Here is a 144,179-nt window from a genome sequence, read left to right as displayed (position 1 = left end):
TGACTTAATGTCCTCAGACACTCAGCTGTCTTGAAGAGTCCAAACTTTCAGTTTAGGGGGAAGAAAGTACCTTGCCTGTGATTTATAAAGAAAGCATGAATAACCAGATATGAATGCCGTCTCATTGAGCTTCTGGGAAAAAAGTTCTCAGTTGAGAACAAACGTCTGTGTAAAAGTTTGTATGTTTCTGTGTAAAGAATGCTAAGGTTATCTTTTAACAAGTTTTTGATTCTGGATTCTGGTAACTATTTATATAGAGATTTCTGTCTCTGCTATTATATTTTTCCTGACATGTGAACTTGGTTCTCCAGAAGTGTAGAGGCACTTTAACACTCCATGCCAATTGTGTACTGTAGACACATCATGAAACATGAACTGGTCTGCACATTTCAGATAGTTAATTTAATGCCAAAGGCAATTCAACGTCAATGGCACTGGTCTTTAATTAATTAACAGTCTATTACTTCGATGCTCACCATATATTTTCATTTCAGTTCAGCAGTTTTACACTGTATCCTTGAACTCCTTATCACAATCTCCAGCTCTCCTAAATCAGTTTCTGTTGGTTCAGTATGTTGCTGCTGCTCAGAAAACTGACCAAAAGTTTTTAAAAATCACTTTTGAGAATAAAGTAATACTTTTAATCAGCTTTCCCAGGAAGATTTCACTGACCTTTGGGTTGCTGTGCAGTCCCTCAAACAGCTATTCTTCCCTTCTCTGTGGCCGAAGATGTAAGAGAAGAACTTCCCACAGGAAAAGGGTGGGAGAGTGCAGCCAGATGTGAAAGACTTAAACAGCCCTTCTGCCCTTGCAAAAGAAGGAGTATAAATATATACTGACACATTTTTAAGTTCAGCTCTGCCTAGCATGGTGGGAAGGAAGTTCTCTGAATCATTCAGTTCTAGTTATACCACTGGGGAAACCATAATGTCAGTACACTCTGCTCCATCAGAGTGCATTCATTAATTACTGAAATATTCCCCGAGGAAAATAATGTTTACAGCTGGGGCTTGTAATTGACTACAGAGATGTCACAGATTCTATGACTAGGTACATTGCATATGTCTTTGCTCATCAGTGTTTCAATGTGTATACTTTATAACTAAGTATACATTATGCATATATGTACTCTGAAGTTGATTAAAATGACATGTTTGCAGCTTTTTGATGAGATGAAGCTACATTTTTAAATGGTAAGGAAGAATGCAAAATTTTGGCTATTGCACAGAATTTTTCTTCATGATTTAGAACATTTGCTCTTCAAGTTTTTTCTTCAAATAAAAATATCACATCGATAACTTCCGACAACTGCCACTGACACCCACAAAATGGTTGTATTGTCCCACTCCTGCAGTTACTATTCATCAGGAAGAGATGATATCATCATTGAAAATGTATCCTGCAAAATTCTTTGAACCCACCAGAGGATTCTAGGGTACTAAATCTAGGGTATTATTCATATGATGGATTTGTACCCACCACCTTTCTGTACACTGCTATTCATTTTCTTGAATAAAAAGTATGAGTCATGCAGTATTATTATTTTCTTCTTTTGATACCTGAAATGTGCTGAGCTTAACTGGGCAACAAGTGATAGAAGACTTTATTTTTCTCATGTTCTCAATAATTCTACTTTATCCCCTCTGGCCACCCACATATGTACCTGAGTCCTGCCCGTAGCCACTAAAGCAGGAGGAGTAAGCAAACTAACACATAGAAAGCGGTGAATCATGACTTTAAATGTGAATGAGTATTTGCATAATACATTTGTGTATATCTAAGTTTCCATTATAATTTCTTATTCTTTGGCTGATCTTTACATTTGTTAAAATGCTGATGCACAAAACACTGCATAGTAAGCATGGAAACTACAAAGAAAAATGTTGTGAAAGAACTGCCAGCTGTCACAAGACAGTTGCCCTCATCAAATCATGCTTTGAGAGGTATATATATTATACTGAAATCTGCAGTGCAAACCTTCAAAAAAGAAGGTTTTTATCACAGCAAATATAAGACTGGTAAGAGATATGGTTGCAGCATATATTTGAAAGGCTAAGTTTTGGAAAGAGAGAGGAATTGTTTAGGTTGGCAAAAGAAGATGTTGGCACCAGAAGCCCATGAATATATTTGGCTGATATATGAGTCAGTATCTATATTTTTGTAGTAGTAGTATATGTGGGGAGGGGAAATAAAGTAACTGGTCTCAAAGTGGAGCTGGCTGATTTATGAAGAAGATCATATAGGGGAGTAGTTCACAATAGCTTCAAGATATCCAGAAGATCCCCTTCAGTAATTTGTCTTTCTGAAAGGGTGGATGTATTTTAATTACTAAAGTAGTTTTGGAGAACACTATGTTCCTTATGTTGCCTGGGAAAGATTAGGTCTAAGCAAAATGATTTAGAGACAATTTTGGGTTTTTATTTTTGATGTATGCTTTGTATAAGAATGAGCACTCATGGGTTTGATTTATTTCCCAATTAAAAAGAGAGCAGGAAAAAGAGATTGTGTTAGTATGACCCAAAGAAGCAAGATATCCAACAAAGAAATATCCAGCTCAATTCATTACAACAACACTATACCTATGAGGATTTACAGGCTGGCTCTAAATGCTTTATAAGACACAGAAATTAACACTTTACAAGTGCCTGTTGGGCACAGACTGTACTGGTCTAAAAGCAGTTCTTTGCACGGTAATTTTTTCATCACTGCTCACTGTCAGAAGTAATATAGAGCATGACATATTAATCCTGGTATTGAAGACCTTCCAGCCCCAAGTTTTGTGGTGTCCAGTTTGCTTAAAAGTAGCAGATTTCTAGAGCTAAAGCTAATGGAAATGGCTATGGTGCAGTTTGTAGCCTTGCAGCTATTATGGTTCACATAGAAAATGTCCGTGAATGTAAAGGTCAGAAAAGGTGGAGCTCTTCCCTGTAATTTATGACTTAGTATTTTCCTAAGAAATCCTGAATTATGCAAATTTCACAAAACCGAGAATCTGTGTTCAAGGTAGATGCTTCAGGCTACATGTTAAAACTCATCAGAGTTGTATGAGCAGTTTTTTTGGTCACTGAAGCTCTGAGTTATCTCTCTAGAAGGGAATTTCAGAGCCTCACTGCACTGATGATAGGAGATATTGCTGTTTCATCCTCAAGTGAATCCATAGATATTTTTATTCTTTTTTAGAGTGTCAGTACTATCCTCTAGTTGGAATAACCTTCCCTCACCCTTTTCTTCTCAAATATGTTTTTAGGAACTTTCCATATTCTCTCTCTGATTTTATTTTGCCAGGCTCAATAAGCAAAAACTTTCAGTCTTGTATTGTAGGTTCTTCATATCCCTGATCAAGCTAATTGCCTTTTCTTACACTCATGCAAAGTTAGTTCCCATTTCTTGAATATGGATGAAAAAAATTGTAGACTCTTTCATATAGGATCTTACCAGGTCCTCTATGCTGGCTACAGGACACTAATACTTCCTGTATTTCTATATGGCATTCAAACCAGGATTGTGTTGCTTTTATTGTGTCTGAACTACAGCTTCAGGAAGTTGATTTAATCTTTTTACATGCAATTTTAGATTTGTAGAAAATTTTTCATATATTTTAAACAGCTGGCTCATGGAAGTAGGAAAAATGGAAGGTAATTAAGTATTTTATTCAAGTAGGAGAACCTTAAGAAAAGGATAATTCAGACAAGATTGCTTAAAAGGAGAAATTGTGGGTCCATGCTAAAACAATCAAAGAAGAGTCAAACTGCTAATACTGAAACTTCAATATGACAGAACTTCAGGAATTTAGTAAGAAAACATTACAGAAAGCCTGAGTAGAGGAAAGTGGAAAAGAAACAGGATTTCATAGCAAAACCTTTACGTTTTAACTCTGGTACCACACAAGTGAAAGGGAAACGAGCCGTAGTAGAAAGAAAGGAAATGCATATTGCTTGGTTTACTAAAGTAACTGGGTTCAGGAAGAGGGACCTTGGATTTTTCTCCTACTCTCTTGTGTCAGATTCCCTTGTCTCTAGTAGATGTTGTGCTGACATTGCAGTGTGTTGTTTAGGTGAGACTCTTTCTTTTTCAGCAGCCAAAATCTTCCAGAAACTTTCTCTCTCTTTCTTCTCTTCACTCCATCCCCTGCCCTTAATCCCACTGTCATATTCACTGCATTGAGATGTTAGTAAGGAAATTTGATTGCCTTTAAAAGTCAGACATGGTACACTTCCTGAGTATTACACTTTTTATAAACTCTCCAGTTTTGTGGGAAAAATAAGCCATCAGACTACATAGAAATTTGCCAGAAAATCAAGAATGCTGAAAAATGGAATAGAATTAAAAACAAAAACAAAAACAAAAAAACCCAAAACCAACAACAACAACAAAAAACCCTCAGGCTTTCTGTATTGCTAGGCACATTTCCAACACATCAGTCTATGCAGTGTGGACTTTCCCATGCCCAGTATGGAAGCCAGAAGTGTTACTGCACATTAATAGTTAGCCTCTACAAGCTGTGTCAGTCTTCTTGTCCACAGGGACTGATCACATATGGGAGTGGGGGTGGATCTGGCAGTGCAATGTGGGAGCCAGCTCCTCTCAGAGAAATCAGAAAGTGGTGAAGGTCATCCAAAAGTGGCTCAGACTATCATTGTCACTTGAACTTGCATGAGCAGCTTCCCAGTGAATTTGATGCTGTCTTGCCCAGCTTGTTATCAGAATATTTTGACTCAGCAGTGTCAGAGAGATGGATTGATGTTACTCCTCTTACACTACACATAACATTCATGCTATAGAACTACAGGCTTTTAACTTAGCTCCTTTTCCTCTCTTGTCTCTTTCAGAGCAGCAGTCAGAGCAGCAGTGCAGTGTAGAGGCACTGAATGGTTCCCTCCAGCCTGCATTGAGTACCTGTGGAGTTTTCCAAATCAGCTCCTGAAGTTCTGGGGCTAAAGTGGGTTCATGTGAACTGTATAATGGACGGATTTGCTGCAAGTTAGTTGTTTTTCTTTCCTTTTCAAAAAGGAGAGAGCATTGTAGTGACAACAGGAGAAAAGAGTTTTGCTGACCCCTTCACCCCTACATCACAAGGATACAATAAGAAGTTCACAGTAATTCCAACCCAAGTCCTGTAAAGACCAAAGAATGAGGTTCAGATACTGAGCATTTGTTGGTATTTATGTTAAACCTGATAGCAAAAAGGCGACAAAGACTGTATGTATTGCAACACTGAAGGTGTCAACACAGAAATTCTCATTCATTGAATAGTGCTTAACTAGAAGCCTGTTCAAAAGCAAAAGAAGAAATGCCTTTAATTCAGGTTTCAATTTTGCAAGGTGTTGCACACCTCCTGGGAAGATTTTTGGGATGTCCTGCGCAGGGTCAGGAATTGGATTTGATGATCCTTTTGGGTCCCTTCCAAATGAGCATATTCTATGATTCTGTGATTCTCTAATGACTGTAATCCTCCCAATTAAAGCCCCTTGAGTTTGGGTGAGTTCAGTGTATTGCAGAATTAGATTCCTAATCAAGCAACAAAATCCTCCATTAAAATGAAAAAAGTAGTTCAGGGGAATGGAGGATGGGTATTGTTCAGAGAAATGAAGACTTGCACCTGTCTTATACACTGTGTCATCCACCAACCATAACAGAAACATATTTTCTATTAAGTGCTACTTATGTGGGTTTTTTTTTTTTTTTGGTGTTTGGTTTTTTAGGTTTTTTGTTGGTTTTTTGTGGGTTTTTTGTTTGTTTGTATGTTTTTAATTCAGCTTCAAAGAGGCTTTTGTGTACTTCCTCCCAACAATACTCTGATACATTCGTTATGACTTCTTCTGCTGAACAGGAAGTTTCACACTGTTCTCATTCACACCCTCCAAATAAGGCTAATTTTAGCAAGATGCTTTTAAAAAGTGGCCTCAAACTTGCCATTATTTAGTTCTGTCAAAGGTTACATTCAAGAGAAGAGAAAGTGCCAAAAAATTCTGAAAAATAAGATATTTTTTACCAGTTTTCATTTTAATAACTAGGAATAGCTCAATTTGTTCAGATCAGAAAAATCATACAGAGAGAAAAAGCAGCTGCCTCACACTCTACTTACAGTAAGAACAAGCACATGACTATTACTTTGACCTAAACAGCATTGTTAAATGCAAATTAAAAATAAAAACAACCACAAAAACCAACGAGAAAACCAAAAGGAAAACCTCAGACTATTCATATACAAAATGATGAAATAAAATACAGTTTTGTATTTCTTTTGATACTAACTGGTTATGTCTGACTACTGCCTTTTACATCCTTTGAGTAAAATGACTAAATTTTCAGGGAAAATAGTGTAATAGGTACCAGGCTCCAACAAATACCTAACACTGAAAATTGTTGAAAAAACTGTGAGTAGAAATCTTGATTTAATGCAATGTTGTGAAATCATCTTCTGGAATGGAACCCTGGACCAGGACAACTTCATGGGAGTTTCATAGCAGGAGGGCATACTGCCATTGTCTTTATGATATTTAAAATATCTGCTCCAAGATCTACAGTTACCAAGGTGATGCAAGACCTTAGTGTGCTTTTGAGAACTATGGATGAAATAATGAGAAGCACTGTCTGCTATGTCACATCCTGGATTAGAAAAGCTGCTTTTCTCCTTGTTTAGTTTTGCTCTAACCTGTGGAACAATGTGGTTTGGTTTACTTTCATACAGCAATTTTTGGAGCAAGGCTTGGCACTGTGCAGTATGATTTACATATATCTATGTGGACATTTTATTGCTGGCAATGCTACTTCGGTGTATCTTTTCCTGAAGACTTCCAGTGCTCATGCTTTTGCTGCCTATTAATCCTTGCAACTTGGCTTCTCTATTCACCTGGTGAAGAGGGAGCTGTCATACTTTTTAAGTGCAGAGGGTTGCTGGCTAAAAAAACCCAGTTAATCCTGCATTTTTTTTCCAGTTAATAATATAAAAATCATTTAGGAAATGAAGAATCTAACTGTACAGCTTCTGAGTACCCATTAAGGTGTCTAGAGGACAGTCAGAATTCCTCAACCCTTCAATATGTATCAACAAAAAGTATAACAAAGCGAAGTACCCTCAAAAGGATTTCTCAAAAGTGTGAAAAAACCTCAGCCATCTAGTCTGTAATTCATATTGCAATCTACTTTCTCATTTTAATAGTAGTGTATTGCATCATATGGCAAATAGACTCAATTGATGAATTGTTAATGTAATGAATGCTGGGGAAATGAGTTTATGATGGAGTTAGTGTAGACTGTGAAATTTTATTTCCTAGAAATGATGTAGCATGGCGTTTATTATGATTTATGCCTTCAGTTACTGCCATATCAAAATCCAGGTCACTGCTGTGAGGGAGATCACATGTGATCTACCGATGGGAAAATTACACAAGGTTCTAAATTACACAGACCTTGGATTTCTACTCTACTAAATCCACATCACATATTTCTATTTAAATAAGCCCTCAAGGGCTTTGTTTCACTGATTGTTTATTTAACTGCAAAACATACCAATGTAATATATTTACCATCAAATACAGAAAGAGATTCAGGCAATAAAAATTAAGATTATGTAGTTTCATTTAGTCATCTGCTTTTCATATCCTCCATTTATCTTCCCTGTCAAGTACCAAAAAAATATGTTTTGATGGTCACACTGAACAAAAAAATCACAGTGGCATATTGTCCTTCAAGGTAAAAATCTACTTGGGTATTAATAAGTGACAGTGTAGTAAAAACATCATGTCTCCACCAAAAAAGTGCATTTCTTCACTGTTTAATCAACTCAAGTCTCAGACAAACCTTATCTTTCTTACCTTTTTAGTCATGCTAAAAGTTTTCACTTGTGAAGACAGACCTCTGGTATTTTAAAAGATTCACTTCAAATAAGTGTCTAACCATAGGATATCTGGTTGGTTTTTTTACAAGTAAATATTTTGAGGTTCGTGTCTCTTATAAGTTCCAGGTACCAGAAACATTTCTTACTGTCTTTGTGTTTCTCTCATGAACGGCATATTTCTTTTGCCCATTTCTGCATTATAATGAGAATATAAACAAAAGCCAAACAAATAAAATAACTATACTTTTCAACAAATGCAGATTTCAAGACAAACATTTAAAAAATCACTGGAATATGAAACAAATGAATTGAGTTCTTTGATTTTGGAAGCATTCCAACAAAGGGCTTGTCCAACAAACAATAGAAACACTGACAAGAAAAAAAAAAAAAAACACCAAAAGCCAAAGCATCTAAAAGAAATAAAGTTATCTTGAATCCCAGTATTTTCTTAAATGATTCTACTATGCTGAACTTTCCCTCTTGCAAAGCACAGCAGTAAGATTGAGACTTCAAATAATTCAATTAATATAAAAACTTTCTAAGATAATAGAGTTAATAGTACAGAAGCTAGGCTTAAAGACTTGGAAATTTAGGGAAATTGTTCTCTGAAATTTATTTTCCATGTACCAATATGTAATAAATACTATAGACAGACACTTCTGAAGTGAAACTTCTGTGAAACATAAAAGGCAGGGAATCTGTTCCTTGAACACCAGTCCACAAGTACTTCTACCTTGTCAAACTGGCAATTTATTTTCACTTTCTTCTTCTCGTTTTGCCCACCAGATATAGTCAGAGACAGTGAAGCTAGATCCACCTCGGGCTTACCTGGAACTGCTGGGAGGAAATTTTTGTAGCTGAGCATTCCTTGACAATGTAGAAATGTGAATTGCTAAGTGCAATTCTCTCTCTCCCTTTGAAACAATCCCAAAATTTTCCCGAGAGCATTGTGTTCTCAGGAGCACCTGAGATGCCCTCAATCCTTAAGAGAACCACCAAACAGTGTGCTAAAAAAACTTAAGTTCTGCATGCCAGAGAGCAGCCATTTCAGGATTTGGCCCTAATCTTTCCTGTTCATGCTCAGCAAGAAGGGAGATGTCTATGGAGCACAGAAGGTTCCATTCCTGGCTTTATAGAGGCAAAATATTTTCTGCCTCTGAGACCAACACAGGGGATTCCAGAATCCCACAGGGGTTCCCAGGCTCTTCTATAGGACTAGAAAAGACAAGAGTCAGAAGCAGTGGTGTTACCTAACCCAGTGATGTATAAAGTGCATGAGGCAGGTGGCTGGTGAGCACAGACATGAGAGCCATGGGTGCCCTGTGTGGGCACCAAGATGTGCAATAGTTTGAGACATTAGGATGTCAATGGCTCTCTTACACTAGTATAGATGTAGATCAGCAGCATTAGAGATGTAAGCTGGCAAGCAACAACCCAGTTCAGCGGCTCATGTTGTGGCACGCAGCAAAAAACAGGGTGTAGATGTGCTTTATGAGTTGACTATAGCCATTAAGTTAGATAAATGTTAACTGTTAACTAATTGGCTTTTATAACTGTTGACTCAAAGTGGGCAGTTTTGTAAAATCATGTCCAGAACTATCTGAAGTTAATAATGCATCTCATCTCACAGATTTTTTTTTCCTAGACATTGCATCAGATGAGGACCATTCAACCATAATAATTCCTTCACCCTGTGACTAATGAGCAAAAGTATTTTTTAGCAATACTTTGGACATTCCACTCTGGGAACAGATCACATCAAACGCTGTCTTCTCATGAAAATAATTGACAGAGATAAAGAACACAGATGTAATACTACACAGGGTGATAAAATGTCAAGAGTTAGAGAAAAGAAATTTCCTGAGCTTCAGAGCTTTCAGCCCAGGAATTCCAGAAGCAGTTTGAACTTTTTCAGAAACCACCCCCAAATTTAACTTTTTCCCTAAACCCAAGCAGCAGTAATGGAACCTGAAAAATACTGACCAGGTGAAACAAAGTGAATTCAAGTATAAAAATGGGCAAGTTTTTTAAAAGCACACGTGAATTTATTCATAATACACTTTCAGTCTGAACACTGAGGTTTCCATGACCCTTGCTTAATCAGCTGTTTCTCAAAAACTAAATTGCTTGCTAGTAGCTTAAAGATTACTATGTATTCTGAACCTCTTTACCACAGAGATTTAGTGATACTTCACTGACAGCTTCCACAGTGTCAGTTTATTTCATAATCCTATGGTAGATAAGGGGCCAAGGCAATCACCTGAAATTCAGAAGGATTTCAAGAAGTGCAAGGCAGCCAAAACTGATTCTGGCCACTTATTGTGATGGCTGTTTGTCGGTCAGGTGGTAGGAATCACATCAGTTTCAGTTGTTCTGCAGAGATATTTGAAGAACTGTGTTTGGCTTCAGCACCTTATTGAAAAAAAAAAAAAAAAACACACACACACACACACACACACACAAAAAGCAACTAATCTTAAGGCTTTTTTTTAGAGGCAGAGAGAAACATATTATCTCAAAAATATACCTTCATATGCTGTGAATTTGAAGTATAAACCACCATTTCAGTGAGGGTTTTATTGTACATTTTTGGGAAACAACTGTGCTGTTTTAAAATTTCACTTCATACAGCATTGTAGTTTCTGTAAAATTTGGAGAGTAATCAAAATTAATTTACAGCTATCACACCCTCATGCATAATCATGACTATAAAAGACACAATTCTTTCACTGAATTCTGATTATCATAGGTCAATGAGGAGCTTCAAGATAAACTCTTCAGGATTTTAAACATAGCTTTAACTAACAAAGGCCAGGGAATAAATTTCCTTTGTTATCCACTTTTTCTTTCTTCTCTAGTCTTTTTTCCCTAAGCTCAAATATACCATGTCCATATCTTTTCCTTCATGTTGGGAAAAATGCTCTAGGCAGACCATTAATATGGTCCCATAAGTTAAGAAAATCTTCTTTGTGAAAGTGTTGGAAGCGGCCTTGCTATCATGATGTTATTTTTCATTGAGCAATACTGGTTCAGACTACACACAGTTGCAGTCTGCTTTCAATTCTATATCTTTGTTTTCTTCTCCTGAGTTGTTACTGAGCCTCTGACTGAATGTTTCAATGGGAATGGTCTAGGATAAAGGTGTTTTTAACAATATATACCTTCTTTTAAAAGTTATTTTTATTTTCTAATATCACTTAAGGGAGTATTTCCTGTCTAAATTTCAGGACAAGGTAGTGTAAAGGTAGACAGCATATGACAGATGCTACAGTTTGGAGGCAAATCTCTCAGCAGTATTTCACCACTTCAAGAGTTTAGGAGCTTTAAATCATCTTGTGGAAGAGTCTGTTTCTCTACTGCCTGTATTGAGAAGCACTTCTCTCCTTTTTGCCCCTACAATCCATATTGTAATAACTGACTGTAAGTGCTAAGATTTTCTGTAAGTGATGTGTGTGGTCTGACAAATACCAGCTCCAGGACATCACGACTGACCTTCCCCCACTATGTCTCCAGCTGGTTGTGCCGACATGCTTTGTTATGAAAAATGAAGCATTTCAGAGTTACAGGATTGAGTATTCTAATCTTGCTGAAATGCTCTTTGATCAAGAGTTATCACTTTGGCATAACTGTACCTGTTTCATGAAATCCTCATGTAAGTAACTGGACATATATCCTGACTAATTCTAGAGTTTTGAATATTTCTTTTCTCTACTATGCATTTCTGGCCAGTTATCACAAACCTGGCCAGATATCATGTGTGATGTATTATATATCATGTATCACAATGTTATATGGTATATGTTATATGATATAAATGTCAGTTTGTTTAACTGCAGAATAGCATCAAAATCATTCCAATTTCCAGAGGTTGGCTGGTACTTTTCCTGCAAAAAAAAAATTGCTTTTATAACAATGTAACAATGTTTTATAACAAGGCCAAATCAAAGACTTTGAGCCATTCTTGAAGGAAAAGTTAAAAGGTCAAACCTAGTAACAGTCAAGTTAAACAATAAAGTGGAAGCTGCTCCTCACATCCTTTACCTTGTACATGCAGTTCCTGCTATATTAACTGGAGGTGAAGTCTCTGTGTACAGGTTCATTTGCCAGGAGAAGGTTGCATGTTCCCTAAAAAAAGGTCAAAAGTTATGAAACAAATATAAACAGACACACTGTTTCTGAATCTGTGGTACTTATTATCTAGGGTGTAAACATGTTCCAATAGAATTAATCTTTATCATTTGACAAGTGGCATGAAAAATCCTGACGAAAGAAAATAACAAGAATAAATCTTATGAGGAGCAGTGCAGTTGAGGGAGCTGGAGTTGTTTATCCTGGAGAAAAGGAAGCTCAAGGGAGACCTTGTCACTCTCTACAACTACCTGAAAGGAAGTTGTAGCCAGGTGAGGGTTGGTCTCTTCTCTCAGGCAGCAAGTGACAGGATGAGAGGAAATAGGCTCAAGCTGTGCCAGAAAAGTTTTAGGTTGGATATTACGTTTAATGGTAACATGTTCAGGTTAATGGCTGGACTCAATTATCCTAGAGGTCTTTTCCAAACTTAAGGATTCCATAATTCTAATAAATTATAAGGGTGGTTTTTATCTTATGAAGGGGTTAAACCAGCAAAGAAGTACTGTGAAATTGTGGAAGAAAAGAATTTTGAAACTACAAAGTAGTTACAAGTTACATGATGCTTTTGTGTATTACTGGTGTAGATATGTTATGTTTGAAAATTTATTAATATACTGTATTTTATGGTAAAAAGTGGTACTGTTTCCCTTTTTCTATTATAAAAAGTCTATTTTGCCATGCATCTTACTGAATGCATTAGAAGAAAACTGATAAGAAAGTCAGTTGGCTTTGATACAGTCCTATTTGGTTTGTGTGTAATTTTCAACAAATAATGTACAAAGACCTGTATGATGAATTGCATGAGAAAGAGTTGATGCCCAAACCCCACTTTTTGCTATCAGTGGGTCCAAAAGCATTTCCTTGGTGAAATGTCAAGCTGGACTTTTTTAAGGTCCATTCCTTATCCACAAACCCAGGGATGCACTCAAACTGGTACTGTTTGCCTTTAGCCCACAGTAACATGGGCTGAGCCCAATCTCCACATCTTCATCCCATATACCAGACTCTTCAGAGGGAGGATTCTGTCACCCTGGCTACAGCTGTCCCATCAACCAAGCTGTTACATCACCAGTTTTGAGTTATTTTCTTGCCTACATGTCAGTATTTAATTTATGTCGACAAATCTGTAGACTAAACTTTTAAGTAAGTATTAGAAGTACCTAAATGTAATCTTTAACTCTGTATTATATTAAAATGCAGCCCACAGGAAACTACCCTTAAACAAGTAAGATATAATTGGAAAACACAAATAAATCCACAAAGCCTTCCACATCTAACATGATAGTTCAAATACAGGCCAGGTAGGTCGTATGAAAAATGTCTGAGTTTTTTGGTAATTCCACTGACTATAACAGAATTGTTTACCTATTGGAAGTGAAATGTGCTTTCAGGTTTTAATGGATGAGGCTGAAAGCTGACCCTGTTACTTATGGATATAGAAAATAAGTATGCTGGTATGATTCTAGTCCTCAGTGACTGGCCTTCTTAATGGGAAATAAATTAAGAACTTTATTGGCAGTTTCAGTGGATAGGTCAAAACTTACGTAGGTATGGCAATTTAATTTTCCTGCCCCTATATCTTAGTCGAGTCAGAGCAGTAATCTGCAGATTATTTCTGGTTATACCTTTACAGAGAATTTAATTTCCACACTGTTGAGGCAGCAGTCTCCATGAGCCTGAAATGCAAATGAAAAATATAAGAGAATTTTTAGAAAGCTGTGTTTACTGAAGCTTTCCATGACAATTGCATTAGATATAACTTTTATCTAAGCCCAAATTCTGTTTACAGCTGCATCAGCCCAAGACAGGCCAAAATCTCTGTCAGGATGTTGAGCAACTGATTGCTATCTGAACTGCAATGCTTTAGTTTTGCAGCTACTGATGAATGTGAAGCAGAGTTAAAGTGCATTGTCACTTGCATCTGCAAGTTTTCCTGACATCAGCTGTAGGACTTGAACTGGGCTGTGATGAATCACAAGATGTACCAGAGTAAAAGCATCTCTGGGGACTGAAAGGATAAATGTATTTTCTTCCAACTTTACTCATTGTTGGTAATGCCAAAAGATTATAATACATGCAGTAAATCACATCAGCCATAATTACAAAGGAAACATATTCCACGGTTGGTTAATTCTTAACTGATTCTGATGCTCTGGCCTAAAATAGAGAATAAACTTATGCCACTGATCAAGAGTCTTGTGAAGTCCACACTTTATGTACATTTATGGATGCTATCCAAACAGCAGCAGAACTGTGAGAGAAAGGTGGGCAGAAATGGGCCAAAATGGGAGTGGGAAGCAGAATGGTCAAATCCACGGGTGACTTATTTTCCACTCATGATAGTACAACTTCTGTCTCCTCTAACCTAATAGTTGGTATAAAAAAAACCTCTTGATGCCCTGGGTTTTGTGGATAAGAAATGGAGAAAAAAAACCCCTAATCTAGACATTCATTAACAAGAAACTGGCAGGATTGGATAAACTCTGGAACCAGTACAGCTGTACCCATTGTTCCCTTTCCCTTGGGGTAAAATGCATTTCTGTTTTTGATAACCCTGTGTTATTTTCAACCCATATTTTATCTTTCACAAAACAAATTAAGCTTGCTCTCTTCTCTGCAGGCAAGAAGAGGATATGCAGAGAGCTTCTGTTGCTCTGGAGCAGACTCCTCTTGCTGTGGCCTTTGTGGGGTTTGTTTGACAGGCCTCCACATTTATTTCTATGCCTCCATTAGGCTAGTCCCTACTTGTGAAGAATTGCTGGAATACCTTGATCAATATAGAATACCTGGGCATTTTATATTTAAGGTGTATCTGAAATAATATATTAGCACCTCTAGTCATTTGCACATTGGTATAAACACTGAGAAGTTTCTCCTTTTGCTCTGAATATGATAGCTGGTTAGTGTATGAAAGATGGTTAGAGAAACCTGTTCTTTATCTTCACACTGGTAAACTGGGAAAATCATCTCAGTGTCATTTCTTTTTGCTCCAAGAAGAAACACATATCTGGCAATAGGTAAGGGAAAAGATGGGAGAAGGAATTTCTGGCACAAGGCTGAAAACCTGTGTCACAGAAAATATTCCATTGTGCAAATCTGTGGATGCAGCAAAGTCGTGAATTACAGACACACGGAGCTTGAGATAAACAAAATTCAGTGCTTCAGTTTCAGTAAGTGCAGCTTTTGTCTTTGAGCTACTGTACACGCTGGGCCAGGGAACAAACAAAATGGGGGGAGGCGATCTCGGACAGAGCTCGCTTTATGCTTCCGATCTTATCTCCCCTGGAAGAAGGGGCAGAGCGATGTAACGCTCGATAAGACAGCCGGCCGTGAGGGCTGCGCCCTCGGTGCCCGCGGGGCGGAGGCTGCGGGCGCGGTGGCGGTGCCGGGAGCGGCGGGGCCGGGCCGGGCCGGGCGGCGGGCGCGGAGCATCCCCGCGGCCGGGGCGGCATGGCAGCTGCCGGGGAGGTGGAGCCAGCCGCTGACCTGCCGGCATCGCAGCACGGGCACATCATCTGCCGGCAATAAACCCTCCCTTCTTCCTTCCCATCTGCGCCGGAAAACGCGAGGAAAACATAAAATGCAAATATATTATTAAAAAAAATATATAAAATTTCTTTTCAGCAGTAGGGCCGGAGGAAGGCGGGGGAGGCCAGGTGCGCAGAGCTGCCTCCGCCGGCGGCGGGCGGTGCGTGAGGAGCTCGGCCGGGCGCTGCCGCCATGGAACACATCCGGATGCCCAAGGTGGGTCCCGCCGGCCGCGGCAGCATCCCCACGGCCCCTCCCGCTCCAGCCCAAGAGAGCCTCGCACCGCAGCCCTGCGGGCCTCTACGGCCTTCCAGCTGATGCTGCGGGCTGCTTTCCGGCCACTTTGCCCTGATACGTGCCCAAAACGCCGGGAGGTGGGCGCGTTGCTCTGCGCTATGGGCTTGTCGGGCTTCTCACTCCGTCCCTCTGTTAACGCAGGCACTGGCCGTGAGCCGCAGGTATCCGGAATGGGAGCTGTGTTACCTGCTTTTCAGACGCCTTTCGTTTGCCCCAAGATTTCAGACTTGGTGATGAATTGATTAGTATTTCAATTCATGTTTGATCTTTAGCCGACGTAATCCGTCTTTTTCTACAGCTTTCTAAGCACTAGGCCTGTATTTGTTAACAAAATTGCCACGTTGCTCTAGAAAAAAAAAATACAGTTTTAACACATAAAAGGTGTAGATGAAAAGTAAAAACAAAAAAAAGTGAACCAGAGCAATATGTTAATTCGAAATGGGGTGGGATATATTTTCGTATTTATTTATTTATCTAATAACCCAACCACCTGAATTTAGGAATTTATTTGTATTTATTATCAAGATTTAATATGATGGCATGAATTTGAGATTAGGGCCTTGTTATTTGTCTATCTTTTTTCGCCTTTAGGTGTTAAGCTGTCAATCTAGTATGAAGATAGGCATTTATAACAACTGCCTTTCTTCTAATCTCATTTCATTATCTGTTATCTCCCTTTCTGGGAAGGAAGAATTTCAGAATAGTATGAGTGTCCTCCTGCAGGAAGGTACAAGCAGTGGAAGGTGTCTGTACAGATGCTTCTGACCATTCACTGAAGAATGTTGAAAGCATGAATGAGAAAAATGTTGAAAACAAACTAATAAGTGTAGAAAAATATCCGAAAAAATAAATGGTTGTGTTTGCTGTGAATGGAAGACCCACGAAAGTCCCTGCTGCAGACAATGGAAGCTTATCTGTTTTCTTTTCTACAACCAGGTCCTGATCCAGAAAATATTACTCTGCATATGTAAAACCCATTTCTGTATCTGATACTGTGAGAAGGCACTGTACCAATGCCTCAGGTCACTGAAAATCTTAATTCAGTGTGAGGTGATTCTGCAGTCCTGGATCCTGGCAGTCTCTTACATTATAGCTATGCTGAAAGGTATCTGATATAATAGAGCAGTTTAGAAGGCATGGTTTAAAGGTACAAGGGGTACAAAAATCCTTTAAAATTTCCAATTTCCAACATAAATGTATGAAATCAACATGAGTTACTACTGAAGTATTTCATCTCTCCAGTTACTCCTAAATACACTGAAAAATCATTAAACCCTCCCATTCTGTCAGGTATCTACAGCTACCTGACAGAATTGATACCTTCGGTTTTTTTTAAACCCCTCAGCTTAAAAATCGGCCACCAGTACTTGTTGGGGTGTTTTGTTTTGTCTTGTTTTTACTGAATTTGGTTTTGATAATTCAGAACTGAACATTAAATGTTTTCCAATGCCTGTAATGTAAAAATAGGTAAGGGAAAGCTCACAGTATCATGTGTTAGCCTCTGGTGTCACATTTCCTGACTTCATACAATCTTGTCCTGAGAGAAATTTGAGAAGTGACTGCCCTGCTCTGCAAAGGTATTAATGTCAGAATAATGACACCTTCCTGATTCACAAACCCAGCCACATAGAAAATCAAGATAAATCGCATACTTAGCAAGTTAATAAACTTAATAATATCTGAAAACAAAATTCTTGGCCCAAGTAGAAGCTTTTCCTTCAAAGGGAGTTCTATATTATATAAGGTCCATTAGGTCTCAGCAATTGTTTTAATTTTAAGTGAAATATGACTGTAGTGATTTATGGTTCATAAATATTAAAATTAATCTGATGAAACATAACAGACATTAAAAAAGCAGAAGGTAATTCCATACCAGTTGGATCAGTAGTTCATTAAGATACTCTGTGTCAGAGTGACAGAGGAGAGAGAGCATTTAGACCTGGCCACATTCTGCAGCTTCTTAGCATCTACGGTTGTATTAGGTTCCAGCTCTTCTGAGTTCCATTACTGTCCATTTATGGACCTCTCTGTGTGAGTTAGCCAGAGCTCCTTATAGACAGGATGACACTCTCCAGCTCCACAGCCGGCATGGAAGCACGCTCCAGAAGATCATGGCTTTACAAGAATTACCTTTTTCTGTCTTTTGAAAAGTCCTGAGTAGCTTCCTTCAGTATTGCTTCCTTCTAGCTTCAAGGATTTGTTCAATAAAAATTCCATGTTCACCTTATCCATGCCTTCACAGTAAATCTTGATCACAACCCACCAGATTCTGATAATTTCAGAGAAATATCATCAATGACCCCAAGACCTCTTTCCTATGTCCAATCCATTGGATTGGACAGATATGTTTTAGGTTGTTTTTCCTGGAGGTATTCTACCCTGGTTGTCTGTGTTGAAGCCCCTATATGTCTCTTTTGCCCACACACTGTTTAGCAAGACTCTTCTGGAGTAGGATTCCCCACTGCAAAAGCCATTCTGGTGCTTTCCCAACACACTGTACGTGTCCACCTGCTAACACACAATTTGGTGTACTGACCACTATTGTTCTATCATTATACTCTTGGTAGAAAACGGGGTGCATACGTGATGTATGCACATACATAGGCACTGTATGAACATACATAGATAGGCATGTATGTTCATGTATGTTTAATGTATGTATGAACATACATAGGCACTGTATTTTCACAAGGTAAATGCCATCCTATGTATGAAGGCTGTAATTTAAGAGTTGGAAACCATCCCTCATTGCTGAATAGAATTATATATAACTCCCATACCCCTTTAAAAATTAAAAATTAGTAAAACCAGTGACTGACATGAGTTTGGATTGAACAGCAAGATAGTTTAGGAGAACTCTCCAAACCCAAAATATGACAAACAGCTCATAACATTCTGAAAAAAATAAATCAGCAATACTTCTGAGAAGATTAGAAGCATATTTTATAAGCATGTGTAGAGATATGTCTGACCCTGGACAGGATGAAAGATACAGAGCTCTGTAGATATGTCCATATCATTTGTGTTTGTATATTGGCAACAGGCCTACTTAATGGCCTTATAATAAAGAACACATCAGTTTATCCCTGGTGTACGAGCTGTCTTCAGGGGACTTAGCCCAGAAATTCTTTTGGCTCAGTGTTAACAGAATATTTGGAATGACTTGAGTTGCTCAAGTGCTTTCATTTTTGTGATGTTACGGTGAGGTATTTCCTTTCAATAATGCTTCTCTCAGGCAGAATTTAAGATCTGCTCCCACATGAATGACAAATCTATCTACCAGATGTATTGCTTCACAGAATAAATTTCCAGCATGTGTAAATGAGCTGTGTGTTTGCTTTTGTTTTCATTCTACTTTCCATAATTCTTGCTTTTTTATAAAATTTTATAACATGTCCTTTTTCACAAAATCTCCATCAGGAAACCCATGTAATTTATATCCACTATATATATCACAATGTAAATGGCAAAACATTTGTCAAGGTGTCTATCCAGATCAATAGCAAAAGTGAACCCAGCATGCCCAGTGTTTACTCTCCAACTACATGTTCTGGGTTGCTGGATCTCCACATTTTTTTAAGGTAAGTTGGCGTATTCTACCACTGCTCTCTGTGTGCCTTCTGTTGAGATAAGGTGTGATATTATAGTTATGTTCTCTGTATCCAAGCTACAATTCCTTTTGGAAAAGTTTGATTTATTTCAGTTATGTAGAAAGGTGGCAGCAGCCCTGAGGTGGTATCGGGAAACACCCGGGGACATGGACTGGTTGTTTCCCCCACTGGAAATGGGGAATGGAGTGCCACAGACACTCCAATATAGTACTAGAGTTTGGCTAAACTTGTGTTTAGTTTGCTACTTAGAAAAAGTAGAGGAGGTGAGGCTGGCATGGCCTTTGCCTTTTAATGGTGTTTTGGGCCATCAGGTTACAGCAAACACATGTCTTTTAAGTGCAAAGTTGATTTTCTGCTTTTCAAGTGTTGTGTGAAGGTGGTTTCTGTACTTGAAGTATACAACTTAGAGCAGTGTGTCTTACAATTCAGCTGGTGTTTTCTGACTTCATAACTGTTTCTCATTTTACATCATGATTAAAAATTGTTTAGCCTGTTCTGGGTCCAGTAATGTTTAATGGCTTCAAATATGTCATTCTACTTCACTACTTTAGTCAAATGATGCATTAAATCATCTACACTAATCCTGGGCACATTCAACTCTGATTTTGTGAGTTATGGATTTTTTCTTATTAATAAATCTTCTGTATTTAGAATGCAATTTAGTTTTCTTTGGGTTCCATTTATTCCATCTTTGTGCTATGAGACTTTGAGCCCAAAGGATAAATTTAATACAAGTGAACTTTGTAGTATACTATACCAGAAAATGTTCTGTGGTAACATCAGACTAGAGGTAGATAAAATAAAAATAAAAACTGCAAAAAATGTCCACATATTGTGGGATTGAACTTAAAATATCTGTTTGGAATTGTGCTATAAAATATATTTTTTTTAATTAGAGTCATCAAGCTACCTTCTTATTACGGTAAGTTTTGATTTAAACAAAATCTTGTAACAGCCATTATTCTCAAAATATTTAGTCAAAAATGGTCAGAAGATCACACAGACTTTAATATTTTCAATAATGTGATGCTCAATAAAGAGGTAGCTGGATAAAACAAGCTCTAAAAATCATGTGTGGGTAGTTTTGTATTTTAATTTGTTATCTTGGTATTTATGTCTAAACTGCTAACTCTAAACCTTATTGCGCTTGAAAAATAGTACTGGAAATCATTAAGACTGCATGTCTGCAAGGTCCTCTTTGATTTTTTTTTTTATGCACAGTAGGAGACTGAAGTTGGAATGAAGGATTTGAGAAGTTAGGCTTTGGGGTGGTCAAGGCTGGAATCTCTAGGCCTGCTGTTAATGGGCCCAAGTGTGCGGTATTTGAGCTATTGCTGTCTGCAAATGAAAGGAATGGTCTATTTGCAATAGAAAATGCACACTGACATTTCCTGCTGTGCAGGTGTACTCTGCTGAGAAGGACAGGTCCCTACCACCAGAAAAGGAGTCCTACAAATCCATTTTTAATGCAAATCTCTCATGGCCTGCACAGCTGATATGGCTTGGTACTGCTGCTCTAAAATAGGCTGCTGAACATGGCATGGTTTTAAACATGTAACAGAAAAGCCTGTATCAAAGACAAGAGTTTAAAGATATATTTCTTATTTGTATCCTTTGGCTGCATGCAGAATTCCTTCTCCCTATATATCTTTTCAGAGCCAAATTTAAACAAATTTGGCAAATGTATTAAGATTTACTGCCTTGAGGAAGCCCTGGTTTTCCTAAATTTAAAGCCCTTAGATAGCATTTTTAATTGAATACATTTAGTTGCTCTCTTCTCCTTTTCTAGATAAATGAGATCTAATATAGACTGAAAGAGAAAATTTTATGTATGAGCCTTGTGTTACAATGTTGACACCATATTGTAATGCTCTATACTCTTGTAATAGGTTATTGTTTGCTGCTCCCATTATGCAGCTGCTACTCAGGTGTATCTGATAATGTGGTGCTGACCTTACTCTTTATAGATCTTAGCAGTTTAGTTTCCTTTTAAAGCCAAATAATTAGGTACTTTGTTGTCTGTCTTGCTATTATGAATAATTCCTTATTATTTTTTCAGCTCTTTTCCTCCATTTCACATTAGTCCTTTAGAAAATTAAACTCGTTTAGATTTTTCTTGAATATTTTCCCCCATACTGCCATATCTGCCCTGAGGAAACTTTTTACAATGCATCTCTTAAAGTGTCTTTGCTTAAATGTAATGATTTACTTTTGGCTTTGAGTCTTTTGACATATGCAGCCATCTAACTTCATGTGCATTATTTTACTGTACTTGGGAGATCTTTTCAGAGAGAAAAATAAAGAAGTAACATGCATCAAGTACAGTTTTTATGATTCTTATGAAATAGAATGGAAACCACATTAAAAGGCAGCATCAATTGGCAATTCATTTTTCTTTTATTCTTGCTCGAAGATCATGCAAAAAAGATCACTTATTGTATATTTTGTTTAACAACACTACTGTCTTTGTGTTGGAAAAAAAAAGTAATAGCATTTGGTCTTTTACATGTTGTCTTTTTTCACTCTCAGGAATTATGTTAAACACATGGATAGCTGGGGTCAACCAGGGTGAAGAAAGCTCAAATATTCCACTTGGCCTTAAACCATACCAGCTGTGCTCCTTTTTTCTCATTAGGCTCAGGCTTTTGGCTTTCACAAGCTCTTCCCTTAGCTTTTGTCTGCCAGCAGTGCTAAGGCCAGTGAGAGTCCTATCACGAATTCCCAGGAGGCAGTTTTTTTTTCTTCAAAAGAAGATTTGCTTTTACTCATGTGTGTAACCTCTTGAGGAGAGTAGGGAAGGCAGCAGAAATCTCTGGTTAGTCTAGGAGGCCAAGGGGATGGATGAGAAGTCTTGGTAGGGCTAAGTGTGTGCCCCTAGGGCCCAGTCTTGACTTTGGGTCAGCTTTTTCAGCAGCAGAGATGTTTGTGAAAGTGGCCTTTCTTTATCCTTGAAGAATCACTGGAACTCATTGGTACAGCCAAATTTCAAGGTACTTAATCAGCTTTTACATGAAACTTGCTTTTACAGGTTGTGGTAGAGCAATGAATTTCAAGTGTCTGAACAATAGAGAAGCTCCTGAGGATGTGGCCTGAGTGAGGACATTCCCTGCTTACCTTTTTGGCAGCTTTCTCCTGGCTGGGAGGGTTTTCTGGCCTTTCTCCTTCTTGGGATAAGGAATTAGAGTGTTTAAGTGTCTTCTACTTCAAGTTAGCTAATGCATAGGAAGCAAACACATAAACTTAAAACCTATGTAAGAGAAAAAAGCTCTTTGAGATTTTTTTTTTTTCATAATTCAGAATTTAATTTTATTGGAAAATCCTGCAGTAGAGACCATTTTGTGTCAGATGGCATCCCCATGCTGCACATGAGCTTTGCTGTGACAGGAAGCTCCAGTTCTGTCCAATCTGCTGTACAGTTTTGCTTCTCCTTTCTCTGCTCAGTCTGAGCCCACAGTCAGAACTGATGCTGTGTTTATCTGAAAAAAGCTTTCCTATGTGGAACTGTGAGCAGCCTGAAATAGTAGCAGTAACTTCTGCACTGTTTTGAGATGCTGACGTGTTTGGAGACTGAAACAGCTTAAAGAAGTGAGGACAAAGGTAGAATATTCAAAAAGCATTCAAAATAGGTAATGCAGTCAAAGCTTATTTAAAAATGAAAACAAATTAGGGTACTTGAATATTTTTAGGAATAACATTTTGGCACACAAACTTTTCCAAATGCTTTCAGGGTCATATACTTGCTGTTCTTCCCTAGGTGGGAGTCCTGTTGAAACTGGTGGGAGTTGTGCCTGAATAAAACTCTGGCCCATGATTTTCCCTAATATAACATTTTTTTCTTGAATGACCCCTTGGCAACCTTGTTTGTAAGTAATTTGTCATGTTTATTCTCTGAGTAAAAAGTGCCTTCCATCTGTTCTTAATCTGTGTTCCCTTTAACTTCTATTTTTTCCTCCTTTTTTTCTGTCATCTGTGTTGCATTGGAAATAGACTTTCTGGGCATCTTTATTTATCTCCATGTAAGTAGTCATTGAAATAAATCTCCTGGTGGTCTTTTCTTTAGGCCTAGACAACCACAGTCATCAGGAAAGAAAAATAAAAAAGAATGAGAAAAAAAAATGTGGCAAGAGCTTCAAATCAATTATTTAAATTATGGAAGTTTTACTTAGATGCCCCTCTCTAGACTGCCTTGGCTAATGTTTTCTTTCTAATTCCTTGTGTTCTTCCAGCTCTCAGCTTTACAGACTTGTGTTTTCCAATCTGGTCTCTCACACCAGTTGTTCATTTTAGGTGAAGCACCTGTGCATGGTTGCTATGCTTTTTCCTGACATGTCAGTACATACATAATTTCCTACATTCTCCAATAATGTCTCCAGTTAATTTGGTGAAAAAGTGGAGCATTGTTTTATAGGGAAAAAAAAAAAAAAAAGAAAAATAATTATTATCTGTTTCTGATATAAATTTTGGCTACTAGTGCTGACTTCTCAGCATGCTGTGACTTTTTAGATGGAAAAACTCCTATTCCAAAGCACTATTGCAATATGTGCTCCCTTCTTGTGGAAATGAACATATTCCTATTCCCTCTATTCCCAAACTCTCTAGGTTTAAACAAACTGCTGGACATGGCTTTCTTTTCCTGATTGGGAGAGGGCAGAAGAAGAAAGAAGGCTCATTTTCTGAATCCTTTGATCAGCAGAGTGAAATCTAAGATTGAGCAATGCCTCATTATACTGATGTACTAAATTTATCATTAATAAATACACATGGGGTGTAGATCTTAGCTTATGTATGCAGGCACGACTAAGAGTTACAATTGCTAGTTCTAAAAAAAACAAGAACAAAAAGCCCCCCAAAACTAACCCAAACCCTAGTGTGTTCAGCAGAGGACAAAAAACCAAGCAATGTTTGAGAACTTTTAAAAACTAAACAAAAAGAAAAAGAGCAAACATCACTATCCCACTCCACAGACTACAGATGCTGGATGTTTTTCATCCAACTTTTGAGTTCTGTTTGCACTTTTCGCCTTTTCTCAGGAAGTAGACCTCATGCAGAATAGTCAAAAGTGTGGAAGAGCTTGTCTGGAATAGCTTCCATAAAGGTCACAACTATGTAAAGTTGGGCTCTTCACTCTTGGAACACAAGGATGGAGGGAAGGATCTGTAACAGCACATGTGGCACATAACTGGCGACAGGTTCAAAAAGAGCAGGAGGAAGAGATTTTGTTGTACAATGTAGACCTGAAATGTGAAGTTCACTCTCACAGGGTGTTATGGACACCAAATAAGTTACAGATATACAAAATGCTATTTAATAAAATGAATGGAATGTAAACACAGTTATGGGTATTAAAAAGAGTGACCTCATCTTAGGAAGGCCCCAGAGCTGGGTTGAGATCCTGAGGGAGCATGAGTACATGCCTGCCTCTCACACTCTTCCCTCAGCTGCTGCAACTGTCTCTTCTTGAGAGACAAACTCCAGGGAGAGGTGAATTCTGATCTCCCCAGTGCAGCCACTGCATTTGCTTTGATGAAATCAGACTTACCACACAGCCCTTACTGCAACTGTTCCTATTCAGATTTAACCTTTGATTTATTTCTAGCTCTGCATTAAAAAAACAAAAAACAAAAACAAAAAAAAAAAAAAAAAAAAAAAAAAAACAAAAAAAACCAAAAAAAACAAAACCCCACACAACCAAAGAGGAGCTTTGTTGGTTAGCATTTTTCAGTCATGGGGTTGTGATTGATGAGTGGGGAAGGATGTGACCTTAAGGTCTGGAAATTCATCCCTCAGCTCTGTCCTGTTGTGTGGATGTCTGCTTTGCTTGTGTTCCATGTCCCATGCTAGCTCACTTTGTAGGCTGGGGTGGGTGATGAGTGCTTTGTGCAAGATCAGTGCCTGTGCAGCAGAGCCCTGATTGGACTGCAGTGTAGGGACCTTTCTTCATCCAGACAATGCTGATTTTTATTGCTTTTGTGGGTTCCTTTCAGAAGGGCACTGCCTATGTTTTTCTTTTGTATCATCCCTCCTCTTTTGCTTGCTGCTGAATGCTTGCTTGGTTAATATTGTATTTCTTCCATTCCTTCTCAAGCCAATACATGACCTCTGAAGTAGATGGCCCTGGGAAAAGACTTCATCCATGCTTTCTAGCAGGCTTTTTTGTTTAAATAAAAAGTTTTAGTTTTGTTTAAAACAGATTATAACTAGCCTTGAGGGAGATGACTCTGCTTTAATAATGGCTTGATTTTAAGCATTTTGCTACTAAACTGGCTTATTTTCATTTTAAGGTTTTCTTTATTCCCATTTTTAAAATAGTGCCATGTATTTGGAATACACATCACAAACATGTAAGATGCTGGCATTCTATTTTTCAGGAAAATCAACTAATATTAATTTTAAAATTGTTGTAGTAGGACATCCATCAAACCCATGGTAGCAAACTGGTAACTGTTTTGGGCAGGTTTTATCCCACTGAATATCCAACTTGTTAATTTTTTTATTATTCTAGTTTCTCAGTCAGAAATCATGGAAGCCTAGAATGGTTTGTGTTCAAAGGGACCTTAAAGATCATCTAGTTCCTACCCCTAACAGGAGCCTATAGCACATGCCATATGCAAACCACTAATGATGTACAAGTCACAAGCTGGTGATCTGAGAGTTAATAATGTGTCTTAGACTCTCCTGTTGTCAGGAGGGCAGCAAAGGGACAATGCCCATTTTGTGCCCAAGGTGGGAGAGCAGTGGAAGTGGAGCTGTTGAGTCCCATTGAAAAGTTACTGAAGGCAAAAACTTCCAGTGTGACCTCAGCTATCAGCCCGTACAGGAATGTAGGGAGCAACATCGAAATGTTTCTTTTTAACTCTTTTAAACTCTTTTAACTTTGTTTTAAATGTTAACAGAGATTTGTATGGGAGAAAATTTGCCTGAATGAGACCCATTGAAGAAAGACACTCTACCAGCATTATCTCCTACTTATTGTTATTATTATTTTAATTTAGCTGGAATGGCTTGGATGGAGCTAGAGTTTAGCTGAAGGAGAGGCCCTGCCTTACTGTCACAGGGTTTTGGTAAGATGAGATCACAAGGAAGAGCTCAAGTGAGAAATTGTCTTTGGAAGTGTTACATAACGGGTTTTTGGATACAGAGGTACCACAAGAGAGGGGAGAAAAGGAACATTAAGGAAGATCTGGAAATAAATCACATAATATAATCACATTTCCTCATATAGTTATACTTCTTTGATATTTAATGTTGTGCTGAAAAGAACTTTGTAATAGACAAAATGTGAACATTAAGCTCTCACTTGAGCTTTCTGTCATAGCCTAATTATTTCTTTCTTTTTCCTCTGTCACTTTTTTGTATAGGTGGAAAATGTTAGGTTACTTGATCGTTTATCTTCAAGAAGAGCTGTGGTGGGAACGTTATATTTAACAGCTACCCATGTCATATTTGTGGAGAATGGTTCTGAAACTCGCAAAGAAACCTGGGTATGAATTTTTATTATTTCAGTTAGCTGTAAGTGCATGGCACTTTACTTATGATAATATGAAAATTACTTCCAAAACACTTTAGAAATAGTTAATTAGTTCATATGGATGCTTTTATGGGGCAATGTGAAGTTCCAGCTGAGTAATTTTCAAAAATTTTCAGTAGATTCTAGGTATTACAGTATAGTAAGAGGAATAGAAGGGTCTTCACTGTATGAATACCAGATGTGATTGACTGAGGAACAGCTGCTGTAAACTGCACTGTTGCTCCTATCATCCAGGAAGAACTAAGGAAAAATGCCTTGAATGTGAAATACTTCCTTGGCTCTGTCAATTTTTGGCCTTCTCCCTTACTGCTAGTGTTGAATCAGTGATTTTGTTGGTTTAATACTCTTAATTTTTTTTTATAAAGTAGTATTTTGAATTAACTGTTTTGATTGATTGACAACATACATTGCATTTTCTTGTGGTTTAACCCCAGCCATTGACCAAGCCCCACGCAGCCACTCGCTCACTCTGCTAACCAGCAGAATCAGGGAGAGAAGCTAAAGGGTAAAAGGTAGAAAACTTATGGGTTAAGATAAAGAGAGTTTAATAGGGAAAGCAAAAGTCACACACACAGGCAAAGCAAAACAAGGATCAAATTCACTGCTTCCCATGGGCAGGCAGGTGTTCAGCCATCTCCAGGAGAGCAGGGCTCCATCACACCTAACAGTGACTTGGAAACGTGAATGTCATCACTCCAAATGTGCCCTGCTTACTGCTTCCTTCCACTTTACATATTGAGCATGGGGTCATATGGTCTGGAATATCCCTTTGGTCAGTCGGGGTCACCTGTCCTGGCTGTGCCTCCTCCCAGTCCCCCATGCACTCTCATTTTCTTTGCCAGCATTGCAGTAGGCCTTGGCTTAGTGTAAGCATCTCTATTAAAGCCATCTCTATATTATCAACCCTGTATTCAGTGCAAATCCAAAACACAGCCCCATGTCAGCCACTGTAAAGGAAATTAACTTTACCCCAGCCAAAACCAGCACACATGTACACATATAGATACAGCTATGGCTCGGTGTCATACATCTGAGAGTCTTTTATGTAGCTTAATTATGCACCCCTTGTCCTTTTTTGCACTTATTAACTCCATCTTCCTTTGATCCCACTATTCCTGACCAGGTTTTTATTGTAATGTTTCATGTCATTTGATGAAGTATTTAAAATTATATCAGCATTACCATTCTACCCATGAGGAGGCACAATATTTTAGCCTTATGTAACTGATGCTGGTTCATTTTTTCACTGTGCAAATGTATGAAAAGAGCTTTAACAACCACTAGCTTACACTAAAGCAAACAAACAAAAAAGCTTTGGATAACATGAGCAGGCTGATGTTTGAGCAGCTGAAACTCTCCAGAAATGCCTCTTTGTCTGCAGGTGATATATCAAGCTGCTTGAGCCTGAAGCTGGAGATAGGAACCAAACTACAAGAGGAGGAGCATGAGGGTTTTTTGAAACAGTAGTGGAAGCTACTGTGCCTGCTCTGGCACATCATTATATATAATTAGTTTTCTTCTTAAAGATTTGACTAGCATAACTCTTTTCAATTCTCCTCAGGTTCTCCACAGTCAAATTGCCTCTATTGAGAAGCAAGCCACCACTGCCACTGGTTGCCCGTTACTGATCCGCTGCAAGAACTTCCAGGTCATCCATCTGGTGATCCCTCAGGAACGAGACTGCCATGACGTTTACATATCTCTGATACGTCTGGCTCGACCAGGTATGGGAAGAAAACAGCGCAAAAATCAGCCTTCATCCTGAAGAGGGAGAATTTAATGGAAGAAATGTATCTGTGCATCTTTGTCCTTTGCAGGTTAAGAAAAAAGGTTCGGTAGGGATGTGTTATGAGAGAAATATTGATATAATAATTTGAAGATCAATGAAGAAAGCTTATTAAAATAAGTAGTTCACTCCATAAAGTATGACATGAACTTCTATTTAAAATAATACTCTAGAGCATCATGGGCCATGAAATATACTATATTGCTATATATTATGATGCTATGAGTTGTGTGCAACTCATTTGCTGGATGACATGCGTAAATGTAAATTTAGGATAATATTCTAAATTCAGGTAGGTTTTATGTCCCTGTTGTAACAAAAACTTTACAATATATTTAGTGGTCCTGTCAAGATTTCCATTATGGCTTTTTGTGCTGTGCAGAAATTCCTTAAAATCGGTGAAAGGTTTAGCAGCAAGTAGTTCTATTTCACTGGGCTGCCCGTGTTTTGGCCTACAATTATCTACATTTTGAATATGCCATGTGTGTTTCTGAATTCAGTTCAAGATCCTTTTGAAACCTTTTCCCTTTTCAATGAAAAACCAAATGTTGCATCAAAGCCCAACATTTGATTGCCTACATTATAGCTCCTGTCTGCACTGTGCTCTCCTAAGACCCAAGTGACAAAGCTTGTGGATTGTTTATTTTAAACTATGACTTTAGAAATATAACACCAATTTTTGCTCTTTATTATTATTTTAATAGTATGTAAAGAAATTATCTGTTGCAGTCTTTACAAAGCTGACAACAACTGGATTTAATTTTTTTCTTATTAGGAGAGTACCAATTTTATCTGTGTAGAGGAGACAAAAATTGCACGTCCACCAGCACAGCTACTCAACTTTATAAAGTTCTAGTAGTAGCAATAGTACTATATAGCTGTAGTAGAAGTAACTTAAAGTAGCAGGATGAAAGTAATCAGAGAAATTTAAAACAATTAGAAAAATTCAATCAGTGGTTCTGCTGAAGAAAATCTGGATTCATTCCATGCACCTCAGCTGCAAGTATATGTTCATGTATGCTGGGAGGCATGTGATTCTGTAATCCTTTTTCTTGGAGACAGGAGGTGGTGTGCATGCTGCTATGCACCAGAATGATGAAAGGAAGAGTAGCTGAGGACCATGAATACAAGTTCGGTGACTGACTGCAGTGAACAAGAAGGTCTGAGTAAAGAAGATGCAGTAACAGCACTGTAGAATTACTTCTTTGCATAGTTTAGCTGAACAGCAGCATTCCTGTGCAGGAAAACATTTTCTTCTCCAGCAAACTATCTGATCGTGATTTGAGACAGGATAAAATCTTGCCTACCTACTCAAAATTAGAAGGCTCTGATTCAAGCTGAGTCATTTGTACCTGACAGTGCTCTTCCCTGTCATTTTGTCAGTGTATGAAGCTGTACTTTCTTTAGGTAATACGGTTATTCAGCATTAGAAGGTATTTGTTACTCCATGAGCAGATAATTTGACCTATTCAGGCTCTATTTTTCATTCTCTGCCTGTTCTTTTCATTCATTCCTGAGAGAAGCTCATGTTGTATACTGGCTTAGCATGTTCTATGCTATCTGATGTCCTAGTTACATTAAAAGTGAAGGTTATGCTTTTTTTTTTTTTTTTTTTTGATAGAATTTTAGTAAGGCCAAGCTGTCAGCTGTATTTGGCCCTTTCTTTCTTAATTAAGCCATTTTGTAAAACAATGTGATCATAAGATACTACATGTTTAATAGCAGGATTGCAGATGTTTATGGCAAAATTACTGAAAGATTGGGAAGGTTCCTGTAAGTACTGGCAAAGATGTGGTAACTGACCTTTAAGGCACTGACTACTAATACTTGAACATTTTTGTTACTATGTGCAGATACCATCATGTGATAATACTTATTATGTTGAGGCAGACTACAGTCATAAATAACCTGGATACATAGGTAGATTTTTAAAGGCTTTGCTTGTGCCTCTGAACAGCAGGTCCATTGGAAAGAAAATCCAGATGCTTCTGACTACAAAGCAGTGGAAACAGGAGCTCAGATTACTACCAAAAGCTCAGGTTGGATTTATGGATTGTGCTAAAACTTTAGGTTAACATGTGAGAAATAAGCCAGACTGTCCTCCTAATCTGTGTCATGCCAGAAATTTGAAATTAGAGAATACAGGAGTTGAAACTACTGGAAAATGTGGAAATCGTTCCCTTTTTTCTCCCTACTCAAGACTTCATTGGTTTTCAGTATGTTCCTGACAGAGTAAACATGAAGTTTTCTTTCTTTCCATTCATACTTTTGTGTGTGTATATATACAGTCAATTCAATGACATTTAAAAAGGCAAAACATAACTTACATTAGACCTTTAGAAGACAAAATCAAAATAAAAGTAAAGACTTTCTACAGAAAAAGATGACAGCCTTATTATTATGGGGGGGTGATTTATTATTTTTATAGCTGTAAGTTCTGTTCAGTACAGAACACAGCAATGTAGTAAGATTCTGCTTATTAGGTATATGTTATTAGAAAAGGAGTGTAGTATTTAAATTTAATGATTGTACAGCAAGCGTATCAGTGGAGAACTATGAGATCAGAGAGGACTCAGCTTGTGGTTTACTTCAGTTCTAAATTTAGGGATCTGTTGATCAGAAAGTTTTAAGGAACTTTGAGCAACAGAATGAAATATGCCCCTGTGACAAAGCAATATCTAAAGTATCAATGAGAACACGAATTTCAAGTTGTATGCTGGATAGTTATTTATGTCAGTAACAGCTGGGATTCAGTGGCAGTGGTGTCTGGCTGCCACTGGTCACCAGGATTAAGACACTAATAAATACAGATATACTCCTAAAAAAAGTTAAAAAACTCCAGCACCACCAAAATTTCATATATGGTACGTGGTTGAGGGGGACAGGTGGCATAGCTACTTAAACAACTTCCTGGACATGATAAAATATTTGATGTAATACATGCTTCTTTTATGCAATTACATATTGTGTATCTTGAATGCATTTGCTAGAAATTCAAGGACAGAATTTTGCAGTCTACAAAATTATGATTTCATTGGATCTATTGGAAACCTTCCTAATTAGGGACAATGACTGCTATGATTTTTTGTGAGAATGTGCTGCAAAGTCCATTGTTCATATCTTTTTTCTTTGTCACAGGATAAATGTTACATTAATAAAGGGACGTCCAAACTACCTCTAGATAGCAAATTCTTTTGAAGAACAAGTGCTTACACTGGCACTGACTTTAGTTTTCTTTGGATGAAAGCCTAGTGCTGACATTTTGTCTTTGTGCTGGGAAAAGTTTTTACAAATCTACTGAAGACTAGCAGAACAGTATATTTTAAGTAGCACTTCTATTAAGGCACATACATTGCAACATATACAAATAACAAAAGAGCATATACTTTCAAAGTTTTCTTGACAGTAGATATAAACCAGGATATGTGCTTTTGTAAAGTAAACTGTACTCTTTGAAAGGAAGCTGCATCAAGGTCCATGCCAAGTTCTGGTTTTGAAGTGTGATTTCAGGACGGGAAATTTGAAGTCATTTACCCTTTCTGTTTCTTTGCTTATTATTTTTCCCAGTGAAATATGAAGAACTGTATTGCTTCTCCTTCAATCCAAAATTAGACAAAGAAGAACGAGAACAAGGGTGGAAGCTTGTGGACCTCAATGAAGAATATAATCGGATGGGTGTTCCAAACAACTATTGGCAGATTAGTGATGTAAACAGAGACTATGGAGTAAGTTGTTGTGATTTTTCTGTCACGGAGGCTGTCTGTACAATAAATCTGCAGCCTGACTGAGGACCACTGTAGTGCTTAGTGGCAGTATCTGTTTGTGCTCAGTGCTGTACACACATGTAGTAAGGTGCAGTAACTCTACTACTTCACATAAAATGGCACACAGAAAGTGAGAGAAAGAATGGGTCTTCATTTAAAAGATGTGGAAATGAAGTGCAGAAAATAAGTCCACTGTGTTTTAAATGTTAGAGTTCAGCTGCCTGGGAAGAAATTTAAGTCATACCTAAGGTTATATGTGTGAATAAGAATTTCTCTGATATGTAGGGCTATGTAAAATTACTATGTAGTCATTTTAAGAAAAAAAAAAATTTGTTCCAGATAGTGAGCTTGGCAATATTTTTTCCTCACTGGCTGTTCCCACACTCCTTTTGAAGCATCTGTGATTGACTGTCAGTGATTTTCACAGTCATCTTACAGGTCATACATCTTCCTAGTTGCCTGCTGTCCTGCCTCATTCAGTCTTGTATGATTGAAGACCTTTTAATGTTAATTAATTGTGAGAAATAATAACCAAGACATTTTTGAAAGAAGTTTGTCCATGCACTCCATTGGTTCTGTTGCTGGAACATATCCATGTTAAGGAAGGACTGTGACATTCTCAGAAAAGACTGAATGTGCTTTCAGGGTTTGTTGTCTTTTTGTTAAAATGAGTGGAAAAAAATGTATGATCTCTTTTAAGATAAAGTGTAGAAAAAATGTCATCATTAATAAAATCCAGTTCACCACAGCAGCAACTGTAACCACAATCCCTTCTTTTCCTTTCTCCTTCATTACATATCTCTTGACTCAGAAAATCGTTTCTTCCTGGCTATTCTTAGTGATTTAGTCATCTCAGAAAGTCAAAGGGAGATATTAAATATCCTTCTGACCCCAGTCAGAATGCTATAGACAATATCAGGAAAAGGGGTAAAAACAGGTTTCCATTTGTGGTCTCACTTGTCTTCAGAGGGAATTTGGGGCTTTTTTTTGCGGGCTCATCAGGTTTCTCAGGAATGGTAGGCATTGTCAGGGCTGCTTGCCTTTTGGTAACCTCATTTCATGTGGCTTAATTTCTTGTCTCCATGTCTCTATCTTTCTTTTTTTTTTTTTTTTTTTTTTGTGTCCTTCCATTATTTTCCCCTCCCAGCAGAATGTTTGAGAACTTCACCCACTCCCATCCTTACTCCCCAATTCTGCTACTCCCAAATTCTGCGTTTGTAAATACAACTTTGCTATATGTAACAATAAATCTTTTCTGGGATGAATGTGTTTTAAACCTGTCTGTTCCCAATAAAACATGAATTAACATTTGGAGATACAGCCCTTCAGCCCTTTTGCTTCAGTTTTTCCATCTGTAAGTTAGGTTTAATACTTTCCAGCTTCAAAATAATGTTTTGAGCAATGGCAGTGATATGTATACTATAATAACAGACTATTCCCTGAGCTGGAATTCCTTGATACTTTGTTTTTGCTGTGAAAATGGCTAATGCTACTTGTACTTTGTAGACCAAACAAACAGAGTTTCCTTTCACAGGTCTGTGACTCCTATCCTACAGAAGTCTATGTACCAAAGTCTGCAACTGCACACATCATAGTGGGGAGCTCTAAATTTCGCAGCCGAAGGCGTTTCCCAGCTCTTTCCTACTACTGCAAGGGTAACAATGTAAGTGTGAATTTGTAACCTCAAAGTGTTTGCTTATTTTGGCCTTGGACTCATAATTCTTCTAGTGAGGTTTTGCAAGACAAAATTGGTGTTTATTTAATTTTAAAAAATATTTGTGTAGGCTGGTTAGTGTGGTTAGTTCATTAATAGACATTTAATGCAGACATTTAAACCCAGTTTCATCATCCAGCTAACACAAAAAAATATGTTATCCCTGTATCACAAGGAAGTGGAATAGTACAAGAGGCCTTGAGACATGGGTGGCAGAGCAGTGAAGGTCAGTAGCAGGCAGCTTAGTAGCTGACTGGGAGGCGAACAGAGCAATTTTGGATCTAGTAGTCTGAGAGCAAGTTGAGGAGGTCAGAAATGATAATTGCATCAGTTAGAGAATCAGGAGCAGCTTTTGAAGAAAAGACCTGTGAAAAGACACAGAAAGGATGGATATAAGAGCTACTAAATTTTGGCTGAGCAGTGTGTTGTGGTTTTGCTGAGGAGATTTTCCTTGTCTGCAAGAGTGAGGAGTTCCACCTTCCCCTCTCCATAGCAAACATTCTCAGGGCTGAGCAATGAACTGCTTCACTTATCTGTAACCATTTGGATAAAAATCTGTACCTAGACTATTTGCATTTCTGTTTCTGGCAGCTGAGATGAGAAAGGAGACCCTTGGACTGAAGGATGCCCCAAACTGGGTGTTTTTACATTTGTGTTCCAGCCCCTTAGGGACTGCCTTAGCTCAGCTGGCATTACCAGTTTGGAGAATGGTGTCCCCTTTGTACTCTCAAAGGATCTGTGTGACTCCTGCTGCAGTCCAGAGCTGAGCGGTCTTCCCTAGTGTTGGGAGAAGGTCAGGACCTTACAAGAGACAGAGCTAGTCTGGGGTTACAGGGTATCTGTAGCATTTGCCATGCAGGTGGGGACATATTTAAGCTTCAGAAGAAAAGAATGAGATATTATTTTTACTGCTTTACCCTGAATTTCATCAGAGCATTGCTTCCATAAAGATCTGTGAATTTTACAATGAAGTGGAGAATAGGAAGATTTAAATAGTAAACACAATCTCTGCATAAATTAAATATTTTTTTAACATTTTGTTCAGGTCAAATTTTTCAGAGTTAATCACTTTGCATGATCAACTATGTCCAAATATAGATATCTAGAATTCAAAACACTTGGACATTTCCAAATCTCAGTGAAAAAAAAGGTTTCAGGGTCAGGTAGATTACCATCAATATATAGTAATTAATCTTGGATGAGTTTCATGTTTCAGCCTGAATGTTTTCCCTGCTGTGGTTGAAGCTCATGTTAATATTCAAAGTAGCAGAATCTGAAATATTGTGTTTACTCCTGGAACCTTTATAGTTTGAAGAGCTAGGAAAAGCAGTGTTGGAGGAAATACCTCCTTGTGAGTTTGGAGGTTGCCATGAGGTGCCAGTAAATAGAGTAATGGGCAGGAAAGGGGTAAGAATTAACAGCAGTTTGGGAAGAGCCTGCTGCACGCAGAGGACACAGGTACCACTCATTCAGTCTTTCATAGACAGAACTTTCACACAGCTCCTTCATTCTGACAAATTCAGTGGTGATGTGACACCTCTGCATCTTACACAGTCTGTGTGAATATGATAAGATCAAAGTCTGGAACTGTCTGTTCAGCTTATGCAATCGCATGTAATAAATCACTGAAGTATGTGCTGATCAGAAGACTAAACTCTAATTAACAAGAACCTGTTTGCAAAACCATTAATAAAGTTTGAAAAGGGTCTCTCACAGTTCTGGGTTTCTCTCTTAAAGACCCATACTTTACTGACTAACTACTGATAGTTCAAAGATGAGGCTGAAAAAAGCATGTCCTTTCTCACAGTAATAAATAATCTGTAGGACAGCCTGCACAGGTTGTGACCTTCAGTAGACAGATTCTCTTCATGCTTGTGTTCAGTGCTTAGGAAGTGCATCTATTATCCCCTTGCCTTCTATAAATCGAGCTGTCCTCTGCCTAGCAAAAATAAAAATCTCCCTGCCTGCCCATTTCACATTTTGTTTCTTCTTTCCTGGTTTCATCTTGAAAGAAGGTAATCTTGATGGGTCTGTGGAGAAGCTCTCTTGCCTCCTTCAATAGCCCTGCTTAGTACAAGTACTCCAGGAGTCAGGCTGCCTGACCCACTTGTTATGCAGTGAGGTCCAAAAGGACCAAAGGCAGTGCTAAAAATACCCCATCACTGGTGATCTGGTTGCATGTTATACATTTTTTTTTCCTGGCCTCTTGCTGTCAGGCTGTTTAGTAAAGCAGGCACTGGTGGAGGTTGGGTGTAATTTTGTCTTGTGCCTGCTAAGTGTGAGTACAAAAGGACCTATTCTTTATGTTATATCAATGTTCTCATGATTTCAAGGCTGTACTCATCCTCAAAATATCACCTTTCAGGAGTTATTACACATTAGGGAAATACAGTACTTAAAATAGCTCTAAAATTTGGATTCAAGACTAGACTTGGGCCAATGAGGTTGTATTGTTTTAATGATTCCTTGCCTTTTAAAAAAGAATGTATTTATTAACATGTAATTAAAAATAATGCATTTATTAACATGTGATTAATTTTACCATTCTGCCTTTCTCATGTAATTGTACATCTATGCAAACATCTAATAATCTGGTTTTGAAAAGGCTTCTGGATGCTAAATAATTTCTACTTTATAATTCTGTAAGGTTTTTTGACTGTTTGTCTGCTTTTCTGCAGGCCTCCATATGTAGAAGCAGCCAACCTTTATCTGGCTTTAGTGCTCGATGCCTTGAGGATGAACAGATGCTCCAGGCCATCAGAAAAGCCAATCCAGGAAGTGATTTCATATATGTTGTTGACACCCGGCCCAAAGTAAGTGCATTAAATTTCTTGCACGTAGCAAGACTGAGTCTGGGCTGAATGCATTAGGGAAGACACACAACCTGAGTGACTGACCAAGTCACTTCTGATCTTAGTTGCACCTGTGTAACTCCACAGGTATATGAAGATTTGTCAGGGGAATCTTAACTAGGAACCTTGACCACACTATTATCTCTGGGAGAATTTTCTCCTTTACACTGAACCTTTCCCTTTTCTTGTTCTTAGCAAAATGTCAAGATACAGAAAAGTAAATAACGCGTAATTGTAACTGTTTACACACGCAAAGGAGCTATCAAGTAAGTATATTTCTGATGAGACTGGCAAAAAATAATTCCCATTATGTTTTACAATTGTTTGTAATGTTGCAAACCTCTGACTGCTTATACTGTAATTCTTCATGAATTATTTCTCCTGGAAGTGAGAGAATTCCAATGACCCCTGCATAAGGCTAAAGAAAGGCAAGTCACTGAGATGACAGGAATGGAAGAGACCTTTAAATATCTCCAGCACTTTGGTGGTTTTGTGTGGTAGTCTGTTATTTTACAGTTGGTTCTTCTGCAGTAGGTTTTAATATTCCTTGTTATAAGTTTGTAATGGTTCAGTCTCTGTACCCCATTTGGCTTCCCTAATGCTTCAGTCCTGAGTTGTCTACCACAGTTTTCCCCACCAAAATGTATGTCAATCCACATGTCAATCCACCTGTACACCTCCCTTGTTCCCTTGTTTCACCCCTGTCTGTCAAAGACAGCACACTCCTTTGGTTCTGGAGTGTTCCCTGTCTTTCATCCCTTCCTCAGGGCAGAATTGGGTTGTAAGGTTTTCTCCCTCCCCGTGTTGGCTTCAATTGGGGAGCCCTTACCCTGCACCCCTCCCCTAATGCCCTCCTATTGGTCAAAGGCTGTGTCCTCCCCGTGTTCCCCCCATCCCTATAAAAGTAGCCCCTTCAGGTTCAGATTTGGTTCATTTGCTCTGCCCTGACTTCGAGATTAAACATTTGGAGACTCAGACAAGTGTCCCTCCCTTATTCCTGTGCCTCGGTTTCCTCGTGCCCTGTGCCTCTGCTGTGCTGCCCACGCTGCAGCGATCACTGCCACCCGCAACAATCTCAGCAGAGACTCGGGGGCGGCCACGCGCGTGTCTGCCCTGCGGCCACCAGCGGGACAGCGACTGGCGAATCTCCATCCCGTGGCCGCTGAGAGCCAGGCGCAGTTTTGAGAGACAATCTGAAATATGATAAATGGTGGCATCAGATGTCATATCTATAATTGATTAAAAACCTCTGGCCAAGAAAAAAAGCTCTAGAAAAAAATTATGCTGTGGAGAAATATAGAAACTCAATAATAATCTAGAAGAGGGTGAGAGCTAAAAAAACTTTGTGTCGAAATTGTCATGTTAGCAAACAGCTCAAGGTGATAAAGACTAGATAGACTGCAGTGTCTGGAGGTGAGAGTAGGGATATGTTCTTTCTTTCTCTTGGAGTTACCAAAGCCTGTGAAGAAAAGAAACTAAAGAGGCAAACCTCCACAGAATCCCTTGTAGGTATAGGATTATCTATAGCATGGAAAAAAGAAAAAATGAGAATAAATGTTTGAGAAAAAGGAACAAGGAAGCTGTTTTGTTATCCTGAGATCAGAAGACAGAGGGGCAAGTGCAAGGTGAATAAAACTGAGAAACATGAGAAATGGAGTGAGGAAGGGCAAACCTGGCAGAGCTGGAGCAGATCCAGGAAACCTGCATGGCTGATGACTGAAGGCATGAGTGTTGGTGGGAAAGTGCTGTGAGTGCTTACAGCTCTAATGGGAGGCAGTAGCCAGAAAATGAGGGCCTTGGCATGTCTCACTAACTCAAGTCACACCAAGGGCTGTGTAATCTGGTAACTCCTTTAACCTTCAGTTCCCTCTTTTTTGTTGGGAAGATGAGGATGCTACCAGCTTACTTGTGGTCCTGAAGCAAGTGAATTGTGATGAGCACTAGGAAAAGATCAGTACCATTGTGTTCAGAAAGGGCATTAGACATGAAGTACAGACCTAGCTGCCTAAATAATGCTTGTTTAATGCAGTTTTCTATGTGTAGAAAGTTATAGCTTGTTTCCTGTCTGATGGTATTGGTACTCTTCCTTATTTAAGGCAATTGATTTATTGCTAATGACTTACTGACTTGGTTATTAATAATGTTTTACCAGGTAGTAACAGGAAGGAGCTGTCCTTTAATTTCTTTTTCTGGTAAATTACTTTGAGACGCCTTCTGTGTGCAGTGAAAAAAGCCCATACTTTATGGAGGGTATGGAGAGACTGAATTAGGCTTACTTAGACATGAATGCCAGCATATTTCCAGCAATGCTGACTTCTTCAGGAGCCAGTCAGGAGATGAAGATTGTTTTCACTTAACTGTTTTGTTAAGAAAAGGTTTTGATGTAAAGAAATATGTATATAAGATTCCTACTTCTTTCTGTGCAGCAAAAATTGACAGATCTACAAAGATCCTGTGATCCCAGATGCCAAATACAGCCTTGTTATAATTTTGCACCTGATAATGCATTTATAAATGTAGAGCATATAGCAATGGATAGGTATTGGTGGAAGCAGTTCCTGGCATTCATCAGGGAACCTTTAACAAATGTAAAGATAAGATATCAAGTCTGGTGGAAGGCTTTCCATTCCTGTAGGCAGCTAAAAAGCTGTTTGCCTCATTTCTCTTAAGAACCAGTTCTTATAAAGATTATGAATGTTGATGTGTTGCATCCTGGGTTAACACACAGCCGCTTTGATGGATCCTTCAATTCAGCATTCCCAAGTGCTCTTCCCTCATTGCACTTGTTAATTTTCAAAACAAAAGATTTGTCTGTGGAAGAAAGCTTTGTTTCCACTTCATTTGAATATATCAGGATGACCAAATACAAATTTACTTAAGCCACCCTAATTTCTCTATGTAATCACAGAAGAAGCTAATGTAGACTAAAACACATTAGTTCCATAATCTTTATAACAAGACTTGACTTGGTTATCTTCCAGATTAAAGAAAATGCTAGAAAATCTTGCAAGTGGGGTCTTCTACCTTTACAGGCTGTATCCTCATATTCACTACTGAGATTAATCAAGGACATGCACAATTTAGATAGCTTCACAACAACTACTTTAAGAGCAACAGATGGAATTTTGGTAGATGATGTGGAAAACTTGTTAGTAAATATTGTGGCAGCTGCAAAGTTTGGCAACTGACAGTATTTAAAATAAATGAGTGTCAGAAAGCCTTGCAAATTTAACCTTATATTTATTTATTTTCAAATAGTGCTATTTCAGATTGCCCTTTAAGAAAGGATATTTGTGATAAAATTGCTCTGCTGCAGGAACAGTTATTTATGTGCTGAGTACTAGGTTAGTTAGAGGATAAATGTTTTTCATTTAGTGTTTCAGGGGTTTGTGGTGGCTGAGACTCATGTGTACAGATCTTTCTTCCTGAAGCTATAGGCTACTGCAGACAGAGACTGCCTCATTTTGTTTATACAAGAACACTGATGTCAACTTCAAAAGAGAAAGATTAGGATTCAGCAGATAATTTATATCTTTGTATCAAGTCACACAGAGGACTCTGTCCTTAACTGACATGCCATTCACAGGCTGTATCTTTTTTTTATTGTCCATTGATAGTCAAAATATCAGCAGACTGCTGGTTGATAGACAAGAATGGAGTTTTTTGTTCATGCTCTTTCCTGAATTGCATACTACAAGTTAAAATAACTTTTGCCCAAGATTTGTATAAATCAAAAGTGTTGGATTTTTGCCCAGGTTCCTACCCAGAGTGTGGTTCCTTCTGTTGTGTTATGAAATTCGTGTGATGTTTCAATTCCTAATGGTGGTCCACAAATGTAACTTTCTAGATATTTCCTTTGAAAGTTAAGAGATCATGTTTGGTCCTTGAAAAGCTATTTTGACATATAATGTAAAAAAGGCTGGGCTTGTTCATCTTGGTTGGAGAGAAGGCAGCATCAGACAACCAATCCCCAATTGTGTGTATTGGCTCCAAATTAAAATTTAATATTGGGAGTATGTGTGTTTCGGGTGGAAGAGGTCAGAAAAAGAGACATTTTTGTATTTCTCATGATGCCGTTAGCTAAGCACTGAAATATATTATTGTGAGTTTCAGGTGTGACCACAGAAGCAGTGAATCAATAGTACTGCTTGCACTATTGGGAAATAAACTGGAGACAGAGTTATCTGCACAGCCTCTTGTCCCCTAGGCAATGCCTAAGAGAGACTTTTTTTCCTTTTTCATGAGCATTGGCTCTCACTGAAATGAAGATGAGTCACTTTTTGTCCAATTGATGCCTCATGAAGTCTATATCCTTAATTATTTCTTTCTTAAATCTTTCCTGAGCAGAAGCTGTTACTTGTGCTTGGAGGCATAAAGGTTCTGTCACTTGAGCTGCTTTGTCACACTCAGAGCCTTCATATTTCTTGGAAAGTTTGAAGGTCCCCCAGCACTACAGCATGAATTTCACAGAAAAGCATGGACTTTATGCAAAAAGACTATCTCTTTCCATTCCACAGTGAGATTTTGCTATAGGAAACTTGGCAAGGCTACAGTGTGCACATGCTATGAATCAGTGGCACGGCAGATAAGACACTGCCACCTCCTGGGTACATTCTGCTAGTAAACATAATGCTGGTCCAACACAAAGTCAAAACTGCCCTTTAAAATTAAAAACTGTATGCTCTTTCAGAGGAATCCTGCCTAAGCTGTGCGGGTTTTGTGTTTAACCTCGCTAATGAAGTTTCACTCACGGTGTGTGAAATAGGGATATCAGAGACTCAGCACCCCAGCGCCCTGCAATAGGCTGCAAACAGATCCCCCATTCATAGCCCCTTGTGTTGGCACCGTGGCAAATGCTTTCTATTTGTGACTGACTTAAACCACTCTGATCTATTGCTGTAGACCACAAAGTTTGTTTTGAAAAGATTCTGCTACTGCTTTTCATCCAATTTTCCCTGTTTTTCAGCTCAACGCAATGGCAAACAGAGCAGCAGGGAAGGGATATGAAAATGAAGACAACTACTCCAACATCAAGTTTCAATTCATAGGCATTGAGAACATCCATGTTATGAGAAATAGTCTGCAGAAAATGCTTGAAGGTAATATTCATTGGAAACTTTATTGGAAACTAGAGGAAAAGAATTGATCCTTCTGTCAATGAAATCAGAATAACTGCTCTGAAATCAGCGGCAGTGAAAAAGAGTATGGAAAGTAATCTTTATTGCAGCTGCATGCAGCTGCCTGCTGGCTAATGGGACTTGTACAATGGAGCATCATGGCAAATACTGGTTGGTGATTTCTTAATTGTGAAAATACCTTGTTTCCTGACTGAAATCCAGATATCATTTAATGACAAAATTAATTGTAGTTTCGTACACCCTGCTGCGCTCTGTCTTTTTTTGAAATTTACATTTTGATGGTGAAATGAAAAAAATCCCTTATTGCTGACTTCAAGGCTAGTAGAAAATACCGATTGATTTTTTTTTTTTTTTTAAGCTCAGAAAAACTGTGGTGTGATTTTCATATAAGGTAGTCATGCATTTTAGACTGTGAATTTTAACAGAAACTTATTCATGCCCTGCATTGAATATATCACATCAGGCCTAGTAATGAAATTTACAGTCAATGGGTGTAACAATTCATCACCTTCAATATCCCATGGAAATTAATACCATTTGCCTTATAAATACTTAGCTGTATATAAACCAGCAAAGCTGTTCTGCCATTTCATACTTGCAGTACATAACTGTTTAGAGGTCATCTGGGAAAAGAGCAAGGATAAATAAGCCATCCTTCACCCTCAATGGCCTGTTGATTTTTAACAAGCAAATAGGAAATAGTGCTCACTCCACCATGCCTCCATATTTACTTCATGTACATCAACAACAACTTCTGTCACCTCCTGGATCAGTTTCATCGTTCTTATTCTTGACTTGATGTTCTGCCCGTGCTCTTTTACTCTTCACCTGTCTCCCATGAGTGCATGCAAATGTAAATTTGAAATCTAAGAAGGGCTTAAATTCTCCATGGTAAGGAAGCCATGTTCTATTTTCAAATTAGAGCATTTTATGAAAACCAACATTAAAGTGTGATGCAGGTAAAACATCTCTTCATGAGAGTTTTCTTGGTCTAAGGGTCTCAGGTGGGAAAACAGAAAGATTTTTTTGTTCACTAGGAAGTCTTGTTTGGCTAGGAGAGAGGCTGGGTGAGTAAACAGGTCCCTTTATTTGTTCAACTCAAGACTATCAAAGTTAAAATAGTAAACAACCAGTCTGGCTGCACGGGCAGTGCTGTGTACAATTTTTGAGTCAAAAGTTCATGGGACTGGCCCAGGGCCCAAACTTGCATGTAACAAGGTAACTTCTAATGTATTTAACACTTCAGGCTGCTTGGAGGGCACAAATTCTTAGCATCTATTTTCAAATAATACATATGATTAAAACATCTGCTTTTTTACTGGGTTTTATATTTGCTGTGTTGAAATCTCTCATGTAGCAACTTGACTGATAAGATTAGGAATCAGAGATATTAAGGCCTTTTTAAAAGAAAAATCTTATGACTTTCAATGTACTAGGGCTTTCCTTATGTAAGATGCTATGTAGTCTTTATCTTTTTCCATTTGTATATGTCTCTTAATCTGTTTTTCTGGTGACCTTTTACTTGACTTGAGCATACAAAGAGACCTAGAGCCAAAAAGGCTGTCAAGGATGATGATAAAACACATTTAATATGGCTTTAAATTTTTATAAATTAATACCTCAATGATATATCAATAATTATCAATTTGTGATGCATTATCAATATCAACATAAAATATATAAATAATTAAAAGAATACATAAATACGATAGCAATATCACTGTACATATGTGAATCCTAAGTAAAACGTCACACGACTCTTTACAGAATGGGTCTGCTGCTCATGATCTGTGGTAAGACTTTGTAAGGTACATAAAAACCTTTGAAAAGACAAATGAGGCTGATGAAAACTGATTTTAATTTAATGTGAGCTGTATTGTTGCTTAGAAGTATACAGCATGAAAAGAGGACATGAAGATAATATAGTTAGCCAGATGTGTTGCTGAAATGCAAGGCCAGTTCCATTCAATTTATTGGTGCTAGGTAGAAGTGAAGAGCAGAGGATCTTCACATGCCAGACTGCAGATTATTTTCAATATTCAATTTTAAATAACTTCCAATGCTAAGAAAATTTGAAAAAAAATAGTATTCAGTTTTCCATTAGAAAATGCACTTAGATTAGGAATGTATTCATTTAATTACTCATTATTTTGGGGGGAAAAGATGAGGAAATAAATTTATACTTACAAAAATATCAATATTTTATTTGAGTAGGTAAAAAATTGGTTTCAGCTTTGTGATTTTACTGACTTTATTTAGCCAATTCATCTTATTTTAACATATATTTACCCTGGTATAATGTTGATTTTTGGCTAATTATACCAGCAATATAAAATGATTAAATTTTTAGAATAAGATTTTTTTTCAGAATATGCAAAAAATGTTGAGTTTTGACTGTACTGTGGAAGTGAAATGCATTTCAACATGATGGAATTTTCTTTCAGAAAAAAAAATATCTCTGATGCCTTTAGTATAGTATGGATTTTTATTTTTCTCCATTTATAGATGGGTCTATGTGAAGAACCTTGAAATAATTTTGATCCTGTGCACAGACTTCCTTGAAATAATTTTTAACGTTAGAAGGACTTTACACAGGGACTTTTCTTGCTAAAGATCCAAGGTCTGCCTAAGGCTGCTGTTTGGCATTTGGGATGGGGTGGGCTGTGCTGCACGTCCAGGGGCCAGCTGAGACCTGGCTCCTGTATGTTGTGCACTAAGGTGATGGCCCCACATGTTCCTTGTCTGTTTTTAAAGAGCAAATATGAGCTTCTCCTCCCCTCATACCAGCATCAGCACTTGCTGATGTAGGAGCAGCTCTCTGGTCCTTGGACTTCTGTGACAGATCAGGCAGTGAGAAACCCAGTGGGTTTGGCCCACAGTAACTATTCCTTCCTCTACTTATGGCTGTCCTGCCAGGAATGGGGGGTCTAGTCCAGCATACCCCTCTGTACTTTTACTGGTGGAAGAGGCAGTTTCCAACATGTGCCCTTTTTCTTCCTCCCATTCTGAGACTTGGGAGCATTGCTGAAATTCTCAGACCTCTGCCCATTGGCTCTTGATTTTCCTGTGCATACACTGTGCATGAAGCAGGCCATATTTCTCAAAGAATTTGGTACCTTTTCTGCTAAGATGGAAATGCTCTTTCCCTTTAGGATAAGTCTCATAATTGAACTCAGGATTAAGGTCCAGATCGGTTGCCAAAGTCATGTGAAATACACAGTGTATGCATTTAGGACAGTATGAACTTTACTCAGTGAAGTGATCAGTAAATATTGACTCCAGTTCGGGAGTGGGAATGAGCAAAGCATGTTTCAGCCTTACCTTGGGCTTTTGTAAACAGAGACAGCAGCTTCAGCCAGTATTCAGCCACTAATTGGTCATGCTTCCATCTGCACAAAAACATTAATCATGTGGAAAGCTGTTCACTTTCCGTGCTGCTATCTCTGCATCTTTAAAAATATCCTCCAAAAATTACTTTAAAAATAACCATCTGGAAGGGGCCTTGCATATAAACATTGCAAGACTTTGTGTGGACACATTAGGCCATTTTGCTTCTGAACTAAATGGAGTTAGGACAGTCAGATAGTTCAGATATGGTATAAACTCTGTCTTTGGCTTGTAAAATTAAATTTCAATTACACTGAAGGAAAATAAAGCTATGCCAGGGGCCATAATGGCCATAAATAACTGAGTCTTTTAAGATTTCCAGACCACAAGAGACTTACTAAGACATTAGTAATTGACAGAACATACATTAACTCAGTAAAAGCCATGATGTTTTTCACTGTACTCTGAAAATTTATTTCACTGGCGAATATATTTTTTCTTTAAAAGACAGTATAACTCTACATGGATCATAATAAAGACGTGGTCTATTTATAGGGTGATTTTAGCATCTTACTGTTGAAAATAGATTGCATCAAATTCCATTCAGTATGTGTTCTGCTGGATTGAGGTACCTTATTTAGATTCTGATTGCTTTTTTTCTTCTGATGTCACAAACTCTTTATTATTAAAAAAAATAGATACTTGGGTACAGCAGAATAGGAACTTAGAGTAAAAACTGAGGAATTTTTTTTTCTTCAAATGTGCCATAGAGTTTGGCAGATTTTCAGGGAAGTATTTTCCTTGATAGATTATGTCTTGCCCTCACCATCAGAAAACTTTTTGACTCCAAGTGAAGCTTTAATAAGGTTTAATTCAACGATGGAGAACTGTGGAGTGAACCACTTTAACTCAACCACCATCATCTGTGGTGATGCTGGGAGTAGGAGCCAGTGGAACCATTTAGGTGTCTATCTGCCTGTCCAACAGCAGAAATCAAATGTTTTCTGTTTCCAAGCCCTCATCATCAAATACATGAACTCCTTCCAGGGGTTTGAAACTTCACTCCCAACACAATCTTGGAAAATACATTCTTCACAGAAGGATAGATTTGGATTTGTTTGCAATAGGCTTTATGACAGCTTCTATTTTTAAAGAAAATCAACATATTGGGTGCAATTTGACTCAGCCCCATCTCTCAAATATATGTGTTCCTCAAAGGTTAATTTTGACAAAGATGTAGTCCTTTTCAAAAGATGCATGTTTTACACAGTGGATAACTGAAGAAGAGATAACTCCAAGGCTGAACAGTCAATGAAGCTTAAGGGACTCTAATTACTATACATTTAAAATGTATTTTTGCAGTTTGTGAGCTGAAATCACCTTCAATGAGCGACTTTCTGTGGGGCCTAGAAAATTCGGGCTGGCTGAAGCACATCAAAGCCATTATGGACGCTGGCATTTTTATTGCGAAGGTAAAGTGTGTAAACTGAGAACGAAACTTGGAGTAAGCAGATACAGAAAATGAGGACCAAATTCTCTGCTTATGGGTAACTTCTGTTATCTCTTCAGTGATGTTATACCTGAAAAAAGCCCATTGCAAGATGGGCTTTTGTGTATGAGGAGAGATGATTCTTAGGTGCTGTTGTGTCGACGTTTTTCTGAAATAGTAAACAAAATCTTGCGTTCTTTTGTGCTGAAGCCTCTACTAGCCCGTGTCTTGTTATGTCAGACATTTGAATGTCCTTACTTTACTCCCCAAGAGTGATTGTTACTGTTTCTTTCCCTGTTTGCCCTGCCTCCTCCACTGGTTTCTGGACATTTTCTTTGTGGAAGTGGTAGTTGTAATATATACATATAGCTATATATAATTTATAATACATTATATTATACATGATAAATAGCTACTGTGTTATCACCTCTGAGTTATCAGACAACCAACCAAATTCACCTCTTGAACCAACTCCTGTGTATTCCCATGGCCAAACTCTCTAGCATCTTTTACTTTTATATACTTGAGAATTTTTCCAGAAAACAGTTTTGTCTTTTATAAGAAATTATTTCCCCTACTCCCCCCCCTAAAGTAATGTAGACATTTGTCATCTGCCAGCAGTAGCTTTAATTTTGATACCCCCTAGCTTGTGCTCTGCCTTTTACTGCTTCACTTCTTATTTTTGAGATTACAATTTCTTATTAGCCATTTTATTCACATGGCTTACTGTCCACAACTATACAGATAAAACTTCATGGGTTTCCCTCCTCACTAACTGCTTGTTTCTCTGGTATTGCTTCTTTCTTCTCAGTAGGCAACTGTAGTTTCTTACCTGAACAGCAACTGTGCAATAAATACATGTATTATTACTCCCAGACCTACTACTTTTCATTAGCTCATAGAAATAAGGTAATTTATATTTGTCAATTTTGACAAATTTGACAAATGTAATTGACAAATTAACTTTGTCAATTTTTCCCCAGTGGCTAGTCTTATTATCCTTTGTGCATATGCTTGCTAGCCTAGTGCCTTCTCAATACATTTTGACCCATTCTTATTTGTACGGCTCTCATTTCTCAGTCTTCTGCCCACAGGGGTTCTATTTTTGTCTCTTGAGATAAACATAGATAATTTATTATTATTCATAATTTCCTATTAAGCCCAAAATTAACACAAATGTTTTTCTTTTTTTGTCCTAACAGTATTTTTCCTAACCGACTTTGTTTTCTACTTCCTAAATTCAGTTCTCTTTAGAAATGATAAAGGCCAAAACCCTTAGAATTACAAAAAACAACCGCCAACCCTCAAGTTCTAAAAATAATACGACACTCTGGAGAACTCAGTACAATTTCTTCTTCATGTGTTTATGTATAAAATGGAATCCTCTCTCCCCAATTATTACATTAAAGATACTGATAAAATCTTGCTTATTAGACATGGAAGTTTCCCACTACCACAGGCTTCCTCAGAAGCCTTTAGAGCATGTCACCAGTGCAATGCAGTGTGCTGGAATAATGTCCAGGTTAGTGATGGCATTGGAAACAGACATTGCCCTTAATGACATTGCCATCAAGATGAAAAATTAAGAGCCATATTGCAAGTGTGGCTACGCTTTTAGTGGCATGTAAGTGACATGAGATGTGTTGGAGCATCTGAATCTGCTGTAGGTAGTTGTCTGCTCTGACAGATTGATGTATTTTAACTGAAATGAATCCCACATCTTCCTGAGCATAAACAGGTAATTCTCAACCACCATATTGCATGGCCTGGGGTGAATTAAAACTTTTCAAATTAGAGTAATAACACTGATTTTCAAATGACACAAATAACACTCAACTTTATTTAATAACACTGTGGTAGAGTAAAAAATGAATGAGCTTTCCCAGTTCCCAAATTAATACTCTCTCTATGGCTCTTGTCTCACTGTTTCTCTCCTGCCATTGTCTTCCTCCCTGCTTGTGAACTTTCTGACTTTTTCTGTATCCTTAGGCTGTGGCTGAGGAAGGTGTGAGTGTGCTTGTTCACTGCTCTGATGGCTGGGATAGGACAGCCCAGGTTTGCTCTGTAGCAAGCCTTCTATTGGATCCATATTACAGAACTATGAAGGGATTCATGGTAAGCAGGTTCTTTTGCAGAGTAAATGAAGTAGTATGGCATCACTTCAAATTAATATCTTTGTTTTAAATAGGAAATAAACTGTTCTTAAATATACCATTTTATTTTGTTTTGATTTGGGTTTTTTTTGGTTTTTTTTTTTAAGTAGGACGGAAGGCTTCTATATGTTCATGTTAAAGTCTCCCAATTGCTCTGTGAAACATTATTCAAGGTGGGGATCAGTTGGTCACCTATGGTTTTGGTTTTTGTTTTTTTTTTTTTTTTTAACTTTGACCAAGAGACTTTCTCACAGCCCAAAGAGCTTTTGTGAAAGCAAGAATTTGTATTCATTCACAGTGAGCATTTTAATTTTGAGTGTCAGAAGTGTGTCTTTTCTAGATATTAGATTGCAATGAGCAGCTCTATTGGAAAATCTGTTCCTTTCCCAGGTCAATCAGCAGTAGTAAAGCATCTAGAAGTGGTTATCAAGTTACTGGTCACATGTTAAAAAGATGTTTGAGACATTTATAAGTTCTATTTTAGAAAGCAATGAAACAAGATATTTGAAGTTGTGCTGACATACTGGCACTCTCTCTGCATCCATGAAGAGTGCTATTTGCCTGAGCTGGCAAGCAGTGCTCATTATTTTTCTGCCAATTCTGAAAATTATTTAGGATTCTAATATTGCTTACATTGATCTTGCTTGCCACTTTTCTGATCATTCTAAGAATTAACTGGGCTTCCAACACTTCTAGTTTACACCACCCTTCTGCCTGCTTCAACATGTCAGCTCCACTCCACAACATTGAATGCAATGTTTTCATTTTAGGTTTTAATTGAAAAAGACTGGGTTTCCTTTGGCCACAAATTTAACCACAGGTAAGGCAGTGCTAAGGTTTTCCTCTCTCTATATGTATATATTTATGTAGTCTGTATCTGCTGTCATTCTAGTTCTTCTTCGTTGCTGCCTTACAAAACACAGCCACAGAATGCCCCAGGAAACTGCCATACCCTTTTCTCCAACTATATCATTTTGCTGCCTGGAAAAGTCAGAGTGAGATATTTCTATATATACACTCCAAAACTACTAAGGGGAGTCCTGTGTGCTGGTCTTGCAGCTGCTACGAGCATTGAGAGGTCCATGTGAGTAGTGTGTATTTGGCTTGCAAAATCCCTTTGGACTCCAGCAGATCTCCTAGGAGTGCCAAGGTCCCCTACGTAAGTCCCTGTTCATCAAAGGGACTTCTGCATCTTCCAAGGCAGTACGTAATCTTAGGCATGTCTGTGAGTTATCTATTACATAAAATATTGTTTCTCTTCCTGTTACAGTCTGTTCTAAAAAACCCAGCAAGATTTGCTTAGAAATGTCAGGCCAAGTGGAAAGTCATTTATTTGAACAAGTTATTTTGAACATCGATCCAATGTAAATGCTATAATATAATGAAAATGTTTGAAGACTTGATATATTTAAACATGGATAAATTTTCTCATTTTCTTTCTTTCATGACTTCTATTTTCTGTAAAAATTAAAAATGTAATTTTTATATTGAGGTTTAATGACATTATATTGCTTGATTTGAATATAAATTTGTTATAGTTTAAAAAACCAAAAAAACCTCAGAAAATCTGTGCATCTTCACTGCACCTGTGAAATTCTGTAGGAATTATTACAGTTAATATGATACTGTCTGTTGTTTATGATTATCAGTGGCAAAGGGTATTATGAAATGCAATAACCACTGATAGCTTTGGTCTGCTGTGCAATATTGCTGTGTTTTCTTTGATGGTAATAGAAGTTTCAGTTTTAGATGTTTATAAAATTCTACTCTGTTGGCATGTGTACATATAAATGCACATACCCCCCTGCCCCCCCCCAGGAGAATAACTGATTGAAAAAGCTTCTTCCTATTATGCAGACTTACAAAATACCTTTTACTTCTATGTGTATTTTATTTTCAGTCTCCTTTTCTTCATTGCAAGTGGTTCCAAGAGGCATTTTTTTACACAGAAAGTTTCATGTTCTCTTGACAGTCACAGTACCATGTAAAAACATTTCCCACTTCCTAGAAATTTCACCAAGAGAGGGCAGCTTTAACCTGTTTTCTGCTGAGGTTATAATGAAAGCAGGTAACTCTCCTGCTCAGTTTTCTGGTTTGGGGAATAATTTACTATAAAGAAACTGTCTTAAGACACACTTTTCTCATTAAGTCATTGCAACCATTCTTCTGATAACTTATACTTGTTACCAGGGTACAATTTATACTGATAGCATTAAAACGTGGCTATGCAGCAGCCAGCTTTTTGCAGCTGTAATATAACAAGACACCCAATAAAAGAGGCTTTTTTGGTTGTAATTCTGCCTCCATTCTACTTCATGATTCTTGCATCATTTTTCTAAGTAAAAATATAGTAATAGTTTAGACTTTAGAAATGAATGCCTATAATGTACCACGCTAGTAGAGGGGTTTGTTTACCTTAGAGTTAATTCAGTTTTCTTACAGGAATTCAGGTTATAATTGGATGTATCTTGTCTCGTTTCAGGTACGGCAATTTAGATGGAGATCCAAAGGAGATATCACCTGTTATTGACCAGTTCATTGAATGTGTTTGGCAGTTAATGGAACAGTTTCCTTGTGCCTTTGAATTCAATGAAAGATTCCTCATCCACATACAGCATCACATCTATTCTTGCCAGTTTGGGAATTTCCTGTGTAACAGCCAGAAAGAAAGAAGAGAGCTTAAGTATGAAAATGTTTTCTTTAGTAGCCTCTATATGGATAGGGTCTGTTGCTGGTGGTGTATTGAGCAGTCAGACATTCTCCAGTTTGCATGTATGTGTTTCATAAGGCACAGGGTACCTGTTGTCTTCTGGCAACACAGATTAATACCAAAAAAAGTTGATCCTCTGCAGTGTAGCTTTGCTGGGAGCATAATCCATGGTGTGTGTGACAGGGATTAGTGAAAATTGACAAGAGCATTAAGCCTTCAGCCATGTGGGCCTGCCTTTACTGCAGCCCTGACAAAATACAAGGCAAGCTGGCCCTGTAACTCCAGTATGAAATGATAGTAACTCTAGTTAAGTTCTCAGTTTAAGAATTACTGCTCCTCTGTGTTTTAACCTGTCTTTGGATCTCATGTCAGGACATTTTAGTCCTGCTTTCTTAGGTACTTCCTTATGAATAGCCTTTTTGTCCTAGGACTGAGACAGCAGACTGTCCTTCTGCTGACCAGCCCCAAAGCAATTATGAGTTAAGCTACCTGCCCTGAGGTCCAAACAAAGACAGCATCATCATTCCTGGCAGGGCTCATGTTTGTATCTGCTTCCCAGGGCCCTGGATCCTTGATACATGATGATATCCATTGCTTTTCTCAAGCAGCCTGATGATGTCAGCAGTAGCAATGAGAGGAGGTGCTGGTTACTGCTGGCCGCTGCCATTTGGTCCCTTTCACTGCTCAAATGCAGAGCAGCCACAGTGAATGTCCATTTAAAATCAAAATCTTCACAGATCACCACATCCCAAGACCTAACTGTGTAAGAAATTGCAGCTCAGTGGGATAGGAGTGCTTTTAAATGTGGGGATCCCTTTGGTGCAGAGATCAGTCTGAAAGCTCACTTTATGGAAATTGTCCTCTCCACCTCACAAAGGAACCAGTCTCTCCACCTACTTGCTCTAGCTGTTTTTGCTTTATGGGAAATGGTTTAGATTTTGCTTTTAGTGACCAACAAGGAAATTTGGGTCTCTGTTTCTCTATGCTTGTAACTTAAGTGTAATTCTGTTAAGGAAGCTGATTAGAAGTATGGAGGACAAGAATGCTGCATCTAAGCTTTAGCTATCCCTGAATTGTAATAGAGGCTTTAATATATTTTTATTTAATGTATTCTTTTTCAGAATCAAAGAACGAACGTATTCATTGTGGGCTCACTTGTGGAAAAATCGTGCTGATTACCTGAATCCTTTATACAGGTCAGACCACAGTCAAACCCAAGGGACCCTGCACCCACAGATAGCTCCATGCAACTTCTTGTACAAGTAGGTAGTATCACTTGCTGCTGGGAATTGTAGCATGGGTTAGTACAGAACATAATGCCTTTGTATATAAGTATTTCTTGTTTTATAAGGCTGTTTATAGAGAATAAATTCAGTCTCAGATGCAGTATGTTTGTTCCTTGTGTGCTCATAGTCAGCCAACACCTCTGCACCATTCCACAACAGAGTATTAGTCTGAAAAGAAGATTAAGATTAAAGCTATATTGATGTGTGTCCTAATTTCAAGGTTACTCACTTCTTCCACTGAGAAATGCCTCTTTCAGTCCTGTTGTCATATGTTGTTTCTAAATTTACAGTTGCTTTAACTTCTTCTATTCCAAGATTTTGTGATGTTAGTTTGGATCAGTTGTTGTCAAAAGTAAAAAGGATCTTTTCAAGAAATCCTATTATATCATTGCTAAAATAAGTATTTTGTAAAAAAGACCCAGACGTTCCCCATGTTGTTATATCAGGTAAAATGAAGTTAAGTTTTTCCTGATATTTTTTCAAAATATAACAAAATACCATCACTTTAGAAATGTTACTATTGACATTCTGAGTTAATTAATTGTGCCATTCGTCTTAACACACTTTGGGAGAACTTGAATAGAAATGCATTAAAACTGATCAGTTTGTTTTCCAGTTGCAAGTAATAGCACCTGTTAAAAAGTCAATAAAATCCTAAGTGACAGAAATTGAATTCTTTCATGTCTACTATACCAGGTCACATCCACTTTAAAACAATTTAAAAATAGTCATTAATCGTATTCTTTGGGATAGCGGGATTTATAAAAGAAGTACTGATACAGCAGATCCTCCAGTGGATAAGTAATCCTGTTGATTTTAATCAAATTACTTGGTGCGTAAAGATTTCCAAGCATGAACTATCAGATGATAAGGGGGAATGTGATTTAAATAGTATACTATTGGGATAGGAATAATAAGCCACCAAGCAGCATGCACGTGCTCCAAAAATATCTGTCAGCTCCTTGGCCAGACAGCTGCCAGACAGCAGGGCTTGGCTACTTAACCTGTCTGGTGAACTGGTTGCACACTCAGGGCCTGCCTGTGGCCCTATTGCCAGCAAGGCAGGAGGAGCACCAGAGTAACACAGAATTTACAAGTTGAGTTTGTGGGAAGTTGAACAACAGGGGAGAGTTACGAATATGAAAAACTGTCTTTACCATTGGCTATTTTATAGGTACCATTGTCCTAAAGCCCACAGTGTAGAGCAAGAAAATAATATCAGAAAAAGAGCCTGCAAAATTTTGCATTCAGTGAACCTTTCTCAGTTGTGATCTAAACTACATTCACCTTTCTTTCTATTGTCTATCAGAATTAGTTTGAGCTGCTTATGTCCAGCTACCTATGAGTTGCACCTTCAGGATGCACCTTCAGGAGGAAATGCAAATGAACAATGAACCTTGCTCAATAGTCTATGAACTTATGTGTATGCAGTCTAATGATGAATAAGCATCAATAGATCATTTAGGACAATATGTGTCTGGGGAAAAAAAAAAAAAAAAGAAAGAAGTGTGCATTTAAACCTATGAGGTTCACCAAATGGGAAAATTCCTAACCTTGCCATCAATTCCAGGTTCTGGAGTGGCATGTACAACCGCTTTGAAAAGGGGCTGCATCCTCGACAGTCAGTTACCGATTATCTGATGGCAGTGAAGGAAGAAACTCAGCAGCTGGAAGAAGAGCTGGAAGTCTTACAAGAGGTAATAAACAGCTGAGCTTGATACAGCAGACTTGGTAACTGATGATAAATGAAACCCAGCTCCATATGCTGCAGAGTCCCCTCCATACTACATCCTTTTCTGGCAGGAGGATGTTCAGCCATCATCTTTGTTCTCAGACAAATTATTGTGCATATTTTGCATTTAAGACACAAAAGTGGACTTTTTTTCTTTAAGAATAAAATTTGACCTGTGTTGATGCACAAGTACTACTGAAAGTAAGTTTAATCCTTCTGTAACTCAGAGGGAATTGTAGCTCAGAAGAATGCTGTAATTCAGCATTGGTGTCTGACAAATTGTGCACTTCTCATACTCCATAAATGCAAATAGTCAGTCTTAAAGGGTGGGTTGGGCTCTAGAAGTTTATTTAAAAAGAAAGAAAGCAAGGACATATAAGAGGATTTCTGGGCCCTAAATGTGTCCACATGATAAATCCTATTTCCTTTATTTCAGAGATTGGCAAATCTTCAGAAATCACAATCAGGTAATAATAAAGTCAAGAGTAAGCAACAAGACCAAAACAAACCATTTGGACTGTATACTTCCAACAACAGCTTAGCTAACACTCCCCAGGAGTATAGCAATGATCTGAAATCATTCCCATCCCGGAGCCCTTCTCAAGGGGATGAAGATTCCGCTCTGATTTTGACACAGGACAACCTGAAGAGCTCTGATCCTGACCTCTCAGCCAACAGTGACCAGGAGTCTGGTGTGGAGGACTTAAGCTGTAGGTCCCCAAGTGGGGGTGGCTGCTTGCCTAGTGAAGACAGTGGCAAGGACTCTGATGAAGCTGTATTTCTGGCAGGCTGAAATACCTGCATGGCAGCAAGGATCCAGATGACGTAAAGTCTTACACAGTCTGGAATGACATCTTTTCATCAGATGAAGAATGGAAGTGGACTGTGGCCTAAAGAAATAATCCAAAGAAAGGGAACTGTGCAATTGTGTAAGTTAAGATCCAAACAGAACAAGTTATTACTAATTTAAAGACATTACACTAAAGAAAGGTAATATCTGCTGTTATATTTCATTAAGCCAATATAGTGGTTGTTTTATCAATGCTGTACATAATTATTCCTTACTTTGTACATTTCCGTAGTTATTTATTGGACAGGATAATAGTTCTTTTCCTAAGATATGAAATTCCAAAATACTCTCTTACACAAGGTTGAAGATGTGTTACTGTTAGCCTCACTGGTGAAGCAGTCAACGCTTATTTTTGTAAAGCTCATTTGCCTTCAGACATATTATGTATATTCTTTGGTTTTTTTTCTTCACAAGAGGTTAGAACAATTATTTTGCATATTCTCCTACTAATACCCTTTACAGCAAAGTAAAACTAACAAATGGACACCCTGACTCAGGAGATAAATGAAGCTTTGATCCTGAAAAAAAAAATCCATTAATAAGCAGTTGCTGCATCTGAATGCATCTGAATGCATCCCATTTGTACTCAATTCTCAACCAGTGCTGAAAGTTCACTAGATTCTGTGTCCAAAACTTCAAGGAATGTAACAACGCTCACACAGCCTTTGTAACAAAAGGTACACGAAGCAGTTTACTCTTGCCTCTTTATGTTTTCTTATCAAGTTTGTTTATATCTTACCCTTGTTCCAAACCACCTAGTTAAGGTATAAAGGTAAAATTTTAAAGGTGATAAAATCCCCGATTCTTCAGCCTATTTTCCTACATGTTTTATTTGAATGGGAGTGAAGTACATACCCAGTAGAGAGACTAGGGAATATTAAATCACTTACAGAAATCACTTACAAAAACATCACTCTGAATTAGTAAGTTAATGTAAGCTATGCCCATAAAGGAACTGTTACAGAGAATATTTCTTCCAAATTTTGTTAATCAAAATAAACTAACCATAACCAACTGGTGTTTTTTATCCTCACACAAAATTTCCCTTTTAGTATTTGCTAACCTGAACAGAGCATGGCGATACTAATTTAAGAAAGGGACTGATTCACCATTCACCAGAAAGTTTAATCCCATTTAAGAATTCAGATACATTTAAGAATAGGAGTAATAGTTTTCATAATCAGCAGTTCAGAAGTAAACAACTGAAAAATATTCAAAATTTGGAATGTCTTGAAACTCTCTAAAAAGGTTGCCAGCCATATTAGGCTGCAACTCCATCAAGTTTATTTTTTTTGTTTAAATTTTATTTAAAGCCAGCAGTTAAAAATGTAATTCATATGGCTGCTTTTACATGCTTGGAGACAGTGCAGAATTGAACTCTAGTAGAGCAAAGTGGTAGTAATCTAAGTTTACTTAGATAGCATTTCACACTACTCCTTCAAGTACAGACCTACAGAAAGAACTGTATTATATAAATATAGCTCAATTTAGAATAATTAGATTTTATTGTTCAGTCTGCTTTTCTGGAATGGCTTTTCATTCTGTTCTGTTAACATGTTATAAAAAGTGAATAGGTAAACTTCAGTATTATTACTATCCTCTGAAGGGAGCTTCTGCCTTTGAACAAATAATTCTTAACAGCAAGGTTTATCTTAATGTTTTATTGGAAAGGCCAGATCCTCAATTTGATAAATCACTATAGCTCAATTCAAATAAAAACAACTATAATTTATATTCTGTTGAGAATCTAGCCTTCTGGTTTTTAATCTTTATGAATTTTTAATAAATTAAAGCCCTGATTTTAACCGCACTTTTAAAAGTGTTTTGTATTTTGAACATAGCCTGTAAAATTTATGGCATTAAAGGAAACTTTGAATGGGTTTTCTCAAACTAAGAAAACATGCTACAAAGTTAGCAATGAAAACACACAAATATTCTGCCAAAAAAGCAGTCTGAAAACGGGCAATGTTATAATACATCTTTAAAACGTGGAATTGTATATGATGATACTGTGTTCAACTAGACATGTATAGAAATAAATGCAGAAGAGCAAGATATGCAAATTCAAAGCACTGTCTTTGTGTTGCTTATGCAACTCCTTGTAACTGGCTTTACAACTAAAATATTAACATATTAACATTTTCTTTATTAAGCCTTCACTTAGCAGCCCTCTGTGATATGTCTTTTAGTCCTTGGAATTTTGCATTAACTATTACTGCTTACATTGTACTGTATGTATTTGTGGCATTATCAGGCTAATAAGAAACACCTTCAAATAAACACTTAGGTGTTACGAAATGTTATTTCACACTAGAGAATGAAACAAAGGATTGCTTTCCTTATTTTTGTAATAGAGTTCTTAATTTACTCAAGAGTCACTTTGTCACTGAGACCAAGGGATTCTTTTATCTCCCCTACTCCAATATTTGAATCTAGTAGCTGCAGTTGTGAAGGAATTTACAACTAATAACTAAAAAAACTGAGACTCTCATCAATTGTGTTAATTATATAGAAGCATGTTATACCCCTGTATTTCTTTTTTGTTTTAGGAAATGAGAAGAAAAAAAGATGAAAAGACTTCTCAATTAACTACATTGTTTTCCTGTAGCCTTGCTGCAAATCTTAGCAAATTTGGCTGACTGCAATTTTAAATAGGACACAGATGAAAGTAACTAAACTGCTGAAAGGCCTCACTAGGTTCAGGCTGCTCTTTAGTATCAAAATGTGCCTCTAAAGAACACTGAAGGCAATGGGATCAAACAGCTGAATCCTTCTTTACAGAAGGAAAACTATCTGCCAGCTGCTTGTACTGGTAACTCTATACAAGAAATAAATGTGGTAAACTCGTAATGGATTCTAAAAAAATGAGAAATAAAATTAATTAGCTGGAGGGCACAACAACATGGAAGTAGAAACATAAAGTAAAAGGAGGAAGGCAGGGAAGGAAAGCTCTTTGTAAAATCAGCAAGTGAGGCAGGGAACCACATTCTTTGCAGACAGAAGCAAGCCAGGGCACAGGTCCACAGCATGAAAGATGTTTAATGACACAAACCAACAATAAAACCACAGCAACAAAGTGGGGATAGCCTTTGCAATGAAGTTAAGAATGGCATCACTGTTGACCAGCTAACTTAATGCTTTTATATGGACACTGCCCTGAACTCCATACAAGAGTTCTCAAGTAGATCATGAACATAGCCAAGGCCAGGGGCTGCTTCTGGGTGCACGTTGAAGGCTGAGTGCAGCTTTTAGGTTGGCTGGTCACCCTTAAACTGTAGTGCAGTGAGAGGTAAACACCACAGTGACTGAAAAACCTTCCAAGGACAGGTAAGTCGCTGACAATTCATTTGGGAAGGGAGGAACATGTGCTGGATGAGTTTAAAGTAGGTCAGCTTTTGATGTTACGAAGACACACAAAAAATATGCCAAGATCTAGAGCCAAGTGTACTGTAAACCCTGAATTCAGAGAGGTGCCAGAGTGCAGGTATAAGAAGATAAAATAAACATTCACATTCACTTATATTATTTAAATTGCCAGTAAATCACCTGAAACCAGCAAATCATGTTAAATGTTAAAATGTAGTAGTCTTTTAATACAACTCATTCTGTAAAGAAGCTAATGAAACCTTACAGGTTGAACAGAAACACAACCAAATTCAGACAAGGACTAAGTCTGTTGCTAAGGTTATTCAGATAAATTTATTCTGTTTCTGAAGACTAAAGAACACAGTTCTTTCTATTGAGGTATTCCCTTATTATTGAAATATAGTTTCTCTTTATAGCTTATTACTGCATAGAAATTTGATGTCTACAGATATCTGACCAAAACAAGGCCTTTTCATAAGCCAGTGATGCAATACAGGTTTTTAAAGCCTATTTTAGAGAAGGTAGATCCAAGAATTACTGCTGTTTAAATGGTTGAACAGGAAAAGCTCAAACCACTGCACATGAAAATAAAAAGTTTGTCCTTGAGTATTGTACTGCATCCACTTCCAACACAATTCTGAATCCACTCAAAAAGTCCTGCAATACCCAAGTGTATCTGTAAGTTATAAGACTACAAGATATATTAAAATCCTGAAGTCTTTATTTGTAAGTTTAACACATTACAGTATTTACTGTTCAGAATAATTAAGGCTGTGATACTTGACTTTGTTGCCAGAGTTTTACCTGAAGGTCTCTCAAATATCTATTTTATAAAAATTTATTCTAGTATTTGAAGGGAGTAGTTAGAACTCGGACATGTATAAAATGGTAAGATTTCTAACCTCCACATTTGGTCCAGGTCCTAAAGTGGCAAAGCTGATGGAGTATGTAAAGCACAAACAACAGAATTATAGTACATACAGCTTAGGACTGACTTGTCAGTCTCTCGTTTGCAGTGGTGGCTGGCATGGTACCTCCTCAGCAAGTTCACTGATGACACAAAGCGGGGAGGAGCAGCCAATACCCCAGAGTGCTGTGCAGCCCTTCAGAAGGATCTCAGTGGAGTGGAGGGATGAGCAGAGAGGAAATTCAACAAAATTCAGCCTGGGGAAGAGTAGTTCTGGGGTCCTCACAACAAGGAAGACATGGAGCTCCTGGAACCATTCCAGCAGAAGCCAACAAAGATAAATGGATCACATCACTTAAGAGACTAGGCTGAGGGAGCTGGGCCTGTTTAGGCTGGTGAAGATTGAGAGGAGACCCCGTCAATGTCTGTAAGTATCTGAAGGAAGGGTGTCAAGAGGACGGAGCCAGGCTTTTCTTTATAGTGCTGAACAATATCACAAGAGGCAAATGGCAGAAACTGAAGCCCAGAAAGTTCCACCTGATTATGAGGCAGTTCTTTACTGCGTGGGTGACTGAGCACTGGAACAGTTGCCCAGAGAGACTGTGGAGTCACCCACACTGGAGATATTCAAGAAACATCTGGACACAATCCTGTCCCATGTACTCTATGATGACCCTGCTTGAGCAGGGAGCTTTGACCAAATGACCCAAGTGTGGACCTTTCTATCCTGACCCATTCTGTGATTTAGCAGTAAGATCAGGTATCAAAATAAATTTAGGCAAACCCCAGACTCAATTAGCAGTTACAACACTGAATGTACACTCCCCCCTGCAAACAACTGCAACATCAGAGCTGAGCCATCTCCTTATTCTTAAATTTCTTTTTCATTGAGTTGACTTTCCCATTGGGAGAATACCTGAGCATGACATTGTGCAAGGCTTCCAAGAAACAAGTCATTGTACATAGCCTTTTATTCCAGATTGCTTAGAAGTTCTCTTTTATATTTCAAATACCATTAGAATATGCATCTAACAGCAGCTGCCATTCTCTTACACTTTATGGGAAACGGGATTTACATCCACACTCCATATTTTGGCAAAAATTGAGGTACAGAATGTGTTTAACAGTGAGCTTTCACCATGCTAAAAGCAAAAATCCCTAACTCTGATAGAGTGTTATCAGTGTTCTACCTAGTCTTCTGGTGAAAGTAGACCAGGGAAGGCACAACCAATGTTGTCTAAAAGAGAAAAACAAAACAACAAAAAACCCCTTGAAAACCACCCCAACCAGCATCAGGTTGGCCCTTAAAGACCATAAACAGGCTGGACATTCTTGGATGTGACAGCATTCCTGCAGCTAATCCAGTATACATCATCATTGAATGCAGAAGCTTCTGTGCTTTTTTTCTAGAGGATGGGTTTGTAACTGCAGAAGGGGCTAAAAATAAGGGAAAAAATCCAAAGAATAGTAACAATGACATCAGAGAATAGAAAGGGAGAAGAGAACTCAACTTAGAAATCCCTGAAAAACAAACACTGAACTTGCATTGAACAGTGACATTTTCTTGTAGATTCTAGTCCACTACCATCAGAAAGGCTCCATGGAGAAGTTCCCAATTTGAAAATTTGCTCACTAAAGTAACGTAAGAGGAAAAGCTGAAGTGTTCAGAACTTGTACTAGCAAATCCCCTGAAGGTGACCTGGCTAAAGTGTTCAGTGACAGCAGAGCACCATAACACCTGGCAGATGAGAACAGAAGCCTGTCCTCCCATCCTGTTATAAAACGTATAAAGAAGATACTAGCCCAATACAGCAAGAACATCAGATGTCTGGTCATCCATGCCTTTTCTCTGTTCACAAGAAACAACAACAAAAAAACAGCTCTGCACAGAATTGTGTGTAGTCTTGTGTGTTAACTAGCTCCTCAGAAAGAGATCAGAAATAACAACTCAGCACAAAAATAAACTTTTGCCAAGGTTACAGTGATGACTTACATCTAACTCTTCTCCAGAGCTGCAGAAATCACACTACTCATAGACACAAGTTCAGAACCACTTGGATGTTTACATAATCTAAGGCTTTAGTTAGCACATTAGCAGGAATGCTATGTCAATATACAAGCAGAACATTTTTTGGAGTAAGATACTCTAAAATTATTGCTTCAGCATTCCACTTATAAAGTGATGATTTTTTTTTCAGACACCGAAGTATCTTTGATTTGGACCACAGATCTATTTTCTTGGGACATCTAATCTCAGAATTTGGATCAGCTTTAAAGTAAGTCCTGTAAAATACCAGTGAATAGTTTATTCACCCTGAGAAGCAACAGCTTAGGACAACCACACAAGTGTAACGAATGGCAGGGCTGAGACTGAAGACCCACTAGCCTGTGGAACAGACTTCTTGCACTTACATGATTTTCCTTACTCACTTTTCTACATTCAAAAGAAATATCACATTTTGCTGGAAGAATATCAAGTTTAGGACTGAAGATCAGTGATATAGAAAAGCACATGCTTGGACTGTAGTCTGAGATTTGAACCTGCCATGTTCTGTGATCCTATCTAGGTAACACAGGTAAAGTCTTGGCTAAGAGGTTTATCTCCAGACTGCTTCCTGACAAGAAAGAAGCAGGATTTCTGATACATTACTTAATCAGCACTTTATCCTATTTATAACTCTCAAAACTGCACCATTCCTTCTACTCCACCTCCTTCCTCCTTGACTGTCTCCATAAAAACCTAATGCATTGAGAAGGTTAAGAAAAAGAATGTGTCTTCTCGCAAAAGCAAGAGAGAAAATACATGCTTGTATTTAGGACCTGTATTTTCAGAACACAGCATTTGGTCCTATTCATTCTCACCAGATATACCCCCATCCCAAGACAGTCAGCTTACCAGAGGCAGTGATGAAAGCACAGAATTGAGTTTCACTTTCAAATTCGATCACTTGCCTTACCATATGACACTATGCAACTCCAACCAATTTAGTTTCTTTGTTTCTTAAAATTAGGAAAAAATAACTATTTTCCAAAGAACTTCAGAACTAGTTTTTTTAAGTGTTTCTGAGTTCCACACATGATGAACATATTTATATTGCATAAAACAGAAACAGGAAGGTGACCTGCTTATTATTCCTTTATGAAAAAAATAAAAGAAAATGAAACTGTTAGATGAAAATTGTGTTTAATTAGTGGTAGGTACCAAACCACTCTTGAAATCAGTGCATCAGTGCTACTAAGCAACATACCGAATTTATGCAGATATCATTTATTCTATTTTGATTCCAATATAATTTTTTCCAACACATCCTTTGCTTAATCCCCAATATACTTATCCAAAACACAATACAAGCTATACTTAGTTTTCTATTATTACTTAGAAGTAAAAAAAAACTTGTTCTTTAATATTTTGGCTTCAAGAAAAGACAGCTTGTGAATCCACTGGCAATCTCCATTAAGAACTTTTTTAGTTTCCAAAGTCCTATCAACACTTAAAGTCTTCCACAGATTAAGCCAAATCTATGGTTAAAATTCAAAATACAAAAGATATGAATTATGTTTTTATAAAAATGTAAAAAGCTAGTCAAAATTACATGTTTAGATATTTAATCTCTGAACAATGGAGTATAGCAGCAGGGAACTTAAATATTATAACTATCAACAATAAATACAAGAAATTAATGCAAAGATTGCAATAGAAGGATTCTTGAGTACAATGAGAATATAAAGAGACATTCTAATTTGTACAAAAACCATCCCAACTCTGTATACAATCTCTTCTATAAATACAACCAGATAAGATGAAATGCTTATTTGCAAATAATAGTTATTAAAAAGTGTGCTTTATTGGGATTTTCTTTCGTTCTCTTGGCAGGTGTAGCTTGCAGGAAGTCTGTAAAGACAAATTTCCATAATTAGATATTTTAATTTCTCCAGAAGTTATATTTTAAATACAACTAACAACAGATACAGAACATACTTGATTTCCACACAAAGTGTTATTAGAACAATAAACACTGTAACAAATCCATTAGCAGTTACCAGGTGTGTAACAATAAGGTAAATTGTTTAACAAACCAAGTTTACCTATAGCGGAGCATGAAATTGGCTGTGCATTGCTATTGCCTGTTGAAGTTTTTCCTCTTTGGCTCGTCTGCAGTGGCAGAGCTATGAAACAAAACAAACAAGACTGAATTCTAAATGCAGTTTATTATAATGCATACTGCAGCTTCTCCTTAATGATTTAGCTATTTTACAAACTCTTTAAAGAAAGAAAACCCCGCCTGACCTACCCCCCTTCCAAGCTTTGGGCTGAACAATGGTCTATACAGATAACATTACTCTATTCAAAATTGTTTATAAGAGGATTGTTTCCAATGTTACAAAATGCATTTATTGGGCACCTTTAAAGAAAGGTACACTACTTGGTAAGTTACTTTTATCACAGCATGAGCAAGAATGGTGGTTTTTGAACCTCAGTTACTTATTTGATGAGAGCCATCAACAGAATTTGTTCAAGAAGTTTAATAAATTAAACATTAAGGTTGTTTAATGCAACGTGTCAGTTTATGTCAACCTTCCAAATTTGAAACTTACCATGTGGCTATCTTTCCTTGCATCTATACAAGACAGAAGAAATTGGCACAAAAATATCTGCAACAGCACATGGATATGGTCTAATGCAAGAGACCTATGCACTCCCATCTTAAAAGTATGTGCCTTTGGAATGCAGATTATAGTCTAAATAAACTGAAGCCATTTAAGGATATTTTTTCTTCTGTCAAATCTCACTAAAGCACTGTTCTGTATCACAGGACTGCTCAAACTCTTAAAAAAAGAAGTCCTAAATTTATTCACTGTGTGCTGTACATGTCTTAGGTTAGAACTACTTCTATATTACATACCGTTCTCTTTTCCATGAAGCTACTAAGAAAGTCATCTATCTCTGTTTTGCCTTCCAAGAAGTCTTCTGCAATAGTATCAGACTCCTCTTCAGCTTCATGAGCAGCTACTTTAAGTCTGGCCTGCAGAGCACTTGGACTGCAACTCTAAGAAAATAACAAGTCCAATGTAATATTAACCTGTCAGTTAAAACTTACATTTCCAAGAAGATAAATGCCTATATAAATATGGAATATATGGATAGAGCACTATTATTACATAAAAGCCTGAGTAACCAGATGAAGTTCCATCTCCAAGTTACAGCACAGCTTGTTAAACTAGAAAGGTTTCAATGTGAGAAAAGTGTTGCTAGTTTAGGTCTTGATACACAATCATTCACATAAATGAAAAAAGTTTATCAACTTTTACCCTACAGTGTAGAAAGCATCCAGCTTGGAAATCTGACAAGTTCTCAAGTGCATGATTTCTGAGTAGAACTAACATTTCAAGTGTCTTCAATAAATAGGGTCTACTTTTGAAAATCAGCTGTGAACCTGAGAAGTATAAAAAGGTAAAAAAACACTTACTGTTCCATTTTTAAAGACCCTTGAAATGATTTTGGAGGAAAAAGAAGACAGGAAAGCTAAAAGCACCTAGTCAAGAACTAGATGGGCTACTAATCTAAATCAGTATACTCATTTTTCTGTTCTTATAAACCTCAAACCTTACTTCTGTTTATTGCATACAATTTCATTATTTTTTCTCAAATATATCTGGGCAGTTAATCAGGACATGATTCACATCCAGTAGGAGTCTGTACAGCACCAGAACTACAAAATTAAGGTAATTATAGATTTTAGATGCTTGGCCTAACCTTCATCTACCCTATGAAAAATCTTTTACTTATGTAGTTTAAAACCTTAATGTAATCAAAAATTTCCTACTAAATTAATCTGTACAAAATACAGAGAGTTTGCTCTAATAAAAGATGACGAAAATTCACTCACAATACAAGTAAAAATACTTGTTTGGAAATTTGAAGGAAAGAGAGCAGGAGATAACATGTAGTGCACAGCAAACATCACATACATGAAGATAGAGAATATATGGGAAAAAAGCAGAAAAATTCAACTGCTACTCTTCAACTCTCAGCCTCCTATCCATCATTAAATTGAATCAGCAAATCTAATTTAGAAAAAAGAAAAGGGACTACAGCAGTGGGATATTATGTCCTGTTCTTAAGTGGTTTCTTGCAAAAATAGGTGGTTTATCCATGTCAACTACCTCTGCCCACTTTAAAGCCAAAGGAGGCATTAGAAGTCAGACTATCCTGATTTTCAAGTGAGTAAACCTCTAATACATTTAGATCACCTATGAAATTATTCGGTTTGCCATCATGCAACTTTTTGGTTGGGTTTTTGCAATAGAGCATATTGCCTGAAGTAAGCATGCCTAGTGAATTGCAGAATTTAAATTCCTGAATTATTGAGCACTTTCATCTGGTACAGTTTTACAAGCTCATTATGTTAAATGAGTACCATTAATTGAACAAGCCTTCTTTAAAAATTATTCTATTCTTAAAACTGGTGTGGACTGGGATTGTACTAAACAGCTCTAGATGTACATCATTCTTTTCGCCCAGCTTTGCTTCTTTAGCAGTAAAAAATAAAAACCCAACAAGAAAACCCATAATTTTGCTTTTAACTTTTTGGTACATCATCCCATTTTTTTCATATTCAATGAAATACTTAATCTACTTCATATTAAATGAGAGTTTAACCAAAAGAATATTCTTAATGGTTAAAGATACAAATCAAAACTTCAGATTTATCAAAGTATTCTTAAAGGATGCCATGGAGGAATTATACCTCACTAAGTTCATGCTGTCTTTGCATCTTTTTTTCAAAGGCTGCTTTCATTTGCGTGAGTTGCTCATACTAGAAGGAAGAAGAAAATGAACATTATCACCTTGAAAAAAGCCCAGATATTACCAATCATATTTCTGAAGATGATTTTATTAACTTACTTTATCTAACACTGTCTGTCTTTTTGCCTCAAGACTAGGCTCCAGCAACAAGTTTTTTTCTGAAAAATAAAATCACCATTACTACTTTTTTTTAAAGGATTTAGTTCACAAACAAAGCTACAAATTTTAACATTTTGACAGCTTACTTGCCAGCTCTTCAATGCTTTTCACTAACTCATCTCTATCAGCAATGACTTGCTTCAGCTGTGGAAGAGTCACAAACTGTTCCAGCAACACTTCCTCTTGCTCATTCATACTGGTCAGCTGTGATATACTGTACTCAAACAGAAAGAAAGTACATTTAGATCTGAAAACACCACATGAAAAGTAATTAATTTCTACCAAAGTTTGAGGCATTTTTTTGGACTTTACAAATACATGACACTTGACCACAACTTATTTTTCCCCTTTCTCCTGGATTGTGGGCTCTACTAGATGCAGCAATGAATTTAAAAAGCAGCATGTTAAAAAATATCTCCCATTTCAAGCCTTACTTCCCATAATGCTACTATAGTGGGTTGACTGTGTTGAGCTACCAGATGCCCACTCAGCTGCTCTCTCAGTCCCCCTCTTCAACAGGCTATAGAGGAAAATCTGAGGGGTTGAGATAAAACAAATGAAGTCACTTACCAGTTACAATCACACATAAAACACAATCAGAAAAATTTAACTGAATTGTCAATTACAGTAAGAGTTGGATGGTAAGCAAGAAAGGCAAAAACTGAAACAGTTCGCTCCATTTTTCATCAGGCTCAACTTCATTCCTTCATGCTCAACACTACCTCCCCCTGTCTCCCTCTCCTTGGGGCAAAGGGGGAACTGCAAGTGTAGCAGTCAGGCCCCAACAGTTCATCTCTGCTCTCCTTCCTTCTCACACTTTACCCCTGCTCCACAGACTACAGTCAGTTCCTGGCAGGAGAGACTACTCCAGTCTGGGTAATACCTGGCTGCAGTTTCTTTCAGGGCGTATCTGCCTGCTCCAATATTGGGTCCTTCCTGGACTGCAGTGTGGGTGACTGCTCCAGCATAGACCTCTCAGCTGCAGGGTACATTTTTAAAATACCTGTTCTACTGTGGTCTTCTCCAAAACTTCTGTGGGCTGCGGAAAAGTAACTGCTCTGGTACTCAGAGCACCTCCTTCTCCTCCTTCTTCCTGACCTTGGTGTTTGCAGGATTATCACATTTTTCCATTCCTCCCCTCAATCATCACTGCCTCTGCTCTTTCTAAAATGTTTTCAGAGGCAGTGCCTGCTTCACTAATAGACTCAGCAGTCCTGCAGTGGGTCTGCTGCCAAACCAGCTGTGCCTGGCACAGGTGCAGCTCCTGACCCTTTCTCACAAAGGCCACTCAAAAAGTCCCCTTTACCAAAACCGTGTCACCTATACAGAACAAAACTATTCAGACCAGCTGCAATACCACTGTCATTCAATTAAACAACCAACAGAAGAATTTTAATCCAGTCTTCGTGAAAGACCAGGCTTGATTAGAATGTTTTAACAAATTACACTTCCCTGCAAAAATCTTAATTTGCTGTTATGTGATAAGGACGCTGCCAGAACTTAAAAGCTAAGTCAGCTAAACTAAACAGGCTCTTTGGAAAATGTCAAAGGAAAAGAAAAAGCCACTCCAGCTGAAAGGACAGAGTTCTCAACTGCTTAACTACGACACCACCATGAAGATGTGAGATCTGAAGGAGTTTATAGCGAATTTGTAACCTATTCAACCTCACATAACTGATCTAGGAAACTGTCTCATTAGATCTGAGCAAGCTGCTGGGAGTAATAACTAATACAGTTTGTTTGAATAATGACAAACAGATGAAAATATTTGGGTAGTATGTGTATAAAGTATTTAGATGTAGCAGTGATTAGCACTGGGACAGCAGACACATTTACCACCTGGATTTGTCTAACCGAGCCTCCCCTGAACATGCTGAGCTGCTCACAAAACAATTCCCCATTCACCTTGCACTACAGTCCTTTGGACTTTAGGATAATGTAATTTTTGAACCAGCCTCAAGCTGTCCCATTTCCTCCTTCAGAAGTTATGCTTATTGAATAAGCATAGGAAATTAAGTCCCTTAAAGGCCTCAGAAGGCCTCAGAAAATAGCAAAACACTGATAGTAAGAAAAAGTAAAAATGGTGGTGTTGAATCAAGTACTATTCCTGCTGTCAAAACCTTAAAGAAGCAGCATATTTGAATATAAAGCAGGGTTATTTTCTGACTCCAATACTCTGGTATGTGGTAGTTCCCCTAAGTATAATTTCTACACAATCTTTTCAGTGATGCATACAGACTTCTGACAAAAATCAGATTCAGGCCAGTAGGACAGTACAGTGCCTTTTAATAACTATGGAAAGTTCAGCTACCTTCTGAAAATTTACCTTAGTTCTGAGAGTTCTGGAAAGGTATCAGGAACATCAGGCATCTTGTATGTAAATCCATTCTGGCCAACCTGAATCAAAATTTAGAAATGCTTAGCAGATTTTTGAAGTGCAGTTTCTTGATATTTAACCTGATTAATCAAGAACTGAAGATGAGTATTTTCCACCAACAAGAGGAGCAGGAAAAACAGTAAGAAGCAGTAGCACTAGTCTCTGAACAGAAAACAACCCAACCAATGCAACAAAATGCTTGAAGATGTTTGGGCTGACATATCACAAAAGATGAGTCAGTATTGGAGGAAAATAATTCTATTTTGCCATGTCCTTCATTTGAAAGCAGTTGAATGACTGAGGAAATACACAGGAATAGTAAAACTCACAAAGTGAGAACCGACAAGGAGATTGACATTTGAGAGAGACATTACTCTTTCATGTGGTTTTTAGAGCTATAATCCCTCAGAAAAGAAATGTTTTAGACAAGGAAAAAACAGTTGTAGAAAATTTAAATTCCATAAAGCCACAAAAGTGCTTTCCGAGTCTAAGAAAACTTGTTTCTATAGACATGATTTGATTCAGGACTAAACATTTAGATATAAAGTTTTATTAAAAATAAAATTCCTTCCAGAGTTCATCAGCAATAGGGAGCTTAAATATAAACATACAAGATAAAACGCTACACATAAAGACTTGAGATTACACATTGCTCTCACCTAATAGGTTCTGAGCAGAAAAGAAAGCAAGAAAAAAACATTTTCCGTGGTTGGAGATACAGCTACAGCTGCCCTATGGGGGAGTGCAGCTCCAAAACAATACCCCCTATAATCAAAGACCCTTAGCATAACACTAGTTTCATTGAAACTCAGACAAACTTGTTGCTCTGACTTCAAGTTCTAAAACATTCTTCATCAAAGCCAGAATGACAGTTTTGTTTCAGTTTTGTTTTCAGCAGCAAAACAATGAAGTGCACTCACTCAAGTGCTTCCTTGAGTTTTACAGCAATGCCATGTGTGCCCCTAAGGGAACTCGTATCCAGTGTCTGACAGCTTAAGCAGCAAAACTCAGCTCACCGACCTGAAGCACCGCTTCTGCTGTCGGAACAGGCAGGGGCAGATCAGCAATCAAACCATAGGAGGGAGCAGCAGGCTTGTCTGTAGTGTAGCTTGAAGAAACAGATTCAGAAATGGGCATGGGTGCCATTGTTCTGTTTGTTTCTTGAGGTGGATATGGAGGGAGAAATGGAAACCCCTGAGGAGCAAAAGGAGGCATTCCAGCTGGTTTGTTGAAAAGGCTAAAAACAAACAAAACAACAACCATGAGCAACCAACTGCTTACAGCACATCTCTTGTCAACTGAATTATAATTACCAGACCACATACAAGACATAAGAATGAATTTTCAAGTGGCCATAAACTTTGTATTTTCTGTTCTCAGTTACTTCCAATGTAATAAGCCTTTCTGTCTAATATTGCAATATAGTAGAGAAATTCATTAATCTACATTCTTTTAGAACAGCCAAATACACACACTCTTAATAATGAGAAAACTACTTCTCAAAAATTTATGACAGCATAATTTTAAATTGTTTCCATCCTAAAGTTGTGAGAAAAACATCTGTGTCATACATTAGTTCTTATTTACGGTATAGCATTTAATAGCTTGGGCAACACACACTTCCTTACACACACTTAATTACTTCTAAATAACATGAATTATTTTTTTTTACATTTACAACTGCAGCTGCATCTAAACTTAGTATCACTGTCAGCCATGAGAACCACAGCTGTACTGATACAATTTGAATTTAACACAATTCTTTAAATAACACAATTTCTGCTGCACATGGTGCAAGAGGAGCTGCCCTAAGCCTGGGAGATTATGAACAGAATATGAAAAAACACAACCGCTCAGATCATGAGATACAGCAAATTTCAGATTTCATCTGATAATGTAAAAATTTCTTTTTCAAGAAAACGGATATAAAGTTACATCAGGCATGTTGATGCAGTAACTCCAATGAAATCTAGTGTCTTCTAAAAACAATCAGGTCATCCACCATGCACATGAAACTGCAAGACAGAGAATCTAATTCTTCCAGTATATCCATTACATTAGTCCTGTCCCTGCCCCCCTTATAATTGGTTTAGTCTCTTTTTTAAAAATTAATAGACATTTATTATGTTTAGATAACTTACTATGGAAATGATGTTGAGCTAGGAGCTAGAACCGGAGGATTCTTCCAAAACTCATCCAGTAAACTCTGAATAATTTTTCCAAGATCTGAATGCATTGTAAACTGGGAAAAACACAAAACAAATGCCAAAGAAGAAGAAAAATTATGTCTGGAATCCAAGAGTTCCAAAATATGCTGAACTTGATTGTTTATTATACCCACATGACAGTGCTGAAAAGCTATTTCAGACATACTAGCTAATCCAAACTCTGTATGCATAAGCTCCAAATAAAGTGATAAAGCAACCCAGAATTAAACAGAAATTATAAGTCTTTTGTATATTCCATTATCAGTGGAGAGTCAATGAAGTATCACATTTCTATTGAACAACCAAAAAACTCCACTTTAGTTACCAAGTTACATTTGTGCAAACAACAGAAGAATTTAAAAAAATTAAAATATCTGAGGACAAAGGCACTAACTACACTCTAAAAGAGTCAGAACCTCCATCCACTCAAAAAGAAAAGAGGACCATATTGTTGACAAAAAGACCAGCATATTAAAATCCTGAATATTCAAGCTAAAACCTTGACACCATTCTAATAGGATTAGGCTAGAAAGAACTATGTTACAAAACTGTCTTAAAGCATTCCTCTCCTTTATTTGGAATACACTGGAATGTAATTGGAAGACCTGTGCAATTAACAATAACAAAAAAAATGTGATAGTAATTTTCTAAGCCTTCATAACTTAAAACACTTTTAGATTCATGGAATATTCAAGTCAGAAATGGTATCAGTAAAAGAATAACTAGAATAACTACTGAATACCTCTGAATTTGTTTTCAGGCCCTGAAATACAGTTTGAAAGAGATTAGGATCTATACTAATCTTTTTTTACCAGGAGTATTAACAATAATCTAGTGTGACATGTATTAAAATTGCCATTAACAGTAGATCTGTGTGTAAACTACAAATTATACATACATTACTTATTAATGGACCGGTCACATATACTCCCTGCTTGTCCATTAAATGATGTCTCACAGGTGGGAAAACACTGATGACTGGTTTTTCCTGAGGAAATTGAGGTGGAAGCAAACTGCAAATACAAGAATAATTATTACTACGGTGACACCCCATGATAAAGTCTGCATAAGAAGGCTTCTTATGCAAATAAAAATTAATTACATAAACATACTTTTCTATGAGAACTGTTATGGAGAAGTACACAAAGAGTGAGAGATACAAAAAGATTATTCAGTTACAAAATTCGAAGTCCAACAGATTGGAGTACCAGACTTCTACAAAACTGGAGAGAGCATTTACTGGGCAAAACTGTAGTATAACAAAGGAGCTATTATCACAGAATATTCTGAGTTGGAAGGGACCCACAAAGATCACAGAGTCCAGCTCATAAGTGCATGGCCCATACAGGCACTGAACCTGCAGCCTTCTTGGTGTTAGCACATGCTCTGACCAACTAATGGACAACAAAGAAGCTGCAGCATAACAAGAACATTTTCAAATACAAATGTTAATTACTACAAATACAATGCAGTGTAGTCTGTAAGACTATTAGGCCAACTCTGCAGGACAAAGTAATCTAAAAGTTGTGAATAGAATACTATCAACATTTGCCAGTGCAAAAGTGTCCGCCCAAAGTAAATTTGCAAGAAATATTACAATAAATCACTTGAGTTATGATCCAGAAGCCTCACCAGGGTAAGAGTATGGAGTTACAGCAGACTAAGAAATTACCAATCAAGTTTTTTTTCAGTGGTAGGGAATCAAAGTTACCAGAAACTCTCAAGCATTTTCCCCTAGTTACCTTCCACTAAAATCACACAGCTATCTTAGGAACTGAGAACAGTAAATTATGATTTTGCTCTCAGCTGAACATCTGTATCTTGTACAGAGCCAAATCCACTCAGATCACTATAACCACTAATACAAATCCAGTTTATAGTTCCTGAAATTAATTATAAGCTAGGAGCCACTTATATTCTATTACCACTTTTTTTTTTAAATAATTTTAATTTTCAAGATGTGCATAGACACAGCTCACTTTACTTACATGTTAATATTAATTGTCAAGTTGTTTACAGTGAATGGCAGTCGATATTCCACATCTTTCTGTATTTCTGCAATGCTGTCAAAGAAAAATTGATAGCATCCATTTCATGGTCAATATAACAGCTAAAAGTCTAAAAGAAACAAGCATGACCTCAGACATTTGTACTCAGTTTAGTTTTGAAAAGCTCTGTAAGAACAAAATTGAAAATGCTGGAGTAAGTTAATAGTCTTCAGTATTCTATACTGAATATTAAGATTAAAGTAAAAAAAATAGTAGATTAAACATGGTCACAAGCAAAGGAACTATACTAGAAGAAATCACATTACTCACACTTCTGACAACAATCTCAACTTATCCTTCTCCCCTTACTGGCTTAATTTAAGACAACACATCAGTGTTTATTTAATAGACTGAATTTTATCTGATTAAACATTTACTTTGCCAAGGCATTATGTCAGGTTCATAACTAAGTATTGCTCTGCAACACTGCCTTCGGATCAATATGTAGAACATTTATTAGATTAGAGAGCTACTTTCACCAATGTAAAGCTCCAGTGACACTCAAGACCCAGGCCCTCCTAAAAGCACTGATGACCCTTACAAAATCTACTAAGGCCCAATCCAAATTTGTTTTTCCTGCAGCAGGTAAATTACAGAGGGAAAAAAATCTTGAAATGAGTTACATAAATAGGAAGTTGATTACAATACTCAAAGCATTATACAATTTCTACGCACAGCAAGACTGTTTTGAAAGTGAGCACCCCAGAGAATGTGGAGGAGGTGGAGATGAAGACTTAGCTCAGAAGTAGAATTTCTAGACAATACAATAGACAATATCTAAGCTGAGAGTAAAAGACAGAAAGGCAGAAAGTTACAATGACCTTATAATGAATCAAAACAAACTGTAAAAGCAGACTGATTGCTTTTCCATGTATTTTTCCTGCTTGCACCTGGTTAATAATACTCTTCTCTGTAACCTAAGGATCCCTTATATAGGGGAAGGAACACAGCTCCAATGGCAAATAATGGCAGACGGGTGTTCCCAACTTTTGATCCAACTTCAGAAATGCTCCTCCATCCACTGCCAGGTACTCTCCATACAAGTCCTTTCTCAAGAAACCCAGAACACATTGCCTCCAAATGTGTGTTAAGAGTAGTACTGGGAGTGTTTTGTGTCCTTCCAAAGCACTACTGGGGCATAGAATTTAAGACTTCAAAACTAAGTCTTCAAGAGCTTGGGGAACAAATGGGAGTAAGACATTAACTCGGCTATGAATCTTGCTTTCTGCAGCCTGATCTTACTCGTCTCGTAAACAACTCAGTATTTGCTCTTTCCCTCTGAAATCACATGCTGTTTGAAGAAAATATCAAGTATCTTCAGCATAGGAGAATTCAAATCAAGGGTTCTGCTGTGTTACACCACACACAGTGCACCTTCTCATCCTTAACTGAAGGATTCCTCCCTGGAATCTCTCATGCACATTTCTGCCCTGTAATCATCTGTCACACTTCTCATTACCCAGCTGCAAAATCCTTTTGAGATGGGTATATAATTACACTCCACTCATGTGGAAACAGGGGAGAAAGATGAGGACAGGGAGTGAGGAACAAGAAAGCCAGAATCTCATTGAACTCTTCAAATAGTTATAACCCTGCTTAGGAAAAACCTTGAACTAATAACTTTAGTTGTTGCTTCCCCAAGTGGGAATGAGTATACAGCTTGAATTTTTTTAAATTCAAGTTCCTAACCTGTGAGGGATTATGTATAGGAAAGCTAGCTGAAATTAATTAATTTTACTGAAATTAAGATCACACATACCTGAGCTTTTATGACCTAAGACAACACAAACCAAACTTGACTTAGTTAACTACACCATACCAAGAATTTTAAGCATTTTCGTGAAGAGCAACAACAATACTCATAAAGGAATGACATTTGGGCAGCTACCCCTCACCTCAATTCCTGGCTACAGCATCCATTCCCTCTCTGCCTATGCTTGAGCTGGTGCCTGCACAAACAGTAGCAAACCATTTCAGCAAGCTGACTGACAACAAATGATCTCCTTTTTGGGGACTTAATTTAGGATGAACTCATCTCACTGACAGATCTTACATAAGTGGGTATAAGCAACAGGCCAAGTAAGGCCAGCCCAACAAAAACTTTTAAGTTAACTAAGTTCCTATATGCCCACAGGAACAGCTCCTTAGAAGAGTGAACTGTCTCCAAAATATCTGTGAAATTGGCTCTGAACAGACTTAAGTTTATTCAAGCAACAATACTTAGAACACCATTATATTTATGTTTCCTGTGTGATAATTCAAAATATTAGGAATGCAAACTGTCTGCAGTCATTAAACTTGGAAATGCATTTAATATCTCCTCCATGCCTAGTGTCAGTCTGATGTGACAGGAAACATTCTCTGTCTTTTTTCTGAATTATTTTGGAGGCAGCTACCATTTCAGTTCTACAGAAATCCTGAGAAGCTGTATGTCGGTAGAATGCTTACCCACTGTAACTATAACTTCAAATGTATGAAATGTGGATCTCCTTTTAAAACGTGAAGAGTTTTAAAAGACTAGGCAAAATAAGGCAGCACACTGCCAAGAGGGAGTACCTCAGGATAAACTGTTTTGCTTTAAAAATTGTGGGTGTTGAACAGGAGTAAACAGAACTGGCCTCTTCTGACCGTCTAAACAAAACTAGTTTTTAAGGAGCAGCCAGTTTTTAGCAGTTACCACTGAACACCAGGAAAAATAATTTGTAAAGCCAGTAGGGCTGCTATGCCACTGTGCCACTGCTGGCAGGCCACTGTGACACACAACTCCTTGGTGCTCTACGTTTTAGTCTTAACTTTTAATCAACTACGCTACGGCAAGCAGCTTCCAGAGGGGTTTTATCCCAAGACGTAGTCGCGTCTTTTTGAAGTCATTACAACCCATTAGCACGCTTACTGGTCAATGCCAGGTGAAACCGGGCACGGCGACCTGCGCCCGATCACCCGGCCAGGCCACATCAAAGCCAGCGGGGACGCCTCCCCGACAGCCAATTGCTCTTTCAGTTTCCAAATTTCTTCCTCCCAGCCGCCGGGGTCCCACATCCCACTGTCCTCCGGCGGGGACCCCGCGGCACCGTAGTCCCGCCCGGCGGGCCCCTTCGGCCCCGGACAGCGCGGGGTCGGGCCGGGCTGCAGCGCCGCCGGCTCGGGGGCCCTGTTTACCCGCACGGCCGCGGGGACCCAGCCAGGCCTCGCGGGGAGGGGACGGGGCGCAGCCGGGTCCCCGTGTCCGCGCACAGGGAGACACGACACGCTACCGACACAGCGCGGCCCCACTGCGGCCCCGGGACGGGCGACACAGCGCGGCCCTCCCGCGCCCGCCCCCGCGCCCGCCGCGGCCACTCACGAGGCGTGCGCGGCGCGCAGGGACTCGACCTGGCGCTGCCGCTGCTGCTGGAGGCCGGTGCGCGCGGGCGGCGCGGCGGAGGCGGGGGCGGCGCCGCCCTTGGCGAGCGGGAACAGCCAGTTCATGGCGCGCGCGGCGGCACCGGAGGGGCGCGAGCGCACCCGCGGCACCGCGCGCACCTAACCGAGCGCACCTAACCGAGCGCCCGCGCGCGCCTGCGCGCCACGGCCGCCCCGCCGCCGCCGCCGCCCCTGCCCCGCCCCGGAGCCGCCGCCGGCGGAGGGCCGCGTCAGCGCCGCGCGCCGCGACCCGAGCGGCGGAGGGGAGGGGCGGGAGGGGGGAGCGGCGGCGCGGCCGGCGATTGGCCAGAGGGGAGGGGGGAAAGGCCGCGGCGCGCGGCGATGATGTAATGGCTTTGTGCGCGCGGCGGCGGCGCCGGGGGCAGCAGCGCTTCCTGCGGCTCGCGGGGGCCGCGCGGGGCCTCCCAGACCCGCCGCGGCCCGGCCGGAGCGCCAGGGGTGAGCGGGGGCGGCGCCGCGGGCACCGGGCGGGGGCTCCGGCACCGGCACGGAGCCCTGCGGGGACCCCGGGCTCTGCAGCTCCTCCGGGCGCTCCCGGGGCCTCTCACGCGCGCGGGGACCCGGCCGGCCGTGTGTTGGTTTCCCGCGCGCCGCTCGCTGGTTTAGCGCGGCCCTTGGGAGCTGGAGGAGCTGCTCCCGCCTCGGGAGGCCGCTCGCGGTATCCCCAGGTTCGGCGTGACTGTTGCCGCCTCGTTCCGTGCTGCACGCAGCCCAGGGATCCGCAGGGGCAGGAGCGCCTGGGGACCCGGGTGTCTCCGGTATCTGTGTCACTAGTGCGCCTTGCCGCCCTTGTGCAGGAAACAGTCGCTAACGAAACTGTAGGGGTTTAGTTTCTGATAGTAATCTGAGCTCGCATAGCCGAAATTCTTGTGGTTTTGGTGGCTGTGTTGTCCTGCTTTTGTGAAATCTACAAGGATAAAGCGTGGCTGTGGTTCTTAAGTTGTTTTTTTTTTTTTTTTTTAATTTATTTTTCGGATAAACTAAGAATAAAAACTTATGCTTTCATGCTTTGCTTTCTTCCTTAGGCTAAAAAAATAAACAGTTGAAGTCCTCTTTATGAAACCATTTCTCGGTCAAGTGTAACTTTTGATGTATGGTCTCTAAAGCCCCCCACTATGCCAGCAGCTACTGTAGATCATAGCCAAAGAATCTGTGAAGTTTGGGCTTGTAACTTGGATGAAGAGATGAAGAAAATTCGTCAAGTTATACGGAAGTATAACTATGTAGCTATGGTAAGTGGGTGCTTGATGTCTGTCTAGCAAGTTACTGCAAAAATCATTACTTCATCTGAGGTCAGAAAACTTTGCTCATCCTTTGAGATTGAAATAAGGAAGTCTTAATGTTTAATTAATGCTGTACAAACATCTTTTATCTAATCTTAATCTTTTATCTAATCCTAATCTTTTATCTTTTTAAAAGTTAATTTTACACACAGTACTCTTCAGCTATGATATGGTTAAATCTATATGGTTGTCGTGTGTTCAAGTTTCAATTCTGCTCTTGCAGGACACAGAATTTCCAGGAGTAGTTGCAAGGCCTATTGGAGAATTCAGAAGCAACGCAGACTATCAGTACCAACTCTTACGCTGCAATGTCGACTTGCTAAAAATAATTCAACTAGGACTGACGTTTATGAATGAGCAAGGAGAATACCCTCCAGGAACTTCAACTTGGCAATTTAATTTTAAATTTAACTTAACGTAAGTATTCAGTTCCTGTGCTGCTAAATGTATGTTTCTGACTTACTGAAAATGTGTAAGTACTGTAGTAACTTCATTATCTATCTGCTTGTAATACTGGAATACCATAAATACTCATGTAAGGAAAACTTGTCAGCCAAACATGCTTTCTTCCCTCATTTCTGTGCAGTCTGTCTTAATGTTGATAATTTGGTCAAAAATGCTAAGCAGTTTAAAAAAAAAAATATGGAAGGCATTTTATACTTAGTGCAAGAGTTAGCTCTGTGTTTTCATGTTTGGCATTTTAGAGTGCTTCTGCCTTAACTTAGTTTAACTCTTACTGGTTGTTACAGAAATCACATATTGTTTCTTTACATACTTTAAATGGAAAATACCAACACTTGAAGGAAAAAAGAAACAAAGTTACTGAAGTGATTAAAAAAGTATGTCAAATGTTATCATTATTCTGAATTATTTTGTCTAAAGTCTTGGTTAAAAAGCAAGCTGACTTTTACTGTATTGGAATAGTACCATGGACTTTATTTCAAAATGTGATTTTTATCAGTGATAAAACTTTTTAAGCATAACCCTCACTTTTTCAGGGGGGTCAAAAGCTTGTCTGGTGCTCCAATTATATCTTTAGCTGGTGGTCAACCAAGTTACTAGTATCTTGATTTTTTTTTTTTTTTTTCTGGTGTAAACATAATTGGTCTGATAGATTTTCATATGTTGTTTATCTACTGAATTGAATACCAGTACAAACACTTCTCACATATTTAAGCCTTGGGTTCTTTTGGCAGTTGTGTTACAAGTTGAGAACTGGACAACTTTATATACATGAGTTAAGTTCATAGCCTACAAAAGAGGTTTAGAGAACAGGCCTTTATTTTTTCTGCAGATGAAAACCCCAGAGTAGTTGGGGTTCTTAAGAGGAAAGCTGCTGCTGCCTCTCTTGATCTCTGTGCTCTTTTAAACAAGCAGTGGTGTGGATTGTCATATATCAGTTTGATCTGAGCAATGACATGCTCTATTTAGTCTTGTGTGAATTGTCTCCTGAAGGAAAAGTAATCACAGATTTAATGTTTTGGTATCTCTGAACTTACCTGGCCATATGAATGCTGGATGAAAGTTACCCATTTTCTTAAATAGAAGAATATACTAATCCTACTAATTGTGTAAGAAAAAGAAATTAATAACTCCCAAGCTGTGATCTGTGAAGAAGGGCCTGTGCTACACTTCATTTATTTTCTGAGCTTCAAAGGTCTACTTAATATCAAACAACTGAAACCAAAAGTAGCTTTCTGTCTGTTTGTGCCAGATGCTGCAGACATAAGACAGCTTAGTAAGGCAAGATACAGTTAATCACCGAATTACCTTGTTACTAGTTAATGGTGGGGGTTATAGAAAAATATAAACTTGGTAAGTACTGCATGAGAACTTTTTTTTAATGTGGATGGACAACTTACTTATTTTTGTCTGTTTCTAAACATCCTTTTGGGAAGTGGCACTGTGCGAAGTGTTCTCCTCCTAAAGCAAAACAGCTGTTTGTTGTTCCTAGAAGGTAATTTTTTGTGTGTGTGTGGTTCCAGCCAGGTCTTGTTTTAGTGTGCTTTTAAAGAGCATAAATATTTCTCTAATCATACTATGCACCTGATGAGTACAGAGCAGCACCTAGAATGAAACCCCCTTTTTGTTAAATGGTGTGTTTGTTTTGGATGGGTTCTTTAATGTGCCATAGAGATAGATACGTATTGAGAAGCTGATGCCTCAGACCTGGGGAACTAAAGAGCAGCTGCGTGGGAGTGAGGAAAAAAGCTGTAACACATCTTGAGGATGTATGTCTGTATTCTAAAGAATGATTACTTGCTATTAAGAATAAGGAATACAGGTCTATGACTGAATCTAATAGTTAAGTTTGATATATTGGTTGTCTTGTCCAGGTTTTGTTTTGATTGTTTTTTATTAAAATTTAAAACTGTACACTGAAGAGACTTTGTGGAGTAGTATGTTGTGGGCAGTAAAATGAATTTCATTTTCTAAGTAGATTCATGCTTACTTTTTTTTTTTTTTCTTCATTTAACCATTCCATGTTTTTGTAATGATGGTACAGATAAAACTTAGGGGAGAAAATAAGCTCCAAAACATGAATTTCAGCATGAAATTCTTAAGACATCGCCAAAAAAATAAGTTAGTGTTAAAGGGAATAAACACAGAGATAGGAAGGGGTCAAAAGAAGGTAGAAGAATTTGTATTACATCCTCCTAAATTTTGGGTCTAAAATGGGCTTTTAAAGTTGAAGCAGATTGTTTAGAAAGAAAAAAGTTAGGATACCTGAATTCTAAGGTTTGGCTAGATGAGTAAGTACTCCATTTCAATCCTACTGAAAAAAAGTTTTTATGAACACATGTCTAAACATTTACATAAGCTTAAATCACAAGAAACTTCTGAGAAATATGATCTACAGAACTAATTAAGTACTGGGATCTGGATTGTGTTTCTCATATTTCTGCAATGCAATGTGTTAGTGCTTCAACTGTTACATTTAATTTGTCCTAATTCGAGTGATTTATACAGATATTTTACCAAATACCTTCTATAGATGCCCTTTCATCTATAGGCTTGCAAAAGGGTGGTTATATATAATTGGAAGAGGAGCAGGAACTAAGTTTTTATGAAGATGGTAAGAATGGAGGTGCTGGGAGTGGTGAAATGATAATGGAGGTTAAAAAAAAAACTTTGAAAAATTGTTGGTTTTGTAATTTACCTGGAACAAAGTCAGATTATTCCTGCTCTGTGCTAAGTCTGTGGAATGAATAGCAAAAAAGAAATGTTACCTCATTGAGGCTTGTAGATTTTGGAAATTTACTTCTCCTCTCTGTTTTTAGAGAAGATATGTATGCTCAGGACTCTATTGAACTGTTGACGACATCTGGTATCCAGTTTAAAAAGCACGAAGAAGAAGGAATTGAGACACAGTACTTTGCAGAACTGCTCATGACATCAGGAGTTGTATTGTGTGAAGGAGTCAAGTGGCTTTCCTTTCATAGGTAAATTTTGCATGTGAAGTATTTGACGTTTCAACATCTGATGGGTGTTTGAATTCTAGAACTTATATTGCACATCTGCTGAGTTTAAATGCTGTGTATGTAGCCCATATCTTGGTTGGTAAGCCTGAGGAAATATTTCTGCTGTAATACCGCTAACACCATTTTCTATTGGAAGAATAGAGGGCACAGGGGTTTTACTGGTGTTCTTAGCTTTAGTGTTTGTGCAGTAACCAGAAAAGTAAAAGTGTGAAGCTGAAAACCACAAAACTGCTAAACCACCAGGTGGCGCTGTACACGTGCAAGTAATAACAAACATTACTAAAAGCAAGCTATTCCTAAGCAATCCTTGAGGAAATATTGTCTGTTTCATAGGAGAGAATTATCAATGAAGAGTTCTATAAAGCACTCTTAAATTTGTTGTAAATCTCCTGCTAATCTGGGCACATGAAATTACTCAGCTTGGAACGAGATCCTTCATAAACCTTGTGCATATATTTTACTCCTTATTCTATCAAAGGAGTCAATCTCTCAAATAGAAATAGAAATGTGAATGCTAAATCTCTATGAGTCTGTCATGATACAAAAGATTTTTGAGTGTTAATAAACTTAACACTTTAAAAACATACACAGGAGTTGTTTAGCTAACTACAGAATTTTTGCAAGCAACAGTGTCTTTAAAGGCTTATGCTATGTAATGCCCTTGAGTTGTTGTCTTAAATGCTGGCTTCTAAGGAAGTCAGCAAGGTAAAGCGAATGAACAAGACTGTAAGCAAACTAGTCTCAGCTATAACATCTGTATCTCTCATCTTGTATTGGTGGATGGTATGTAAATGATGAAATTAGAATAAAAAATTATTTGTCCATAAGTATTAATAGTTGGAAAGACAAAGTCACATAGAATTAGAGAAGTATTTATACAATCAACAAACTCAAAAATAAGAATTGTTTTGGCAAGGAATGTGTAACAGTAGTAGAAGGGTGCATATAACATTTTGCAGAAGTTGTGGTTTTGATTTGTTTTGTACAAAGAAGTGCTAGGCTGAGTTTTCAAAGCAGAAGGGATTAAAAGAAAAGACAGTTAAACAATGAAGGGTCCTCTGAGTACACTTGTCACTTCCATCTTCCACTTAACAGCTGTTTCAACTCACAATAAGACTCTAAAATAATCTTACTCTTGCTATCTTGCTTCTAGAGTAGCATCTTGAGGAAGAATACTGTAACAAGAATGCCTTAAATTGTGTCAAAATAACTACAAAAGCCAAATTAGAATTAAGTATTTTTCAGCTTCCTAAGCACAGTATTATGGGCTCTTATGTGTATGTTTGTGATTTACACTTGACTGCAGTAATATGACTTGGATGGTTTAAGAGAAGGGGAGGCAGGTTATGCATGTAACTGGTGCCTCAGCAGAGGATGCCATGTAGAAGCAGCTTTAGCCTCATACTGGTGTTTTTCCAATATTGCCTGGTGACTAAAGACCCAGTATACCTGAGCAATTTCTACTCTAGGGATTCTTTCTGGAGCATAATTATATTCAGTGTGTGTAATTCCTGACTAATGGGCTGGTCAAAGTATAGTGCAAGCCATGTGCAATAATGCCATTTTTTACTGGTGCAGCTTATGAAGGGTTTTTGAAATTGTTTTATTAATAGAAGTCCAGTTTCATCTGTGCTGAAATGAGTTTCTGTTGTGGATTTCACTGAAAGTGTCTTTAGAAATCCTCTTAAGACAGATGTTCAGCAAATGTTTGTCAGACACCGAGTATTAGTGTTTAAAGCTTTTGTGCTTTTTCAGACCTTGTTGATACTATCTTGAGCAAAAAACCTTGGAGTAAGTGGATTAAGTTCTGAGGAAACCAAAATTATGCAAAGCTATAAATGAGCATGGGTCATATAAAATGTGCCACAAAGAATAGTGAACAGCTGTTTCTGAATAGATCTTTGATTGTCATTAAGTTCTATCAGTGGAAACTTACACAGCAGGATGCTCAGTTGAAAATTTTTTCCATTTAGACTCTCCATGCAGTAGTTCTTTGAAAACTGATAAAGCTGTGCTTGGTAGTTGCTGACTCTGCTACTGCTTCCATTTCCTTAAAATGCTTATAGTACTACTAACTCTTGAAATTTGAGTCCCATAGTAGCTGGGAGAAGGGAATTACGCCTTTCTCAGAGTATGAAGATATGGTTTGATTTAAATTTTCTAGTCTTCGATTTCCTTGAACTTTCATTGCAGTTCATTTCGCTTCTCAAATAGTTCTCTTTGTGTGCTTTTTATCTCCGCATTTGATGTAGCTGCCTTGCCTTGGCATCCTGACATGTTGGCAAATCTCTGGATATGCAGTTCTGTCAGATATGAGTGAAGAAATATTTGCACTGTCACCAATTCTTGCGTATTGCAACTTCATAGACAGCTTCCTTCAAATCTTGTGTGTGTGCATGTTAAAATATATTTGAGTTAATGAGAGAGAAGGGGGAAGCCCTGAATTTGTGATTTTTTTATCACAGTCAAAAGAGCTGTGAGTGCTTGACAGTCTAGCCAGTTAGGAAGGAACAGCTCAAATGCTGATTTTGTGGTTGTTCAACTGTCTGCTCCGCTGAAGCTTTGAGTGTCCACTTGTATGCGACCTCCTTTGTCTACCTTTAGAGGGTCTGTGTAAACATGCTTTTTGGAAAACAAAAAAACAGATATTCTTGGGGTACTGCAAAGTTCCAAGCTAATGTGTTTCAGTAATCATTTATGTCTAACTCATTTTAGTAAAATTTAATCTGTTGGCTCATTTCTGTTAGGGTTATAAAATGAACTAAAGCTTTCTCAGCTCTTGCATGTTTTATTTCAGAGTGTTGGGGCTTGAGTAGAATTCTTTGTTGATTGGCTATCTGAATTCTATCTCGATAGTAAGAGAGAGAAACAGAGGCATGTTTGATCTCTGCTCTTGTCTTTTTGGCTAGAGCTGTCCATGTTCAGTGAAAAAACAAATGTCTATGAGTGCTTGTATTGTATAGCTCCACAGATTGTGGCTTGCTTTGCTAAGCAATTTCAGGTGATTATATTAGAAATGATGCAAGGTTTTTAAGGCAAGGAAGTCTGTGTGCTTCAAGGTATAAACCAACCACTAATCACTGTTAGAGGATTAGAAAAAAACTTCTGTAATGAGCAGGTAATTACATAATTGCTCACAGTGGAGTTTCTTAGCCTTCTCTTAACATTCAGCAATGGCCACTCAAAATTTGTTTTAGTTTATCTGTCTTTAGTCTAAGATCTATCTTAGTCTTGATTTGGAGTGACAGTTTTTATGTCTGTAAGCTTGGATCTGCTACAAACTCCAAGTGAAAAAAATGTGTAATTCTCAATCAAAATTGCTATTTTTAATAGCCTGCTCCCCCAATATGAATAGTAAAGGAATGTTGACTTTTCTTTAAGTACTTCCTTCTTTAAAGAAATTAGAAGTGTTTGAGGGCATATGTTTTTCTATTATTTTTATTAATACACTTTTTTTGAAGACAAATTTTTTTTTTAAGAGAAGTAGCACAAATATGGTTTTTTTCACTTTAACATGACTGTTACATTTGAGCCTTGAGGATGATCGATGTCAGGAATTCATTGAGTTAATAAACTGTAGACTCTGAAGGAGTAAGTCTCCATAATCCTGAACAGTGTTTTTTGCATCTTTTTGAACAGCCTTTTTTGTTAATGTGGCTTTTTCTTTTCTTCTACAGAGGGCTTTATGCTGATATGGGCTTTCCCACCACTTCCCTCCCCCTTCAAATGATTTAATAAAATTAGACTTCCAAGTTACTGTTTTGCCAAGTTTACTACAGTTTTTACTTTGTAAGAGTCAACTGAAATCCTTCTCTATCTTTGGCTCCTTTGCTCCCTGGCCAGTGGCTGTTGCTGTGGGGATTGGAGGGTGGCCAGCACAGCTTCAAAGTACCAGATGCAGTGCAGGATTTGTTCAACATAAAATTAATGCTTAGAGCACTGGAAACTCCCATGGGAGAGCTGCAATAGTCTATAGGTATTGTATATCTTGTATTAATGGACTTGTAGCAAACAATCCATTTACCCCCAGTATGCTGAAGGTTTTTCTACCCTCTGTCTAGAAACTCATAGTATAAATATGACAGAGATAATCTCATTGTATACAAAAGGTTCAAAAAGTAAACTTACATTGAGTGTGCAAGCTGAAGCTTTGAGCCTACGTCAGAAGTCACTGCTTTTTGTGGATCCTAAATATCTGCAGGATCTGTGGTATAGTGCTCATAATTCATTTGTCTTTTCTATTGCTTATCTCAAACTTAAAGATCCTGGCCAGTATTTACCAAATTGAAAAATTCTTGGTTTTTTAGTGTGACCCTTGTGTAATCAAGAATGAGCACAAAGTCTTGGAAATTTGGAGTCTGTGGTGGCCACCTGCTCACTTGAATCATCCTCAGCTCTATGATAAGGTTCCTTAAATAGTAAAACTGAAAAAGCCTTCAGTAGAGGCAGCCCTGTTGTGTGTTTTCATCCTCTTTGTTAGTACAGGCATATTTTAAATTGTATGTCAGTAAAATCTGGTTCAATGCAAACTTAATAACATGGAAGAGAAAATATCACTCCTCCATTTAGTTTCGTGCATTAGCAGTTCTGCAAGTACAAGGGCTCAGAACAGATGAGTTTCATGGTCAGATCATGAATAATATGGTTTGCAATCACTGCCCTCCTAGGAAAAAGCATAACTTGTCATCCCTGCTTTTTGTTGTGGTGTTCAGTCCTGCTTTAATACCTGATATCGGTCTTTCCTGTACTTAACCCTCTTGTTTCTTCTCGTAACTGTTTGTAAAAGTACGTGGTTTCCCCGTTAGCGCCACGCCTCATTCCTGTGTCCTCTTTAATCAACTGTGCTATGGAGGAGGAAGCCTTGGCAAACTCTTCTCTCTACCATGTGCACACTATAATACCACTGTTTCTTCTAACGAATAAGCACTGCTCAGTTACCTTGCTGCCTCCTGCAGACTTACATGTACGCACAAAAATGTTTCCAGTTTACTCTCTCATTATCTCCAGAAAGAGTAATAGTCTACAAGCTATTAAACTTTGTAGTTGTCTGTGTGCTGATTTAATTGGAGAAGTTGAAAGACAATTCCTCTTCTTTGTTGCTAAGGGTTAGACTTGCCTCCAGGCATAAACATGCATTTGCTCTGGAAACTCATTAATCTTTTGGATTTCAAGAACTGTAGAAGTCTCTGTCTCAATTTGTAGTGAGAAACTATAGTCTATGTGAAAGAAACCAGCTTAGGAGTCTTTCTGGTGGAAATTCTTATCAGATGAAGACCCAGCAGCCCTACCTTATTTTGGGATTTAAACAAACTTCTGTAGGCAGATCTTTATGCATCTTCACTTGGCCTAATTCAGACTAAATTAAAATGTTTTCTCTGGAATCTGCAATGGGGCCATTTATATTGAAGTTCAGATTTTTTCATAGAAGTCGGTCTTAAATGCATTGAATTTAAGCAGAATATCCTGTCAATGTGCAGTGAAGTCTTGAAGATTGTTGTTTTTCCTGTCAACGTGCAGTGAAATCTTGAAGTGAGAAGGATGCTTCTAAGTCACTTACTTATATTGTTTTGTTATTAATTTGCAGTGGATATGACTTTGGCTATCTAATCAAGATCCTGACAAACTCCAATTTACCTGAGGAAGAGCTGGACTTCTTTGAGATACTGCGATTGTTTTTCCCTGTCATCTATGATGTAAAATATCTCATGAAGAGTTGCAAAAATCTGAAGGTAAGTAATCTGTTAATGGTTTGGAACAAATTTTGCATTTGGAGACAGAGTACATCATGTTTAAAAATACTTCTCTATTTTTATTGTCTACTTTTCCTTTTATGGTGCATATTAAGCATTGTTGTCTCAAGCTTTACATATTTAATATTAAAGGCATTGTTAGAAGTCAGCAGGAGCACAAATAAATTTTTATAATTGCTTACCAGTTAAAAATATCATATTGAAACTGTATTTACAGTACTTCATTGGTAGATGATAAACCCATGTTTGGAATTAATACTTCATTTCCTTAGGGATAAGAATTGATGGGTCTCATATACTCTTTATTTCCTCATTGTGCAGTCCACTAAAGAACTGCAGTCATCTAGGCAGAGGTAATTTCAAGAAGATGTGGAAATGTCTTGGGAAGAGAAATGATGAATGTTTCAGATGGCCCCATAAGCAAATATAAACAACAACATATGTTCAGGGGCAATGTGACTTCTAGGAAAAAAAATGAACTAGGAACTAATCTCTCATGTCAGGCCAGCAGGCCTAATTGACTTACTCTGTCAGGCATAAAATTTGGATACCTATTGGACTGGAGAATGAGTGGGAATTTGAGCTAAGTATGTGAAGGGGAAGACAGCAAGTGAAAGAAAGATACTTAAGGCACTGTTAACAGCTTTACTTGCCAAAGAGATGTTAAAGAGTCTGGACTGCTGCTGGAGTGAGCTGCATTACTCATCTGAGGCAATTGATGATTTGTTGCTTTTATGGAAAGTAATTTAATTCTCTAGGATTTCTTAATGAAGACCTGCAGGAAGAAGAGAACACATCAAATCTTAACTAAGGAATGGCTTGCTGATTGTTCATGCTACATTACTGATCTGTGTGCTGTTTATAGTCTTCTGTTTCTTTCTGAGATGAACTAGCAGAGTGTGTCACTTTGAATAGTAGCCTAGTTTTGTGGAAAGTAAATTGTGTAAATCCTTTGTTAATCGAATTAATGTTGAAAATTTAGATCACCCTTCCAGTTAGTAAGAAAAGTATACTTACTTGTGTTCATATACAATTGTTACTGGTATAATCATCTGGGCAAATGGCTGTGTATTAGGGAAAATCTTAGAAACACTTCTTCTCCAAAGAGGCCAGGAGTAAAAATTTAAATGCTCCTAAATTTCAAGAGTCTTAAATTAGGGGTGAGGGGAACCCACCCTAAAAAGTCCTCACTTTTGCACTCCCAGTGAAGCAAAGTAGAGCATCTGGTGCCTATCTGGTGACACACTTTGCAAGAACAGAATGTATATTCCAAATTTAGTGACATAGAAAAGGTGACAAATTGATGTTCCATGTCACCATTCAGAGGTGACATTCCCAGTGGGCTTGGGAAAGCGGGTATTGTAGTTTCTGGCATAATTAAGGCATAGTTGTGTGTAACCTGCATTGTTTAGAGAGACTACGATTTTTTTGGAAGACAAGAAAAATTTTCACAGGTCTTACTTTGGCAAACCATAAGAACAAGGGTGATTTTTTTTTTTTTCAGAGCTGAATATGTAGGTCAGCTTTCCTGCAGTAAATTTTGATCCACTCACCTAATCTCCAGACTGATAGTGACAGGAGGGGAAGGGAAATGGACTATCTTACTCCTCCAAATTTACCAGTGATGAAATGATGGTGGACTTGAACTGTACTGAGAGAAGCTGCCTGAAACAAATTACTAAATATTTAGCGTTGTAACTCTAAAAATGCATGTGCTATCTCCTAATGTGTGTCACCTTTGATCTTCATTAAATTGCAGTGAATTGAACTGTGTAGTTGTCTTTTATTGACTTGTCTAAGTTATTTTTTTGTATGATAGTCACTGATCTGCTGTAGGTCCCCCACTCTCTGCCCCCACACACTCAAAAAAGATTCTTGGCATTAGAAAGAGAAATAGGCTTCAGAACTGGAAATCTGATTGATGCTTTTTTTGTGGAATTAAGTACTCTGTGAATTTACAGTTTGTTATTATTACTCTACTGGCATGCAGATTGAGAGTTGACTTGAGATATTAATGTATTATAGGTTAAACTCTTGCTTACAGTCTAAAAGGCTTTTATGTAGACAGTTACAAACCTTTTGATAGTAGTGTCAATCCTAAGCAATTTAGATTGGTAGACCTTGTTGGAAACTTGCTTTTAACTCAGGGTTTTGTACAGAACAATAAGCTCTGTGACTGTGCTGTGAAATGAGAGTTTGAAGTAGATTTGCTGTTGCCCATGATGGTGTGGTTATGTTAATTATTCTGTGGCCTTTTTCTTGGAAGGTAGAGACTCTGAAAATTTGGAAAGAATTTGTCCTTCTCCAAGAGTGAAGCATACCTATCTGGAGTGCAAAATTCTTACCTGAAAGAGCATCTCATTAGTCTAATAACTTTCTGTTCTGGTTCCATCCAGGACAGGGTGAATTTTTGCCCCCAGGATGGGGCATGGCTAGGACATGGTGGTTATTCTGTGACACCTCACATCATTTTCTGGGCATGGGGGAAGGGCTTGCTTCCAGGTCAGGGTAGTGTGGAGGGAACAATCAGGTGTTCTGTTGGTGAGCAATAATGTTTCTCTTGCATACTCTATCATTAGTATTGTTGCTATTTCTGTTTGATTTCTTATCTCACTGCTGTTTTCCAGTAAATGACTCATATCTCAACCTGTGATCTTCACTTTTTGTGCCTCCAGTTCTCCTCTCCAGTCTGCCATAGGAGAGGGCAGGGAGAGGGGTGGGTGAGTGAGTGTAGTTTGGAGTGGTTTTAGTGGAAACACTAACTTGGAGAATACCATTCCTAAACCATGACAGCCTTACTTGGCACCCAGTGTGGGGCATGAACGATTGAGATCTGATCAGAGTGGATTGGAAACAAATTTCATCTAAGCATTTGTCCTATTAGATTCAGAGCCAATGGTCACAATGTTACTTGGTCTATTTGTGTGAGTGTGGTACCTAAGCCTGTATATGTTTCTATAGATATACTATGTGCCCATGAGGGTGCTCTTTTTCAGATTAGGATTGCTTTGTTGATGTATGTTGATTGCATGAACCACAGTCATGTTTATGACATGATAACATCAAGGGCAAGTAGGATCATTTGGGATATTCGGTGTATTCAGTGCTACTCTCCTACCCTTACCTTGGGTACTACCTCTGGGAGTCCATTGCTAATCATACCTAGTCTGTGGGGAGTACAGGGGAAGATAGCTTTCCCCAGCTTTTCACTACCTTTTTCTCCTTCAGGCATGTTAGAATAGCTTTTGAGAATTTTTAATTTCCTTTTGATGTTAAGGAAAACATGTTCTTGCTCCTATGTCAGCTTTGTCTCAGTGTGATCTACACCATGTTTTGAGTCAATACAGTCAACACCGTGTCTAGAATCAGGACAGAGGTTTCTAGGAAGGTTAATCAGAGATCTGTCTGAGGGAGGATATTCATGAGTAGCATGGAATGTAGGATAAAATGGGCCATTTTTTTGGAAAATTCTCTCCTCCAATGTTTTGATAGTATCACTACAGGACCTTGATAAAGTGACAGAATATTTGCAAGAAGAATGCTGTGGCAACTCCATAAAGAATCAACTTACTGAAGTGTGCTGGGCCCTGGCTACTCTTTACTGGACACAGTCCAGTGCTAGACAGAACCCTTAGGGGAAGAGGAAGAAAGCAGATCAACAGGTGCTGTGACCACTCAAACTACAGCCAAACTGGAAGACTTAACTCATGCCAGTAACAGTCACACCTATACAGAAGAAGAAATCCAGGACCAAATCAATTTGCATAATGAGGGATAAAGAGGAAATAAGAGCTCTCACAAAAGGAGGAGGAGGCAGGACCAGAGATAATCACTTAATTCCTATCCCTGGGTGATCTACGTAGAAAAATTTCATCCATCAGTCATGAAGGCTCTGTGTATCTTTGACATAGATTACCACAGGACACAAAAGGGCATTGTTGGGCTTTTGGGATAGCTACTGTGGAGACAGAGGAAATTAGCTGAATAACTTGCCTCGTTTTTCAGAGGACCCTTCTGCTTTGGGACTGCTGAGGGTCAAAGAACAACAGGTACCAATCTCTACCACAGCAGTGCACTGTCGACAAAACTGCATTGACCAGGTACTCCGTGACCTCCATCCATGAGATGATTCGTGAACTAGAGAGCCAGGGAGTGGTCAGCAAGACCTGCTCACCCTTTAATAATCCTATATGGCCTACTGACAGTGGATTTTCATGGCCTGAATGAAGTCACACCACCACTATGTGTCACTATGCCAGATATGCTAGAACTTCAGTATGAGATGGAGTCAAAGGCAGCAAAGTGGTACCACCACTGATACTGCTAATGCATTTTTTCCCCATTCTTCTGGCAGCAGAGTGCAGGCCACAGTTTGCGTTCACCTGGAGGAGCACCCAGTACACCTGGGACTGACTGCCCCAGGAGTGGAAACAAAGCCCCCATCATTTGCCATGGACCGATCCAGACTGCAGTGGAAAAGGGCGAGGCTCCAGAAGACTTTCAGTACATAGATGTCGTTGTATGGGGGAACATGGCAGAGGAGGTTTTTGAGGAAGGGGAGAAAATAATCCAGATCATCCTGAAGGCTGGTTTTGCCATAAAGCAAAGTCAGGTTAAAGGATCTGCCCAGGATATTCAGCTATTAGGAGGAAAATGGCAAGATGGATGTTGTTAGATTCCAGTTGATGTGGTCAACAACATAGCATCTAGATCCTCACCAACCAGCAAGAAAGGAACACAGGGTTTCCTAGGTGCTGTGGAGTTTTGGAGGATGTATATCTCAGATTACAGTCAAATTATAAGTCCTCAATATCAAGTGACCCAGGAGAAGAATGATTTGAAGTGGGGTCCTGAACAACAACAAGCTTTTGAGCAAATCAAATGGGACATGGTTCATCCGGTAGTCCTTGGGCCAGTCTGGTGGCAAGGTGTGAAGTATGTGCTCTACATGGCTGCTGGGGAGAATGGCCTTCCTGGAGTCTCTGTCAGAGGGTACCTGGAGAGACTTGAGGCTGACCTCTGGGTTCTGGAGTTGAGGGTACAAAGGATCTGAGGCCTGCTATGCCCCAGTTGAAGCAGAGATCCTGATATTTAGGAGGGGTTTGAGCTGCCTCAGAAACGATTGGCGCCCAAGCACAGCTCCTTTTGGCACCCCAACTACCAGTGCTTGTCTAGGTGTTTGAAGGGAAAGTCCCTTCCACACATCCTGCCAGTGATGTCATGTGTAGTAAGTGGACTGTGCTGATTTCAAAAATAGCCTCAGACACCTGGGCCAAAGAGCACAGTATGAAGTGGGTGTATCATAATCCCTATCGTGCACCAGCCTCTGGGAAAATTAGACGGTACAATGGACTTCTAAAAATATGGAAAGGAATTGGTGGTGGAACTTTCTAACAGTGGGTTCTACATTAAGCAGAAGCCATCTGCTTAGTTAACACCTGAGGTTCCACCAGCTGAGCTGGCCTTGCCCAATCAAAACCTTGACATACCATAGAAGGGGATAAATCCCCATTGTGCATATCAGCAACATGTTAGGGAAGACAGTTTGGTTTAGTCCTGCCTCAAGCAAAGGCAAACCTATCTGAGATTGTTTTTACTTAAGGACCTGGGCACCTGGAACGTACCCAGGGTACATTCCCCACAGAGGGATGGGGAAATATGATGATGTGTACTTCAAGGGGATTTGATGTTTGGGTAAGAACAGTTTGTAATTTTGAATTGTATAATACTGGTTGCTGAACGCCACTGGATGCCATAACTGCTGTGGCCAACGAGTATGGAGTGGTCCATGTATATACCACTCATGAGCTCCTGATGCAGCTTGCAATGAGCTGACAGCATACCAGCCCTCCTGCCCTGGAAGACATCTAGGATAAATAAAACCCACAGTAATGAACTAAATTAACAGACATCTCAGAAGGAAGGCCATTGACTGTAGAAATTACACCTGTACTTGTGTGTGTGAATATATGTATATAGTTGGGTGTTACAAGATTTGGACATGACATAGATAGTATAGAATAAGAAATGGATAATGTCCTGGTTCCAACCAGGAGAGGGTGAATTTTTGCAGTAGCCAGGATGAGCTATGGAGGTTATTAACATGGAGGTTATTCTGTGGCACCTCACATCACTTTCTGGGCATGGGGGAAGGGATCACTTCTGGGTGAGGGTAGTGTGGTGGAGGCAGTGATCAGGTATTGTTAGGTGTTTTTCTGCTGCTCAAGACAGACTGAAACTAGCAATAGCAGTACTAGGTTTTCTTGTTAGTTTGTAGGTGTTATTTGGGAATGTTATTATTGAAGCTTTCATCTTTTTAAACAAAAACCAGGACCCAGACATGTTGCTGTAAGATTCACAGGAATTTTATAATGTTTGATCTGATTTTCAATTTGGACTCCTTTGTAGCTCCGTGAGTTTTAATTTTGACTGTTATGCTTTTGCCTTTTATTGCTTCACTTCCTGTATGTGAAAGAGGTTAAGAGTGCATGGGAAGGTGAACTCTACGCATTCTTTATTTAGAAGCATTGCCTCTGTGCAACATTTTTGCCTTTCAATGCTTATTGCAGCACTAAAGGTTCTGTCTTTTTTTTTTTTTCTTTTTAATCTTTCTAGATCTTTAAGAATGTGCATGTGCCTTAGTCTTGCCAGGAGCTTTATAGCTTACTGAATTAATAAAAGTCTTTGTACGATCATGTGCTCACAGCATTAAAAGATTGCGGTTACAGTAGTACATGTCTGTCCTTCAGCTGATCAGTGTTATCTATGTAAAACCAAACCAAATTTTGACAACTTTGCTCTCACACGTAGAAGCTATTACTGTTTTGGAGAAGACATTAAAATGATGTTTATTTAGTCACTTTGCAGTTAAGGGGATAATTTTTCACATAAGCTTATTAAGAAGAACATTTCATTCAAAACTGGAGAAGTTTTACCTTTTAGAGAAGATAGATTTGCAGCTTTTGTATGTTCTCTACAGCCTTGTAGTCTGTCCTTTTAAAGCATAGTATCAATAGTCATCTTGAAGGAATTGTTAAGTAATGATATCAGGTTACTAGAGAAGCTGGAACATAGGGAGTACTAGTCCTGTTGGTTGCAGATACTACTTTATTTAGTCAGTACTGACAGAGAATATTAATACTGTTTGATACAGAAAGTTTGATTCTCCTGGTATGAATTTATCTAGTATAATGATTGTTTCAGCTACTGTGCAGATAATAAAATATGCCTGAGGTTGTATGGCCTGTGTAACAGATTTTCCCAAATATACCTATTCCATGTTCTAATTCAACTTCTCAGGATTTAACAAAAATGTTTTGTTTTTCAGGGTGGGTTACAAGAAGTGGCTGAGCAGTTAGAGCTGGAAAGGATAGGACCACAGCATCAGGCAGGATCCGATTCTCTACTCACAGGAATGGCCTTTTTCAAAATGAGAGAAGTAGGTGGACATACTGTTTTATTTCCATGATAGTAATGTTCTGTGATAGTCACATGGAATTGCTGATTCTCTAAGTCTGTGGTATTTCAAGGAGGTCTCTGAAGGGCTTCAGGGGTCAATCCTTTCTTGACAAAAATGAGACCACCTGTATTTTTCCCCAAGTAAGTGTGAACCAGCCTTACTGACTCCTTGCTTTGCTGCTGTGAGTGACTATTTCTTCCTGATTCCAGCCTAGGCCTACTTCTGGATTTTTTTTGTGAAGTTTTGTTTTGGAGTGTTTTTTCCTCAACTGTGTTGCAGGATGCCTTTTTTTAGGTGACCGCTGCAGTGATTTATGAACTGCTGAAGCCAGACTCCTTTCTGGGTGACTGTACTCAAGTCAAATTTTTTTTTTTTAGAACTTTTGCTGTAATATCCAGCTGGTATGTACTGCTGCCTGTGGCAGGCTGAGAGGTGGAGAAGGAGTGTTGGTGAACGACTTCTAGCTAAACTTTCAGGCTAGAAGTATATTAAAAAATGCCTTCCAGGCTGCTTTGGAGAATTTCCATGCATTTCTTTTTCCTTGCCGTTGAGTAAAGCACAGTTTAACTAAGGTTCTGAAGGTCAGTTAATTCAAGGTTTACAGCAAGGACTGTCAGGTCTTACAGGCTTCAAATTTCCTTGCTACTTCTCTGCATATAACAGGAAAATACTAGGATATTTTGTATTAGCAGAACAATCAAATGTTGAACAGGCCTCTTCTGGAAAGTAGTTGCACTGAACAAATGCCAGTGCATCAGAATATGGCATTCTTCCAGCAATTCTATGTAAGTTACCATGTCAAAACAGATGGCAATATCAAACCTCATCATTTAAGCATGTTAAGTACTATATGCTGAAGTCTACCTTCTGGAATCCAGCCTTCTGTATAAAGGAGAAAATGACCACAAGATTGTAACAAATATTAGTGACACAGCAGCTGAAAGAGTGATGGTTTAAGCTGGTTTGCTCATCCTAGCACTCTGTTCTGCTTCTGCTGGAACTGTTGCAGTTGTCAAGCAGGTCATGGGCTAGAGATGCAATAAAAAGGATTTTGTTTCTTGTATGATCCAAGGCCAGTGCAGTTACCTGCTGTCTGCACGGTATTGTGAAACTTCCACTCTTGAAGATCCAAAGCAAACGAAGGGAAGCATATAATAATCATGCTTAAGATGCAGCCTTTCAAGTGAGTTTTCTAGAGTAAAGGTATGATAGTTTCTTTAATGAGATGCAGTTTGTGTTAGATGGCAAACTGGCTGGTTGAATTTATTTACAAAATGCTTTTACCAGAAGTAGAAATCTCTGAGAGTTTTTTAGTGCAACACACTTGCTTAATTAAGCCAACAGACATGGACTGATAATGAATTTTTTCCCCAGTACTTAAATACTCCTTGCAAATACAGCATTTCTGAATAAGAACACAGTAGTAAGCAGAGAGAAATACATTTAATGTAGATTTTTAAAGCTTTCCAGCAGAGTTCAGTGTTTAAAAATGTATTTCTGAGTAAAAAGACTTCATAGTGCTTTTTGAGGCACAGAATTTTGTTACTAATTGCTGTGAAGGAGATGCAGCTTGCTTGCTGGGTATTGGAGTGTCAGCCAAAAAAGTTACTGATCCTTTTCTTTCCATCAGGAATACTTAATGATACTACAAGAGTAGAGTTGTTATTTTGGGCTTTTCCTACCTGTTTTATTTCACTAAGAACTACTGGGGGCTGCAAAACTTTTAATTAAAGTCTCTGATTCCTACAGTACAGAATTTTCCATCCTGACTGTGCTGCTAAAAGCAAAGCTTGAAGGGAGAAGTTTTGACCTGTGAGGTATATACAGGTCTCCATGTTTAGATTGTGTATTGCATCCCATTCTGTTCCTGCATATTTCTGCCTATTTTAGATTTCTGATATTGATGATGTATCAGAATGTGAACCACTGGGGTGTCCAGGATTGCTGTGAAGGTTTTAGAGTGAAAAATGTTTGTGTATGTGTGTCTTCTTATTTTTGCAAGATAATTTGTGATTTTCTGCTTGAAAACCCATCTGAAAGGCAGACTATCAGAATATCATGGACTTTATTTTGTCTTCCACTGAAAGGTTCCATTTGCAATTTAGACTTGTAATACGTAAATGCAGTCTTGGTACAAAATTTTGCTGTTCCTCATTAAATGAAGTCCCTCTCTGTGAGGAGCTGAAAATGCATCTTCCTGCATTTCTCTAAACTCTGGCTTTGTGCTCATGCTCCCCACACCCAAACCTATAAAATATAAATCAGGACATCTCTATTCCAAGGTAGAGTATGGTGAAAACTCCACACTGAGGAGAGGTAAGGGAACGGGCACTGGTGATGGATGCTAAGCATATGTCTGTTGTAAGAAGCACTGCAGAAATCAGATGGAGAAATCTCTTTGTTGCTCTTGCAGATATGTGAGTGCTGACTAATAATAGAAAATTGTGAAAACATTGCATTTGGCCCTTTAATTGGGAGAGGTGCACAGGAAGATTGATTGTATTTTTGACAGATTTAAATAATTGTGTCATATAGCACATTGTGATAATGTGTTGAGATTAAGTGTCTTATACTAATTATATCATCTTTTGCACCTTGAGATTTGATATCTTATTAAAAAAAGTAATTTAAAAGCTGTTTTACAGTTCTATTGAAACGGAACCTTTTCTTTTGCAGTAATTCATGTCTTTTCACTTTTTAGATGTTCTTTGAAGATCACATTGACGATGCCAAATATTGTGGCCACTTATATGGTCTTGGTTCGGGGTCATCTTATGTACAGAATGGCACAGGAAATGCTTATGAAGAAGAAGCCAACAAACAGTCATGACATGAAATGAAAGGCCGTCTTTTTGACCTCCACATGCTTGTATATAGGTTTTATCTCTGGTTGAACCCCTTGGACAATTAAGGCTTTTTCCCCCCTTTTCTCAGCACACTTTCTTTTCTGCCTTTCTATGTACTAAACTTGACTGTTCCTATCACAGATTTTGATCTTAATATTGATACGTAAAATTTTCTGGGTTACATTTTGGCCTCTTAACAAGCCCATTTGTAAAGAAGCATGTATAGGATCAGTGTGGCAGAGAGAAGGGGAAAGTTGAATCATAATGAATATTCTGGTAAACTTGCCTACATCATTCTTCCAGTTTTTTGTCTTTCCCCTCCCTTTTCTAAATTAATTGGCTCTGATTATAACTAACTTCCCCCTTCATGTCTATTCTTTCCAGTATGCAGGCGTTTTAGCTATTCAAGATTGTGGACCATCAGATTTGCACTTTAGAGAGCGACTCTGACTCAGATCCTCTGTTTTATTTGAAGTTTGTTTTGGTTTTTTCTTTTGCCCTCAGCTAGAAAACAATCATCTGCCAAGTTCAGCAGCTTCAAGCTGTAGTTTCTTGGTATCCCAACCCACACAACGGGACTTATTTGCTGCATAATCTCTATTTGTTCAAGCAAAACAAACTACTGAAATCATAGCAATTGGTTTTACTTTACTAGTGTTTGGTCATCCTCCAACACATCCTGCACATGTCAACTACTGGTTGGCCTGCTGCTTTAAAACTGCTCTGTGATGGGGGAAAGAGGCTTGAAAAACCAGCTTTACACCCTTCAGGAGAAGAACAGCTATGACTTTAGCCTTTTTGCCATTAAGCTGAAAGTTGAAGGATAATGGAAAAGTCGGAGTCTTGTAATGGCACATTTCCCTTGATTAACCTCGTGGCTTTTATCCTAGTAATGTACACCTCAGATATTTTTTATGAAGTCATATTTATTATGTACTTGATTTCATGAATTTTGTAAGTCAGTTTAGTTGAAGATGAACCCCAAAGATCTGAAAAATACTATTTAATTGAATTATTGAATTAGAAGGACAATTAAATCATGCCTTTTTGTAGTTGTTACAAAGACAGATGTTACAGATATTTGTTGTAAGACAACAAAATATAAATAACTTCCAGCTAATAAAGTTACCTGAGGCGTGTAATGCTAGTTTATTTTTGAGTATATCTTACAATATATTTTAGATATATTGTTTTCAAGGACCCTAAGGTATGTTCTTAAGTCTGCATAGCTTGTATACAGAGCAGTTGTGCAGGAAGGATTTTTGGTATTGAATAGCTAAATACTAGCCTGGAATGATGGAATGCGTGACATTGTGTGTCTGTGTGTGTGCGCACGTATGTGTGTTTGACACGGAAATCAATGGCAGAAAAATCTCCAAATGTTCACCAATTACTCTGTTTTATCTTGTACTTAAAAGCAAAAAATCAAACATCTTTTTCTCATTGAATTATGATGATGTAACTGGGCGGTCCTTTTTAAACAAGTAATTTGCATAACAGAGGGTATTTGTTTTTAAAGCTTTTGTAAATAAAGGCCTAAGAAATGTTTTCTTACATAACAACAGACTGGTGGTTTTGTTGCAAAATTTTTCCTGGAATGCGATTATTTTGTCAGTTCAGCTCTGTTTTGTTAGGCATGATAGTTCTTTTCTACGTGCTGATATAGAGGGATCTAACTTGCTACTCCCTGACTGATTTCACATTCAGAGCAGGACTGTGTTAGTGGATTTCCAGTAATTTAATTCCTACTGTCCTGAGTTGGAAGAGGGGTGATTGCAATTTACTTCTGAGGCATCCTAATCCCATTAGTACTTTTATACCATTATGCATTAGATGATGGTGACTTGTTTTAACCTCAGTTGTCTTTGGCTTTAAGATGGTGATAGTGAAAGCAGGATGAATTTTTACTGTGGCCTCCAGGGTTTGCATAGACATGGAATGAAGAGCCCCTGAAGTTTGATGCATTTGCTTTAAAGTAGTACCTTTGCCTAAAGCATATGGATACAGCTATATGGTTAACTTGAGCAGAATGACTCTTTGAAGGACTTTCATGGGTTTTTGTTTTGAAGTAGGTTTTTAATCAAGGATCAAAGGAAGTTTTTAGAGCCTTCTGAATGTGTGCCTACAGTAAAAGTTCTAGTGCCGATGGGGATTTGCTTTTGAAGTGACTGCTGAGCATCCCATATGCTGTGCTGTGCTTTTCTTTGCTTCCTGTCATAGAATCATGGAATGGTTTGGGTTGAAAGGAACCTTAAAGACAATCTAGTTCCAACCCTCCTGCCACGGAGAAGGACAGCTTCCACTAGACCAGTATTTGACTTCAAAGAATTCTACTCTTGAGTTTTCTTCCAGTAACAAAAGCATTTCTCAAAAGTCACTGGTCAGCATGAAACAGATTAGGCTTTATTCTGTGAGAGAACGCTTGGTCTGATCACTGTGATCTGTCTGTTGAGAGTTGATTGCAGCTGGGGAGACATCTGTGCATCATTCATTTCCTTGGCAAAATTAGATTTAGTTTCCATTAAGGAGTGATTTAACTTGTGAATTGTAGAGATTATTAAAAAAGTGATTTCTTACGTGTAGGACCATTACGTGTAAACTTCAGAGCCTGAAATCTGTTTCCAAAGTGGCCAGCTTTAATTGCTTTTGCTAAAATTAATGTGCAGGCACAGTTCCAGCTGTCTAGACATGCACCTTTTTGTTCAGAGACAAGAATTCTCTTTCTAGGCCTCTGCTTTTCCCAATCCATTTAAAATACACTGTTGTTGAGTAGGTTTGTCAGAAGAAATGCAGTATCACAACCTGTTATATTTGATCTTTCTATTTTTAATCCATTTGTATTTTTGGCTTCTGGAGTCAGATGAGTGTTCCAGGAACCTTATGTTCTCTCTCACTATTTTTTTTAATATATATATAATTTTTATTTTAAGCATTTAGTTCCTTTGCTCATTGAAACTAGGCAAGAAGCATCCTTAAGGTGGAGGAAAATAGGTCTGGAACACATTCAGACTATTTAAGGCTTTTTCCCACATGAATTTGCTGATGACCTATAAACTCTGACATCCAAGAAATTTCTCTTACCTTATCTGACTGGTTACTCCATGCTCAAGAATGCTTCATTCCCTTACTCTGAAAATCCAAGAAATATAGCAGGAAGCCTGCATTCATGAACAAGGTGCTTCTGATTCAACTCAAAACATGCAAAGGTGGAAGCAGGACATGTGACGTTGTCTGGAATAAGGAAGATTTATCCTTGGTGGAGGAAGATCAGATTAGGAATGTAAAAACACTGGACATAAAGAAGTTCTGTTTTAAACTCCCAAGTGGCTTTTCAACCTTGAATTAACTAATAACTCATTTAAACAATATGCACTGAAAGACAACCTATACTTGAAGCAGTTTTAGAACTTTGCTGGAAGTTTAATAATCACATGTCAATGGATTTAGGGTGGTGTGGGTTCATTGCAGTTTATTAACCTGTGAAATAATTAAGTGAAATTTTAAATAAAACAGACTTCTCAAGATTTTTATTTTACTCCGCCATGTCAGTGATGGCAAAGAAAGCCAAAAGCCTCCAGTAGAACTGTGGGTATTTGTCTAACTACTTTAAATTGTTGAATTTGAACAAAATCTCACAAAGAATAAATCCCGATTTTTACATAGAGTAAAACCAGTTATCTCTGTGTACTTTTCTATTCATACCATGAAGTTATTTTCCTGGTATATCTTATGTTTAGTGAAAATAAAATAAAGTAAAACAATCTGCCATGAACCCTGACTGGTTCATGGCAGATTGTTTTATTTCTCTCTTCCATGAGGGTGCTTATTTGGTGTTTATTTCCCTCTTGCACTGCTCTCACACAGGTACTGAAATGAGGATGATTCTCCTGCATTATTTTAGCAGTCTTGGGTTGGGAATAAATCTGCACATTCATGCCAACTGTGAAGATCTGATTTCTGCAGAGGCTGGTGGTATCCTTCTTCTGGCAGCACAGATGAGATACTAGTCCCTGCCTCTTTTGGACAATTGTCTTGCCCAAGAGTGCTCTTTCCCGTGCTCCTAAGACACTTGCCTCAGTTAACTGTGTTGGATGTGAGGAATAACTGGAGAAAGGGGGAAGTCTTGCCTTCTCTGTGTACCAGGTAGAAGTTGGCAGCAGATGAACTTTTTAAACTGCCTTACAGAAAATGTGGTTTTTTTTTTGTAGGACAGTGAAGCAGAGCTGGGGTGGCATTGGCAATACCCTTTCTTTACTTCTCATCATATAATAACTGACCTTGGCAAGCTCCCTGTTGCCTTCATTCTTGTCCTTCTGCATGCTCTGGGGAGTAGTTGTAGTATCTATCATAATGTTTTATATGAAGCTGCTGATTTTTACTATTGTATTTATTTGAAATATTGGCCAGAAAAATCTCTTGATGTGATGGAGAAAATAACTAGAAACAACTTCCTGTTGTTCAGGCTGTAACTGTGTGTGTGTGTTGTCTATTTTTGCCTTTATAACAGGAGCTCTTTCTTAAGTGAACCAAGAAATATTCTATTTTCAGATAAAAAAAAAAAAGGAAAGTGACTTCATAAAGTGATGACTGTCAGGAAGTGTTGGGTCTGTTCCAGTTATGCCAATCAGTTAAACTGTGAGCATGCAGAGGGGGAGAGAGGGGAGATGGCTCATGGCACATCTTCCAACTGCTGCACTCAAACTATTTGGACCATCTGCTTGAAATTACAGTGATCTAGGATGAAGGATGTGATCAATGCCTCAAATAATGGATTTCAGAGTTACTGTATTTCAGTGATGAGTTACAACTTGGAGAAATGAAGGAATTACCTATTTAGAATCAACTTTGGGAGGGAGAATAATAAAGAACCTAAGTAGTGATTGTACATTTCACATTTAACACTTTCAATCTGGACTGCTAGGGAAGGAGAAGAAAGAAAGAAAGATGACAGAAAATTTAAAGAAGGAAAAATTGAAAAACTGCTGAGGGAACATGGCACGGTTATGTCAGATGTCACTTGCCCAAAGTTTCATCCCAGAAGGCTTGCTTTTCCCATCCTACTACAAAGTCACTGATAAGCAGGTGATAGATGCAAGTGAAGTAGCAATAGAGACATCCCACCACTCCACTGCATAGCAGCACTTTTTTTTTTTTAATCTTGTTTTGGATGAGAATGTTTGTGTATGGTTCAATACCAATATTTTAGGAAGGGTTTTAAAAACAGGATGAGCTTGGACCATATACTGCACGTTACGTCTGAAGTGGTAGAGGTAAAAGCTGCTTTCATCTTTATATAACTGTTCCTATAATTTTAGATGTCCCTGAGCCAACAGTCTCACTCCTCTCTGCACAGGAGGTGGATCCAGCACTTTCCTAAGGAAGACTGTTCGGAAAGAGGGGAAAGTCAGGCAGCTCTGAAGAATCTATCCTGGTAGGAAGTGGAGAACCCTCATGAAGCAAAGCTACTGTGGGTGACAATCCTGGTTACTAGCTACCTTTATTGTACCTTCTCACTTCTATAAAGTGTAGGGGGTTTATGACACCTCCCCCTCCTTTTCTGGGGGTCAAAATTCCATCTTTTTGACCATCAACAGTACTCAAAAAGCAGGGCAGGTCTGTCTGCTCTACCAGCATAAAGGCATAGAGTGTATCACCCATGAGAGATGATAAAAGAACTGGTTCCTTCTCAACCTCTTCCAGTGTCAGTGCTTGTGAGGTGAACCTTGGAGAATGGAAATACACCTATAAAAGTCCAAGACTCCTGGTGAAGGGGCGAGGGGCGACATTTACAGCAACTATGTTATTAGTGAAGCCCTAGTAGAGATGATGTTCTGCTGTTCAGGGACACCATTAGTAAAACTGATAGTAGTGTGTCAGTGACTACTACATACATGGCATGCTGAACATGAAGCATTTATTAATGTGAGCAATACATTAACATGTGGCAAAGTTATACACTAAATTTATGTAGAAATATATTTCCCCCCACCCCTCCACACACCAGTCAACCAAACCAGGGGAAGAACTCTCAGTTAATTAAAAAATTAATTGAAGAAAACAGTTAGGAAGTATTTCAGTAATTTTCTTTTGTGCACTCTTCAAATGGTAAGGAATCATCAAATAAAATAATAAATATAGAGAATATTAACATACCTTTCCTTACATATTCAGATGTTTCTTTTAAGGGAAATTTGGTTTCAGTCCAAATAATGATGAAAAACAGCTACAGCATTCCACACACTGAAACAAACTTGTTTCCTTTCTGGAGTGTCCCTCACAAGAGATACTCAAGAACCATCTGTATTTCATACTGTGCAATGTGCTCTAGGATTATGCTGCTTGAGCAGGGACCAGATAACCTCAGTGGTGGTCCCTTCCAACCTATGCCACTCTGTGATTTTGTGTTTCATTCATTACCTGTCTCATTCTTTAGTAGACTATGCCCAGTCATAGTTTACTAAAGAACTTTCAGTCTATAACCTAAACTGGGCAGTGTTTTTTCTCTCCAGTTAAAGAATTAAAGTGCAAAACAGCAGCTCTAACTTAACTGCTCACAAAGATTGTGTTCCATTTTCTTAACAAAAATAGTTCTCTGTGAAGACTTTGAGTACTCCATCACCAGTACATCTACTGATACAGGGTATGTGTGGACTATTTCTGGTGCAGATGTTTTGGATTCATTCTAACCTAAAAATAAAAGACATTTTCTACACATGTAGGGAGCTATGGTTCATATGACTGTTTACATATATACAAAATAAATTTAACTCTGGTGTAATTTGGGACTCAGGCCCATCTGAGGAGTCTGCAGAACTCATCCAGTTTCCACTAAAGCTTGAAACGCAGTCATAGACAAATATCAGGGATATTATTTTCTTTTTAGCAAAAAAGTAGATTAGTAACTGTACAGTAGGTAAAAAGCACTCCTTAAAAAAAATACAGAAATTACACAAAAGGCTGTATGTAGTAAAGTGCCTAGCAAGGATATAAAGGACAGGAGAATCAGTATATGCAGACAAACAACATTGCATCCTTGCTATCCTGACTTCACAAATTCTCCTGCATGCATTGTAACACTGACAATGGTCAGTATGTCAAAAAGAGAATTTTCACTTTGTTATAGAAAGTATTAGAGAGTTTAAAGCCAAAAGTAGAGTCATATCATCAGAAATTATACTTTGGAGCATGATTAACTCGATTTTGTCCATACTGTACACAGTGAAAACTCAAAGCCTGCTGACAGTGCTCTTCATGGAGACACAGCTCATGCCCATCCAGAGAGCAGATATAGCTACAGCCCCCTGGCTCAGATCTGCTCAATGTTTACCTCTAAGCTACCACCCTTTCCTTCTTTTTCTCCTCCCTTCATCAGTGTCTGTTCCCTATGCCTCCATCAGTTTTCTGTGAGGGGGACAGCCTCCGGCTGCAACAGAGCTGCAGATTATTTAGGGCTATTGTGCTTTCCCAGTGCGACTTCTGAGACATGGAGAAGCCAGGCATTTCTTGATCCCTTATCCCTGTCCTTTCTCTACATTGATCCCCAGCCTTACCGAGAGATCCCAGAGCCCTGGCCACAGAGAGACTGACATCTGTATTAGAGAGCTCTATTTCCATGATGTGTTTTGCTGGGGAGGAAATCTTTTGTCTTTATATAAAAATATGGCGCAAGACACACTGAAGCTGAATTTCAACTTTCTACTCAGTATTTTTAAATGCATGCTCCATGACAAACCACCCTGTGACTAACTGCATAAAAAACAAGACTCTACAGATAGAGAACCTGAAGTGTTAAAAAATATATTTTCCCTCTCCCCCTTATCCCTTGACAAGTTCACCTTTAAACAAACACGAATATGAGGTAAGCTGACAGAACAACACTGAATAAAGAGCTGCAAAAAATCTTTTGGTAACTAGATCTCTGCAGGCATAATGTAAACTGTATGCTACCTTCATGCTAGTTTAAAAAAGGTGTTCTACATCAAGGGATCCACACTCTGGCACTTCTGGCAATAAATAGATGTTTTCAGGCTGGTAAAATTTTTAGATTTAAAAGAAAAAAAGTAAAATAAATACATTTTCCCTTACTAGAGGGGAAAAAAAAAAGCCACATTTTGCTACACCAGCTATCACTTAAGTTGCAAACCCAAGAAAGACAAATTTTGAAGTTACCTGCTGGTAGAAGAGTTAATTATAGTATCTTTTGCTTTCAGAATTATATCACTTAGTCCTGCTGCCAGTGTCCTAAACAAGTGACTGGCGTCTTTACACTGTGAACCAACCGACTGAGTAACTCAGGTTTGGTAATAGAAGCACTTTCCTATTTCAACTGAACTCAGTGTAGTCTGAGAGGTTTTCACCTTTCTTTTTTGACTTGTCTTTTTATCTAGCCCCCTAGAAAACATAACTAAGTTCCTCCTAAAGTTGTTTTCAGAATAGAAATTTGCATTTAAATGTAAACACTGATACCATAAATGTAGTGTATATAAAAGGCACAAGACAATTAGAGTTGTGTTGCTGAAACTTCCTTGACTTTGAAAGCCAAAAATGAGTCTTTTATTCTGGTCAGTAAACTCTGATCCTAAGAAAGCTGCTAGCTCCTAACTTAATTGAATGGGATTTCCTATGTGCAGCAGCTTGGCTTTTTGGTATTGCAATCAAAAGTCCATTGTCCTGTAAATGCAAATATCACAAGTATAACATAAGTCACCTTGACTGCACATGGTATTCATTAAGTTATGCAGTAAGAAAGGCAGTGTCTTGAAGAAAAACTGAAAACAGAAATCTGAGAGAAATATTGATTAATAGGAAATTAGGAGCTTGAAAGACAGTGGCCCTCAGTAACTAACACAGGTTGGTCCAAAGCCTTTTGGATCAAAGTTCAGGGCCAACATTTGCTTCACAAAGGGGAAAGAGCTCCAAATGGGACAATAAAATCCTATTTCAAAGGACTATTCTGTGAAGCATCCATCAAAATCCCCAGCTGGCCGGTTTCATTTACATATTACCCACCTGAACACAGGCTTTTCATCACATCACTGAGCAGTGACCCACTGTAGCATTCAATTAACCAAAGGATTTTTTTCCTTCTCAGCAACTTTTCAAACTATCTCTAGCGCAGACCTTTGGGAAAACAGAGCTTTTAGAATGTTTTCCAAAAAATGTTCCAAAAACAGTCAGATACTTCACTTAGGTCTTCTTACCTTCAAAAATTGCTTATCAAAGGCTCAAAAGAAAATACAGTCCACCAAGCCACTACACTATTCCTAATCAACACTGGCTGTTCTCCCAATTCATAAAGCCAGTAGTGCAAAAATTTGATTTTAAAGTCAACTACTTACAACAATTTGAATTAAAAGGTGAATTTTCAAAACCAAGCCAAGAACATGAACTGATAGTACGGAGGTCACATTTTTCTTGTGCTGAATATCAAAGTAAAACCAGCCATTGAATTTTTACAATTGTAAACGCAGACTCTTCTTTTTTTCCTCTTTCTAGTACTCAATCATCCTTCACCATTCAAATCCAGTAATTTTAAGTTGGAACATCCTTTATATGGTTCAGAAGTAGTATGTTTAGTTTTGTGTTTCAAGCAGTGACATGGAGACAGCTAATCATCTGTCAGTTTGTTTTCTGAGCACATCCATAGAAGAGCAGACAGGAGCAGCTGGCCGACAGGGCTGATACTTGGAAGACTGCATCTTCCTTCCAACAACAGCTTGCTCTTAAACTGGAACAGAATATTAATCACAAACCACATTATTAGAATCAAAGAATACTTAAAAATTATGTTATTGTAACAAGTCTCATCAACTTGAAGGGGAAAGTGACTAACAGCAGAATAAAAATCCCGCCCTAAAGAGGAATAAAACTGTTCACAGGTGTGTTATTAATCTACTTCAGGATGACAATGATAAGTACTCACTACACACCAAGCAGGCCACCAGTTTATAAAATGATACGAGCTATTTTTACAGTACTTCCAGATACCAACATAATTTAAAAATAATTCTCTATTACATTAGTGTAAACTACATCTGGCACTTTCGATAATCAGTCCTCTGCTGAAATATGAAGGAATATAGGATACAGGATATTGAACAGATCCTTCAATGGGACATAAATTCTAATTCTAACACATTGGCAGGGGCTGCAGGCTGTATTTTTCATACCTAAGATGAAATTACTTGGTTTTGTTGTGGTGACTTCAGCAGCTCTATTAAAAGTGTTCTATTGAATCCCTAGGAACAAATATAATTCCTATATTGACAGTAATGTAATGAAGTTAAATGCATAGTAGTTAAAAAGTTTTTATATACAGGCTCTTATTCCAGCAACTGTATGTGACATATATGTAGACAGTAATCTATCATTTTTGTTACTAGTCTAGAAAGTTTTAACTGCCACATAGAAATATCTCAGAGCTAAGGATACAACCAATCTGGTGCTTATGCCAGAGAATTACCAGTTCTTACTACCCTTCTGAAAGTGCATGAATCCAAGTGAGGCAAAACCAACTTCCAGGAGCCCCTTTATGTGACTTTAGACTTACTCTTTGGAACATAACCTCCTCTGAAATAGTCTCTCTTTAAAAAAAATGGATGCTTCCAAAACGAAAAAACAAGACCAAACAAAGCCCCCAAACCCCACAGAGTGAAGTAATCAGATAGCAAACTCAACTCTTTCTCAGACTGGACTAAAAGAAGAAAATAATTTAAAAAGAGCACAAGATGTTTATCAAGCTAAACTGATAGGAAAATCCACACACTTTTAACATCTTTAGAACAGTCACAGACTATGTCTGATATTCAGAGTACTCTGAATGACAAACTTCCAATAAAATGTACACACTCTTCAAATAAAGATTAAAGTTTAAAAGCTATTACTTAAGTAAATAAAGTGTTAGGACTTCAGAAAGTAGAACTCCAACCTGATAAAACTAGTTGCAATTAATGGTATTTCTTCTAACAATCCAAGAATCTGTTTCTTTAAAGTCTGTCTCCAATATTTTAATTAGTGATAACATGTAAGACATTAAAAGTAACTGAAGGTAAGTAATTTAGTCTTTTCTGGAAGCTGTTGTTTTGTTGAAAGAACTGATGGATTAAGCAGTGCAGAAATGCAACGTTTCACATTTTGAACAAAGGGTTAGAAATGAGGGGTTTATATTAAAATATCATACACAGAGCAGTGAAAATTGCAGACACCATCTGAGTTTCCTTCACTCATCTCTTTAACTCTGTTCATCTGACACCCACATTTTCAACACCTCTAACACTTCACATTATCATCGAGTTTGCAGATGTACCTATATCTGGGACTGTGTCTTCATCACTGAACACAAAACCAGAATGTAAGGGCCAAAAGGTTTTTAAATTTCTCTCATGAACTAAACTGAACTTTTGGGAACCTTTTGATACAAGCTATGGGCCCATCTGTTGGTATCTGCACACCTGCTAGTTTTATAATCTGCCTTGACAGTGCAATACAATTCCTAATGGATCAGGTAACAATCACTGCAGTTCCCTGATTTAAGTACACAATAATTTAATTCCGTAGGTTTTGGTGGAGTTAGCTATATTTAAGTACTAGAATGAACGTGATGATTGTGTTCATTCTCCACAACCCAGGGTAAATGTCCTGTTATGTACCTAACATAATTTACTAGCTGGTTCTCAAACCTGCTTTCTGAGAAGTCTGTGTTGCAAGATATTAATGCAAGAAATCAAGAAAATCTCAGCTGTTTTTGACAACAGGTGATTAAATGCTCAGGAAGTCATATGGACACCTTTTGTCTTCAGTAGGCAGCATATTTTTACTATTAAATAGGATGCAGCTCAGTACGTGACTCAGAGCAAGACACTAATAGCTTATATATTAGACTAAATCCTTTTTGCTTCATAATTTGATAGACTTTTACCTGTTTTAGCAGACAAAGCTATGATCTTTGCATTTAGTGTTAAGAACCAGCCTAATTTTCAAACTTAGTGTGACAAATATTGGCTAAACAGCTTGAATACTCACACTTTTCAGCATCTTTCTAAATAAAGGGAATAATAATAAATAATAATAATAAAAAAATGGACTATTACCTAAAAACCAATGAGTATAAAGATCAACCTAATTTGCAACCATGACACATCAAGAAATAGGAGGTTCATTTTAAAACTAAACGTTTGAACTAAATGTTCATGTGCTACTACACGTGGTAAAAAACATTAATTGAAGAAAAGAAAACAAATAGGAAGTGTTTTCGTAATTTTCTTTCGTGCATTCCTTAAAATAATAAATACAGAGAATATTAACATACCTTTCCTTACATATTCAGATGTTTCTTTTAAGGGAAATTAGGTTTCATTTTCCATGGTTAATGCAGGATTGCTCATACCTTAAAAGACAAAAAATAGTATTCCCACAGGAAAAGGTCTCATGTCTATTTCAGCAAATAATACAACCCTGAATTAACAATAATTTTGATATCATTACTGTATTACCAAGTCCTGACCCATGTCTATAACATAACTTTTCACTAGCTGCTAATTGGTGTCACCTCTTTTATAAGAAATTTGCTGTCAAATCAGGCCTAGCTTAAAAAATAATTAGCACCTACTGGTATCAGTGCTCTGATATCCCTTGCTCAGGCTTAACTGGGAAAGCAGCTTGACACATGGAACTTCCTACAAGCATGCATTTAAAAAAAGCTTCATGAATTTTGGTTCATGAATACAAACCATGTGACGGTGGTCATTGTTACAATATATCCTCCAAAACTAGTTTATACAACACAAATCATTGCAGCATAAGTCAACTCCTTACCAACTTTGCCCTTGTCAGCCTTTGCAGCAGTTTCTGGCCAAGATGGTGCATCTGTAAGTAGGTGGCTCTGGGAATCACGCAAAGGCTTTGCAGGAAACAGATGGTTCTCACTGTAGCACCAATAAAAAGAACATTAGTGAACTGCAGTAATTTTTCATCATCTTACCACACATTACAAACACTTTGTCATACGCAGTATTTTCCTTGTCTGATGAATCACTACTTTTTTATCATTACATACATTACACTGTAGTTGTCACAAGTGCAAGCACAATCTAAAAAGCACAGGGATTTTTAATCTGACAGCTATTTTATATTAATAAATGTACTTCAGCCCCAAATGCACTCCTACCTATATTCTTCTTCACTACAACAAACTCGACATGATAAATAATGGAGAGAACATCTCCAAAATCTCTTTCCTAACATAAGCTACAGAATGCTGGGGTAAGATAAAACGTCAATAAACAGCAAGCTGAAATGTCATATATTTCTTTTATGAATAAAAGATTGTCAGTATGATTCCATTATCATTTCTTAGCCATGTATTCACTATACTTATCAAATGTTTCAAAAAAGATGCAATATGAATTTATTTAAAGGAGAATATGCATACTTTTCACACTTTAAAGATGTAATGTCCATTAAGGATAAGAATTAATAAAACATGTTCTATTATCAGCAGAAACAACATTTAATATTCAGCTTCCTGTGCTTTGGCTCAAGTGCCATTAGGGATGATTCCCTTATATGAAGCAGCTTTCACCAGACAAGAAAAAGCAGGCATCCCCAAAAGCCATGCAAGGCAATGGATTTGTATCACAGGCAGTGTGACTAACCATCTCATATGTATGCATAAAGAATACTGCTGATACTGATTGTTTGGCAGGTGTGAAAAATTCAGGCCCTGGGATGTCACTGAACAGAGACAAAGCTCATCAGGGGAAAAACTCACCCTGCCTCATTTCCATAAATTTAAATATAAATGTGAGGATTACCTGATTTACAGCTTAACTATTAAAAGATGACTTGGATTTATTAAAAGAATACTCTTCATTTGCTTACCACTTTTAAGTATATTATACATCATTTTGTTTATGTGTGCACAGGAAAAATATGATCAACTATTTGAAATGGGTAACAAAAGCAGATTACCTTTTGGATGTTGAATTAAGTCCACCAGGTGTGGAAGCTTGCTCAGGATCCTGATTAACAAGGCAAGTTGGAAAGGAGCAACCATCCCCTAAACTGAAAAATTCACAGTTACTGTCATATGTACAAAAAACTCTCAACTTTGAAGAAATTTTTTTTATTTATTACTATATCTTATTTCAAAAAACCATCCCCCAAATGCTCTGGATCCTGATTATTCAAAAGTTCAAACAAATTAAGCATTAGGAACAGCATACCTTGAAAACACAGGCAGCAACCAGTATTTCTTCTCATCACCAAACACCTGCCTTAGGTTTTTGCTGAAGCCCAGGCTAAAGCCATTCTTATCTGTTCTGTGACGAAATATGGGAGCTCTGAAGACCTCTTAAAAGAAAAAGATTAATTAGACCTCTTTGCAGGTTAGCATGTTGAAGTCTCCACCAGTACTTAGGCAATTGCACTGCCATTCACCCAAAAGGAAAGGCTGTACTGCCCAAATGATGAGAAAAAGTGTGAGTGCACTCTTGGAAGCCGAAGTCAGTGCTACACAGGCACTGTGCACGTGGAGCAAGTCCAACGGCTGAGGAAGGGTGGAAGTCTCTTTCACCCTCCTCTCTCACCAAGGCAAGGAAGAGTGAGGAACTCAGTTTTTAAGAAGACATGATACGTTTATATGAAGATTTCAGTCTGTGACTATGCCACAGACAGTTTCAAGAAAGAAAAACCTAAACAAAGGGTTAATTACAGAAAAAAATAATGGCAAAGAAGAAAAAGGTAACCTACTTTAGTAGTAAGACTAGCTTTACACACACACTGGGGTATGAAAATACTGTGTGTTTTTACCACTGCATAAAGAAATGTCTTTGCTCATAGACCCAGATTATTCCCCCCGGCCATCCAACCTAAATTTCTGGAGAAGAGAGCTAAGTATAGCTTCAAGTGTTGCAAAGTGCCTGAAGCAGAAAATTCATTCACTTTTCACCAAGTGACTGATAGCTATTTAATTCCCTTAATTGGCTATACATAGCAGGAAAGCTCTGTCCTAATGTCCTGACAGTACAGCTCCCACAAACCACGTCAGAACCATGCTGAGACTGTCCTTCTGCAGTCAAACCTTAGCCAAGAACTGCTGGAAATGACCTTCCACATGCAGTGTGCATTAATTACAATGGATTTTAAAGAAGGGGGAAGGGAAAATGGGGGCATCCTTTTAGATGCCCATGTGAGGCTAGGAAAAGAACTCCCAGGATGATTTAAGCACAGTCACACTTAATCATGGCTTCATTACGAAATTACTGCATTTTTAAGGCTTCACATATTGAGCAGTTTCCCAAAGTAAAATAAGAAGAGACACTCAGATTTTTTTGAGTAAATTAAGTATGCAGGAAACATGTTAAATTGCCAGTATGAGATTACATTTGTTTTGAAAACGCGAAATGTTGAATTAGAAGTGTAACACATTTTTTTGAACAATTTTTTTGCACTAAAATTATAATTATAGGCCAGTTTATAATATATCATAGGTCAGTTTATAAACAGTACACTAATTTATTTCTGTTCAAATAAGCATCTTTAATAAAACGTTGCTCTATTTATAACTAAGTAGAAATTAATACCAGTAAAAAATTGTTGAAAGTCAATGATTTGTTAGAATACTGAAGAAACTCAAAAATCTCAGAGGAAATCTTGAAGTAAACAAGCTTTCTTCCATTGATACACATACCTATTTTCAATGTTTTCCATTAATCAACAAAATCATCATTAATCATCATTAACAAATCCAAAACCAGGAAAAAACAGGTCAATTCATTGGCCTACTTTAAATCAGCTTACGTCAACAGGAAAGCATTTAGAGCTTTAGAAATTTTAATGACTATATTGCAAATTGGCATTACTGCAGTCCAGCATGCAGTAGAGAACTTAAGTCTTCTGGACTTTATTACGTTTTGTGATCAGACACACGTGCATTCAAGCATTATGTGTGCGAGCATGGAGTAGTCCACCTAACGTTTATTAGGAATTTATCTTGATTTTATTTCATGTTATTTACTTTATTCAGTTTCTGCTAACAAACTGTGGTGGAAAGCAGTGAGAGGAAGAACATTAAGTTTATTAATAACTTGGCCCTTTGGGACAAGAGAGAAAGAGTCAAAATTTCCAGGGAGCAGAAGAACTTGGCAGTCTTCTAACCAAGATCCAAGGAACCAGTGTAGAATTTCCCACTTCCTCTATTACCCTCATGCATATACGATACATTTATTATTGATTTTTTGCTATTAAACACAGAAGCATTAAATCTACTTACCTAATGTAGATTTATTCTTGCTGACAAGCCAACAGTGATACCCAAAGAGAGAAGACAAACTGACAGAAAACATAGCTGCAGCAAAGAATAAAAACATGATGTGGAACTTGGCTTGAGTATCAGGAAGGCCATTCTGAAAATTAAAAAAAAAAAGCCATTAGAATTGGGGAAATAGCTATTTCATTTGATTACTAATAATCCTCTATTCAGCCAAATCAAATTCAGCACACAGACAAATACACCACACAACAAGAATATCAATAAATGGATTATATACCTTCTATGTACAGACAGCCATGCAATTAGGGTGGTGATAGAATCTAAGTTAAAGAAACAGGCTCTTTCTTGGGAACTATAAATACTGAGAGCAAGAATCTGAAATTTAGATCTGAACTCTGAAGTGTCTTTTAGAGAAGAATAATTTGAAAAAATGAAGGCTATGTTCGTATATATAGGCTATACTTTTGTACATGACATTAGGAGATACTAGCTTACAATGCAATGCCTTGGAATCACAGCATGCCTTGGCTTGGAAGGGACCTTAACAACCACTGAGTTCCCAAGACCCTGCCATGGACAGGGGCACCTCCAGCTAGACCAGGTTGCTCAAAGCCCCATCCAACTCGGCCTGGAACACTTCCAGGAATGGGGAATTGATAACTTCTCTGGGCCACCTGTTCCAGTGCCTCACCACCCTCACAGTAAAGAATTTCTTCCTAATACCTAATCAATATATGCCCTCTTTCAGCTTAAAGCCATTTCTCCTTGTGCTATCACTACAAGCCCTTGTAAAAATGTCTATCTTTAGCTTTTCTGTAGGTCCCCTTAGAATCTTAAACTTTTTGCACAGCATTAACTCCACACACTTCAAAGACAGTATGTAGATCAGAGTACTTACTGTCCAAAACTTGATAAAGTACTGCAAATCTGTTGCAGCAATGAAAAGGCAATACAGTAGCGAGTAAGCCAAGAAGAGAAGAAAAAATTTGTAATTGGAGAATCCTACACAGTTGTTCACCCTGATAAAAACAAATACATAAGAAGGAAATGTCATGAAAGTTTTCTTTGCTTTCATCCAATTTAAATTAAACTTATTTACTCTAAAAACATTTATACCAGCATGTAAACCAAGTTTTACTTCCTATCTCTGCTGCCTCAAGCTACTGGAATGGATTTAGCTTCAATTTGCAAATTAGTGTAACCCAAATCCAAACACCACCACAAAAAAGCCCAAAGAACTTTACCAAGTAACACTGCTTTTAACAGCTTACTGCAATTAAATTTTCACTTATGGTATGTAACTTTTTCTCAGCACATCTGATGTAAATGTGACTGCAGTTAGCTATTTTTTTTAGTTTGCTGGTAAGTATCCATGTTATACCATTAGGCACACTGCATGTCAGCTGGGACAGTAACCAGCCAGGAACTGAAACTTGACTGAATTTTGTGAGAAAAATAGCAGTCTCATTTAATCCAGATCCTCCTTCATTAATCATATTATATACTTAAAACGTTTTAGTAATATTCTCAAACGTAAGGACATTAATGAGATTCCTAAAAATATTTATATTTATGTAGAATGAGAGAAATGCTACTCTGGAATAGAAAACATTCCATACCAGTGACAACATGACAGGGAATAAGACATTAGAAACACATCTAAATGTTAAAATAAATTTCGTTTTATCATTTTCACTTATGGGCTTTAAGATACCTGCCTCCCATTTGCAAAGATTTTTATACATGATAATGAGCAACTAGTACACACTATGATGATGAGGGTACATTTAGTACCATAATAGCTTTCCTTTAGAGACAACATACTAAGTATTATGAATTTTAGAGCGCTATTGAACATAAAATGATATTACACCCACCAAATGAAAAAATATTCACGTGCTCCCCATGGGCAGTTTATTGGTAAAATGCTTCCTCTTTTATTTGGTTGCATTGAGAAGCTAATCAAAATTATCTTTGCACTAACCTTGACAGAATTCTTCGTATGAGTTTAAAAAAACCTAACTGATACTGCTGTCAAACAGATCAGGCAATTAAGAGAAGACTACATCTATAAAGATACTTGTGAATTGATAAATAATTCTAAAAAAAGAAGAAGGGAAAAAAATAACTAGGAAAAAAAAAAAAAAAAAAGTGTGTTGAGGCTCAGCTTTAGCTTCCAGAAGTGCAGGACAAGTTACTACTTGTTACAACTGTTCTCTTCTTTAGGGAGCTGTTGATGCTAATGGGCTAATGGTAGAAGGCATGCTAATCAGATAAGGGTAAAATCTTAAAATAGCAAAGAAATTTTCACTGTACCTTACTGTTACCCTATATTAGGGTGGGTAGTGAGTTGGGTCAGTTTGTTCTAAGTTTTGTTTAGACAAAACATTAACATCTTGGCTAAACATTAAATTTTACATTTTCATTTAAACATGCAGCAATAGCTAAGCATTCGTATTAACTACAGTTAAGCACTCACAACAGATTGTTCTAATTAAAGAAAAATAAGATATATTTGCAAGCTCATCATTATTCTTATCAAAAAGTAAATATAAAATTCTACACAGTGAAGTGGGCTTTTTCATTAAACATGTCAAAGTAAGCAATTCAATGATAAACTGCAAGCAATTCAGGTTCAAGTGTTCTATGATAATACTACTTTCCTTTCATGATACTTATTTTTGAACTGTTCTTATTTAAGACACTGTTTGATGTGAGAAAAGAAATATCAAGTGAAATATCATTCCCCAAAGATGAAATTTCTTGAATCAAAGATAGATTTCTTTCGAACTGTTGTTTTGCATAATGGCATGTGGTAGACATGTCAAAATAAATTTGCATAAATTATTATGCTCCCTTCAAATTTAACAAGGCCCCAGACTACAGAGGTCTTACTGGAAAAGAACAGTTCATCAGAAGATTGAAGAGAAGGTAAACACCAAGGTTTTGTAATTGTACTGTTTGAGCATGTAGCATCAAATCTTAAACCTCAAGAACGGTGGTTAGATTTAAAGTCTAACATTTCTGAGAAAGAGTAAAACTGATAAATATACCAACAACCAGCTAAATAATGGTATGTCATTGCAGCAAAACATTCATACAGTCAGAACAGTCCGGAATAACAATTTGGATTACAGCTAACATTTTAAATGCTCCAATTTCAAGTGCAAAAAGAATATATATCATTCCTGTATGAGGGGCTAGTTTACTGAAAATGCCAGGCAAAGAAATAATTTACAAGGCACTGAAGGTGATGCAACTCAGTTAACAAAAAGCATCACAGAATCCAGGAGATGCTAACTATTTGGATCACTCAAAAGATAAAGGAGAGATGTTTTGAATTATTCCTAAGGTATTCCTAAATGCACCTAGTTAGTACTAAGAGTATTATATACAAACAGTATTTTTGGAGATGCCTCAAACCACTGGATTCCCACCTGCAGTTCCATCTGTATATAGTGAGTAGCAGCAGCACTAGAAATCCCCAATGCATCACTTAAACCTCTCAGAGTAGTTAGTGGACAGTTAGCATTAAATATTTCTGTTTATAACAGCACTTCCATTAGCACAGAAGTGACAGCCAAAATAAAGCCTCCCAGAGAGCAGAAGACAGCTGACTTGGGGCTAGGACATAACAACCTCTCATTACCTCTGCCTTCCAAGAGCTTCATCTTACTTTCCATAGGTTAATTTTACCCATCCTCTCTCCAGAAATCCTTCTCCTGGCAGAATATTAAACTAGAGAGATAGCTCTCATTGCTGTTTCCCTGCTCTCCCTAAGCATCACGTGAGTTCCTTCCCCCTTCCTTCCCACCCAACTTGCTCCCACCAAAAAATTGCAACATGAAAAGCAAAGCAGAACCTAATGATGTCCAGAGAGGCTAAAGCCCATCCATTATACTGAATTGCACCCTTACTTTTGTTGGCAAGATAACCATATATTTCCCTAAGAACCTTTGAACATGGGTCTTTACAGGAAACTATAAAGCTTGATCAGCACCTCTGCAGTATTTCAAAACTCTTTCATCTCTTCCTCAAAATTATTTTTTTAGGGTGAGCAAGGAACTGTGAACATCTGCTCAAATTAGGAAAAAAACACACAATACCTCTTTTTTAATGCATTTCTGTTACCTGGAGTACAAAAGGGACATCTCTCCATCAAGAAGCATTACACATCTTTCAATTACATTCTCTATTTGTATTTTTTATTTTTGCACCCATTACTTATTAGATTAAAACCAATGAGCAGTGTAAATACTCTCTCAAACTGGATATGTTTATGTTGTTAGATTAAGAAAAGTGCAAACATGTATTGTAAGCAAACGCTACTGAGAGGAAAACAGAATTTTCTAGAAGTTTCTGCCCTAGTGAAATAACACTTCGCTGTCCTTTTACACAAAACCTAAGTACTGTTTATGATTTGTTATTTGATACAATGGATTTTTATTCTGAAATTGAAGCTTACATGAAGGACATTTTCATGTAAATGTCTTAAGGCATAAAAGCACAAAAAATCCAGAAGAGACTAAAAACCTTATAAGAAGTCTTTGTAATACTTTTTGAGACTTTTCACGGATATTTTGTCAGGAATAGCCTGGCAACTGTTTACTGTTTTTCTTAGAGCTTTTGACAAGGCAGCTATTAAAAAGCTGAAAAAAGGAAATTGTCTTTTTTATTCCAAGAAATTTGTTCCACATTCAGTGGTTTTACCTGCTTGCTTTGTTGTGGCCTTGTTTGTTCTTCTTGTTTGTGTCTTTTTTTAAGAAGCACACTACTATTACTGAACATCCTCAATTTTCACATACTGATTATCCCTACAGCAAAAAAACTCTACCCTACACTATTTCTTTCACTTGTATCTACCATGTAGATGCAAAATAAGATGAGATGCTTAAAATCAAATTACATTATGGCAGATGCTGTAGTCAGGACCAAGAGAAACAGGGGGACCCCAGCATCCCTTCATGCCCCAGGACAGAGCCTCCTCTGTCCTAGAATTTGATATAAGAAGGTATCAGAACAACTGCTTAGAACCATCTACCATTCAGTTTGTCCAACACAGGGGATTCTGCTTTTCTGATCATTTTATATGGTGAAGAACTGCCATGTACCACTCAATCCTCTAAACTTGGACCTTACGAAGCAATTATCTTTAATTATTTCTGTGAGATACACCTGCCAAACTGACATAAAACTAATTATACATCCTGTCTATCCACTGGTTCCAAGGGCTGCTAAGAAAAGACAGGAGAACAAAACCACTGTGTGGGCTGACACAGCAGCAAAACGAGGGAGGCAGAGGGGAGAATTAATCAAAGAAAACAAAGAACCCATAAAACTGAAAGTGCTAACCTGGTATTTCCAGCAAGCCCACTCCACCTGTCCTGGGAGCTTTGGTAAAAGGAACTAGGCACAGCCTTGCCCTTTAAACCTAGGGTAGCACTTCACCCTTCAATGCAACTAAGGCACAGTAATATTCAAACTCGATGAAGAAAATATGCAATTCTTAAAAGAAGTTCTCACTGATCAGAAGTCTACTTCAACCATACTTGTAAAAACATAAAGAGGTACCTAATTCAAAGGTCCAAGAAAAATTATATTTGAACTTCTTTCTGTATGACACAACTAGGAAAAGAAGGCATACAGTAAATAACTCCAACAGTTCTGCAAGACCAGTAACCTTACATATGCATCTAACTCTAGGAATGCTGAAGCATCATCATCATGGCAGGCCCCACAAAAGTGTATTTTACCAAATCAGAACATAAGAAAACCAGTAGTAGACTCACCAAGGACAGTGATGATCCATTTTCAAAATGCATCTTTTGAAAACCCCAGCAGAATTCCAAGCATCGCCAAAAGACAACAAAAATATTGTCAGAAGCAAAGTTACATGCCAGATTTAAATTATTTACATACAGATTATGGGTTATCCATGTTTACTGTATGTTATGTAATCTGTTTAATAAAAACATCTATTTAAATTCACATCATACAGTTTACCTACAAGGGAACTACATAAAGGGCAGATAAGCCAAACTGAAAACATTTGATATGTCAAGAAGATGCAATCTATAGGATTTGGTCAACTTTAGCATTTGGTCCTCAATCTGAATAGGATTTTCAACTATTGTTTATTTTCTGGCAGAGCCTTAAAAACTGGGCTAATTCAACTATTATGTAGTGATACAACTAAATGTAGTTCCAAGAACATGGTCTGTTTTTATAGAAATATATACATGTTTCTATGCAAATATAAAAGGTTTTGAAGAGATTACCTTGTATGAAAAATCCCAAACACTTTTGCAATTAATCACTCTTCATTAATAAAATGCTCACACGAAAATCAGATATGATTGAAATGAGCAAATTTTGGTAAGGACAAAATAAAGGTATTCTACAAAATATTTTAACTAATGACATTCTGCAAATTTCACTCACATTTTGTGGATAACGTCACCTTTTTTCTTCACTAGAAACATGCATTACTATATTCCTATCTTACACTGCAAAAACCATTCCATACAACACAACCAAGATGCTCTTCCTGCCTCAACTCTGCCTCTCTTTAGTGCCTCTGCTGCTTTCCTGAACAAAGCAATGTCTTCACCTCACAATCGTGCTGTAATGTTTGATCAGCTGAAGAGTACTTGGAACTGCCTTAAAGCTAAGAATAAACCTCCCTTTGGAGAAATGTCTTCTCTCAAAGTTAGAAGTATAAAGCACTGGGGGGCCAGAGTGAAGAAACACAAGACATCCAAGCAAACTGGAGAAGGATCAGAGTGAACAGCCAAAAGAAAGATTAAATTAGAAAGCAATCAGACTTCTGGAGAGTATGGATGAGAACTTCCTTTTGTGCGAGACAAACAAGAACTTAATTTTATGGCTTTAGATAAAAGTGGGAAAATGATTGGCTGTTTCTTTCTTTAAACAAAAGTAACCTGCAAGTTATCCAGTAAAAAATAGGCTATTAAGTGTATTACCTCAGGTAAGATGTAAGTGACATCATTATTAGATTGAGATAGGTAGTGATGCTTATGCAGATTCTAACAAAAGAAGTACATTTTTCTAATCAGCTATTTTTGGTTATATTTTTAAGGAAAATTCTTTATTAATATTTATAATTTTTAACCATTATGTAAAGAATACATAAGGGAGTCATGAAATGTATTAGACTAAGCTACAGACTTCCTTAGAAATAAGTAAATGAGAACTAAATCCAAAAAAAGAAAATCTAAGGGGGAAAAAAGTGTACCTGCCAAAATATTAAGCCTGAAAAATCTACTCATAAAAAATAAAAGCTTCTGTGCTAAGAAAGAGAAATTAATTCAGAAAATCACTTATTTAAGGATATTCTTACTTGTCGCATACTGAACAGTGATGGCAACGATCTGGTTTTACAAGATGGCATCTGTCACAGTATCTGATTGCTAAAGAAAAAAGTTCCCAGATTAGATTTCAATGTACAGTTACACATTTTGATTTCTGAAGTCTGGGCAAAAGTAAATACTATCAGCCAGCCTAGCAGATCCCCCAGGAAAGCTTTTCAGCGTGATCAGAAGCAGTTGCTAATAGCAAAGCATTCTTGCAATGTTGAATCTATCAGACTGAACCCAAAAAACCCTGTTTCTGTCATCTCTGCTAATCATCTTAATCTTTCTTTCCCCCCCCAAGCCTTATAGCTCTGCAAAACAACCAACAAAACCCTCACTAGACCGTTAAAGACTGTTCAACAATATAGCCATTTTAAGCTATTATTCTAACAGCTTTAATTTATTATGTGATATTATCTCTTGGATTTACTTAGCTAGCCAACATTCAAAAACTGACAATATGAGTAGGGTTAGATTAACTGTTAGTTTGCAAGATCTTTTGTTCTTGCAACTGAATGACCAACTAGTAAAACAGTAACAGTTTCTTATTGTGATCTAGCTAGCTATACATGACATGCAGACAGTGATTCTGCTTTTATTATTTTTTTAATCTATTATAAAAGATATTTACACAGTTAATGAATGCTACAGCCGCTTCTGCAGCTTGTTAGTAGCACAAGCTATTTGTTAATATCATTTTGAAAACAACAGCAATGCATTGTCAATCCACTTTAAAATCCTAAATTGTATGCTGCAACTTCCCAACAATCTTTATACACTGAATAAATGTTGCTGCACAAAGCTAAACAAAAATTCCTGAACCACTTTATTATTTTATGAAATATGAAAAACACTTCTTCTCTTCAATCCAAACCCTTGAAAACTCTTTTTTAATTAGTTTAAGCAGTACATCAAAACACCTGCCTTTGTCAGTCTCCTGAACACCTAATTACCTCCAGACATTGTCCGTGTATAGATAGGAAGATCCTTGGCTGCCCGTCTTAAGACTTCTTGCTGGGATTCACCTCTAGGCTCCCTCTCTAGGGACTCCTTGTCTGAATACGACAGATGAAACTGGAATAATTTTTAAAATCAAAGAAATATTAAATTCCAAGAAATATAAAATTCCAAGTTAAACATGTAACTGTAGATGTGTAAAAGGAATAAATACACATTATATAAAGATGGATTAGCAACATGTACAGCGTATTACAGCAAATGATCCAGTGTTCCCACGACAACTAATTCATTTTATGGCAGCTGAAGACCAAATTAAAACCACTTCTGATTTGGTATAGAGGCAATGCTGAATGGTTCCAGAAGTATTAAGCAACATTCTTCAAGAAAAAGATCAAGAGCTTATCACTCCTCTAAAAGGTCAGTCAATTTACTTCTGTAATGCCAAATATTAACTAGTGAATATAATCTTGGGATGTCAGTGTTTAACTGAAAGAAAATACACTACTAGTAATAGCAGAAAAGACAGCTTTATTTCTCTTCTGGTGTCTGGCATTTTCCCTTTTATTCTTTGTCACTGCTATTCCCTTCATGCAGGTGTTAGGATGTGTTTTTACATTAGAAACTGGCTGAGAGAAGGAAGAGATGGGTCTTGTATGGCAAAATAACCATATCTTGAATATATTCCTGAATAAAATGGCAGCTTCTGTCACTGCCCAAAACAATAACAAACATGGCTCTAGCAAGTGGTGAAAAGGTAAAAATTACTGAAAGAGATGCTTGGTATACATGAAATACTCCAAATTTCTTAAACTTCAAAGTCCTCTGCAACACATCAACATAGCCAGCTTTGTCACTGTAGCTTCTAGAAACAGGAAGAAGCCTATGGTATCTCTATCAGAGAAAGAGGATACAAAATCACCTTTGAAAAGAAGTCCACATTTGGCAGGAAGAGCTGTCTCTATCCTGTGCCAGAAAAAGAAGCCCTCTGCACAGCATTTATGTTTACAGGAAGGCTAATAATTACAATAATATTGATTTTTCTTTCCTAAAAAAAATAATGCATGTAAAAATAAGAAAGCAGACAGAAACATGCAGTTAGGAGCCTATTCTCACTTCCATAGAGAAGGCACCACTCCACCCTTCCTGACAAAGCCCACAGACTTCCAGCTGAAGCCAGATATTCACTTTTTAACTTGAGTTTCTCAGGTCACCACTTTTTTTCCCCTTGCAAGACCACACTCTTACCAACATCTGAGTTGATTTATATTGGGATACATAAGATTTCTCACTACAGAAACTTAGTTTAGAATACTTTTTTAAAATGGTTATTTGATGTAAACAGAGCTACTTTTCCATCTTTTTTTATCACTCCTCAGAGTAGTCCTACATCTAAAACCTTTGTGCCTGGGTACCCATTTTCACTCCCATCTTCATGCAGTGCTTGTATAAAGCTGGTACGCACAAGTAAAGAACAACACACACTACAGTAAAATCCATCAAAACCTATTTTACATGTAAAAGTTTGAAATAAGCTTAAAAGAAAGCTGTGTGGTTTGCACCAGCTGCAGTATTCATGAAAACAAAATGCAAAAGCTTGTTTTTCAGTCAAGTGAGTATTTGCTGGCTCAGTTCACTTGAAGATACTTATTTTTCTATTTGCAGACTTCATCCTATAAAACGGAAGCCAATCAGTAACTTAACATTACAAAATACCCTAATTAAATTTTTAAAATACTGCTCTAGTAGAATAGGAAAAAGACATGGAAAAACAAGGATCTCACCGCCAGCAACACTGTGTAAATTCAAAGAACATAGGAACACCACACATTGCTTTCTATTACTCAACTACAATGCTTTTTCTACCCCATTTGAAATTCTCCAGTAGCATTGTATGATGGATTTGGAATTGTACTATAATCAGCAGGATTTGTCAAAATGCTTTCATGCGCATTGGCTCAATGATTTGAAAACCCTTCTAATTATCAGTACAGTCACCATATACATGCATACATTTTGCTATGTAATTTCCAAATGAAACAGGTTTTTAATTTATTTTGTTCCTACCCACCCAGGCTGTAGTAAAGACTGCACTGAACCCCAGTGAAGATGGCAATTTGAATTATCTACTTGCTTTCCCAATTACATATCCTAGTAGTGAATGAAAACTATTTGGAAAGGAACCTCCACATAACAGATAACAGAAATCACAAGCTATTCACTTTAGGTTGACCTGGTACACAGAGCAGCTAGAGTTGAGTTCATGCCAAAGTAAGTGTTTGCTTTGTGGGTATTTCAAACTACAGGACAGCCATAGCATGATTCCTCCTGACCTCAGAGGCTGTGTAACACAGCACCTACTGAAGACTCAGGGGTTTCTGTATACAGACAGAATGGAAGAGGCCAAAAATTGTGCTAGCTATAAAAAGCTGCATGGGCAGAATTTCCATTGGGGCCACTGATGAAGAACCTTCCCAGACCCCTTTCTTCATGTGGCTGTTCTTTACTAGCTTCCTTCCTGCTTAGCCAGCTATGGCTTCCCACCATCAACTTACCTAATGTGCACTCCCACCACAATCCAAAAACTCCTTCATACCAAAACAGACAGGGAAGAAGTTTTAATTCAGAGCACAACAGACAGATGCTGACAAGAAATATGTCTTAAACACAGGGAAATAAATTTTTGCCCATGTAAAAGTCTGATGTTGCCAAGGCAAAGATTCAGGCTACTAGTTCAAATACCTCATATTTTTCAAGTGGACAGGATTTTTTCTTCTACCATGAATATCTCATTTTAAAAGATCTATTAAAAAAATAGAGAAATTGTTACTTTTTTTTTTGCCTTGGTCACTACACTGATTGCAATCTGACTCCTATTAAGAAGCTGTAACTACCATTTGTGTTTTTCCACAGAGTGTAAAACTACATGAGATCAGAGACTAAGTCATTCAAACACTACAAAATCAGACATTTGGCTAGGCTATTTCATAAGCAAAAGTTATCTTACTTCTTTTGAAGGATTCATTGGTAGCGTAAAGATTGTTTTCCAATATGACCAGACGAACAGCATGAAAAATATGTGGTAAGCAACCAGGCACACAACTAAAATCAGAAGGGAACAGAATTAATACAAACAGACCAGTGATATTGTAGTACTTACAAACAGTGCCTGTAGGCATCACAGATAGTTCTCTAACAGATGTAAATACAGAGGCTCTGGAAAAGCTTTGCCACAAAAGTACTGCACTGCAACTTTACGTAAGGCAAATGCAAACTGTGGGGAAGGTCATGATACAGTCTACATAGATTACAGAAGTCTGAGGAAAATGGTTAATAACCTATTAAAGCCCCATCATTAATCAGCAAGCACATTTGTTAAACCCTCATTAACTGATGCATCTCTGCCTTTTAGCTTTATAGCTCTTGTAGGGAGACTGCTAGCCTTGCAAACCCCCACTCTGCCTCCCCCCAGCAAAAGCCCCAACCCCACAAAGGACGTAAGGGGACAATGACAAGTGTGAGGGAAGTCTCGAGGTGAATATGCACATGATACCTGAGCAGTAACCATATCCAGTTAACTTGTTTTCCTAGATTTTAGAAGGGAGGACAGTTGGGTGGTTTTTAAAACCTACAGGTCCTTTAAACTCAAGTGTTCATTCACTACTTAATATTCTTCACAGCCTGTCAGCATTTATTCTTATTTTTTTTAATAGATGACATCAACATTTACCATGCTGAGTTTTTTAACTAGAATACAGAAGGTAACAGTAACTTTTCCAAAGAGTCTGCCATAGGTTGATAGGTATTTCCACTTAAAAGCTCTCACCCTAGTAAGCAATTCACTACAGTAAATAGCATATCATAAATTCATACTCCCTTCTTAACTTACTCTAATGACAAGAAAAGAGTATTCTTCCACAAATTCATATCCTCAAAAAGCATCATAATGGGAAACCTGCACACTCTCACTTCATGATCTGAAATACTGCTCTTGTATGGTCAGCTCATGGAGTCTTGTTTTATGTCATATTATTCAGGGCTAGAGAACTCTTTATAACACATTGCATGATGGTGCATATAAATGCAGGAACAGTTGTCTGGCATGTTCTTACTTTTTGCAATTTTGCCTTAAAAGTAACACAGAACAAATACTTTTGGTGCTGAAGTTTGTTTATTCAAATAGCAGTAACATTGTAAATATTTACAGTTATTCAATAAACTGTTAAAAATAATAAAAAGCTAATTATAATCTGAGTAGCAACTCTGTATGAAGCTTTTAGGATGATAGGGGCAAAAAGTCATATGCCATGTCTACAAACAGAAAGAAAAGTCTTATGAGTATAAATAAGTCATAGAACTGGACTCCACACAAAGCACAATACACTAAATGACCATCTTGTTATTGCATAAGCATCTGGACAGGAATAGTCCCCACTTTTATCAGAACATTTCTATTAACTCTAAAAAGAACAGATTTACTCAAACAAAATCAGTATTTTTTTAAACAACAGTATATTCATGGCATATAGTGAGAGCAAAGCAGGACAAGTTACCTCAGTTTTGAACATGATGCACTTGCTGATCTGCATTAAGCATTTGATTGTTGCAAAAAAACTCCCCAGTAACTGACTGACAAGAAAATTGTTCACATTTGCCCAGTTTTCACTCCTGAAAAATCTCAGGGCAGAAGTATAACCAGGGTAAGTTTCTTCTGACTGGCCGAAGCCCACCAAGGCCTTGAGTGAAAGTAAGGGAATTTAATGTTCCCCAACACATTTTGCTGATTATTTTAATGTGTTTTGTGAGCAATGCCCATCAACTCACTTTCTTCCCGTCCCACAGAGTATGGAGCAGCAAGAAACTGAAATGCAAAGCCTGCAGATAACACTTCTACATTAACATGGGGGATGAGATCACTGAACTGAAGAAAAGTTTTTCAAGCAAATGTTTCTTTATTGACAAACATGTTTTCTAAGCGAGGGAGTTGCCAATGACTTAATGAAATCTGCTGGAATTACACAAACATAAAAAGCTCTTCCTCCAAAAGCTCTGCAGCCCTACAGTTTACACTTCCATGTTGTGCTGTAGTATTAAAATAGCATCTGGAGAAAACAATCTAAACATGCTACAGCCTCAGGGTAGGGACTGTAGTGACTGCTAACTAGGCAGTTTTATTATATTCTGACAAGGCTACATATCTGAAGGATTCTATTTCTTTAAATATGTTAAAAAGAAAATGCAGAAAAAAAAAATTGCCTCCCATTTAAGTATGTTGCATTTGCACAAATACACTGCTCATCCCTAGAAATCTTGCTTTTACAAGAGCCTTTCGTATTATGAATACATTTTTTAAAACCACAATGTAAGGATTGTTTCAGTTGACATATCAGAAAGCCAGTGAGAAGAGTAAAAAAATTCTAATTTTTCTCTTCTCTATTTGTAATGGCTACAGCAATAGCCAGGAACAGCAAGATAATAAAAGGTGCTGAAGAACAAAAAAAGTACAAATCTATTCTTTTAAGTTAGACTGTTTCTCAATTCTACTAGTCAACTACTGTTCTACTCTGATATATGAATTACATCTGTAAAGAGCTAATAAAAATCTTACCTTTTTCTCCGATATTTGTCATTGTCACTGAAAAAAAGGAAAAAAGGGAAATAATAAAAATTTATGTTTAAATAGCAAGTTATGTAACTCAGTATTTAAACTTTTTTTTCAGCCAAAGATGGAAGAGTAATCATCAAACAATACACGTTTAAGGTCACACACTATGAAGATTTTATGCTGTGTATATTCATCACGAGAATAAGTACACAATATCAATTGCTTATAAGGATTTTTGGCTCCCCTTCCAGGTTCATTTCCTGATAACTAGGATCTCCATCTATCTGAAACTGCCAAAGTTTAATCCAAGAAAAGACATCTCTGAAGAGCAGTTATTTCTTCTGTGGTTGCACAGGCTTCACTCTTTATGTTCTGTTCTTGGAGCTATCAGACTACAGAACTGGTTTTGACAGCAATATTTGGTGATACCTTAGATCTTCATAGCGTAAAAACTGAAAGTAGAAAATAGTTGCATTTCCTTTAAGAAATTTCTCAGGGATTACAAGATTGGGGACAGTAAGAGAGTAAGAAAGGGCAAGTTTGTCAGGCATGGAAGGGAGAACACAAGTGTCACATATCAGTAACTGCATTTTCCACTCTTGGTCACATTATTTAAAAGTAACCATCCCACAACGGGTATCTCAGAGAGATCAGAAACTCTCAAGATCAAAAACCTCTTTTCACCCAAACCACTCCACCACACATTTATCCATCCCAGTTAAGCAGTCTACAAGCTTGATACACTGGTGCCTTCAACAGTACAGTAAATATACAGAGCTCTCATCCATTCTTGTTTTCCTAATAAAAATGATTGCACCAGGCTGGTCTTCAAGCAGCAGGCACAAGGCAACTCCTATGGAAAAGCCAAAGAGCCATGCCATCTGACTGATGGGATTAAACAGGCTTGGTGATTGAGTTAAAGACAGCATTTCAATACATCTTGCACATTGCAAGGATGGACCATGGCACCAGTGCTGCTCTGTAGCAGGCAGAGGCCCTGCAAGGCCTCTATGGCGGTCACTCACCTAAGATAAGAAATGCAGAGTTGTGATGAGTGGACCAAAGCAGCCCCTCTTCTGCCCTCAGACCCTTGTTATCTCTTTGTAAGGCTACAGGTTGTATTCTCCCCAACCCTGGCCATTGGACAATTTCTAACACCCCAGAACCCTACATAAACCCCATCTCTGCCCAATTCAGCAGAAGAGCTGTCACTGGAAACCTTCGCAGGAGCTGCCAATAAAGACACCACTGCGGAACTCCATACAGGCTTCTCCTCTCTCCATCCCTGCGTCTGCCGAGGCACATAGCGAGCACAGAGCTGAAATCACTGAGAGCTGGACTCACTCCAGAGCTGCTCGCTAGGTCGCCTGCGGCTGGGAGCTGGCCCGAGGGCCCAGACAGGCTGCGCCTCATCAGCACAGCGCTATCCGGGACACCTACGGCGGCTGCTGCCCGAGGGGCCAGACAGACCCCTGGGACCCCAGGCCGCCATACTGCTCAACCCCTTAACTAATGCTCTGCAAGAGTGAACACTTACAAGTTTGAAGATGACATCACCCTGGGGACAGCAGCTGGTACGTGCACGACTTCCATTCAGAGGGACCGTGACAGGCTGGGGGAATGAACCAATGGGGCCCTTATGAAATTCATGAGGGCAGACAAAGTCCTGCACCTGAAAAGAAGCAACTCCCTGCAACGACGCAGCCTGGGGACTGCTGGGCTGGAGCAGCTCCCTGGAAGCCATGGAGTTGCTGGTGGGCAGCAAGAAAGGGCCAGCAGCCTCATGGGCTACATCAGCAGGGGCACAGCTGGTCAGCCAAGGGAAGGGTTTATCCCCCTCTGTGCAGCATTCATCAGACCACACCCAGAACACTGTGGGGATTTGGGCCCCCCCAAAACAACCAAGAGACAAGTCCAGGAGGAAGTGACGAAGCTGGCAGGGATTCATCCTCTAAAGAGAGGCTGCACAGCCATTGTCAGCCATGCAGAAGACATGGTTTTGGGAGGGCCTCCCAGGACCTCCAGGGAGGCACTGAGGAGCTGGGCTCTTCATACTGGCACAGAGTGAGATGACAAGAGTCAGTAAGTGTAAATTGAAATGAAAGGATCAGATTTGATACAAGGAAAAACATTTCCACCATGAGAACCATTCATCAGCAGAGAAAGCTGTCCAGACATGTAGCACAGCCTCCACCAGTGAAGTTTTTCAAGACTCAAGCCAATAAAACTCTGAACAACCTGGTGTGACCTCACACCTAGCCCTGTTTTGATTAGGAGGTTGGACTAGATGAGCTGAGGTCCTCTCAAACATGAATTATTCCACAATTCTGCAATTATAAAATAGGTCTATTAAAATGGAGATTTGACTATACTCCAGCAAAACAAGCATCCACCATACCTGAGGGAAAGCAGTAAGCAACCATGTTTATAAAGCTCCTCAAAAAAAAATCAAAAGAAGATACTACAGAAGTTGCATAAACCACTATAAACTATATTCTACCTTCAGTTTTCTGAACTCTTTAGAATTTCATAAGCCAAATATCCATCCAGACAACTGCTAGAGAGAAGCTGAAGGAACACATTTGACTCTGAGGAGCAGACATGCTCCCCCACAATAATGCACAAGAATTGTAAAATTGTAAGAAGACAATCATCCACCAGATGATTGTTTACAAAACCAAAGACATCTTCAGAGCTGATATGCGATTTAAAAGTGATGGACTTCTCAGATTAAGACAAATTAGCCACTATTCAAATTCTGATTTTCTTTCTCCACTTGGAACAGTCAGCAAAGTATGCAGAAATTTTGCCAGTCTTCTTAGAATAACTACTCTCTGCTAATTAAAAAGTCACAGTCAATCATACATTGCACAATCACCAGTTTCAAAACAAAATCTACTTAACCAACCTTCACAATAATTTGTGGTATTTTTCTCTCCTTACAAGAGAATGCCATAGAACACTGCTGTGAAAGCAATTGTAATCTTTGTATTTACTAATGCGTCCGAGACGTCTAAATTTTCCACAATGCCTCTAAGTAAAGGGCAGACAAATCCAAATATAGCAGTTTCTACCAGACAGCAAACCTAAAGCTTTTCAAAATTTCTGTCCATCTCCAGACAGAAATGCACTCCCCAGAGTCTCCACCTGTGCAGAGGACTGTCTGCTCAGCTTCTGCATTATCTAGCTTGGAACCCAAATGCTCCTGACAGGACCGCAAAGGCTAAAACACAAGTGCTGAGATGTCCAGTTAACCCCAGGAGGGTGAGAACATGGTTTTGGGTTTTGGGGTTTTTTTAATATATGTATCTTGTCATTTTGATTTTTTAACCACTGAGTATAAATCCAACATTATTTCATATACTCCTGAGCTGCAACCACTGTAAGAGACCAAAGCAATGAGGAACCAGGATGAAAAGAGATGCCAGTACCTTCAATCTTACCATCATTTTTCTCCACACATATTGCAACTGGCATTTACAAGGACAGTAGCTGCACTACCCAACAAGTACATTGCCACAGACAGTGACAGAAAGGAACTACGCAAGATATCCAATAACCTGCATGAAGTGAAGTACCAGTCCTTCTGCTTATGCCGTTTTAAATCACCTCTGACAAAGGCTCCCTGGAGGAGGTACAGTGTGTGGGAAAGTAATGGACAAGCATCTACAATACAACAGCACCAGAGAGAAAATGAAGGTGTTTTTTTTTTTTGTTTGTTTGTTTTTTTGTTGGTTGGGGTTTTTTTGTTTGGTTGCTGGCCTTTTTTGGGGGGAGGGAGGGGGAGAGAGTGGGAAAACTTTTTGTTTTGCACCAATGTGGCAGAACTGACCAAAAGATTCAGGAGAAATCCTAAATTTATTTGAATGACCATGATACAGAGACTCTTAAAGTAACTACAAGATGTTTACCCTAAGATCACACTAAAATTATACTATTTAAGAGCATGGAAAATAATTTTCTAATATGAAAAAAACCTCTAATTTTGGATTTGATCAAAGAAATGTTTGATATTTCCCCTGCCTTCTGAATAGCACACAATATGTTTATTTAAACCAAATTTTATATTTTTAGGAGAATCATTTGTATCAGTATTTCTGGCAGTTTTCTCATTTCTGTTTCAAGGGGTTACACTCACTGTGGTGAAAAGTAGGTCAGACTGTGCATTCTGTCATTAATAAATATCAGCTGAAACGCTGCAAATGCACTTGCTGATAGTTAAACAGCACAGAAATAATATGGGTAAAAGCATTTATGTCTATGATGACTAAAATAAACACAAAGGACATGGCAATCCCAACTGCTAAGCAATTTCTGTGAGAAAACAGGGTAAATCCCTTTGAGACCAAAATGGAATGATACTCTTGTATACTCAGAGCTGGAAATAATTATAAAAACGTGACCTGTCTTCAGGAAATCATTAAAAAGTTACAGCTTTGTTTGCCTGAGATACTGCAGGGGCCAATTTCATTAAGAATCACGCTTGCACTGCTAAAGCATCAGGATGTCATTTACAGTTCAGTACCACCAGACTGTCACATCATTAGAGCCTCTCTGGTTCATTACGCAGCTCGCAGATGGTGCTCATCAGAATTAGGGACCGGGTTGGGACAGACACAGGATTTCAGCCAAGGCAGATGCCAATTTCCTGAGCCAGAGGCATTGCTCCCTGCTTGCCCCAAGCCACAAGCAGCCAGAAACAGGAACAGCACATTCAATAGTCAATGCCACTAAGCAGCCTGTGCTTGGAGAAAACAATTGCAAAGATGACAGAATGTGTTTAAAAAGTCCAGGATGGTTTCCATCACCAAATTAGTTTGCTCAGAAGAGAAATCACCTTACTAGGCACCTTGCACACTGGGTTGGACCAAGTGGATTTCCCACTTCTTTAATTTCCACTTTTCTCTAGAAATCTTAATTCTCGCTCAACCATGTAAAAACTGGGTAGACATCCATCTCCACATAGCTAGAGACATGGTAAGACACACTGCTAGCACAAATACCAAAAGATTTTCAAAGATTTCACATCAAAATGTGCATTGGTTTTGTAATGTTAAATTTTGCTTGACTTCTAAACCCAACGTTTCTGAACTGTAAATTTAATGGCTTTAAAGATTTAAAAATTAAAGATTTTAAGATTTAAAAATAAGGTAAAAAATAAAAAAAGAAAATGGGAGAAAGCAATTAATTTTTAAAAGCTGTGATGAAAGTGGATATACAAAATTCTGCTATCATATTTTATGTACATTTTTAAAATATTTAAATCTTTGGAATGGGAAAACAAGATACATCGGATGCAGAGACTGCAGCCACATCTATAAATAGATGGTTCTCTCAAACTTTTATGAAGTTTAACATCTTGGATCTGATTCACAAAACTAAGTACACATTTTATCTTTATAGCATATTTGAAGCTGTAAAACACTGTTCTATAGATGCAGTTTGATTCAGCTTTGTGCACACATAAAAGTGTTTTATAGTTGTGACAAGTGTTCTGTCATTGCCTGCAATAGTCCTTTAGTAAAAATATCAGTGCTTGCAATAAGAACCTACCTCTCTGCTAAACAGAGCAGTCATTTGCATTGATTCAGAGTGACGAAGTGCTTCCAGTGCTTTGTTTCAGAACAAAAGTAACAGAAATATTTCTGGGATATTTACGGTTGGCAAAGGCAGTCATCAATAACCCATACACTTGCAATTGATGGTATTTGCAAATGTTTCAGAAGATTCATTTTAACCCTGTGCCCATCAAAATGCACAACTGTCCACTTGCCCAGCAGCAGCTGCTAATTCGGTATCTTTGCAGGTAAGGTCACAAACCACTGCTTTTGTATAGTTTATGAGTAAGAACTGACTTAATCTTTCTTCTTTACAAACTTCCCATTTACCTTCCAAATTACAAAGACAGATCGAAGAATGAAAAGTGTCTGGCTCTACCATAGTTGCAGATACTTGTGTTGCCAGCACTGTCAGACACTTTTCAGCAAACAACAACAGCAGCCTGACAAGAACAACTCTTAAAGTCATGTATCAAGCAATGTTAAACCTCTACCTGAAAACATAATCTTGTCCAGTAACTATATCTTCACCACAGACCTTATGTTTTCAACTTCCAACCATGGTTTACATTTCAAGGCACAAGACCTACAGGTAGTGTACTGGGCACTACTCAGAGAGATATCCAGCTATACTTAACATAGACTTCAATTCTGTTTCAGAGCTGTAGAATGGCAGCTGCCTCTGAAAGTCTGAGAAAGCACTCAAATGAAAATTGGGAAATGCACAGAAGCACTGCTGGCTATAATTCAGAAGCCAATTCTACTTCAGCCACCAGTTTTGAAACTTTTCTCAAAGTAACCACAGGTGACAGAAGAGGGAAAAAAAAAAAGAAAAAAAAGGTAGTATTTCCAAAATATGGAATAAAAATGCAAACTTTCTTGGACCAAAGTACTTTTGCACATTAGCAGCTTATGCGCAGACAGCATATTTAACCGGTATTTGACAACAGCCAACTGCAATGCTACAATGTACTTGTATTTCTATAGCCAAACCTAAGCCCTAAATGGTTACAAGTACCATAAATCCTTTAATCTATCCTGAGAACATACTGAGCAAAGAGCTTGAATCCAGTTGACCAAATCCTGGGTCTAACTCTATTTAATTTTTTTTTTTTTAGCTTCCCCCCTCCCCCTCCCCACCCTATCAGCTTCTATCTCCTTATTTTCTGCCACTGCCCTGATGACACTGTGCCAAGCCCACAGGGCATGTATTAATTCTGCCTCTAAACTGTGATGAATTAAGCAGCTTTACATCCTGTTATAATTCCATTCCACTGATGGTTCACAGGGTCAAAAACCTCAATTCAGCATTAATCAATCTGATCCTCCAGCAAAAATCTTTCATGATCATTAACATGTTTAGCAGCTGGATGTCATTCCATGCTTTCTGTTGCATTCTGAAGGTAGCTGTGGACAGACACCAGTCACATATTCTACACCAAAAACAAAGCTGTGACTTATGAGCGCTCCTGACAGTACTGTGAATGTCTTGTTGTACTCCCTCTTCAGCTATGCTGAAGTCATTTATTCTTTTCCAAATCAGGCAAATCGCTCACCAGGTGGCAATATTTCCTCCCTTTCCGTTCACTGGAGTAGTCACAAAATGCTTATTGCTCGTTTGTTCCATAGTAAATCTATTTTCCTTCTTCAAAATTACTAATTCAAGCTGCATTTTCTGACAGGATTCCCTGAGTAAGAGCATTATCCTCTGAATTAAAATTAGTGCCATGTAAAAATGGATCAAAAAGGAACAAAAACATCAATTTTCTATTGGATACAGGGTATCTACAGGATAACCCTTTCATCAGCTAAGCACCTATTTTTCCTAAAAGCAGCTGTCACAACACTGTCAATTTTTTTACATTTTCCTTGTTACATGCACCTCCAAATCATGAGCAGGTAGGAAAACAAAACAAAACAAAAGGATGTCAGTACCTGCATTTGCCAAGAACATTTCTGATAAAAAGCAGTCAGAAACTGCAAGTAACTACTGATTCTGCCCTACCTAAAACATGGAATCGATAACTCCTCCAAGTCCCTTATGGTTCTACTAACCTGAATTAGAGAGGTATCTAAGAAGGGAAATGTAAGAATAATTTTTTTCCTTTGCATGTGAAGCAAGCAAAGATTTTAATAAACACTGAATGTTCATTTTCAGGTTTTCATAAACACTGAATCCAATGTGTATTTTCTGAGTACAGACACAAGGATACAGGTGCTAGGGTGAAGTATTTCATTTGCATTTCATGTTACTGTTGTTCCATGTATCCTAGGTTGAAATTTCAGTAGCTTGAGCTATCAAAGTTCACTTTACTCACTGTACGCCACATGTATTTCGCCATCCTTTTTAGAGAAAGAACAACAAATTTGTATCCCTTAGGTTCTCATAAACACACTCAAAATATTTTTTAAGGGAAGGAATACTTAAAGACAGTAATTTTAAACACAAAGTTATCCAGGGTGAAAAAAGAAGTACTACTACTAGACAGGGCTTGTGAGATGACAATACTGGCAAAATCAAGAGAATTGCACTGGATTAGGGGTAAGCAATTTTTAGTTGAGTGCTTTAAGACCAACTCATATTTAATATTTAATTCCAGTATTAATTGGATATTTATTTAATATAAATATTAACTCCAGTATTCATTCTATATTCCAGTATTCATTCTACATTCAGCAGAAAGAAGAGTTTGCTAGTGTTCAACACCTTTCTCCTCTCATTAAAGGTTAAAGCTGCACAAACACTTACCTGAATCCACTAATAAAAGAGACAGAACTCTAGACATTGCAATACTGGTGTTAAAACAGGGGATTTCTGTTTCTAAAACCTGTTTTTGTTTCTAAAATGCTACTCAATACTGTAACTACTCAGCTTTAGGTATAAAAGGAATCAGTTTAGTAGATTTCTTAAAAAAAAAAAAAATTGTCCCTCCTATAATGCTCATATGAAATTAAAAAAAAAAAAAAACAAATAAAACTCTAACAAAAAAAACCCACAAACCCATTCAAAATACTACAATTGAAACACTTTCTCATTACTAAAAGCTCAAAGAGACCACTTACATTACAACAGCACAAAGTCCTTGCTAGGTCCTATTGCACAACAGTTAACACTGTTCCCTGTATGTTGTCAGCCTCAATGACAAAAAGCTGCAGAAAAAAACCCAGCTATATACATCCTCTTTAGCATTCAGTGCTGCAGGAATAAAAGATGCACTGAATAGACAGGCTGGCTTCAAAGCACTGAAATGCTTACAGTCTATTCCTGCCGTTGGCTTTCGTTCCCAGAGTTGTTAGTTATTCCTTCTGTTGTTTACACTAAATATTCATTAGTAAGACAAAACATAAGCTTATTTTATTTTAATATGCCAAAAATGAGGGAAAAGATCCAGATATAGATAAAAGATGGAATTACTGGAGATCATGGATGACTATTATGCTGAACTAAAAACCTGGTGAGCCAGCTCCCACTGGAATGTGTCGGGGTGGGTGGGAAATACACAAACAAACAAACAAATCACCCTTGTCCATTGAAAGGAATTCAGTAAAAGATGCTTTAGCTGAGCTCCAAGATTTCACTTCCTCTCCCTCCCATTGTGGGCCTTTTGCTTTGAGGGGTTCTCAAGGAATCAGTGAACCACTGTTTATAGTCTGAAGCAAGTTTCAAGCATGTCATCTCCTTAAGAGGTACCTACTTTCAGGTAAGCTGAAATCTTCCTCTCTTGTACAGTTATGCAAAACAAAAAATATAGTAAAATACTGAAGCAGTAGTGCCCAGAACAAGCCTACTGTACCTAACACAAGGCTGCAGACATCAGAACATTAACTACAGAGCGGCTCTTCCCTGGATCATTGTTGCCCTCCTTGTGTCAGCTTACAGCTCTCCTTTCCAGGCTTACTCAGTCAATTCCCAGAACCCTGCAGACAATTTGCTTCCTTGTGCTGGAGGTAGACACTTCATTGCTCCTCTCATGAGGGCACAGCAACTTTATTGAAGTGTTGCTTAAAATGAACAGATGTGAATGGAGTTAGCAAAGAAAAAAATACAAAAAGCCTAACCTCCAATATAGGAACTACAACAAGTCTTGATACAAAAACCAGAGGTGCTAGGCCTGGCAATCACTTTTTGCTTAATCCCTCAACTGCTCAGCCAAGCATCCACAGGACAAAAATCCTATCAGTTTTCTGTATGCAATTAAAAAAAAGATAAAATCAAAAATTAGGTACTAAACCGATGAGATTTTCAACATGAACAGCTGAAAACTACATCTAACTTATATTCCTGTGTGCCATTATGCTGACATTGTTACTGAAACATCAGTATGCCACACATTAGCCTCTAAAAATCAGATTCAACAGTTTTCTACAAGATACACCATAACAGAACCAAAATCAGAAAAAAAAAAAAAAACAACCTTCCAAACCAACGGAGGCTAGTGAGCTGGTCATTTAATAAATCCTTCTGGCTCGGCTGCTCTAATTCACACGAATGCTCATATCACACCCAGCCTCTAGTACGTACTTAACGATCCGCCTGACGCTAAGGATCAGGTGCCAAGGTGTGCGGTCAGGATGACTGCCGAATGTACTGGCAGGCTGGCGACGACAAAGAAGGGATCAAGAAGTTGTGACAGCTGGGCATTTTCTAGACGACTGAAGGGTGGCACAGGGAGACTCGCGGATTTCCTATACCTATGCCGGCTTCCACGTCCGCCCCCAAATGGCTCTGCACATGTGTGTGTGTACATGTGTATGCGCGCCGACGGGACGGTGAACTCTGCTCAGCCACCTGCACGGCCGGTCCCGCTTCCCGTGTCCGGGGCTGGGACCGGCCACACTCTGCGCACTCCACGGAGGGAAACTCACGCCTGTGGAAAGCCCCGTGCGCCCAGCTCCCCCCATCGCGTCAGAGTGGAAACCAGGCGCCATCGGTCGCGGGGGATATCGGGCAGCGCGGACGTCCCTCGCCTGCCCAGGGGGCCGGGACACGGGGGAACCGGTACAGCCCAGCCCCGGCCCCGGCCCCGGCCCGGGCGTGGCAGCGGCACCAGCAGCAGCAGCCAGGGGCGGCCCCGGCGCCGGCAAACAACAGAGGCGGCCGCCCGTGTCCGTGCCCGTGCCGCCCGGCTGCGCTCCCTCAGCAGGGGCGGCGGCGCCCACCCGCGTCCCGCCCGCCCCCCGCCGCCGCGGCGGCACTCACGCAGGCAGAGCTGGGTGACATAGGCGTAGTAGGACCAGCAGAGGATGCTGGAGATGAAGAGCACCGGCACCCAGTAGAGCAGCCGCTGGCAGCGCCGCCGCACGCCGCCCCAAGTGCCCGGCGCCCCGGCTGCCGGCGGCGGCGATGCCGCCATCTTCCCGCACCGCATCCCGGCCGCTCGCTCCGGGGGCCCGGGCCCCGGCCGCGCTCCCCGCCGGAGCCCGCCCCGGCCCCACCCTCCCGGCACGGCCGCTCCTCCCACCGCCCGCCCGCCGCTCCGCCCGGGCTGGGCAGGGTACGGCAGCGGGGAAAGAGCCGCCCGAGAGCCCATAGCGTCCTCTCGGGGTCCGGGTGTCTCTGCCGGGCCGGGGGGCACGGGCACGGCCGCCAAGTTCAGGGCGGGCGGCGCAGCGGCCCCACCCGGCGCAGGGCGCGGCTCCGGCCTCGGGCGGCCGCCACGTGCTGGGGCGGGGAGCGCCCGGGGCTCGACGCTGCTTCCTTCCTCATCCCCTTTTGAAACCGGGATGGCGACGCTTAACACCGCCCTGCAAGCGCTTTAAAACGCCCGGTTACAAAAAGCGCTGCCTCGTTTGCAAATAACGCTTCGGGGTACAGCGAACAAGTGTTGCGGGCTGCTGTGCCTTGGCGGGCAGGCTGCGGTGGGAGGACACGGTGGGCAAGCATGGCTGGCTTGTGGCCTTTGGCCGGCTGTTCGTGCAAGGGAAGGTGGCGGAAGGTTGTGCTGACTCACCCTTCCTCGAAAAGCTTTACATTATACTCACCGTAATGAAACACTTGTGAACTATAACAGCGAACCCTGCCTGCGTTATGTTGTGTGCACCCTAATCGTTGCTGAATTATCATTGCAAATTTGGGAAATGTCGAGCATGGTCTGTAGTACTTCTGCAATCTCAGAGCATCAGCAGTGCAGTAGGTGGGAAGTAGCTGGTTGATTAAAATGGGTTTGGACTTTGAAGAAAACCTTGTCTAATATCTTATGCAGGAGATAACACTATCTGGAAGGCTTACAACTGTCATTGATTGAGAAAAAGGCTGAGAAAAATATTGGAGAAAATAAGACAGAACCAATGGTAGGTGTTGCTGGCAGGTTCCAGAGCAGGAAATGGAGTAGCTATAGTATGTTTGTTGAAGAGGCACAAAAAAAGAAGTTGACCATATGGCTGCAGTGTTTTTATGTGATGCAAAATCATGCACCCCTCTTACTGTAAGACCAAACAGAGTGATTTCAGTTAGCCACACTGAACTGAGTGAATGACCAACACAGAATGATGTATCGAGAGGAATAATATATATGTCCCAGTAAATCATCTTTGCCTATTCAGGAAAAAGACTTGTATATCATTCTGAAGGGCACAGCAAAACTGTCTCCTCAATGTATGGTTATTACAGTAGAGAAATGAACAAAATATACTACCAAAAGATTGGAACATAATAATTTAAGAAACGATTCTGCATAATAGGGAATTCTATATTATACATTTAAAGGTGAAGATACAGTGAATGGTGCTGAAAAGCTAGATTTTATATTCCTGCATGCTATATTTCTCAAACCAAGAGTAAAGGGACTGAAACCAACATAATATAGACAATAAAAGATTTTTATTTTACCTTAATTAATCGTGCAAGTCATCGTTGAAGCCAGCATTTTAACAGAACAATTAAAGGATTTTACTATGTTTTAATGAAAACATCTGTGACTATTCAACATAGATTTTAAAAGTAGAAAGAATAAGATTACCATTGCCTGAAGGCAAACGCCATGCTCTGCTGGCAAAAGTTAAAATAAATGAAGGCAATTAAATTAATTTGATGGCTTTTTGCACTTATTTGGAAATATGTGACAGTGACCTCTCTCAGGTACCAAGGACAATGCATCTGTTGTGTTCTGTGTTTCCAGGGAGATATGTCTGTTCCTTGAGAAGTTTGCAGCTAGATGCTGTGTATGTAAGGATGAAGTAGGTTTTGCATCATCTTAGGGGCAATGAAAAGATTTCTCCTGTGAACCATTTTAAAATGCTGTATGTGACACGGGGCTTATTAACAGCACATGCCAGGGAAACACAGTAAACACTAGAGAAAACTTTATAATAGAGTAATTTATTCTTTGGAATCATAGTTATTATAAAATATTAAGAATATAGAGAGGTGGCAGTTTGCCAGAAATGTGGGAATAAAAAGATGATGTGTTACAAAGACCTTAAATTATATCATACAAATTCTGTTCAGAAGCTTTTCATTATCCCTTCAAGGAAATGGGCTCGTGTAATTCAGTATTCTATCTTTTCCATGGCCACTACCACCCTCTGCTCACTGCTCAACTTTCACAGTAATCAGAATTTTCTTATTTCATATGCTAGTAATTACATGAATAATTACTATAGTGTATGCTTTACTGTAGCTCCAAAATCATGGTTATCTGGTTCAAAATTAATGAAATAAACAGGCAAATTTCACTTTAATTTAGATGAAACAAAAAAGCTTTTCCTGACTAATACTCTGAATTACCTCGGAGCATCCTTTGGTCAGAGAGCTGTAAAGAATCCCTCTCTCCTGTCCTTGTGTCTTTTCCCCATGGACATGGGCTCTCTAGCTCTCCTTCATGTCCAGAGTTACTTTCTATTTCTTCCATGACTCTCATCACTCTCCAGCTGGGTCATGAGACAGCCTTTCTACCGTGCTTTTCCTCCTCTTCCTCCCTCTGTGTTATGACCTGCAGAAATTTTAGGTAACAGCAGAAAAACTCAAGAACAGGCATATTCAAAGGAGCATTGTGTGATGGCAGAAGTCAGTCTTGGGATAGTCCAAGCCATTGGGTATTAATGGAGAGGTTTCTCAAATCAGTGTACTTGGGCTTTGTCTCTACAGTGAGAGAGGTTACTTGGGGCACAGTTTATTGCTGCTTATATGAAATGTTTGCAACAAAAAGAGAGAGGAAATGAAGGTAATTTTCTTGTCAGGAGCTGGGCTGAAGGGAGCTGGGGTTTGAGGAGGCAGCTTGAGTGTTTGGCAAATTGAAATAAAACGTTCTTGTCATATGTGGTACCACTCAGGCTTTCCCCTCAGGCAAGGTATATGCAAATTACTGCTGGTAGATTTTTTAAAATGTCTCTCTCCTGGCATACATTGGGTATTTCTAACACTGCCATTTCTGACTATTCTCTGCATGCAGCTGTGCAAAGTGACGGTAAAGGAAGGGGTTGCCACCTATAGCTCTGGGGCTGGGCATCCTCCTCCCTGCTGGACCCCAGTGTGGTGACCTGGTGTTTCTGTCCCAGGCTGGTGAAAGTGGCCACTGCTTTCATGCTCAACCAGCAGCAACTTCAACAGTGCCTCTGCCCAGGGCTCACACAAGTACCAACAGCCTTTCCCTTTCTCCCCTTTGGCTGACAAGGCTGAGTGTCACTAGTGAAAACACACACACCTCCCTCCCCTCTATCCTCACAAGCACATGCATTGTTCTAGATCCCTGAGTACAGGCATGGCCTCCCTGGTTGTCTGATAGCCCTGCCCAGATCCCAGACCTTCTTACCTGCTCCATGGTCCCAAATCACCAACTGTCCAGCTTGGTGCTCACTGTACTTTGACAAGGTTTTTGTTCAGCTGAATTTCTGAAACAAGCATCCTCCTGCTCCACATACCCTTGCCAAGTACTCTGACTGACTAGGGCTGTCCCTGTTGTTGTCTCTGTGAGTGTTGTTCGGGTGCATTGAACATCTCTATGTTTGGCTTCCTCCCCTTGTCATTCCACTTGATAAGGTCCTTGATCAGGTGACATTAATGAAGCAGGCGCTCTCTCCTCCCATATGCTCTGACAGGTAGATTCCAGCTGGGTTCAGGTGCAGAATGGGGAATGAAAACTCTGCCTCTTTCTGAAGGAAGGCATCTTGACACCCTTAGCATGCAGTCCTAATTAAAAACTACTCCTTTGCAAGTCTAGGGGGCTCTGCTCCTCTCTGTTAAGCAATCTGATATGATGGAATACTTCCTCCCCCACCAGGTCCCATGTATTCAGTGAAGGAGGAGGGAGAGTAGGACAGGAAAACACATATTTACTCCTACACAAGTGCAATACACAGAGCAGCAGCTAGAAGCAGGAAAACACACAGACAGACTGACAGGCACACAGCACTCACTGGGTGAACCAGCAGCCCTGCAGGGATGCTCCTGGCCTTCCTGACAGTGACTGTGCTGCTGCATCTCTCCAAAATGTTTGGGTGTCGGGCCACACTTACCACACACAGGAAAAGAAATCTGTCCACAACATTTCTGGCATAAAATATCACTTGGAAAATGTATCCCAGCTGGAGTTAGGGACCATCTGTGTATAGTTCGTAGCTCCTGGCTACATGAAAACAAGCAGTTAAGCAGCCTCCCCAGTCTCAGGCTAGCTGTCAAATGTATTTTAATTGAAAGGCTGGCCCAGATGTATTCAACTTCTTGCTCGCCCTCTCAACCCAGCTTGCTACTTAATTATTTGCAACTGTTTGGATAACCAAACCTGTTGTTTGATGTTTTTCTTAAATTTTTGTGGCAGTTTTCCTGGTCCTCCACAGGAGAGGCACATTTAGTTCCTTTCCAATTCCTTCTCTAGATTTCTTGATTTCTACCTCTGTGTTGATACAATACTGCATTTGTCAGAGTCTGCCTTCAGGTAAGTTTTTTCAAGTCTTATTTGGGCTTCTTATCCACCCACTCTTCTGTCATTTTCAGTGGTAATTTTTTTCATTGCATTTTCTTTTTCCAGATGCATTCATTTGGGAATTTTCATTCCCTTGCTGCTTTTCCCTTTGTCACTTAAGGTGGGAAACATGGGAAAAAACAAAACCAGTTCCAATCAGTACTAGTTCTCATGCAGTGGAGATCTGTACAGGTATCTGCTTAGCCAAAAATCAAAACCCCTGCAGTAGAAAACCCTTTAAGAGCTGTATGTGAGAAACATTATCCCATGCTGTGTGCACCATTCCAGTGCTTTCTGCCCTTTGGAGTAGAAGTTATGTGATTTAATGGTTGACTCCAAAAGCAGACACTTAAATTTAAAATTAACAATCTGATAACCTCCTTTTTCTTTTCTTTTCCCCCACTTCTTCCAGACAGGGTAGTTTAAAACTTACTTTTACAGCTTATGCCCTGAAATGCCTTGAAAGACTTGGGCCACTCCATACCTTGGCCATACATCTAGGTTTGGCTGTTGTCCAGGGATGAAATACCTGTCTATGTTCGTGCCTTTTGTTGCTGGGGATCCTCAAAGTATGTCTGCACAAAATGCAGCAACAGCCACATTTTCTTTCTTTCCACTTCCCATGGAAATGTTTTAACTGCCAGACTGCAAGCCTGTTTTGGTAGTTTG

At 38.4% G+C, this 144,179-nt stretch overlaps 4 protein-coding genes and 1 long non-coding RNA gene across 11 annotated transcripts; 3 read left to right on the top strand and 2 right to left on the bottom strand.

The window, feature by feature from the left end:
• Positions 1–13,246: 13,246 nt before the first annotated feature.
• On the top strand, positions 13,247–56,010 carry MTMR7 (myotubularin related protein 7). The gene is given in 20 exon segments (XM_053941631.1): positions 13,247–13,269; positions 14,589–14,657; positions 15,288–15,387; positions 15,389–15,474; positions 15,596–15,712; positions 15,935–15,970; positions 15,972–16,023; positions 26,763–26,885; positions 28,494–28,656; positions 32,286–32,443; positions 34,017–34,145; positions 36,875–37,009; positions 42,015–42,147; positions 46,876–46,985; positions 48,992–49,117; positions 49,926–49,975; positions 51,638–51,838; positions 52,987–53,127; positions 54,722–54,848; positions 55,320–56,010. Coding segments are annotated over 20 exon segments (2,436 nt in total). The 3' UTR covers positions 55,677–56,010.
• Positions 56,011–60,606: 4,596 nt separating this feature from the next.
• Positions 60,607–66,885, top strand: LOC128786725 (uncharacterized). Its single transcript, XR_008430457.1, has 5 exons — positions 60,607–60,766; positions 62,205–62,282; positions 65,669–65,730; positions 66,150–66,228; positions 66,796–66,885. It is a non-coding gene; the product is annotated as an uncharacterized LOC128786725 (long non-coding RNA).
• Positions 63,174–77,112, bottom strand: VPS37A (VPS37A subunit of ESCRT-I). Of its 3 annotated transcripts, XM_053940259.1 has the most exons (13): positions 76,949–77,112; positions 75,501–75,554; positions 73,546–73,620; positions 72,456–72,570; positions 71,492–71,592; positions 70,371–70,587; positions 69,300–69,370; positions 67,060–67,187; positions 66,914–66,972; positions 66,756–66,824; positions 64,911–65,054; positions 64,093–64,173; positions 63,174–63,898 (listed from the first exon to the last, which is right to left on the bottom strand). In XM_053940259.1, exons 1-12 carry the CDS (start codon positions 77,071–77,073, stop codon positions 64,093–64,095), a joined length of 1,239 nt encoding a protein of 412 aa, XP_053796234.1. In that variant the 5' UTR covers positions 77,074–77,112; the 3' UTR covers positions 63,174–63,898. The 3 variants fall into 3 exon arrangements, with proteins under 3 accessions (XP_053796234.1, XP_053796236.1, XP_053796235.1); XM_053940261.1 differs by lacking the exon at positions 75,501–75,554 and having other exon boundaries at positions 76,949–77,110; XM_053940260.1 differs by lacking the exons at positions 75,501–75,554; positions 76,949–77,112 and adding an exon at positions 76,499–76,884.
• Positions 77,113–77,367: 255 nt separating this feature from the next.
• Positions 77,368–101,663, top strand: CNOT7 (CCR4-NOT transcription complex subunit 7). Of its 3 annotated transcripts, none has more exons than XM_053940595.1 (7): positions 77,368–77,466; positions 78,054–78,260; positions 78,535–78,728; positions 81,593–81,754; positions 87,378–87,522; positions 94,871–94,981; positions 97,704–101,663. In XM_053940595.1, exons 2-7 carry the CDS (start codon positions 78,144–78,146, stop codon positions 97,830–97,832), a joined length of 858 nt encoding a protein of 285 aa, XP_053796570.1. In that variant the 5' UTR covers positions 77,368–77,466; positions 78,054–78,143; the 3' UTR covers positions 97,833–101,663. The 3 variants fall into 3 exon arrangements, with proteins under 3 accessions (XP_053796570.1, XP_053796571.1, XP_053796573.1); XM_053940596.1 differs by lacking the exon at positions 77,368–77,466 and adding an exon at positions 77,510–77,696; XM_053940598.1 differs by lacking the exon at positions 77,368–77,466 and adding an exon at positions 77,824–77,846.
• Positions 101,664–103,745: 2,082 nt separating this feature from the next.
• Positions 103,746–138,956, bottom strand: ZDHHC2 (zinc finger DHHC-type palmitoyltransferase 2). Of its 3 annotated transcripts, XR_008430619.1 has the most exons (14): positions 138,812–138,956; positions 128,057–128,083; positions 125,456–125,550; positions 122,445–122,565; positions 121,479–121,548; positions 119,908–119,940; positions 115,017–115,137; positions 114,119–114,251; positions 112,071–112,197; positions 111,817–111,909; positions 110,662–110,771; positions 110,156–110,233; positions 107,187–107,575; positions 103,746–106,968 (listed from the first exon to the last, which is right to left on the bottom strand). XR_008430619.1 is itself a non-coding variant. In XM_053941214.1 (13 exons), the coding sequence occupies exons 2-12, from the start codon at positions 128,076–128,078 to the stop codon at positions 110,193–110,195; spliced, it is 966 nt and encodes a 321-aa protein (XP_053797189.1). In that variant the 5' UTR covers positions 128,079–128,083; positions 138,812–138,956; the 3' UTR covers positions 103,746–107,575; positions 110,156–110,192. The 3 variants fall into 3 exon arrangements, 2 of the variants coding, with proteins under 2 accessions (XP_053797189.1, XP_053797191.1); XM_053941214.1 differs by having other exon boundaries at positions 103,746–107,575; XM_053941216.1 differs by lacking the exon at positions 119,908–119,940 and having other exon boundaries at positions 103,746–107,575; positions 138,812–138,895.
• Positions 138,957–144,179: the final 5,223 nt, after the last annotated feature.

Source organism: Vidua chalybeata, chromosome 4 (genome assembly GCF_026979565.1).
Source record: "Vidua chalybeata isolate OUT-0048 chromosome 4, bVidCha1 merged haplotype, whole genome shotgun sequence".
Lineage (NCBI taxonomy): Eukaryota > Metazoa > Chordata > Aves > Passeriformes > Viduidae > Vidua > Vidua chalybeata.
The sequence above is the reverse complement of the archived record's forward strand: the minus strand, read 5'-3'. Positions and strand labels throughout refer to the sequence as shown.

Bases quoted from the DNA above. Each gene is read 5' to 3' on its own strand.
- VPS37A (XM_053940259.1), bottom strand. From the start codon at position 77,073: ATGAACTGGCTGTTCCCGCTCGCCAAGGGCGGCGCCGCCCCCGCCTCC. The intron at 73,621-75,500 runs GTGAGGGGTAGC...TTTCTTTGACAG, and splicing joins TGCTGTAGCCAGGAATTGAG to CATTGCAGAAATACAGAAAG. The intron at 66,825-66,913 runs GTAAGTTAATAA...TCTTCCTTCTAG, and splicing joins GACAGACAGTGTTAGATAAA to TATGAGCAACTCACGCAAAT.
- CNOT7 (XM_053940595.1), top strand. From the start codon at position 78,144: ATGCCAGCAGCTACTGTAGATCATAGCCAAAGAATCTGTGAAGTTTGG. The intron at 78,729-81,592 runs GTAAGTATTCAG...CTCTGTTTTTAG, and splicing joins AATTTTAAATTTAACTTAAC to AGAAGATATGTATGCTCAGG. The intron at 87,523-94,870 runs GTAAGTAATCTG...TTTGTTTTTCAG, and splicing joins AGAGTTGCAAAAATCTGAAG to GGTGGGTTACAAGAAGTGGC.
- ZDHHC2 (XM_053941214.1), bottom strand. From the start codon at position 128,078: ATGACAAATATCGGAGAAAAAG. The intron at 119,941-121,478 runs GTAAGAATATCC...GGTTTTCAAAAG, and splicing joins CACTGTTCAGTATGCGACAA to ATGCATTTTGAAAATGGATC. The intron at 110,234-110,661 runs GTAAGGAGTTGA...TTGTCTTTTAAG, and splicing joins GGCTGACAAGGGCAAAGTTG to GTATGAGCAATCCTGCATTA.